The 144179-nt window shown below is 38.2% G+C and overlaps 1 protein-coding gene across 1 annotated transcript; it reads right to left on the bottom strand.

The window, feature by feature from the left end:
• Window positions 1-27150: 27150 nt before the first annotated feature.
• Window positions 27151-98930, bottom strand: MTPN (myotrophin). Its single transcript, XM_007177102.3, has 4 exons — window positions 98583-98930; window positions 52278-52391; window positions 51338-51421; window positions 27151-30383 (listed from the first exon to the last, which is right to left on the bottom strand). Exons 1-4 carry the CDS (start codon window positions 98652-98654, stop codon window positions 30297-30299), a joined length of 357 nt encoding a protein of 118 aa, XP_007177164.1. The 5' UTR covers window positions 98655-98930; the 3' UTR covers window positions 27151-30296.
• Between the last annotated feature and the right edge of the window lie 45249 nt (window positions 98931-144179).

The raw sequence follows: 144179 nt of genomic DNA, 5'->3' as shown, positions 1-144179 counted from the left end.
TTGAAACGGAAAGAATCAAGGATGTCTCCTCCAACCTCCATCAGTGGCTCCAGAGTGATTTTCTGAACACAGCTTAAGCCATATGGCTTCCACAATGCAATAACCCTCAGGGTTTCCTTGCCACTTATCAAAAAAATTCTAAACACTGTAACCAGAGATATTGATACAAAGTCATCCCTGGTTTTTTCCTCCTTTTCTCTCCAGAAGACTTCCTTGGCATCCCTCCCTCCCTAGCTATTAGATGTCTCTTTTTGGTGGCCCAGAGTCTGGGTATTTGGTGTCTCTATTGTAGCACCAACATTGTATTGAAATTTCCTATGTGCCTGTTTATAATCCTAAGGTGCAAAGACTTTGTCTTTGTTGATCTTTTTATTTCTGTTGTCAGCTCTTTGCTGCTTGAAGTTTGGTCCTTGGACCAGTAGCATTGACATCACCTGGGAGCTTGTTTGAATCTGCATTTTAGCAAGGAGATGCCCAGGGGACTCATATGTACCTTACAGTTTGAGAAGCTGGCTGTTTCCTGGAAACAGTAGGCACTCACTGAATGTTGAAATTAATGGAACCAGTGATGCAACGCAGACTCCTCAGAGCACGGCAATGACTTCCTTTCACTGAAATAGATCCAAGTCACACAGTTAACATCAATGAGGTGGATTAAGTCCTACTAGGTGCTATGGATGTATTGAAAATGTCTGTCATCACATGGCAGATAACATCTGTTTAAAGTAGCATGGGACCCGTGGTTACATTTACTTCAAGCAGAGGAACTAGAGTATCAGCCATTTTAGACTGCATTGACTTAAATGTACTTTTCTTATAAAATATTCTGTGATTTTTTGTAAAGTCACCCATATAATCTAACACCTAACTTTTTCCTTTGAATAGTTAATACTCTATTTAATTAAGTGTCGAGAACAAACTTCTAAGTACCAAAGGCAGGTACTCTGGTCCCATATGAACTATGAACAAACAATCCACAAGTGCTAATTAGCTCGTTAACACTTCACTGTTATTCTTTGAGATGCTCTCAATTATTTTCCAGCCTAAATAAATCCAGAAGGTCAGAAGTTCCCAGTTTTGCCTTGTCTTTCTTGTAAACTTGGAAAAGTTGTTGAACCTCCTCTGCCACAAACCACAAAATGGGACTCAGTCCATTCCCTACCCAGCTCCCCAAGCCCTCAGGGTGATGAAGATTTAGGGCCCTTACAGGCAGGGATTCTGATGTGCTTCCCAGGCTGCCAACGTGGGTGGCCTGAGGATAGTTGTGCCAGGTTAGCTTGTAGTAGAAGAAGAGGCAGGGACCTTATCTCCTCAGCATTATAGGGGCTCAGGGAATTCAGTACTGCTTGAACTCAGAGGTGTCTCTTAGATATTAACTTTTAAGACTCCAGCAACCTGAACTAGCCCTGCAGTGGACTGAATGCTTATGCTTCATAAAACGTTCATATGTTGAAATCCCAACCCCCAGTGTGATGTATTTAGAGGTGGGGCCTTTGGGAGGTAATAAGGTAATGAGGGTGGAGCCCTCTTGAATGGGATTAGTGCCCTTATAAAAAGGACCCCAGAGAGCCCTCTTGTCCCATTTCCACCATGTGAGGACACAATGGGAAGTCAGCAGTCTGCAATATGGAAGAGGGTCCTCTCCAGAGCCTGATTGTGCTGGCACCCTGATCTCAGATTTCCAACCTCCAGAACCATAACAAACAAATGTCTGCTGTTTATAAGCCACCCAGTCTATGGTGCTGTGTCACAGCAGCCCGACTGACTAAGACCATTGCCTAGAGGCCAATGCTTCACCTGCTCAGAACAGCTCTCACTCCCCATCTGAAAATCTCAAGTGAAGCAGGAAGTGGCTCTTTTCCATGAAATGCTTGGGAAATTCTTGACCCACCTACTGTTTAGCTTGAGGAAAGTCATGGTGAAAATCAAGTGTTTCATTTTTAAGATGGGAAAATTTACTTCCTTAACAATGGAGTGAAAGCAATGACTGTCTTTTGCTTGTTTTTTTGGAGTCTGTTTGGGACTTTGCAAAGAATGGTGACCTGGAGATGAGGGATCTGGGTCTTGTCCTCTTTGTCTGTAACTGGCAGTGTGACATTCCTGTCACTTCTCTTGGCCACAATATTTTCACTAGGTGACCTCTAACATCCCTTCCAATCCCAACATTTTAGGACTCTTTGTTTCTATCTTTGTTGGTCTTTTCTGGAGAGAATTTAAAAATAAAATAGCTCAAGCTTTGACCCTTTCTGAATGTCTATAAAATCCCAAGAATTCAATAACAAGCGTGATGTGCCGGAATGTTTAAAAACTGGCACTGATCTGTCGTATCTGCCAATTTCTGTGGTGTAAATCATCTCACCATGGCTGATTTCCAGCTATCACGGTGATATCAACCTGCTCACAAAATTCTTGAAAATTTAACAGTCAGCTCTTATGAGCTGCACACCATTGAACAAGCCTCCTTGTCCATTATTCTGAGGGGAGCAGGACTTACACAGTAAGGGGCAGAGATCCTCACTCAATCTTGGCTGTATGCCTGGCTACTGGGAAAAGTCAGTGTGGACATCAGAAAATTATAGAAGACTGACATTGAAATGTGTGGTCAAACACTGAAAATGAGAATGATTCCTATTTATCAGGATGTCTGACAATTCTCCTGGGGCCTTCTGCCAGAAAGTCATTGTGTCTTTATGCTTGTAGAAGGGCACACAATGACACTCAGAAATTGGATTGCCAATAAGAATTGTTCCAAGTTGAGAGATGGCATCTTTTCCCAAGTGCCGGGTGGAAGAAAGATTGGGAGTCAGGTGGGGCTCGATATTATGCTCCATGGAGTCTCACTTATTTAGTCTTATACTCATAAACTGAAATCAACTTTTTATTCTGGGCTGGCATTTATTTTCCTATATATATATGCATTCCTTTCTTGTTCCTATTTCTGAGGGCTGGTGCTCTAATTTTACTGTCTTTGTTAAAAAAAAAAATTAGTTTCCAGGATATGCTCAGGGAAGGCTTCATATTTCCCTCTTATTTAACTGTAACCAGAAGCATAATGGAGGTCTTATTTCCAATTCAGCAGCCAGTGAGTTATACTGAGAACAACCTTGTCCCCTGGCCATGGATGTGATGTTTAACTGAAAGAACTTGAAATAGAAAGGGTGTTCCATACATACTCTGTCTCCTAATGGGGACACCAGTGTCAGGTGGAGCCCTGTCCTCAGCAAACCAGAGCTTAGCAGACCTGTAATGTCAAGAAAGAGCTCAGTTTGCAGATGCTAAACACTGACGTGGATGTTTTTGTGACAACTGGGGAGGACGTCTTGTTTAATGCAGAGCCCTGCAGTTCTTTGTTCCCTTCCCAGGGTAACATGGAGCAACCATTAAGGTTCATGGTCAAGGCATACTGAAAACTAAGCAGGTGAATTACGAGTCCATATCTAGGTTGATTAGGAGGCAAGAAACAGGGACCCTAATCTGAAAACAAGAAAGCTTTGAAATAACCTTGACCATCCATCTTATACATAAATGTTGTTGGTTTCAAGGAAGATATGGCAAGATGAGGTAAACTGGCTCAATGAGTCCCATCTTCTTACTGGACAGACAAACACACCCTTCAAACAAAAGTACTCTTTCTCTCTTTTCCAGACTATGGATGAGGACTCCAGGAATAATCTGTGTAGGAAGGATAGTACACTACTGAAGATTTGCCTGGAAGATAGAGATGAAAATTAGCTTGTGTGTGAAGAAGTGTTTCAGTGAGAAGGGGAGTTTACAAAATGGTGCCTGTGTTAGGATTATAATAATTGCAAATATTTACACACATGGATAAAATTTGGAAGAGGATGCAGAGAAATGAAAGTGAAGGTGGACTGGTAAGATTGAATATTTTACAACCTTTTCTTTCCTGATTTTGTCATGTTATTTGAATATATTTAAATCTTTTGTGAGAAGGATTTTCTATCTTCAGAGAGAAAAAATGAGCTGGAATTTCCCTGGAGAATTTGAAATCAGATGTAAGAAAAAATTTCTTTGTGGGATGTTTAGACCCTGGGAAGTACTTATAGGAGAGCTGAGAAACACCTTCAAGAATGGAATTCCTCCTTCACCTTGTGGAGACCGTGGTGGTCCTTGGCGTGGGGGATAAACCAGATTGCTGCTGGAGGATTCTCCCATCTGGAGAGTCTTAGATTATTCCCATTTCACAGATGGGGGTCCTGATATGTAGCATTAACTGAGATGCAGATGTGACTTGGTGAATTGATGGCAGAGCTATTAACAAGCAAATTTATGAGCTAGGGAAAGACCAACTCTGATAACTGCTTTAGAGTTGCTCAAGCTGCAGCCCCCATTCCTGTAAATGATCTAGATCCTCCCAGCAGCCACAACAGTGAGGAACCAGATTAAGCAATCCCTCCCCACTAGGTCAGTCTAACATGAGAAATTTGCAGAGACTCTTGCAGTTATAAATATTTTAAACAACCTAAAGGGACACCTCTTGGGTGCAGGGAAAGACATTAGGAGCAGCTTTCTAGGGTGGGAAAGTTTTTTTTTTCCACCACAGGGGGAGGGGGCTACCACCTCTGTACCCTCCCACTCAGGCCATTCATCTGCTCCAAGTTCAGTGCTCCCCAGTATAAATAAACTCCTTTTCTTCCCAGATAGGAAAGTTGTTTTGTTGTTGTTGTTTTGGTAACTTGGATAGTACTATGGACATATCTGGTTAGAAACATGTTACTTTCCTGAGATATAAAGTTCCCTTGGAGTTAAAGGGCGCTTGTCTTCCCATAAGGCACATTTGTGTAACAAAAGTTCGTGTCTGAGCTTCAGATATGACAGACTCGATTTGAAGCTCAGCCTCACCACTTGCAATCTCTCAGAGCCTCAGTTTCCTCATTTGCAAAGTAAGGATATCAGTACCTACCACACAGGGTTATGGAGGTGAAGTGTGCGAATAAAGTGCCTGGCATGTAATAGGCGCTCACTAAATATTAGTTTCTTGAATGCTGTAAGCGTCAACAGAGAGGAGATACACATTTGGTGCCCCTGCACTGCTTCCTGTACTCAATCATGACTCATTCTGAATATCCAGAAGGTGTCAAACAACTTACCTCACCAGCTCTAGAAAGTAACACATGTTTTGGGTGACTGGCACCCTTCACCATGACCCTTGGGTTTAACCACAGATATCACCAAAGTCTGTTTCAAATTCACTCTGGGGCCTCCTCCCCAAGAGCCCCTGTGAAATCCTGTGAATGCATCTGTTCCTGGTCCTCAGTCAGTCTCCACCAGGGCCCGGTGTTGGCTCTGAGCGCTTGGCACACCCTTGGGACAAGATGGCTATTTTAGACTTTCCGGGCCAGAGCTCGCCAGCCCTTGCGTGCTGGCGGATGAGGACCGGCAGCCTCAATGCTGCTTAACCCTGCCCAGGAGCCCAGGGTACGGACGCTGGTGAGTGGGAGAGAATGGGAGGCTGCATTTCTGAAGCTGAAGTTCACCTGGATCTTCTCTTTGTTGGGTTGGGAAGGACAAACGAGTCCATCAGAGCAGAATAGGCAAGGACAGCCTAAGAGGTTGACTATCCCAGATTGATGTAAGACCCCAAAATAGTCATCTTTCAGGAATAGTGGTTAAAACACAGGCTTTGATACCAAATGGACTCCAGTTGAATACTTGGCCATTTCCTAGGTATGGGACCTTGAACAAGCTACTTAACCATTTAAACCATGAGACTGGATGATCTGACAAGGGAGAGAGGGTGAATGGAAAAGATGAGAGATTGTCTAAGGGTGAATTGCAGGGTTCACCAACATTTATAGAAAAAAATCCAGATGAAAGAGGCCTTTAGGGGCCACACTCCTTTGGGGCCTCCAAGTTACATGCTTTAGCTGAGCAGTTATTGTTGTTAGTCAGGCCAAGAGTAATTTTTAAAAAGTTTCTTGTTCACTTAACATAACCACAACTCCTAGAGCCTCTCCTTGGTGTCTTGACTACCAGACTCTGCTCGTACCTGTCTCATGGCTGGAGTGGGTCATGGGGGGCAGACAACGCAGGCCACATAGAGTCTTGCAGTCTGAGACCTGGCTTAGCTTTGCCAGAGAGTGTATTGAACACACATAGTTATGAAGCCGCCTGTCTCCGTCAGGGACCAGTGAGTCTTCAAGTCTCTGGAGACCAGCCTCAGTGGTTGTGTGAATGCAGAGGGAAACTACAAGTGTTGCTAGAGGCCCCAAGAGGCCCCTGAAGCCACCGTTTACACGTGGCCCAAACCCGCGGGGAGAGGCCTGCAGAGGCCACTCTGTGAAGTGGCAAACTGAGATGACTAAAGTCAACTTGGGGATGCGGGCGGGGGTTGGCTGCAGCAAACTCTGGTTTTGGTCCCCAAGAGGAAACCTGCCCTTTTGCAGGAAGGGCCTCCTTTGGTTTCAGAGCTTTGAAGAACAGAAATAAACAGTTTGAAACCAAAACAGGGTTTAGTGTTCTTGTCCAGTCTTAGGCCTGGTGGGGTCTAAAAGCGCTTAGTGCTTTTCTTTACATAGACACGGGCCACCTGGTAGTGCCGAAGACTTGCTGGCGAGAGGGATGCGGCCTCTGTGTCCTTTCGGTGTGACATTTTTAAGAGGAAGCTGGTAGAATGGTTGGGCGTGGGGTGGAGGGGTGCACTGAGGTGGCATCATATAACCTTAACTCATGGAGACAATTAGTCCCTGCAGATCTCTTTCAGTCTTCTTGGTTACATCAAAAGAGTTATCAGGGTGCTGGTCTTTAACACCTCTCTATCTTTGCTAGTCTTCCTTCTTCATGCAGAGGAAGTCTCCAGGATCAGAGCCTTGGGAAGCCAACAGGAGCCATTCAGAACTTGAAATCATCGCTTTTGTTTTTTAAAATTATTTTATTTTCATATTTGCCTTTTACTTTATCACAAAAGATAAAAGTAAGAAAAAGTGACTTAATTTAAGGAAGAAATGGATAAAAAACAGTACAAGCCATTTGTGGTTGTGGCAAACCCGTGGCGGTAGAAGGTGGGTGACTGAACCCGGGTGGAGGAGAACAGCGCTGCAGTAAAATCTCACATCTGGGTGCGTGCGGCACAAGCGCCTTTAATAACAGAAAAGATTTCTAGGGCAGAAACCGTTGTCCCGAACTACTCTGAAGACATTACTCCATTGTCCACCGGCTTCCAGAGTTGCTGGGGAAAAGTCAGAAGTCACCCGGACTCCAGACCCTTTGTATGTGATTTTGTGTTCCTCTCTTTGGAAGCTTGTAGGATCTTCTGTCAGTCCGCAGTGCTCTGAAGGTTCCATGATCATGTGCCTTGGTATGAGCCCAGATCACCTGTGTGAGCTCTGGGATATTTTCTTTACTTTTTTAAAATTTGAGATTTATTTGCCATACAACATTGTGTAAGTTTAAGGTGTACGACTTACTGATCTGACACATTTATATTGCAATGTGATTGCCATTGTAATGTTAGCTAACACCTCTGTTGCATCACATAATTATCATTTCTTCTAGTTCTGGGAACAATTCAGATCTAGCGTCTTAGCAAGTTTAATGATTATAGTACAGTTTTATTCTCTCTAATCACTGTACTGTGTACAGATATTCCTTGACTTACGATGGGGTTGCCTCCTGATAAACCCATGATAAATTGAAAATATCATTAGTCGAAAATTACTTTAATATATCTAACCTACTAAACAGCATAGTTTAGCCCAGCCTACCTTAGACGTGCTCAGAACACTTACGTAAGCTGACAGTTGGGCAAAATGATCCAACACAAAGCCTATTTTATAATAAGGTGTTGAAAATCTCAGGTAATTTATCAAATACTGGGCTGAAAGTGAAAAGCAGAATGGTTGTCTGGGTACAGAATGGTTGTAATTGTATTGATTGTTTACCTTTGTGTTCACATGGCTGACTGGGAGCTGTGGCGACTGAATGCATATTGCTTTTGCACCATCATTAAGTCAAAAAATTGTAAGTCAAATCATTGTAAGTTGGGGACTATCTGTATAAGTTCTCCGGGATTTATTTATCTATTAGTTGCAAGTACGTACCCTAAACAACCGCTCTCCCATTTCCAGGTACCCCCCTCACCCTCCAGCCCCTGGTAACCACCATTTTACTCTCTGCTTTTACAATTTTAGGTTTTTTTTAGATTTCACGTATAAAAAATATCATAGAGTAGTTGTCTTTCTCTGACTTATCTCACTTAGCCTAATGTCCTCTAGGTCCATAGATGTTCTTGCAAATGGCAGGATTTTCTTCTTTCTTGTGGCTGAATAATATTCCATTGTATATGTATATATACCATGTCATCTTTATCCATTCATCCACTGATAGACACTTAGGTTGTTTCCATATCTTGGCTGTTGGGAATAATGCTGCAACAACATGGGAGTGCATACCTGTCTCTTGGGTAACCTGTTTTCATTTCCTTTGGATATATACCCAGAGGTGGGATAGCTGGATCATATGGCAATTTTATTTTTAAGTTTTTGAGGAACCTCCATATGGTGCTTCATGGTGGCTGACCCAGTTTATAATCTCACCAACAGTGTGCAAGCGTTCTGGGAAATTTTCTTGATTGTAATAAAAATTTATTTTCTGTTATTATTTATGTTATTGTATTAATATTTTTGTTATTTTATTTTCTGTTTCCTCTCTCATCTATAGAGCTTCTGTTTGCTCAGATGCTACCTCTCCTCTTTAGGGTTTCTATTTTTATTCTCTTTCCCCCCTATTTTCATCTCTTTGTCTTTCTATTTTCTGGGTGATTTCCTCAACTTTTTAAATGTTTATTCATTGAGCATTTTATTTCTGTCCTTATACATTTATTTCCTAAGAACTACTTTTTTGTTCTCTCTGAAAGTTCCGTTTTTAGAGCATACTATTCATATTTTATAGATGCAGTGCCTTCTTTTGATCTTTCTTAGGATATTCACAATTTTTTTGCTTTGTTTTCTTCTCTCTAGATAGTCTTTGTTTCCTCCAAGTTTCTTTTTTTCTGTTTGTGTTTTGTCCTTCATTATAAATGCATTCCTCAAATGTCTGGTGATCCTTGGTTGTCACTTCATGACTATGAAGAATGAAAAAGTGATTGGATTACCCAAAAGAATTGAAAAGAGGGACTCAGATGCTTGTATACCAGTGTTCACTGCAGCATTATTCATAATAGCCAAAAAGTGGAAACAGCCTAAGTGTCCATCAACAGATTAATGGATAAACAAAATGGGGTATGTACATACCATGGAATATTATTCAGCCATAAAAGGAATGAAATTCTGATACATGCTACAACATGGATGAAACTTGAAAACATTATACTAAGGGAAATAAGCCAGAAACAAAAGGACAAATATTGTATGACTCCACTTATATGAAATATTGAGACTAGGCAAATTCATAGAGATGGAAAGTAGAATAGAGGTTACTAGGGGCTGAGGGGGAGTGGGGAGTGGGAATTGTTGCTTAATGAGTACAGTGTTTCTGTTTGGGGTGATGAAAATTGTGGAAATAGATGGTGGTGATTGCGTAACCTTGTGAATGTACTTAATGCCTGTAAACTTAAAGTTTACTGAACTGTAAACTTAAAACTGGTTAAAATGGCATATTTTATGTAATATATAATTTACCATGATAAGAAAAAAAAGGTGATTGGCAGCCCTGAGCCCATTAGTAGGGCTTATTGACTGTCAGGGTCACTGTAACGGGTTCTGGCTGGGCCAGTTCCTGGGGGACCCTGAATTTCAGAATCCTTAGGTTGAGATTTGCCAGTGAAGCCTCTTTCAAGGTCTTGCCTGAAGCATACAAACCTGGCTACTGGCATTCTGAGAGTCCAGGAAGACCGCTAGGGCTGAGAGGAGAGAGTGTCAATATTCAGTATAAGTTTGACTGAATCTGCTGTTTTCGGTATTAAAACCTTCAGCCATGCCTAGTGTGCCCTGGGCCAGAGACCCCCTGCCTTACTGTCTCCAGCAAATGCACATCCATCCGGGCTGTTGGACAGGAGGAGATGGGAGGGGCGGTCACTGGCTGAGCAGAGGGAAGGTACCCTGAGGGCGACATGCTTCCTAAACCCACTTTCAGTCAATCCTCCTATTTGCAGACCTTTCTCCATCCTTGCTTCCTGGTTCCCATAATGTCTAGATCTTTTGGGAGTCCTGAAGTCAAAAATAGGCTGCTTCTCACTTTTTCCCCATTGCAGCTTAGGAATTAGATTTTGTGGATAAATATATAATCAGTTTGTTGTTTTAATGAGACAACTTTCTTTAACCCATGACTTATTTATGAGCACATTAGTTTAAAATAAGTTTCAACTATCTTTTTATGTTTTTTGGGATGATTTCGGATTTAACTGAGTTATGGTCAAAGATGTGATCTCTTTATAAGAGTCCCTGAAATTTTAGGGAATTTCTTTGTGATCTACTATGTGTTCACCTTTTATAAATGTTCTCTTAGGTAATAGACCCTTTGATGTAGGCAAGATGGAATTATTATCCCCTTCTTATAAGCAGGTAATCAGGGCCCAGAGAATTTTAAAGACTTGCGCAAAGTTCCTCAGTCAGGTTGGAGCAGAACTGAGGAATGTGAAGGAAGGGGAGCCTAACGGTTAAGTGCATGGACTCCATTCCATTTACCTGGGTTGCAATCCAGGCTCTGCTAGTTACTAGCCATCTGCCAACCAGGGATTATAATTGTTCTTGCTTCACAGGGTTCTTGGGAGGTTTACATACATGGCACACGGTAAACATTCAATAAAAGCTATTATTATTATTACTATTTTTTACTTTTTATCTAGGGTTCATGGTGCATCTTGTACAGAGGAGTCATTCCATTAAGGATCACATCTTTAGAAATGTTTACAGCTACTCCTCAGCGCAGCAATTTATTTTATATTCTGGCCACTGTGCCTCAGAGATTATGGACAGAAATACCACAATGTCAGTAGAAAAGCTTTCTGGACGTTTTGCACTGAGGGCACGCAAGTCCTTTTTTGAGAGCCTACTATGTGTTGGTGCTCCATTCCTAGCCGAGAGGTATTTTCTATCTTCTGGGACTTCTTTATGCCTTAATCAAGGTAGGTACTCAAAAAAGGCTTTGTAAAATGAACAACAGCAACGACAGAAATGCTTAGAAGCACAGAGTTGAAAGATGGCGGGGAAAGTTGGGGTGGGAGGGGGTTGGCTACCCACTTTATGGCGGATTGTCCTAAATAAGCAGAATTATCTGGGCTTCCCAGACCGTCAGGTGCTAATCCCCACGATAATCAGGCTCGAAGCCCTCAGAGCCACAGAATCAACCAGCTGGGAGGGAGAGCGACCACAGGGCTGTTCACGTGGAAGCAGCGTCCCCTCTTTCTCTTTTGTGGACACAAACAGCTGACAGTCTTAAAATAAAGGCGCCTGGCCCGCCTCTGAGCTGGACACCTGGAAATGGGCCAGCGCTCAGCTCCCTTATTGCGGATTCTGTGTTCCACATCAGTCTCCATGAAATTAGCTTTTAAATCTGTCTTTTGCTTTGAATCTTTCCGTTTCCTGGCTCCATCTCTCCTCCTGTTGGGTGGAAGAACTGTGCAGTTACTCCCTTCTACACCATCGCCCCACCCCGCCCCCCCAAAGGAAACATGGTTGTTGATTTAGTTCTCTATTCCCACCACTATTGCAAGGTATGGGATGTGAAGGGACATTTAGAGAAACTTTTTATTTTGAAATCGTATTAGACTTAGAGAAAAGTTGCAAAAAGAGCACAGAGCATTTCAGATATGCTTTACCCAGCTGCCCTAATGTTGACATCTTATCCAGCCATAGGACAATGACCCAAACTGAGAAATTAACATTGATACAACACAAATAACATAACTATAGACTTTATTCAGATTTAACCCGTTTCTCCGTTACTGTCTTTTTCCTGTTACAGGATTCAATCCCAGATCCCATGTTGCACTGAAAGGTCCTCAAACCCTTCAACCTATGACAGTTCCTCCGTCTTTGTCTTTCATGACCTTGATGTGTTTGAAGAGTACTGTGTTCGAAGATGTGTTGTTTCACAGACAATGTGCGTTTGTCTAATGTTTTTTCATGGATAGTTTGTGGTTATATGTTTTTGGAAAATGCTGTGGATGGAATTGTCTCCTCTCCAAATTCATATGTTGAAGCCATTACCCACTGTGACTGTGTTTGGAGATAGGGCTTTTAGGAGGTAATTAAGGTTAAATGAGGTCAGAAGGGTGGGGCCCTGATCTGATGCCAGGGTGACATGACCTCTATAAATTTTATGACTAGTGCTTTTTCCTCAATCCCTGATTTAAGGTATGTCTGAAGGGTGTTTCCACTGTAAAGTTACTGTATTTCCTTTTGTAATTAATTAATGTCTTCGGGGGATACTTTTAGACTATGCAAATATTGTTTATCTTAAGCTTTTGCCCAATAATTTTAGCATCCATTGGTGATTTTTTGCCTGCAGTAATTATTACTAATGGTGATTTTATATTTCCTTCTACGTTTATTAATTGGAATTTTTTTTGTAGGAGCTATACCTTATTGCCAATTTACTTATTTGTTCAATTATTTTAAAATATGAGAATAGACTCATGAATGTTTACTTTAGTCTATGGATTACAATTAAATATTGTTATTTATTTTATTGTTCAGAATGTGCCGGCTTTGGCCATTGGGAATACTTTCATGTTGGTTTCTATGCTCTTTCATCCTTTCTGAGAACATTCTTACCTTCTGGCACCACAAGATGCTCCAGGATCATCTCGTGTTTTTCTTGCCTAGATCTGGAATCAACTACTTCTTCAAGGAGCCCTGGTTCCTTTTGTTGGAGAATCGTATTTAGAAACCAAGATCTGGGTGCTGGGTATGCTTGCTGCTACTGGGGTGCCAATGATAAAGAGACATTTTTTTTGTTCTAAAAATGTTTGTCTTTGTTCCCATTTGCCATAGTGCCTAGAGTTCTGAGTCTTCTAGAAACCTGTGTGATTGAAAATAAGGTATCCTGCTATATTCCAGCTACCTTAGGGATGAACTGTTGAGTCTGGAAGGTTCTTCAGTCCCCAGTTAAAATGCAAACATCCCTGGATTACAGGATGGTATGATGATGTAACACTAGGTGAAAGCAGATTCCTTGTGAAGGAGGCCCAGGAGTAGCCCATGGCTGAGGGCACCTGTGACACCAGGAGCAGGAGATGGATGTTGAAGAGGAAGTGTGTGTTACCTTGGGCCATTACAGTTTATGCACTTCCGGAAGGCCAAATCTACTCTTCATCCCAGCTTTTCACGTTCCCAAAACAGAGAGTAGGTCTCCTTCACTCTTTTTTGGGAATGTGCAAATTATTTTGAGTATTTGTGGTCAGAAAGTTGCTGAGAACTAGCAAAAATATCTAGGGAACCCTTCGATAACGCTTTGAACTTATCTTTGTTCCTCTATAGGTAAGGTATTTTTTTCCTCTGGCTTCTTTCAGAATTTTTTCTTTATCTTTGATTTTCTGCAATTTGAAAATGATATGTCTAGGTGCAGTCTTTTTTTTTTGCATTTATCCTGCTTGGTGTTCGTCCTCTGTGCTTCCTGAATTAGTGGTTTGATGTCTGATATTAATTTGGGGAAATTCTCAGTCATTATTGTTTCAAATATGTCTTCTGTTCCTTTCTCTTTCTTCTTCTTCTGATATTCCCATTACGTGTGTATTACACCTTCTGTAGTTGTCCCCTAGTCCTTGGATATTCTGTTTTTTGTTTTTTTTTTTACTTTCAGTCTGTTTTTTTCCTTTCTGGTTTGAGGATTCTGTTGATATAGGCGCTAGCTCCAAGATTATTGTCTCAGCTGTGTCCAATCTACTAATGAGCCTATCAAAGGCATTCTTCATTTCTGTTACAGTGGTTTTTTATCTCTTGCATTTCTTTTCTGGTTCTTCCTTAGGATTTCCATCTCTCTGCTTACATTGACCATCTGTTCTTGCATGCTGTCTGCTTGATCCATTAGGGCCCTTAGTGTAATAATTAGAGTTGTGTTAATTGCTAATTAAAACACTGCCTGATAATTCCAACACTCCTGCCATATCTGGTTCTGTTGCTTGCTCTGTCCCTTCAAATTGTGTTTTTTGCCTTTTGGTATGCCTTGTAATTTTTTCTTGATAGCTGGACATGATATACCAGGTAAAAGGAAGTACTGGAAATAGGCCTTCAGTAATGTGGTGGTGAGGTGTGGGGGGAGGAGGGGAAGCATTCTCTAGTCCTATAAGTAGGTCTCCATGTTTTAGGGAGCCTGTGCCTCTGGACTGCAAACTTCACGAGTGTTTCTCAGTTTTATCCTCCCTTCTTAGGTGGGACATGAAGGCTAGAGTGGGCCGGAGTTGGGCATTTCTGTTCTTCCACGTGGAAGCTAGAGCCAGCTGGAGCTGGGTGTTTCCCTTCCCCAGGTCAGTTAGGCTCTGATCATAATACCCCAGCGGGTCAGGCTCTGGTTAACTGGCTTCACCTGAGGGCAGGCCTTGTTGAGAAGAACAGCAGCTGCGGTCAATTTAAAACTGGTTCCTTTGCCCCTCCCTCTGCGGGAAGCTCGCGGGAATTCTCATATATTTGCTGCGGGAAGTGGTGGAGCACCCGGTGGGAAGTCTCCCCGTATGTTGTGGGCCCACCGTGACCTGGTCACCCTGAAGGTTTTAACTGTCAAGAGTTGTCCACACTGAGCCTCCAGCAACTCGCTCATTGCACGCTTCCTACCTGCGCACTGGTTCCTGCTGTTTCTTCTCCTGAGTCTCTGCTCTGGTAAGTTGTGACTCACCTGTCTGTCTCTCTAATAAGGGCAGTGGTTTGCCCTGTGTCCCCCGCTCTTGTACCGATTCAATAAGTATTGTTGATTTTTTTCAATCTGTTCAGCGTTTTACTTGCTGTTAGGAGTGCTGACTTAAAAAATATTCACAACCTAAATGTTGAGAGTTACGTTTTATTCGGCGGGAATTTTTCGGACTTCAAGGCTGGGAGGCAGCATCTCAGTAACCCTGAGAGAACTGCTCCGAGGAGGCGAGGGGGGAGCCAGGGTATAGAGAAGTTTTGCAACAAAGGGCAGGTAGTCTGACCGTCAAAAGATGATTGTTAATGAAAGAAAACCAGATATCGCAAGTTAAGGAATTTAGCGCTTTTCTATGTATGGGAAGATGCAAGAGTCTGGGCTCACTGAAATCATACCTTTGACATGCACCTCAGCTATCTGGGACCAGTATCCCTGTGTTTTCACATCCTGAGTTTCCTCAGGGCTCACTGGCTCACGTTGGAGGGCAGCAATCACTGATGACCATGACATCCTTTGTTTACTGATATGGCAGGTAATATTCCATTTCTCAGGAGGGAGTGGTGACTTCTAAGCTCCTTACATATGGACCTGGAAACTGGAAGTTCCCCTCTTTCTTCTTTGGCTTCTAATTACTTTCCAAGGTTGGATTCCCCACACTGCACCTCTACTCCCCCCGTCCTAAGCCTCTAAACATCCAGTGGATGATTGGAGGATTTGTATCCTGAGGGTACGGCCCAGGAAATAGCTATCTCCCTGTCAGGGAGGCTAATTCACATGCTTTGGAGAATGTGGGTAGAAGAGGTGGTGGAAGAGGGGCAATGGTAGGCTGACAGAGTTGGAACAGCAGTAATGTTCCTCTGGGCGCCTTCCCTTGCTCTGACCCTCAGAGTCACATGGTGGACCCTGCAGGCTCTCTGCGTGTAGCATCTTGGAGGTCTGGACAACTTCTTTTCTGAGCAAAGGTCTCCCACCTGCAAAGCATTGGGCTGTTTGAAAAGCCCACTGCACAGCTCTATCACCTGAAGATTTGTGACAGCACGTTAGTCTGCCTGACTCTGTTGGAAGGGGTTGGCACTTTGAATTATCAAGCACCCCTGTGAATAGGAGAGGACAGGAACTCCCCCACTTGGCATTTGTAGTGGCAAATCATGTCTTGGAAAGCTTTCAAGATTCTCAGCACTGGCAAAATCCTGGGGAAAGGGGATCAGTCAACTATCATTTATTTATGCTTTCAAAGGGCTCTGGAAACACAGGTAACAATGGGGTAGAAGAACAAGCCCTATCATGTATTATTAAACATGAAGCCTGATAACAGTTAGGAAGACTCCCCTCTTGGATGGGTCATGGGGGACTAATAAGGCTCCCTGAGGCTCCGGGCTGGGCCCCTTCTAATGACTTCTTAGGCTACTGGAGAAAGAGAATGGCATTTCCCCCTCTTCAGCCACTTTTGTCTGAAGAACTTTAAGGTATTTCATTAGTAATTTCTTTAAAAGGAGGCAGATACTGCTTTACTTAGGATGGACCCAGAACAGATATACCTGGAGGCTGGATTTTTAAAATGAATTAAGTGAAATATTTATTGAAAGTTTATGAAATGCTGGACATGGTGTGAGGCATTGGGACACAAAGATGAACACAATGGTCCCCGGCATGTTGCTCACAGCCTACCTGGGTATCCCAGGTCAAGGGCAAAGCATGCGTAAAGGCTACTAGATCAATGAATCTATGAGTACTTTTAGAGTATCTGTATGCTCAGGGGAGGTAAAGAAAGTTTCATAGCCCATTTCTCCAGGTGCTTCTGAATTGCTAGGGAAAACAGAATGAAATCTACTTGGTAGAGTAAAAGGATACTTTAGTGGAATCACGGGCAGCAGGACTTTGAAGAAGGGAGAAGTCAGTGTAGATTGGAGTTTAGAAAAGGTGAGGAAGAAATAGTGGGAGATACATTTGTAAAGGGAGGATGATGTGGGAAAGGGCCTCAGGAGCCAGGCCAAAGAATCGCACTTGATGTAATGAAGGAATAGGAAGCCACTGAGGGTTTTAGAAGGGAAGGGGGTTGTATTAGTCTCCTAGGGCTGCTGTCACAAAGCAGAACAAACTGGTTCACTTAACACAACAGAAACTTATTGTCTCATAGTTCTGGCGGCTAGGAATCAAGGTGTCAGCAGGGCCATACTCCCTCTGAGACTCTGGGTAGAATCCTTCCTCGTCCCTTCCTAGCTTCAGGTGGCGGCCATCCATCCTTGAGGCTGCCTCACTCCAATCTCTGCCTCCATCTTCAAGTGGTGTCCTCCCCTCATAGCTAAGCATCTTGTAAGGGCACCAGTCATATTGGATTAAGGGACCATCCTACTCCAGTATGACCTCATCTTAATTAATTACATCTGCAACCCTTTTGCCCAAGAAAGTCCTATTCTGAGGTACTGGGGCTTAGGACTTCAGCATTTACCTTTTTGGGGAACACAATTCAACCCATAAGAGGGATGAATTGGTAGAAGTGGGATAATGATAAAGTTAGTCTAAGTGTAGTGTGTTAATTGAGTGGAGAGGGAGGGCCTTTCTGTTGGGGGTTGTGACAGTATCTGGACCTTGAAGGGGAGGGGGAAGGGGCACTAACGTGAATGGAGAGTTAAGCTTGGCCATGGAGGGTTTTTAGGGAAGAAATGACTACAAGAGAAGCTGAAACTTAGGGTGTGTAATGAAGCAATTTTGATGAGGTTTTGAATCTACATGATTAAAAAAATGATATTGTGACATATATTCAATTAATTGATTTTCATAAACGTATTTAGCAGGAATGAAATGTTTTCTTTTTGTGAGTGGGTGGGCAGTGAGGATCATAGGTTTAGTTGTGGACGTAGAAAGTAGTTGGAGGTCAGGGCCCAGAGCTTGGGTGAGATTTCAAGAAAGATGTGGATTTGGGAGTCATTCTCCTGGTGAGGGCACTCCTGGAGCTCTTGAGTTATTGTCTGTACCCCTGAGCTGGCTTTGGGGTTGCTGTTTCTTGTTTTGATATTAAACATCTGTGTAAGAACTCTTCTAGTTGTGTACAGCTCTCTGCAACAGGGTGGAGAGTCCTGGCATAACAAATGAACGCTAGGTACCTTGGGTTGATGGTGTGCTGGGCTTTTTGTGGAGATGTCTCCTTGAGAATGAGATGAGATGTTAGGAGTCAGGACGCAGAAGGGCTCTATCAAGTTGGCCTGAAACTCTTGTTTCCAGGGTATTCTTGTTCATGCCTCCGTGCTCCTGGAACCCTCCCTGTTGGGATTGGAAACAGGATGTTTTCAGATCTCCTAAAACCTCACACACTGCTTTCTCAGAATACATTGTCTGTCTTTAAACGTCTTGAATCATTTCATAACCATCTTGTGCTGCAAAACTGGCATTCTATCAGGGCTCTCAGTGCCTTCTTCTTGCTTGATCACCCACACGTTTGACTTCATTAGTCAATCCAGTTTAAATCTGGCGGTACTGCTCATCAGCTGTTTACGTTAGTCCTTGGAGGCCTGGGGGGGTCTTTTTTTTTTTCTTTAAATTTTTTAAAAAATTAATTTTTGGCTGCGTTGGGTCTTTGTTGCTGCACATGGGCTTTCTCTAGTTGCGGCAAGTGGGGGCTACACTTCGTTGCAGTGCGTGGGCTTCTCATTGCGGTGGCTTCTCTTGTTGCAGAGCATGGGCTCTAGGCGCATGGGCTCAGTAGTTGTGGCTCACAGGCTCTAGAGTGCAGGCTCAGTAATTGTGGTGCACGGGCTTAGTTGCTCTGCGGCATGTGGGATCTTCCCAGACCAGGGCTCGAACCTGTGTCCCCTGCACTGGCAGGCAGATTCTTAACCACTGCACCACCAGGGAAGCCCCAGCCTGGGTGGTCTTAATGGATCCTTGTTAGACCCATTAAGCATCATCAAGGGAGGAAGCAGGATTGGGCAATGAGGACCTCTTAATTCAATTTTGGTTGGATGGATTTACTTATGGACACAAGGAACTTGGTTTGTCATTTGTGTGAGAACTGTGTCTGAGTTCTTGGTAATCACATTTCAGCTCAGCCAGGTGTGAGCTCCTGGACAAGTTTATCTAGGATGCCAGTTCATCTGTATGTTAAGTCTCAACCTTGCAGGAAAGGACAAAACACAGTGTGAGCAAAGGAAGTGCTTCTCCACGGGGGTCTGCTTGAGTTCATCCTCAGGCAGCCCCTCATCCTATACCTGGAATCTGCTTCTCTTTGACATGTCAGCCAATAGGCTTGTGAAAGCATATTTTTTCCTTCTTAACAAGTAGACAACAACATCAAAGAGAAAGACTGGGGCCAAAAGTATGGATGTGATTTTTGACAAAAAAGATTGTCAAGTTAATTCATGACATGGCAAAGCTCCGAACATAATTCTTTCCTAAAATATGTCAGGAAGCACACGGTAGTATAACTCAAATAACTGTGGCAGGAGAAAAATCATAATAAAGATATTTTCTCTTTGTTCAACACTCCACAATTTAGGAGGCATGTGAAATCACTCTTGTATAGCAAAGTGATTCAGTTATACCTACATTCTTTTTTTATATTCTTTTCCATTATGGTTGATGGTAGGATACTGAATATAGTTCTCTGTGCTATACGGTAGGACCTTGTTGTTTATTCCGTATATAAAAGCTTACAACTGCTAATGCCAACCTCCCACGCCACCCCTCCCCCAACCCCCTCCCCCTTGGCAACTACAAGTCTGTTCTCTGTAAGACCTCCTTTTAGAACACACACCTTTAATCTTAAATGAGGGAGTTTAAATTTTTAAGATAGAATCCACTGGGTCACAAAACCAAAATATACGCAGTTGGTTTGCTTATCCTCAGGAAGAATTCCCTTTTTTCTTCCACGTCGTCAAACCTCAGCCATACCTCCTGGGTGAGTGGTTCGGTTGTCTGTGGCAACTGGGTGGCATATATCCATGTTTTAACTGGGGTTTGTATTGATTCTTATCATCATGAAAAGAATTGCTGATAATGACATGAAACAAGATTTAAGCTCATAGCTACCGAAATGAGATGAACACAGGATTTATGTAATGGTTCATTCAAAATGAAAAGGGGGTAAGAAAAAGATGACAACTCTCTAGCATTTTGTGCTTAGTGTGAGGAGTAGATATTCGAAAGCACATCCTCCTTGAGGCAACAAAGCCTGGGGACCTCGTTCCTGTTTTGTAAAGCAAGCCAAGCGCTGGTCGACCTCTCCCTGGACTTGGAAGCATTAGTAGCTCCCTACAGAGAGCGCTGAGCTTCTGTCTCCCGCGTGGTCCCATTAGGGCAATCGAGTTAGAGAGCTTGGGCAGGGTCCTGCTGCTGATGCTGTTTGATCAGTGAGCACACACAGCGCAGAGAGATGGCCTTGGAGAACTGCTGCCTGCAGGGCAGGCAGGGTCATTAGTGGGGTGCCAGGTGATCCCCCCGCGGAGGGCCTGCTCAACGTCTTGTCTGGTCTCAGCGCTGCTGCCATCCGCCACCTCCCTCCCATGTCTTAGCCTGCATCAATGTTACCCGACACAATAAACCGAAATGTGGAAAACATCTAACCACGTGGAGCTTTACTTACCTGAGGCCCAAACATTTCCCTCGAAGGTATAAACACCTTGAACGTCAGAAACCAGTAAGACGTAGGTGAGCCAGGAGGTCCTCCAGCACCCTATGGTGTGTACTGGTTTTATTTAGGGAGTAGCCGTCGCCTTTTCTCTCCTCCTAGGACGTAAGCCCTATCTGGGTAGGAGTCATGTCCGTAGTGTTGACTGTTATGGCTACAGTGCCCACCACGGGGCCTGACATACATAGATCCGCAATAAATACTTGTGGAATGAACCAATGAGCTCACAATTTAGAGAACTGACTATCCTCACTACCTCCCTTTTTGCCCCTGTAACCCGAGGCATTTTTAGCTTCTGGAGCCACTGTGGCTGGTTTGGGTCTCAAGAAGGCTGCTTTGAAACGATTCCACGGGTCTTGACTGAGAGAGAGAGTGCTGGGAAGTGATAAACAATTAAGGGTGAGGGACGTTTTGCTGCTGTTGCCATTCCGGATGCAGCTCTCACGCCCACACCCTGCTGGCCATGGTTGAGGGCCCCCTTGCCTTCATGTCTGGCAGGAAGGCCAGCACTGGCTCACCTGGCAGTTAGCGTGGGAATCACAGACGAGAGTCTTAGCCCCTGTGGCTCTTCTTTATTCCATGCTGTGCTGCCCCCTTTTTCCACCCCCTCCCCATACTATTTAAGCTGTTACTTTGCCATAAAGCCACTAGCTTGGCACGGGTGTTTGGCTCATACCAGCAAATCCCCATTAGCCTTTGACTCCTCCAAGAGGCAAAAGGAAAACCTACCAGGATGCGAGAGACACTTTCTCTGTCTGGGCAGATAGAAAGGGATAAAAAGGATTCTGTAGAAACACAAGAGTTTGTTATTTATAGCACTTAACCTTTCCTAGACAGAAAGCCAAAGGTTTTTGCTTTTAACCTATTTTTCTTTTCTTCAAGAGTCTGAAAGAAAAGGAAATCCTGGGCCCTTAATTGTATTTGTTTGTATCTCGCAGGTGTGTGTATTTTAAAAATTCACTTTCTTTTTAATTAGACATGTCTTCTTGCCCCCAGGTAATGCTCCTGATCTCTCCTCAGTAGATTTCCTTCATCTAGGGTGTTGTATCAGTTGTCTCTTGCTGCATAAAAACACCCCAAAAGCTAGTGACTTAAAACAACCACTGTATATTTGTCCATGATTCTGCAGCTTGAGCTGGGTTCAGCTGGTGGTTCTTCGGATCTCACCTGGGGTCACTTGTGGCTGCAGTCATCTGGGGGCTAAGCTGGTGTTGGATAGTCCAAGATGGCTTCACGCACCTGTCTGGCGGGTAGCTGGGGCTGTGGACTGGGACACCTCAGTTCCTAATGTGGTCTCTCCTGAGGTATAACTCTGGACTTCTTTCCATGCTGAGACCTAAGGGGGCATGCCCCAACAAGGAAGCACCTGTTCATGCTTCTGCTGTCCCATTTGGCCCTGGTAGGTCACATGGCCAAGCCCAAGAGTCAGTTTGGGAAGGGGTTGCACAAGGGCCTGGATACCCAGGCATGATTCACTGGGGATCATTACTGTAACAATCTACCCTAGGTATGAAGAGAGGTGCATTATTTATAGGCTTGGCTTTTAATTTGCTTCAATTAACAGGTTACATTCTCCCATGACTTGCTAATCACTCTCTAATTAGGTCCTGGCCAATCCTACAGAGTTTTCCTCAACCTATCCCAACTAAACATCTATATCAGGAGTTGGCAAGCTTTTTCTGTGAAGGGCCAGAGAGCAAATATTTTAGGCTTTGTGAGCCATAAAGTCTCTGTTGCAACTACTCACCTCTGCTAATGAAGTGTAGAAGCCATAGATCATATGTAAGAGAATGGGTATAAGCTGTGTTCCAATAAAACTTTATTTATAAAAAACAGGTGGTAGGGCAGGTTAGAGCTGTGGGCCATAGTTTGCTGAGTCTTGATCTATATCATAATAATTCTAGACTGTCAAAAAAGTATATTACATTCAAGTATTGTTATTTCTCAAACTGAAAACTAAATTTCATCTCTGCAGAATTTGATTTCATCATAAGAAGTGATTGATCAAGGCATGTTACATGATATTTTTCATCTAATTGCTTAAAATCATAAACAAACTCATAATTTTTGCTAAGTATCTTTTTAAGAACTTGGAAAACACTGCGTTTACTGAATAAAATGTCATAGGTTGGTTCAGTGAGAGTTGGAGAGGCAATATAAGGTGCAGAGAGCACAAACTTTAGAGTCAGACTGAGTTTAAATCCAGACTACCACTAACTGGCTGTGTGACCATATGCAAGTTACCTGACTTCTCTGAGCTTTAGTTTTCTCATTGGAAAATAGATAACAATAGTCCTACCTCATAGGGTTTTTATGAAGATTAAATGAGTCAGTTCACATGAAATACTTAGCATGATGCCCAGACCACAATAGATGATCAATTAAAATGGTGAAACAAACATCAAAACGTCATAAAACTCTAACTCCCTTAAATAGTAATTTTTGATAAGCCTGGGTATATGATAGGGTTTCCAGGTTCATAGTGTTACAGTTTAATTTCAAGAACTTAATTTTAATTTGTTAGAACTAATAGGCAATTTCAGTAAAGTCAAAGGACACAAAAATCAACCTACAAAAACGAGTTGCATTTCTATACACAAACAACTATCCAAAAAGGAAATTAAGGGGAATTCCATGGCGGTCCGGTGGTTAGGAATAAAATTAACCAAAATGGTGAAAGACTTGTACACTAAAACCTGCAAAACACTGACAAAAGAAATAAAGACAGATGGAATGATGGCCCGTGTTCATGGATAGGAAGAATTAATATTGTTAAAACGTCCGTATTTACCAGAGTGATCTATAGATTCAGTGTAATCCTTATCAAAATCCCAATGACATTTTTACAGGAATAGAAAATCTTAAAAATTCATTTGGAATCATAAAAGACCCTGAATAGCCAAAGCAATTCTGAGCAAGAAGAACAGAGCTGAAATGCTCCCTCATTTTAAAACGTATTACAAAGCTACTGTAATCAAAAACAGTATAGTACTAGCATAAAAACAGACAGACTATGAAACAGAATAAAAGAGACCAGAAATAAACCCTGGCATATACGTATGGTCAACTAATATTTGACAAGGGAGCCAAGAAGACTCAACGGGGAAAAGATAGTCTCTTCAATAAATGGTGTTGGGAAAACTGGATATCCACATGTAAAATAATAAAATTGGATTCTTATCTCACACCATATACAAAAATCAACTCAAAACGGATTAAAGACTTAAACACAAACCCTGAAACAATAAGACTCTTCGAAAACTTTGGGAAAAAGCTTCTGACATTGGACTGTACAATGATTTCTTTGATATGGCATCAAAAGCACAGGCAACAAAAGCAAAACAAGACAAGTGGGACTACATCAAACTAAAAAGCTCCTGCACAGCAAAAGAAACCATCAACAAAATGAAAAGGCAACCTACGCAATAGGAGAAAATATTTGCAGACCATATATCTGACAAGGGGTTAATATTCAAATATATAAGGAACACCTATAACTCAATAGCAAAAAAAAAAATCCCAAAATAATCTGATTAAAAGATGGCCAAAGGACCTGAATAGACGTTTCTCCAAAGAAGACATACAAATGGCCAACAGATGTATGAAAAGGAGCTCAGTGTCACTAATCATCAAGGAAATGCAAATCAAAAGCATGAGATACCACCTCACGCCTGTTAGGATGGCTATCATCAAAACAAAAACTCACAAAGGACAAATGTTGGCAACGATGTGGAGAAAAGGGAACACTTGTACTTTGTTTGTGGGAATGTAAACTGGTGCAGCTACTATGGAAAACAATATGGAGGTTCCTCAATATGTTAAAAAAAGAATTACCATTTGATCCAGCGTATCCCTTTTCTGGGTATATAGCCAACAGAAGTGAAATCTGGATCTCAAAGAGATAGCTGATAGTTGAACGCACTCCCACGTTCCTTGCAGCATTATTCATGATCACCAAGGCATGGAAACAAATGTCCTCTGATATACAAATGGATAAAGAAAATATAGTATGTACATAAAGTGTAATATTATTTAGCCTTGGAAAAAGAAGGGAATTCCGCCATTTGCAACAACATAGATGGACCTTGAGGGCATTATGCTAAGTGAAATAAGCCAGAAAAAGAAGTTATGTGTGGAATCTAGAATAGTGAAACTCATAGAAGCAGAGACAGAATGGGGATTGCCAAGGGCTGGGGGAGGGGAACATGGGGAGGTGTTGGTTAAAGGTTACCAAGTTTCAGTTATGCCAAGTAAGTTCTGGAGATCTATTGCTAAGAGAAAAAAAAAAAAAAAAAAAAAAGGGCACCAGGGCTGCAGAGCCTGTTTGAGCTTTCTGCAAGGGAGTAGGTATGAGCATTGGTTTTGGATATATGGGTGAGAACAGCTTTTACTCTTCATTTAATTTGAAGGAATGTGGGCTCTAAAATCGGACAGAACTAAATTGTACCATTCATGAGCTGTTTACTGCAAGTTTTTTAACCTTAGTCTGTTTTTTTTTTAAACATATGATTATTGTGAAAATTGAATAACATAATGTGGTAAAAAGTTCTCAGCACAATTAACTGTAATACAATAACTATTTAAAAAAATTTTAGTAGTAAAATTAATATAAACTAACTTAGATCTGAGTACTTTCAAGCCTACTGAAATTTGACTAGCAAATCACCAGCAGTGGCACATAGCTAGACTTGGTGGCCTGCCACAGGGGGTGTGCATAAACACATGGGACATTACTAGATATCCGGAGAAGGATATACAGATACATTCTCAGATTTGTTAGTAAAACTTCAGTAAAACACAGTTTCTTTAAAAAAAAAAAAAAAAAAAAAATCTAGTAGTATCTTCAGTATCAGCATCCAGTTGCTAGGAATAGTCTATGCATTATTTTCCTTTGTGTGATAAGATGCTGTGGCCTGTCAATGTTGCCAGACATGTGACCCATCATTCTATCCAAATGGTGTGAATAAGACTACCCTTGCTGCTGCAGCTGCTGAATGCATAGAAGTTGCTGGGGTGACCGGACAGTCCTTTGTGTTGCTACTCTATTTACAGCTGTGCTTTAGTATATGCCACAAATAGCTCAGTGACCTGCATTTGACCCCATGGTCAGCGTTTCCTCAGTCAATCTTTGTGACTTGTGATATTTGTCCCTACTTCATTGATTTGGGTTTGCCATTTCAGTAGTACTTTTGAGGCTGCTTGGCCAATATTTGAGTACAGTGACACTTAGGTGTAGCCCCATGGTCCCAAAAGCCAGTAATCCTTTAGCCAGGATTTACTAAAACAAAGCTTACCTCGCATTTGACTGTATAATGGTTTGACATTCGTTCAGAACAAATACAGTGAATGTCTGCCATGTATCAGGTGCCATTAAAGCTGCTGATAAATTCTATTTTCAATCAGTAATTGTATTTCAATGAAGTAAAAGCCTTGAAGAAAGATATCCTATGGCTGATGTGTGATGATCCGGTTAGTGTCTGGGGAAGATGGTAATTTAGAACAGGAAATGGTTCGCTGGCACAAAGGTGGCTGTTTCTGAGCCAGTGGTGCACCCACTGCAGTGGAGAATCCATGGCACTAATGCCAGCCCAGGGGAGCAGAGGTGAAAGCAGCAACTGGTCTCCCAAAGGGCTCTCCTGCTGTAGGATTAGCTAGGCAGAAGCCGACAGGGGCAGAGCTAAGTGATTAGAGCCCTGCCAGTGACCCACAATGTGCTCAGCGTGAAATAAGGACATTCATGACATTATCTCCCCAATGTCCTTGCGTGCTCCCCTCACTCCACTTTGGAATTCAAAGAAAAGACTCTCGGGCAAGGCTCAAGCCTCAGCAATTCAGCGATGGGGACTGTAATCCCAGAGCTGGGGACTATGGAAGTACTGTCCATGGCAGTTGATGGGACATCCTTCAGGGAAAAATCCCTAATAACGAAGGGTCATTCTTACCACTGTTACATTTTTGAAGCCACCGTTGTATCTTAACCCGACTTCTTTTGCCCAGGACGTAGCTTTGAAGCTCATGTTAAGATTTTCTTGGGTGTCCAGAGTTTTGCTGTCTCATGTTACGGCTTCCATTTACTCTCTAGAAAGCCACCCTTGATGACATCCTATTTAGAAGCTTTTTGACTATTTCTTTTTCTCTTGTCTCGTACAAATTTGTGTGCATCAGAATCACCTGGAGGGCTTATTACAACACGGATTGCTGGGCCTGGCCCGGGCTGGGCATTTCTATCAAGTTCCCTGGTCATGGTTGCTCGTCTAGAGACCACGTTTTGAGAATCACTGGTCTTAACAGGAAGAGGAAAAAAAAAAATCTAACAGTCTGATATACTGTGCTACGTGAAAGTTCTGCGATAGCTTAAATGAGAATATGAAAGGATTAAAGAGGTTTACTGTGACCCTGTTTTCTTTAACACCTATTAAGAACTTGACAATCTAGCATTTCCTAGCTACAGCTTGCTCCTAGTAACTACTCAACATTTATTACAGGCAAACAATTTGTATCAGGAAACTGTGAGAAGAGCAAAACCTCTAGATGAGATAAGTAATATAGTTTATTTCTATTAAATCTTTCCTATGTCCTATTTTCTTTCCACTTATTTTTTTCCAGAAGTGGGATAGAGGAGGAAAATTCAGATTAATTAAAAGTTTGAGTCAAAGCACCGATACAGTTGTAGAGAAGACTGGAGGAGGAAGGCGATAGTAACGGAGTGAGGAAAACGCTGACACCTTGGCTGTAGCACAATTCAAGTTTATTCCATTTGTTCTTGCAACACAAAACTTCAACACAGTATTATTTAGCATTCTGATGTACATGAACTAGGATAATATAAGAAACCCAATTGTGTCAAATGCATTACATTGTGAAAAAAATGAACTCAAATATATCAAAATGCACAAAGCACTAGTCTTCCTCCATTACTGCTTAGAAAGATATGATTGTTTCTCCATTTACAAAATAGAATCAGGACAATTTAAATTTTTTAAAATTTTGCATGCAAAACACTGCAGTTGCTTATGCAGGAGGGCACTCTCACCAGCTTCTTCTATACACAATCGAGTATACAGTATTGCATGGAAGAAAACAGCAGCTCAGTTGAAGATTTAGGAAAAAAAAAATAGGTACGTATAGATTTGAAATCCATTATTTGGGGGAAAGAAATCAATGAATGAAGGGCCTAGTTGCTGGCAGCTTCCACTCACTGCACCCACCTACCTCTCCTTCATGCCCCACTGGGTTTAGAAGGTGAGCTGTGAACTACTGCATCGATTCTGGTGCCGTAGCTCAACTGTAACTCTACAGATACCAGCCTGAAGCCGCAAGGGGGAAGCTGTTTGTTAGTACACTAATGTAGACAGGTAAACCACCTGTTTTCACCTGATACAGTGCATACGATATGACTGACTTAATACAAAACTACAGAACATGCAAGATTTTTTCTGAGATGTTAAATATTACTTCAGTGGAGAACAAAACTTACTTAACCTTTTACTAATGCATGTAGTACCAAAAAGCAGACAAGGTTTTAGCTTCCTTTAGTCAAAATATCAACATTAAGTGTTGTGAATTTCTCTGCCAAGTGGTTCAGAAGTACATTATAAATAACCTAGTTAAAAAAAAGAAACTGTAAACCATCTTGGTCAGTCTATTCTATGTTTATCTGTTATTTTCTCAAGCAACTGCTTCATAATTATGGGGTTTACAAAATGGCTGAGAAAGAAGAGGGAAGGCAAAGTAGCCTCTACTGCATTACAAGGAACATGAGGATAAACTGTACAAAGAATGACGTGGTCTCTAGACCAGGTGACTGTGAAAGCAGACCAGGTTTAGGAATGACAGGACAATGCACTCTCTGCAGCAGCCAACTACAAAAAACACTTTGAGAGTAAAGGTAAAACTGCGTCGAGAGTAAAATCCAAGCCTTTTAAACAGCAGTATGCCAAGAAGTGGAAACAAAGGTATCAAAACATCTTGCCACTACGCTGACAGTTACAGTCTGATAGAGTGCCCTCCATCTCCAATGAGGATAGCTCTGTGTTTCAGTTCAGTGATGTTATGAAGTACTGATTACTGACTCTTAATCCAACTCTAATAGGCTGCATTAAGACAGCAGAATTAGCCAAATGTATCAAAGTATTTAAACCAGCATTTTGTGATTGTTTTCTTGGATGCAGGAAAATTACAGGGTTAGGCTAGTTTTAAGTGAAAAAGCCACAGGCTAAAAAAAGGGTTCATGGGGAAAAATACACACACACAAACCCACACACCAACCAACCAATCAGCAAGTGGTCAATAAGACTTGTTGGCCAGGCTGACTGTTCTTGGTACTAGTTTAATCCTGCTGTAGAATGCTACATTGCCTTAAAAAATCATCATTAATTCTTTGTTATCCACAATCTGAATAGAAGTCCCTCACCCACCCTCCCCCCTTTTAAAAATTTGAGGTACATTCAATTATTGCATGACATGGCTAAGGAAAAACCCTTATATTTTTAGTAAGCTTATATGGATGGCAAGTCAAAGGAATCTTAATATTTTATATGCAGGACAGCAAATTTAAGGGTATATGTTTTAATTAGCTGTACTGCTCATGAAATAAGCATTAGAAAATGTGTCTAAATATTTTCTGCAGGTCCTAAGAACACCATTTTAGGGCACTGTATTTTAAGAACACAGAATACAATTTGAAGTTCTCACATTTTATGCAATGCATAATATAGAAAAGAAAAAAAATATATTATGCAGGTGGGTTGGCATACATTCAGCAGAAGCCTATCAACACCTCAGGGAAACTTGGTAACACACCTATTTTTAAGGGATGGGGTTAAATTTGTCCAAACAGTAAATCTCACCCCAGTGATAGCTTTGGTGCAATAAGTAATCAGCATCCAAGACGGGTCTGAGAGAGGCATTCCAAAGAATGTTCCTTGATTCTCCAAACGTAACTGAGGCCAATCCATTCAAATAGCAAATGAAGAAAATCCATAGGTACTAAGACAACAACTGTTCTCTCTTTATGATACTAACAGGCTTATGGCTATGATTCTATTTTTAAATCCCCTTTTACTACCAGCAGGAGTTTGGAAGTGTTTTCAATGTTCTATAAATGTCTGAATCATCTAGAGGAAAAAAAAATATGCATACTGGAATGATTTCTCCTTTAGACTTCCAAAATTTGAGACTTTTTATAAATAAAACTAGTCAGTTTTATCTAAAGATACATGAAATCCATGTGAAGGGGGAGAGGAAATCCAAAGTTCAGCCGCCCAGCAGTTTAGGAGTGTGCCCCTCCTCGCCTTAACTGAGCTTTCACATAAAGCTGGAAGTCACCGAGGGAAGATTTGGTCACCAACCACAGGCAGTGCTCTTAACTATGCCGGGAGATCCCCACTAGAGTGAATCTTAAGGCAGAAGGCTAGAGCTAATTGCTTATCTCAGCACCCTAAGTTTCGTCACAGCAGCCGCTACTGCTCGCACAGATGGGGCTACCAAATGTATAGTTGGTCTTGGTACAGACAGACCCTCAATGCAATCTAATTAATAAATTAGCTAGGGAGCTGAAAAGGTCAAACGTTAATGGTATATTTTGTCTTTGCTCTCCCATGGGTATAAGCTGTGTTTTTTTTTTTTTTTTTACTGGAAATGGAAAAGAGGCTGACCTGATCAGGAATCCTAGTAAAAGCCTGCTCTTGTTTTTCTCCTCTCCTCCCAAACATTGTTTTTTTCTGGTAGTCTGATTTGTTATGAATTTCTCTCTCCCCTCACCCCTCTAGAAGTATTTTAGCTGAAGAAGCTGGCAGATAGAGAGTGACAGACAGACAGGCAGCAGTGTGAGGCCACGGGAGAGTCATTCTTCCAGAGCTGTTAGCCCATCCGTCCATCACTGAAGAAGGGCTTTGATTGCCTGGTTGTCAGTGGCTTCAAAGGCAGTCAGTCCGTCTGGACCTTTCACAGTCTTATCAGCACCCTGGAAAAGAGGAAAGAGCCTTTATCATTAAACGAGGCCCATAACCAAGAGAAGAGAATGAAAGCCAGGTTGCTTGGCAAAGGCAAAACTCCTTTACTATTGGAGTCCATTCTATTGAAGGAAAAGCCCCAAACAGCTGGCAAGGTTAGAGATTAAGCTGTAAAAACACCAGATTATTTTTCAGGCACTAGAAATGTAAACTAGAAACACAACTTGCCAATAACATAGGCAATGACTGACCTTTATTTATACTATCATCATATATTTACTCAATTAAGCTTTAAAAAAGAAGATCCCTATGTAGTATAAAACAGGGAGGGTTGGGAAGGAAATCACTTTTGCTAAAGAAGAAAGTATTACTGCGACAAAATTATCTTTTTCTCTTCTTTGCAACACTTTTTGGGTAGTGCATAAGTAATACACACATATTTGTAAAATCTAGAACTTACAAACCTTTTATTTTAGACAAATTCCTAAAGAACATGTACAATATTGGTCATTATACTTACAAAAACTTAGCAGTAAATGGCTGGGATGTGGGCTAGGAAAGGAGGGTCCCTGCTATACTCTAGGGAAATTCTCTCCAGCTTGCTCTCAATGCTTCATGCAGAGAGTGCTGTCATGGAACATTTTACTTGCAACATGGCACTTTAGTTTTGAGAATGTGTACGCATATGTTTGTGTCTATTGTTTTTATCTGTCTTCCCTTATTAGAGTAAAAACTCAATGGGAGTAGAAATCTTGTTCATATTATCCACTGTTGTGTCCCCAGTATCTAAAAAAGTACCTAGTGCATGGTGGGTGAATTTGCTCCCAAACCAAGTCTGAACCTCTCTAACTTCCACAGATAGCAACACTCCACCATGGAAAGGTTCTCTGCTAGCTCCAGCCCAACCTGTATTTATTCACCAAATAACCTCTTGTGTCCTGTTCTCCTCCCATTGCCAAGTCTCACTCATTCTTCTGTTCCTGAGGCCTACAGAACTGTCTAAACTTGGCATACATGGTCCTGTAGAGACAAACTCTAGTCAAATTCACCAGTCTCTTTTCCCATTCATCTTTCAATGCTCTAATCCTCTGGAGTGTCACCATTCCTCAATGTCCCAGGTGCCATGACTTTGCACTTGCTGGAATATGGAATGCCTTACCCCCTTTCTGCTGGCAAATCCATTCACTCATTCAACAAATATTTACTGAATGTTTGATGCATAGACACTGTGTGTAAGGGGCTGGAGAATCAAAGAAAAACAAGATAGAGCCTGCCAGTTTGGCTGGTGTGAGAGACAGACAAATCAACCCATAGGACACAGTGGGATGAGAACAACAGCGTTATGCACAGTGATGAGTGGTCTGGAAACCCAAATGGGATGTGGTAGGAGAGTGTAAGGAAGTCCTTCGGGATGAGGCAATGCTTGAGCTGAGCCTTGAGTAAGCACAAGTTGATTAGGTAAACGAGGAAGGAGATGACAGACATTCTAGCAAGTGTTAAATTATCACAAAGTCCTCCTCAATATGACTATATAAGTCTGTTTTCTCTTTTTCTAATTGAATTTAACTGCATTATGGAACACATGGAACTTACAGTTAAGTGAGAGAAATCTGTGAGTGAGAACTTCAGTGTGGTGAGCACTCCAACATAGGTTAAGTGACAATAATTGGGACCACTGTATGCAAAATAAATTTTAAAATTTATTTTTTATTGAATTACAATGTTAATTATTGCTGTACAGCAAAAGTGACTCAGTTATACACATATACAGTATATATTCTTTTTCATATTCTTTTCCATTATGGTTTATCACAGGATACTGAATATAGTTCCCTGTGCTCTACAGTAGGGCCTTGTTGTTTACCCATTCTATACATAATAGTTTACATCTGCTAATCCCACATTCCCACTCCTACCCTCTCCCACTGCCCCCCCCCTCCTGCCCCGGGGCAACCACCAGTCTATCCTCTATGTCCCTGATTCTGTTTCATAGATAGGTTCATTTGTATCATACTTTAGATTCCACATATAAATCATATGGTATTTGTCCTTCTCCATCATACTAAGTAAGTCAGAAAATCTCTAGGTCCATCCATGTTGCTGCAAATGGCATTATTTCGTTCTTTTTTTATGGCCGAGTAGTATTCCATTGTATATAGGTACCACAACTTCTTTATTCATTCATCTGTTGATGGACATTTAGGTTGTTGCCATGTCTTGGCTATTGTGAACAGTGCTACTATGAGCATAGGGGTGGCGTGTATCTTTTTGAATTAGAGTTTTGTCTGGATATATGCCCAGGAGTGGGACTGCTGGATCATATGGTAATTCTATTTTTAGCAAAACAAATTATTTCTTATTCAATATGGATAACTGTTTTTATGACTAGCATTGTAAACTGTTAATTCTGCATCAACAAAAAGTTAAATATCGTAGTGAATATCTGTTGCTTTTTAGCTGCCAGACTTCACTTCCCTTCTTTTGATAACAGTACCCTAATTTCATTCTGGGGAATCATTTGTCCCCATTGTGTGGACTCCTAGAACTGTAACTTAAGGTGCCATGTACTTTCCTTGCCAGGTATCAAAGCAGGACACTCACTTCTGGATTCTGAATCTTGATTAGAGAGAACAAAAGAAAGACAACAACAAGTCAGAGCTCATTTATTTCTGTGTTATCACCCAGAAGAGACAGTTGAGAAGTTCCTGCTATCTAGAGTCTTACAGCTACCATAGCTCTGGCCTCTTCTGAGCCTGGTCCTTCAGCTTTCCTATTGATTCTATGACTAGTCCAACATCTTCAAAAATTCCTTTTCTACTTGTTAGAGTCAATTTCTGCTATTTGCAACCCCCAAAATCTGATAAAAGTATTAAAATTTTTATATAAATCATCTTTTTTTTCTAATTGTAATACAAACTAATCACAGAACTCAGAATACACACCAAAAAAACTCCCTGTAAAACTCATAATTCTATAAGCCAAATACAACTAATGTTAACATTTTAGTGTTTCTATCTATATTCTCTTGTCCTAAATATGTATGTGTATGTATCGCTTTTAAAAATAAATGAGTAACCGTAAGAGAAATAGAGTGACTCTGTATCAGACAAAATAAACTTTAAGAAATATTACTAGAGACAAAGAGGGACATTTCATAATAATAAAAGGCTTAATATTCAAAATTTAAAAATAAAGCCAAGAAAAGAATTCCATTGATAATAGCATCAAAAAGAATAAAACGTTAGGAATAAATTTAATGAACTCAAACCAGTTCTTCTAAAAAAGATAAACCAATTTTGTCAACGTGGAAAAGGATATTAAAAGAGAATGATTTTTTGATACTTGATGCAGTTATTGGAGAACTTAAGTATATCTGGCCTCACCCCTTTCCTGAGGAAACCACTTTCAGTCGTTATTAGTTCTGGTGGTTCTTTCCATGGCTCTAAGTACTATACTCATGCCACTATTTGAGTTGTTAACGTCAGAGGTCACCTTCTGACTCCCTGCTGGGTGGGGGCTGCTCTAGCAGGGAGCACACCCCTTCCCCACATCCTCCCAATGTCTTACACTTCAAATAGCAGCTTCTGTGTCTTTGTAAATTTTTTTGTATTTAAAACCTATGTTTCTTGTTCCATCAATTTTGACGGTATTTTATTCCTCTACTTTATAAGATACTTCCTCTACCTTCCCATTACTCCCTCTACCTCTTAAATTGCCAGTTTTTCTATTTTGTCAAGATTAACTTTTATATTCGGTTCTGTAAAAACTGTTTTGTTTTATTGGTTGATTTTTTCCCCCCTATAGTCACCATACTGTACATTATATCCCCAGGACTTACTTATCTTATAAGTGGAAGTTTCTACCTTTTGACCACCTTTACCCATTCCTTGCCCCCCCCCCCATCTGTTTTCTGTTACCTGTGAATTTTGAGACTCTTCATATAAGTGAGATAATACAGTATTTGTCTTTCTCTGTCTGATTTATCTCACTTAGCATAATGCCCTCAAGGTCATCCATGTTGTTGCAAATGGCAGGATTTTCCTCTTTTTTTTAATAGCTGAATAATAATCCATTGCATTATGTGTGCATATGTGTGTGTGTGTATATACACACCCACCCCATTTTCTTTATCCATGCATCTTTTGATAGACACTTAGGTTATTTTCCTGTCTTGGCTACAGTAAATAATGCTGCAATGAACACAAGGTGTAGATATCTTTTTGAGTTAGGATTTTTGTTTCCTTCAGATAAACCCCCCAAAGTAAAATTGCTGGATCACATGGCAGTCCTATTTTTAAGTTCTTGAGGAACCTCCATACTGTCTTCCACAGAGACTGCACCAATTTACATCCCCTCCAATAGTGCACAAAGGTTCCCTTTATTCCACATCCTTGCCAACACTTATTATTTCTTGTATCTTTGATAGCAGCCATTCTAATAGGTAAGAGGTGACAATTCATTGTGATTTTGATTTGTATTTGCCTGATGATTAGTGATGTTGAGAAACCTTTTTATGTATCTGTTGGCCATCTGTATATCTCCTTTGTATAAATAAATGTCTATTCAGATCCTCTGCCCATTTTAAAATCAGATTTGTTTTTCTATTGAGTTATATGAATTCATTATATATTTTGGGTATTATCCCCTTATCAGATACATGATTTGCAAATATTTTTCTCCCATTCTATAGGTGGGCTTTTCATTTTGTTGATGGTTTCCTTTGCCTTTAGTGTCAAATTCAAAAACTCATCACCAAGACGAATGTCAAAGAGCTTACTATCTATGTTTTTTTCTAGGAGTTCCATGGTTTCAGGTCTTATTTTAAAGTCTTTAATTCATTTTGAGTCGATTTTTGTGTATGGTGTAAGATAGTGGTCCAGTTTCATTCTTTTGCAGGTGCCTGTCCACTTTCCTCAACACCATTTCCCTACTGTATATTCTTGGCTGCTTTGTGGTAAATTAATTGACTGTGTGTGTGTGTGTGTGTGTGTGTATGGGTTTATTTCTGGGTTCTCTATTCTGTTCCATTGATCTAGGTACCTGTTTTCATGTCAGTACTGTTTTGAGTCCTACATACTTGTAATATCGTTTGGAATCAGGAAATGTGACGCTGCCAGTGTTGTTCTGTTTTCTCAGGATCCCTCTGGCTATTCAGGATCTGCTGTGGGTCCCTAAACTTTTCGCATCGTTTCATCTCGTTCTGTGAAAAATGCCACTGGAATTTTGATGGAAACTGCAGTAAAGCTTGCTTTGGGCAGTATGGACATTTTAACAATATTAATTCTGCCAATCCACGAGCACAGAATATCTTTTCATTTATTAGTGTCTTTAATGTATTTCATCAGTGTCGTATGGTTGTCAGCATAAGAGTCTTTTGCCTCCTTGGTTAAATTTCTTTCTAGGTATTTTATTCTTTTTGATGCAATTTTAAGTAGAATTTAAAAAAATTCTCTTCTAATTTGTTATTAGTGTATAGGAACACAACTGATTTTTGTATATTGATTTTGTATCCTGCAAGTTTACTGAATTAGTTGAACAGTTCTAACAGTTTTTTAGTGGAGTCTTGAGGGTTTTCTACATGGAGTATCCTGTCATCTGCAAACAAACAGAGAACATTTTACTTCTTCCCTTCCAGCTTGGATGTCTTTTATTTCTTTTCTTGCCTAACTGCTCTGGCTAGGGACTTCCAGTACTATGTTAAATAAGTGGTGAGAGTGGGCAACCTCATTTTGTTCATTATGTTAGAGGAAAAACTTTCAGTTTTTCACCGCTGATTATGATGTATAGCTTGTGGCCATAATATGGCCTTCATTATGCTGAGGCATGTTCCCTCTACACCCACTTTGTTGAGTGTTTTTATTATGAATGAACATTAAATTATGTCAAATGCTTTTTCTGCATCTACTGAGATGATCATATGATTTTTATCCTTCATTTTGTTATTGTGGTGTTCACACTGATTGATCTGCAGATGCTGAATCATCCTTGTGTCCCCAGAATAAATCCCAGTTGATCATGGAGTATGATCCCTTTAATGTAGTGCTGAATTTGGTTTGCTAACATTTTGTTGAGGACTTTTGCATCTATGTTCATCAGGGATACTGGTCTGCAATTTTCTTGTGGCATCCTTGTCTGGTTTTGGTATAGGGGTAATGCTGGCCTTGTAAAATGAGTTTGGAAGTGGTCCCATCTGTACTGATGTTTTCGGGAAGACTTTGAGAAGGATTGGTATTAATTCTTCATTAAATGTTTGGTAGAACTCACCAGTAAAGCGATCTGGCCCTGGATATTGATAGATTTTTACAGTTAAAATATATAAACAATGCTTAAATTACTTCTGGGTAAACACTGCTCACTGTGGCACCTAGCAGACAACTATGATCAGTTTTATTTCTATTGTTCCAATATCAAAACCCTGTGCAACTCTCCCAAGTGATAGAATCGGGAGATCCACACCCAAGTTTTCCCCAGTCCTGTTCATTCATTTACAAATAACAACTTTTGACCCTATTTGTTACAGTTTGGCTAAACTGCTATAACAAAGAGAGGCTAAAACACAATGTATTAAACTAAGTTAATTTATTTCTCCCTCATAAAACAGTCTACTGCTAAGTGTGCTCACCTCCACATGTGCTTCCAGCCTGCTGGATGTGGGGGTGAAAGTCCCCAGCAAGTGGCTTCACATTTTAGGTGATGATCTAGAAGTGGCACACATCATTTGTGCACATCCCATCAGCCCAAACTTAGACACAAAGTCACATCCACTGCAAGGCAAACTGAGATACAAGGACTAGCTAGGCTGCGATGTATGCACCCAGTTAAAACCTGGGGTTCCCCTTCTAAAAGAAAGAGTAAAAAATGGACACAGAAGGCAATTTATAGCCTAATCTATGCTGTCCTGAACATGCTTTAGAATATTATCTCCAAATTCTGTCTGTCTAGCCTGCCTCTCCTTCCTGCACCCACTACTTCCACTCCACCCTCCTCCCCTTTACTTTCTCTCTGTTTAAATGCTGGATTCTCCATGGTTCTGGGCTTTGGCACTCTTCACCACTGGCTCAATATGCTTTTTGCCTGATCTCATCCATGTTATGATTTAAGTTCCAACCTTTATACTCATTTTTAACATCTACCCTGATCTTTAAACCCATATATATATAAACATATATACATGCCACTGAGACTTATCTACTTTAAGTCCCAGAAATACCACAAACTCTACGATTCCTAAAGTGAATCCATGATCTTTTCCTACAAACTTGTTTCTTTTCCTGGAGTATTCACTATCATGGTAAGAACCACCTTCCAGGAACTGTGGAGACACTATGCAGTTCTTGTTTACTTCACATGTTATCAGTCACCAAATCTTTAGACCATAATGTTCCTAACATTTTCCACCTGTCCTTGCTACCACTACTTTCTTAGTTCAAGATTTTCATATGAAAATTCTAATGCAAGCTAGCCTCATCCACCAGAGGGCAGAGAGTAGAAGCACGAAGAACTACAATTCTGCAGCCTGTAGAACGAAAACCACATTAAAAGAAAGACAGACAGACAAAATGAAAAGGCAGAGGACTATGTACCAGATGAAGGAACAAGATAAAACCCCAGAAAAACAACTAAAAGAAGTGGAGATAGATGATAGGCAACCTTCCAGAAAAAGAATTCAGAATAATGGTAGTGAATAGGATCCAGGACCTCAGAAAAAGAATGGAGGCAAAGATTGAGAAGATGCAAGAAACGTTTAACAAAGACTTAGAAGAATTAAAGAACAAACACCTAGAAGAACTAAAGAACAAACAAACAGAGATGAACAATACAATAACTGAAATGAAAAATACACAGAAGGAATCAATAGCAGAATAACTGAGGCAGAAGAACAGATAAGTGACCTGGAAGACAGAATGGTGGAATTCACTGCCACGGAGTAGAATAAAGAAAAAAGAGTGAAAAGAAATGAAGACAGCCTAAGAGACCTCTGGGACAACATTAAATGCACCAACATTCACATTATAGGGGTCCCAGAAGGAGAAGAAAGAGAGAAAGGACCAGAGAAAATATCTGAAGAGATTATAGTTGTAAACTTCCCTAACATGGGAAAGGAAATAGCCACCCAAGTCTAGAAAGCACAGAGTCCCAGTCAGGATAAACCGAAGGAGAAACACACTGAGACACAGAGTAATCAAACTGACGAAAATTAAAGACAAAAATTATTAAAAGCAACAAGGGGAAAACGACAAATAACATACAAGGGAACACCCATAAGGTTAACAGCTGATTTCTCAACAGAAACTCTACAAGCCAGAAGGGAATGGCATGATATATTTAAAGTGATGAAAGGGAAGAACCTACAACCAAGATTACTCTACCCAGCAAGGATCTCATTCAGATTCGATGGAGAAATCAAAAGCTTTACAGACAAGCAAAAGCTAAGAGAATTCAGCACCACCAAACCCAGCTCTACAACAAATGCTAAAGGAACTTCTCTAAGTGGGAAACACAAGAGAAGAAAAGGACCTACAAAAACAAACCCAAAACAATTAAGAAAATGGTAATAGCAACATACATATCAATAATTATCTTAAATGTGAATGGATTACATGCTCCAACCAAAAGACAGGCTAGCTGAATGGATACAAAATCAAGACCCATATATATGCTGTCTACAAGAGACCCACTTTAGACCTAGGGACACATACAGACTGAAAGTGAGGGGATGGAAAAAGATATTCCATGCAAATGGAAATCAAAAGAAAGCTGGAGTAGCCAATACTCATATCAGATAAAATAGACTTTAAAATAATGTTACAAGAGACAAGGAAGGACACTACATAATGATCAAGGGATCAATCCAAGAAGAAGATGTAACAATTATAAATACATATGTACCGAACATAGGAGCACCTCAATACATAAGGCAAATGCTAACAGCTATAAAAGAGGAAATCGACAGCAACATAATAATAGTGGGGGACTTTTAACACCTCACTTACACCAATGGACAGATCATCCAAACAGAAATTTATTAAGGAAACAGAAGCTTTAAGTGACACAGTAGACCAGATAGATTTAATTGATATTTATAGGACATTCCATTTGAAAACAGCAGATTACACTTTCTTCTCAAGTGCACATGGAACATTCTCTAGGATAGATCACATCTTGGGGCACAAATCAAGCCTCGGAAAATTTAAGAAAACTGCAATTGTATCAAGCATCTTTTCTGACCACAATGCTATGAGACTGGAAAGCAATTACAGGAAAAAAAACTGTAAAAAACACAAATACATGGAGGCTAAACGGTGTACTACTAAATAACCAAGAGATCACTGAAGAAATCAAAGAAGAAATAAAAAAATACATAGAAACAAATGACAACAAAAACACGACAACCCAAAACCTCTGGGATGCAGCAAAAGCAGTTCTAAGAAGGAAGTTTATAGCAATACAATCTCACCTCAAGAAACAAGAAAAATCTCAAACAATCTAACCCTACACCCAAAGCAACTAGAGAAAGAAGAACAAAGAAAACCCAGTCAGTAAAAGGAAAGAAATCATAAAGATCAGAGCAGAAATAAATGAAATAGAAACGAAGACAACAATAGCAAAAATCAATAAAACTAAAAGCTGGTTCTTTGAAAGCTGGTTCTTTCTTGCCCCTGCGACCTTCTCACATTGCTGCTTCTGCTTGGAAAGGTACTCCAGTTCTCTGTTAGATTCTTGGACACTAAGTTGCTAAGATTCAACTCAAGTGTCAACTGCTTTTTGAAGTTACATTTGTGGTACCTAAAGTTGTAATGACATCCTTGTTTATAACACACTATGCCCTTGACTCCCAGGACCACACGTGACCTCTTCTTCCTTTAGATCTCTGCTGTTACATATAAACTCCTGTCACAGCAATCACAACACTTTGTGCTCTTGTTTTACATTTTACTAAATATGGTGACAGCAGTAACCAAGTTTATCAGTCTCTCAAATCACAAGGCCTTGCACAGTGTCAATAACAGGCTATCAAATGATATTACAAAAATTAAATGTTTTTTAAAATTAATTGATATAGACAGGGACTGTACACATACAATAAAGGACTAGGTCAGGACTAGGCTCACCTGCTTATAGTTACAGCATGGTTCAGGCTGTGATCGTTTCCTGGAGGAGGAAAAGGTTGCTACAGCCAAGTTAAGTGGCCCAAGTAGAGAGACAGGCCATTTGTCATTCTAGGGAGTAAAAAAGCTTTAAGGCCTCACCAGTAATTTCTTCATTTTCAAAGGTTACAGTTTCAGACAATCAAGTATTATTTGATAGTAAGTTGCAGAATATGGGGAATGTTTAAAAGAATTCATCATACTATCTCTGCCCTTGAATAGAATAGTTTACAATGTAGCTAGAAAGATAAGATATACTGGCATGAAACAAGACTGTATCTTTATCTACTTCTTACTTCAGATAGCCCAATTCTGCTTTATACCACCAGTTTTGTGTGTGTGTGTTTTTTTAAAATTACCACCAGTTCTTAATCTGGACAAATAGGCCAGAAAACTGGATTAGTAACATTTTCAGAATGAAACTGTTAAACTTGTACTGAGGTTATCTGACATTATCTTGACAAAAGGCTTTTGTGGCAAAGATGATGATTATAATTATACTAATCAATTGTTAGAACACTAAGCAACTTTGTTTCAATGCAAAATTTATCAAATCAATTAAAAAATTAGCATTTAGATACACACATGACATCTTGGTGGACATTTCTGTATATGTTGCTAGATACTGTTTCACAACCTTAGAATATAACCACTATCTCAGAAATAAAAATTTAGCAACCGTGATTTGGTATATTCAACTCACTTTTGGAAAGAAAGTGGGTTAGAATCAAGTACAAAAGGAATGCCTGAATAAATATATCTGATATTAAATGTCCCACAAGGACTCTTAAAATGTAAAGGAACAAAGCAATTCTTTGTGCTCTCCCTTTAACCATTTGATTAACTCTTATTCAGTTGTTTCCGTGAAGCCATTCTGGAATTTCCAGGACAGTTGGCTCCCTCTCTTCCTGTATGCCCCCTGGCACGTTGCTGATCATACTTCAAGGTGTATATTGGGTTGGTCAAAAACTTCGTTCGGTTTTAAGTAAAAATAAAACACACATTTTTCATTTTCACCAAGAACTTTTTTGAATGGATTCATTAACCAAATGAACTTTTTGGCCAACCCAATACTACAGCTTGGCTCATCCAAAGTCTAGCACAACCCCCTTTTTTCTGTGCTTTCCTCTCCTATAGAGGCTGAAAAGGCACTGAATCCCCAGACTCCCTTAAAGCTACAGGTGGCCATCTGGCACAAAATTGGCATCTCTCGTGGATAGCTTTCCTTTTCCAATAGAGCCTCAGGGAGGAGAGTGTCCTTAACTCTTTCCCTTCTCCCTGCCCATAACAGACACAATGCCTGGAGGTTCCGCAGTCATCCTGCAACCGTAAGGAGTGGGGAAGACATGGGAGAAGAGAGTGCGGGGCGCTGAGGACAAGCGGAGCCAGCTGCTCAGCCCAGGACTGTGTACCTGCAGGCATTTCATTAAGAGCCACTTGTTTCTTTCCTAAGTTGAGATATAATTGACATAGACCATTATATTAGTTTTAGGTGTACAACATGATGATTTTGATATATGTATATATTGCAAAATTTACCACAATAAGGTTAGTTAACATCCATCACTGTAGAGTTACAAAGTTGTTTTCCTTATGTGAGAGCTTTTAAGCCTTACTGTCTTCACAGCTTTCAGATATATAATACAGTACTAAGGACAGCTACCATGCTGTTGCGTCCCCAGGACTGACTCACCTGATAATTCTAAGTCTCTACCTTTTGACCCCACACACCCTCCACCTACCCGCCTGCCTCTGGCAACCATCAATCTAATCTGTTCTCTGTATCTGAGTTTGTTTTGTTTTTGTTGTAGATTCCATATATAAGTGAGATCATACGGTATTTTTCTCTGACTTATTTCATTTAGCGTAATGCCTTCAAGGTCCATCCATGTTGTCACCTAAAGATTATCATACTAAGTGAAGTCAAAGACAAATTTATGGTTTCACTTTTATGTAGAATCTAAAAAATAGTACAAATGAACTTATTTACAAAACAGAAACAGACTCACAGACATAGAAAACAAACTTATGGTTACCAAAGGGGAAGGGTGAGGAGGGATAAATTGGGAGTATGGGATTAACAGATGCACCTACCATATATAAAATAGATAAATAACAAGGATGTATGTATAGCACAGGGAACTATATTCAGTATCTTGTAAGGGAAAAGAATTTTAAAAAGTATACAGATATACACACACATATATATGTATAACCAGATCACTTTGCTGTACACCTGAAACTAACACAATATTGTAAATCAACTATACTTCAATTTAAAAAACTTGTGAATCACTATATTGTACACCTGTAACTTATATAATACTGTACATCAACTACACTTCAAAAAAAGAAAAAGCAGGTGGTGTGGTTCAAGGACATACTGAACCTGGCCACCCAATTTTACCACAAATTAGCTGTGTAACTTTAGGCAAGTTCCTTAACCTCTCTGTGCTACTTTCTACAAATAAAATGGTAAACCTAACATGATTTCGGCAGAAACTCCTGGATCAAATATTCTCTTAATCTTTCTTAAAAATAAGAACTAATTATACAATGGAATATTATTCAGCCATGAAAAAGAAGAGCCACTTTCTTGTTTAAATCTCTGTAGTAGGAGTTTTTGTTAGTTGAACCCTACTTCTCTTACAGCACTTGTCATAGTCCTTAATTATCTGTTAACTGTGCTTCATTGGCTATGAAACCATAGGACCAGGTGTTAAATCTTGCTTTTCTAACTTCAGTGCCATGCTCCTCATCTGCACCCCCTCTGCCTCTCTAAACAACGTGCTAACCATGCAACAGGGAATGACATGTATTCTACATTTCTCTTCATTTTATTCCTCATTTGGAGACAGCGACTACAGTTCATTTTCAGTTGCATATATAATGGTCTTAGATTTGTTCTTACGTTACCCCTTGTGAAAATATGATTTTTAACATCTCCACTGCAGTCATATCTAGCAAAAATATAAAGATCATTTCAAGATTTCAGAGAGAAATTCGTCATGGAAATATAGGGATGGGAGAAAGTATAAAAATGAGCCTTCAAATTACTTCTCTCTGAAGACATTCAGATAGTGAGCCAATATATTACCTGTGATGTGGTACATTGTAAGTTTTGGATGAAAAAGTTTGTTTATATTTGAAACAGTCATTTTCATAAAACTTGTTTTTCAGGGAACCCTCATTCTTGCAGCAAGTCTTCCCTTTTCTGAGAAATACATCAAAGTTATCTGCGTCAATCCTAACTGGTCTTAGTATTTACTGAGAATTTATGATAAGCTCAGTATTGCCGCCAATGACTTGCATACAGTATCTCTTCTAACTACTTGGCTACACTGAGAGGCAGTGTAATGTAGTGGTTACAGAAACAAGCTCTGGAGCCAAAGTGATGGGGTTTGAATCCTAACTCTCCTCCTATCGAGCTGTGTGATCCTGGGAAAGCTTCCTAATGCCCTGGGCCTCAGTTTCCCCAATGGTAAAATGGGGGATAAAAATCGTACCTACTTCATAGGATTACTGTGATGATTAAGTGAAATAATATATGTAAAGCACTTAAATGACATTTCCTATGTATAAGTACTATTTTAACCATGAGCTAATTTACCTGCTCATCAACTCTATGTGATAAGTACTGGCCCCATGTTGCAGAAGAGGATGCTTAGACTGAGATGATAAGGAATTTATTCAAAGCCACAAAGCTATTAGGAAGGAGAACTCAGAACCAAACTTGGGGGTGTGTGATGCCACAACACACAGTTTATGTCACCAACAGAAACTATCTAAAATAATGATGCACTCCACTCTAAAAGAGCTAAATAGATTAAAAAAACAATGAGCTTACAATGGGCATACTTGTGGATGAGATTTGTGAGATGTATCAAAACAGTGTAACAACTGGTTTCTTCAGTTATTTAGGGGGGTAAGTCTTCTAGCTGTATCAATTCTGCTAGTCCTTTTCTAACGCAGTTTCTTAAACTAAGGCAAGGCATTGCTCAGTTCTTTGCAGGTCATCTGTCCTAAAATTTTTTTGAAACCAAACCTGCCCGTGTTATATGGAACAGAACTCTGGGGATTCCAAGTAATCATAAAATGTGTGCTTGAGAATGTGTGAAACTGTTTAGATTTTACTGGGAGTGGAATAGTGAGTAATTTGAGTAAAAAAATGTTTCTACCTACCAGCACACCTACTTATTTAGGCTGAAAAGGGTTGACTTCTAAGCCCTTATATCTTACACACTTGATTCTCAATTCAAGCAGCAAAATCTGTACCGTAGATACTTCTTGAGGATTTGACAATGCTGGTATTTGAGAGGGGTATTCAAATTTTATTATTAACTGGCCGCTTGATTTTTTTTTTTTTAAAGAACTCTTTTTTAAAAAGTTAATTAATTAATTAATTAAATTTTGGTTGTGTTGGGTCTTCGTTTCTGTGCGAGGGCTTTCTCTAGTTGTGGCAAGCGGGGGTCACTCTTCATCGCGGTGCGCGGGCCTTTCACTGTCACAGCCTCTCTTGTTGCGGAGCACAGGCTCCAGATGCACAGGCTCAGTAGTTGTGGCTCACGGGCCTAGTTGCTCCGCGGCATGTGGGATCTTCCCAGACCAGGGCTCGAACCCGTGTCCCCTGCATTGGCAGGCAGATTCTCAACCACCGCGCCACCAGGGAAGCCCAGGCTGCTTGATTTTTTAAAATACAGCACAGAAAATACATTGGGCAAAATCATCAATGTTATCAGATAAGGTGGTTTTCTGTATTTTCTTAACAGACTGATTTTTAGTACTTTTTATTCTCTACAGCAATTGTACATAAGACGTTAATCATTTTGACTTTCTTTTTATAAAAGGAAGGTTGTTGAGTAAATCTTTGTTTCTCACTCATTTATCCCACACAGTGAATGTACAGAGTGGTCTGAAACAGCTGTGCGTCACTAACATCAGAGTTGCACAAGCATCAGTGGTTACATATTTCCGTTGTAAGGTTACAGCAGATATCCTAAGGAGGTAAATTCTTTGACACAGTATGAAGCAGAGAAATGATGGAAAACAAAAAAACAAAGTTTCTTTTGGACTTTTCTTTCTCAGATATAGCTTAGTATATCACTAACCACAAATGGGTTTATAATAACAACAAATGGGTTTATAATAACAAGTATATTGTCAGTTTGTTTCTGTAATCTAAGAATAAAACAGTAATTACAAAATGTTTTAAAAACTTTCAGTTCATGAGATTTATGATTCTCTCATGCTGGGGTAATTTTTCTATTTGTTTAAAAGAATTCTTGTTTTAATAGGAGGTTGACTGGTCATTTTTAATAGCAATATATAGTATATAAGGGACAGAGTATAAAATGCACTAGAGTAAATGACTGAAAGCTTACCTGTCTAAATTCTAAATGATAGCAAAGTTAAAGGTTAACTTGTATTATCTTTTAAAGATGTTAAGTATTACCCCTTTCCCCACAATATCCTTTAGTGGATTATTTAGAAACAGTTTTCCTTAGAAAATAAGGATACTTGACTTCTTAAAAGCCTTTATTATCAAAGGAATTACATAGATTTAAAGAATTTTAGTAAGTATAAATATTATAGAAATTTGGTATATATTAAATACTATATACTATACTGTTAAAGGAAATGTCTAACATGATAGTGTATTAATGCTACAGATAAACTATTCTCTTAGAGAATTGTTTCTTTAACTACACAGAAACTAGATGATGTCAAATTATATGTAACTGTGAAAAATAAATGAATTTTGGACTTATGAACATCCACTGGCTGTAATATTATAGTTCAAGAGTACCACTTCAAGATTAACTCTCTTCTAAATAATGTGTTCATGCAACACTGCTATTATTCGGGCATTTGAGATTCTAATCAGGAAGATCAGTTCAGTAATATTTTTATATATCTTTTAAATATCTCTTTTATTCTAAAAATTTCCTGTTAAGATTTTTTTAGGGCAAAGAAGGAGGAACCTTATTCAACTGTGAGATAATTATGATTCAAAATGACAGGTGCTTACACAGTCTGACTGTTTTTGCTTTCATAACATCAGGCTGAAGTCTGTAAGGCTTGGCCTTTTTAATGACTGCTGTGCAGCTGCCACTTCTTCTGTTTGTTTCATACTCTCACTTGGGCTTCTTACTCCCTGGGACCACTCAATTCCCCAGGATGCTTCTCGAGCCTGCATTTTTTACCTGCTTCATCAGTTTCCTTTCACCAGTTTTACTGATGTTTCTCATGTACTCTGGATTTCGTGAGAATACCAGCAGCTTTGTTCATTTCCCTTGCTTCTTGTTATTATTTAACAGTTCTATAGTTTTAGCTTAATTAATTAATTAATCTATTTATTGGCTGCATTGGGTCTTCATTGCTGCGCGTGAGCTTTTCTCTAGTTGTGGCGAGCGGGTGCTACTCTGTTGCAGTGTGCGGGCTTCTCATTGTGGTGGTTTCTCTTGTTGCAGAGCATGGGCTTCAGTAGTTGTGGCATGCGGGCTCTAGAGCACAGGCTCAGTAGTTGTGGCACACGGGCTTAGCTGCTCTGTGGCATGTGGGATCCTCCCGGACCAGGGCTCGAACCCGTATCCCTTGCATTGGCAGGTGGATTCTTAACTACTGCGCCACCAGGGAAGCCTGTTTTAGCTTATTTTAAATGTTCATGTTGTTTTGTATTTCAGTATTTGTTTAGATTTATTCACATACTGACTTATTGCTTACCTCCTTCTTGCATCTCAGTCTTCACCTCTGGGTCTCATTTGTTTCTTCCTGAAAGCACATCCAACTCTTCACTCGTCTGTTGCTCAAGGGTACTGACCACTTCTGGGCTTCAGGCCGCCTTGGATCAACTCCTACCTTTCGCAACAGTCCTCTCTTGCTCGTGTTTGGGAACGTTTTCTTCTTCAACTTCATCCCACCTGCTTTCTGTCTCTCAAGGCTTCATTATAATTTCTTGTCTAACGAACCCTGCCGTCTTATGGTCTAAAACAGATGTTGATTCATTCATTTTAAAAACATCTTTTCTGTCATCAGAGGGCAAAAAGGGGATACCATGGCATGTGCTCAGACCTCAATCTTCAAGTGGAAGTCCCACAAGTGTTGTTTGCTACATTATTTTTCATTCATGAATGTATCAATTAAAAATCAGGCCAAATATCTTTTACCTGCAGAAATATACATAATCATTTCTCATAGCTGTCCCTGACAACAAGTCTGAAAGCCACTCTCAAGTAGTAGAAAGAACATGGGTTTTTGAGTCTTATAACTTGGAGCAAATCTTGATTTCATTATATTCTGTTAGACTTCAGGTAGTTATTTAACCTCCTCAAGACAGATGGTCACCTCATCCATTAAATGGAGATGATTATACTTAACGTATTTGGAGATTATATAAACAAAGATTATATTAGATTTCCCACAGATGTTACTTTCCTCTTTTGCTATATGGACAATAAAGAATTAAATGTTTTAAATTTTTACTTGTGTCATAAACTTCATCTTCCATTGCATTAAAATTAAAAAAAAAAGTCCAGTAAGTGATACAGCATATAGCATAGAGTTTGATTTTATACATTCTACCATTCTTTTGTTTTCTATTAGTTGTGATCATATTGAGTTTTAAAATTTATTATTTTGACTTTTTTCCTATGCTAATGATATACCAGTGGAATAATGCAGTCGACCCTTGAACAGCATGGGGGCGGGTTAAGGGTGCTGACCCTCTGTGCAGTTGAAAATCCACTTGTAACTTACAGTCGGCCTTTCATATCTGCAGTTCCTCCACATTTGTGGATTCAACCAACCATGCATCGTGCAGTATACGCAGCATTTACTACTGAATAAAATCTGTGTGTAAGTGGACTGGTTCAATACAAACCTTTGTTGTTCACGGATCAGTTGTATATTAGAGATGTCAACGAATCTGGAAAACTTCTAAACTACATACTTTTAAAATGAATTAATAGTAATTGATAAAGATTCTACTTTTGATAAAAGACAGAATAAACCAGATTTCATAATACAAACATTGACTGCACTTTAAAGAAGTGCACTGGAATAGCCTTATTTTAGCAATTAAGGATTTTTTAAAGAGCACAATTTCCCCCCTCAAAAATTTGGTTAACAGAACTACAGGGTACACATTAAAGGAGCTTATGCAAAAATAAAATCGAAGGAATTAATTTTGAAAAAAAGAACTAAATTTTATGTTGCTTTCAAAAAGGTTAAAAAAAAAACTTTCATCTAAAATAAATAACAGCTCTACATGGTTACAAATGATCTGCCATCAATATAGCCATCTCTGAATGTCACTTGTTTAGCTACAAAAATTAAGGATCAGACACAAATGAAAGAATATTATGGGCACAAGTAAAATTTAAAAACTACTTAAAAGTCAGGAAACTCAACTTATAAGCAGTAATCCAGCAACACAGCACATGTTTATAAAGACCCTTCTGGGATAACATACCAGGGGCCTAATGTACATTCAAATCAAGCCAGCTTTTCAGGAACTTATTTAATGTAGAAGATCCTTTCTTTAACAATGGAATCTTACAGCCACAAGGTCTCGGTGACCTAGAGCATCATGTTTCGGGAATAAGAAATATGGAACAATGGTTTTGGCTCTCTCTATCATAAAAATAATTACATCTTGTTTTGTTTGTCCTAGGAGGAAAGAGAGGCTTATCAGAAAGAAATACAGTTCTGATCTATAGTCTGAGATCTGGCTAGGAGGGAGGAGCTTGCTGAGGGGCATCTCACTTAGTAAATGACCAGAGCCCTAAGCTAAAAAGGATCCCATGGAGGTTTTTATTTTCAGAGAAGAAAACCCTTGGCTAGATAGAAAAGGTCAGGGAAAGAGGGAGAAAGAAGGGGAAGGAAGGAGCCATCCATTTCTTGTTTGTTTTTATCCTGACTTATGAATTTATTAATTTGTAACTGAGATATAGCTGACATATAATACTATTAGTTTAAGGTATACAACATAATGATTTGATATGTTTATATACTGTGAAATGATTACCACAATAAGTTTAATTAATATCACCTCACATAGTTTCAAATTTTTTTTCCTTCAATGAGAACTTTAAAGATCTACCCTCTTAGCAACTTTCAAATATATCAGTAATACAGTATTAACTGTTTCTTTTGCTCTACACTTAGCACATAGATTGAGGCCAGGGGAATTAAGTCAACACTGAGGAAGACAGCTGAGAAATATACAAAAAGAAATCAGATGCTGGTCACGTGGCCTATGCCCATGGACAAGCTGTGCCTCGGCCGTAGACCTATGTGAGTCAACACAATCTCTTTAATGCTTAAGCCTGTCTGAGCTGGGTTTAGTTACTTGCAATACAGAGTCCTAACCAATAAAATATTGAAATTATAAAAATTTTTCATGAAATGTAAATTAATATCTGTAGCCTGCGACAACCAGTTTTTAACATAATATGCAAAAATATTCCCCCAGGGATGAAATTATCCAGTAGTTTTCAAAGGTACTTTTTAATCTTTTCATGGGTGTTGGGGAGGAATAGACAGTAAGGAGAAAGACAGTGGCTGGAAATCTTTGTGAGTACATCCTACCACAGATTCTGGATCCATTACAGTGGCAAAGAATAATATCCCCCTTTATTTTGGCTTTTCATATCAGTACTATGTATAATATGGAAAAACTCCTGTTGCTACATGCCAGAACTTCCCAACCCCTCCCCCTCCCCAAACTTTCAAAACCCACCACCACCACACATTTAAAGGAATCCGGTAGTTGTGTTTAACATGAAGGTATGGGTAAAACCCCTAGTTTTAGAGGACCTGAATTAACTGCTTTCAGACAGTATCTTTGAAAAGTTGTCAATAAAGTGTTGAGACAAATGTGCTACTTTCTTTCTCAATGTTCTCCAAATCTTACTGAAGTTGAATCTATGAAGCATAAAATCCTCTTTAGTCTTAGAGGTAATAAAAGCTACTATTTATTGAGTACTTATTATGTGTCAGATACTGTGGCAAAACGCTTCATATACATTTACTCATTTAATTTCTAATTCTTTCTTGCTTCTTTTAGCAGGGCTTATTTTTAAAATTCCAAATGAAATGTTATCAACAGCACTTTCCAGAGTATGGCCATGAAATGATAACCTTGGGATTGATACTGGTGCCTTATTTTATGAAGATTTCTTGTCTTCCAAGATTTGCAGGTCCCATCTCATACACCTAGAGTGGCTGCAACTGATTGGTTAATTTCTGAGGCTGGACGTTGAACTTCATCTAAGAGCTTGTAATAGCAAAGGCAAAACATTGGAAAACTCCAAATTTACCATGATCTCAATCACATCAAGAAACCAGATGACTTGGAAAGCCCTTACAGCAATCTGCCTCTAATAATCTTGTTCAGTACGTACTACAGAAAATGAAGTTTATACAAATTTCAAACCAGCGTTACTCAAAGCGTGGTATGTGAATATGGTACCAGTCTGCAAACTGTTACTAGCATGGGACAGCATTTTCTATATTACTAATTATTAACTACAATGCCTAGATTGGCTAACTTTTTTTAAATAGCAAGATATTCTTGATGAAGGAGACTGTGTTGACGTATTTTCTAGCCCAACCTCTTTACCCACCATGAACTGGTAACAAACAGCTTGTGGACCAGCTGTTTTGAGCAACATTGCTCTAGACCTCAATTTTGGTATTACCTCTAGTTTTTCTGTCCCTGATGCCACACAAAATTTAAGTAAATTAACAACCAAATACTTAGCTTAAACAGTTACATAGTAATGGAAAAAGCAATAAAAACCAGCAATTGACCTCACCTTTGACAGAAGCAATTTCACACAGGAAACATGACCTTCATAGACAGCAGACAGAAGAGGTGTAATATGATGTTTATCTGGAGCCTATGAAATAATAGAGAGATAGATCACCTCATCCATTTTTCATTTATTCCTTCTTTCTAGATCTAATTAGGGAATACTCATAAATATTTCAAAATCAATGTTTACCCATTTTTAGCCTCTTAGGAGCTGCTAAGGCCCGAGGCCACAAGAAGTTTCTCATTGGGAGTCAGACTAGTGAAACAGATGGAGCAGGGCTTTGACCCCATCTCAAATCTGGGCTCTGCCACTTACTGCATGACTAATTACGTAACCTCTCTGAGCCTCAACTCCGCATTACTGTAGACGTGCCAATGAGGTGCAGGAAGGGAATCTTGAGAGGGGTGGAACATAGCCAATGAAGAGGTAAAAGATTGCCACAATTGGGCCATGTGACATGGTATTCCCTGAGATGTGAAAAGTTCATCTCACTTGCTGTCATGGTTACTTAAACATTTTTCTAAAACTCTGAAATGCAGTAGCTACAAAAGGCAAGAGTCAAGAAATGACTGCTGTCTGACTTTTGTCCAAAAATCCAGTTTAGATTTCTCATATGACTGCAGAGTCCTATGCTCCATTGGGTGATAGCTATTTGCCACCTACAGATAGTGCTAACTCTCATATTGCTTTAGAACTTGAAAAGGAAACATCTACCCCCCAGTTTTATCAGTTAAAAAAAAAAAATCAATTTGTTCTGCTTATTAAAAAAAAAAAATCACAACTATGTATTTCTAAGTTACAGAAATTTGGTATAATTTCAGACTATATTCTTACTTCATATGAGGTTTCCACCAGTAACTATTTTACAAATCTACAGAAAACAATTACCCAAAAGCATACAACAAGAATTTTTTCTAGAATGACAATGTTCTTTACATACATTAATATCTGCTCCTTTCAGCAGCAGAAATTCCAGGATTTCAAGCTGCCCACAATCTGCTGCATAATGAAGAGGCTTCCTTCCACCTTCTAGTGTCCGGTTGACGTCTTCTCCCTTATAAAAGAAGCCAAATGAAAACAATATTCATAAGGATGGTAGACTGAAGAAGGGAAATGAGGCACCTGCTATTTTTACTTTCTTAAAGCTGCAAGGGTTTCATGAAAGAATTACATTTCTTGCAAAGTGAAATAAGTAACCAAGAACTTTAAATTCTGCACAAATAGCACACAGCATGACAGCAATTCAAATCATGATTAGTCAAGCTGAAAACAATAAAAAAATGCTAAATGTAATGAAATCTATTATTGTGCTCTTTCTAAGGAGTTCAATCAGCACGATGTCAAGATGTGGCCACCAAACACTGATGAGCTCAAATACTTAGATTTTACACAGATCATATGACATGTATTTTAATACTTCAGAGAAAGCATCACTACTTTGATGGAGGCAGACATCATCATCACAAGGTAATGAGTATTAGCATTAAGAATTCATTTCATTCATTCAGCATTTAAGCACTACTGTATGGCCGGCTCTGTGCACAGAGGGGACAATAGTGAGCAAAATCAGGAATGGCTGCTGACGGCATGGAGCTTACCATCCAGTGTGGGAGGCAGATTTTAATCAAATAATCACATGACTAAACATAATGGAGATAACAATACCTACATCTAATGGAGTTGTGGTGAGGGTTAAACTAGATGATCCATGTAGAGCACTTAAGATATTATAGCTAATATTAATAGAAATATGATTAGCTATTATTATGTTATCTATGTACATATGAGATATACTCAAATACTGAATGAAATCCATTACTCAGTCTTTTTAATGTTAAGGGTCACTATAAATATAATGCATCAGTTTTTCAAACAATGAAGTTATTAAATTCAAACAATTTGAAATCTTTAAATATATAGAGGTATTTTTTTTTCCGTTAAGGAAAATGTTTAACTCCAGGGTTTTATATCCTTCAGTAAGTATCAGAGTGAGCTATATCATCTTACTTATTATTCAAGGGCTGGTACTTAAAAAAAGAGCATTCCAAGAGGTGAGATCACCTGCCTGTCACAACAATCAGTGGAGGCATCAGAGCTTTAAGTCAGGAAACGAAATTACACAGAGTGTTCCCGAGTTCCAGGCCAGATGTATATTTCAAATATATTGTCTCTGTGGAGGATCAAGAATTTCATCAAAAATAATTGTCCTCTTTTGAATTACTCAATGATAAAACAACCCTTTTCTGTTAAGAGTACTTGAGTAATTCACAGCAGTAACTTCTAATGGGTTGTTTATTCAAGTCAACACGTGATATTTACAGTAAAATAGGGCCTCTTATAAAGTATATGAATATAGAAGGAAGGTGTATAACATGCTTAAGATCAACGAAGGCTGGGTTAGAGCTCCAATTCTACCAGTCAGTTGTAGGACCTTAGACTAGTTACCTTCTAAATCTTTGTTTTCTTATCTGTAAAATGGGACTAAAAATAAACCTCACTGGGTTTTAGTGTATCATCAAATGAGATAATCCATGTAAAGTATCTAACACAGTACCTCACAGGGTAATATGTTTAATAGAGGTTAAGTATTATTGCTGTGGATTCCCAATGTTGGTTTATACTGGTTCTAAAAGATTATCCAAAATTAGGTTAACGCAGCTTTCTGCATAATGGTTGAAATACAAAGATATGATTTATTATAATATACTTTATATTCAGAAACAAATTGAAACGTAAGGGAGACTTGGTGTACCACCTTAGTCTTTATTCACAACTGCAGAAATGTGAGGCTTTGAGGCAAAGAGGTACTGCTTCAAATGATTTGGATAAAACTAGTTTTCCTTTCATTATTATTTCCTTTCCATTAGTTACATTAACTGGAGAGGATTAACTGGATAGGTCTTTTCAGTGAAACAAAGTAAAGAAATAACTGCAGCAAGTATTCAATAAGATAGCTTTGTCAAAAAGATATTCTCCTGAGTCAAAATATGCAATATCTTCCTTCCTTCCTTAGTACAAGCATGCAAAATGCATATGAAAAGGAACTGTTGTGAGTTTAAACTTTCTCCTTTATCCCTGCAGACGCTGCCTTACAAATCTTATTTTAGCAGACAAAAATGACAATACTGGAAAGGCTTTGTGTGAATGACAGGAAAGAAAGGATTTTCTTCTGCAGGCCTTTGCAAAAGCAGTACTTACTGAGAAATTTATAGTACTAAATGCCTGTATTGGAAAAGTAGAAAGGTCTCAAATTAACAATCTTTGTACTTCTACCTTAAGAAACTAGGGGGAGAAATGACATATGGAAATCTCTGTACCTTGCTCAGTTTTGCTGTGAACCTAAAAAATGTTCTAAAAAATAAAGTCTATTAAAAAATTAAATTCAAAATAAGCAGAAATCAATGAAATGAAAACAGAAAAATAATAGAAATCAAAAGCTGATTCTCTGAGATCAATACAACTGATAAATCTCTAGCCAGAATGATCAGAAAAAAAATGAAGACAGAAAGTGCTAATATCAGACTTAACAGACTATCTTTCCGCAAAGAAACTCCCATGCCCCAGATGGCTACACTGGTAAGTTTTTACCAAACATTTAAGAAAAAAAAGAGTAATACCAATTCTACATACTCTTCCAGAAAACAGAAAGCACCCAAACTCATTCTATGGGGTGACCATTACTCTGATTCTAAAACGAGACAAAGACTTACAAGAAAAGAACACCACAGGCTAATGTCCCCCACGAACACAAATTCTAAACAAAATTTGAGCAAACTGAATCCAACAATATATAAAAAGTATAACAACAGACCATGACCAAGTAGTGTTTACCCCAGGAATACAAGGTTGGTTGAATATTTGAAAAAGTCAGTCAACATAATTCATTATTTTAACATCTAAACAAAGAAAAATCATATAATCATCTCAAAAAGTATCTGACAAAATCCAACATCCTTTACTGATAAAAACTCAGTAAACTAGGAAAAGAAGTACATTTCCCTGGCCTAATAAGGGGCTTCTACAAAAAAAGTACAATTATCATACTTAATTTGTGACAGATTGAATGCTCTTCTCCTAAAATCAGGAACAAGACAAGATGTCTGTTTCTACCTTCTATTCCACACTGTACTGGAAGTTCTAACCAGTGCAACTAGGGAACAAACAAACCCCATCTCTTTTGAAAAGGAAGCAGTATAATTGTCTTTATTTGCAGATGGTGTGACTGTATGTAGAAAGTCCAATGGAATCTACCAAAAAGCTACTAGAACTAATAAGTAATTTTAGCAATGCTGAAGAACAAGAGATCAATATACCAAATCAACTGCATTTTTATATAGCACTAGCAATTAATAATTGCAAATCAAAACTAAAACCAATATTTTTTTTTTCCACACACACACACTGTATTTTATTTTTACAAGAGATAGACTGACACCAAGCATTGTACATGGATGACCACAACAAAAGCAACAATGATTGCAATTACCAAACATGAAACACACTTATACTATGTCATAATATTGACATTCAGTCCAGTAATCCTCCACTGTAACAGCTCCTTTATAAAACCAATATTATTTACAATAGCATACAAATTTATGAAATAAGTCTAACAAAAAATGTACAATATCTATATACTGAAAACTACCAAACACTGTTGAGAGAAATTAGAGGATCTAAATAAATAAATGGAGAGATACACAGCATGTTCACGGGTTGGGAGACTCAATACTGTAAAGAGGTCAATTTTCCACAGATTGATGTATAGATTCAATGCAATACCAGTTAAAACCTTAGCAGGCTTTTTAAAAAGAAATTGACAAACTGACCCTAAATTCATATGGAAATACAAACAATCTATAACAACCAAAACAACTTTGAAAAGAAAGAACAATTTGGAGGGCTAACACTACCTGATTTCAAGAATTATTAAAAACTCCAGTAATCAAGAAAGCATGGTATTGGCATAAAATTATAAAATATGCAAACATATATACTGATAGAAAGCAGATTAGTGGTTGCTTATTTGGGGGTAACAGAAGGGAGGGACTACGAAGGGGCACTTGAGGGTAATGAAATCTACCAGACATTATCTTGACTGTGGTGATGGTTTCATGATTGTATACGTGTCAAAACTTATCAAATTGCACTCTTTAAGTATCTGCAGTTTCTTGCATTTCAATTACACCTCAGTAACATAGATTTTCCTAAATCAAGTCTCTGTGGCTCTAATTCTTGTAAAATGAGATGCTAACAAATCAATACTTGAAGAAGAATAGGGGTAGGAATGACTAACAGTACCTTCATGGGAGACTTAAAGAGCAGAAGCTATTTGAGGTCAGGTTCCTTCATTGTTAGTGCTGAATGAAAAGCTCCTGACCTCTGTAACTCAACAAACTACATGGAACAAGAAGTTTTAAAGTGGGATAAGAGCAGATCGATATGACTCCTACTAGCTGGGTGGGCTTCAGAGATCAAAACAACTGTCTGGATCGCTGAAAAAAACCTCTTACCTGGCACCCCCAACTTCCAGCCCCATTATGCCTACTCCATCCTTTACTCTGCAGCTACAGGGATCTTGCTAAACACAAAATGTGGTCACATTATTTCCCTTTTAAAAGTACTCTGATGACCACCCATTGCTCCTAGAGAATAGGTCTAAACAACTAAACACAGTTTACAAGACTTGGAGTGATCTATGTCCAGTGATTACCTTTCCAGCTTCAATTCTCACAAGCATTCCTCCCCACTGTCCTTTGTTCAGTTAATTCCTACTAATTCTTTAGAATCAAGCTATAATCAAACTTCTTCTGGAAAGTCATCTTTTAACTACTGCAACTTTGAGTCATAATACCTTCACAGGGGTACCCAAAGCACCTTGTATTTCCCTGTCACATTCTACTTAATCTGCGTCTGTCTGTATCCTCTATGAACACAGGTCAGGTATCATGTCACTATTATTTACTTTTGCTGCTCCAGTGCCTAGTATACTTTTTGACACATACTAAATTTTACATAATAGACGCTTTCAGACTGAACAAATGGTGAAATTGCTCAAGCAACAGACTTGGAAGTAAGTCATCTTCTATTTCAAAGCAAATACTGATAATGCATTAGTTATCCAGTAACAGCAGCAGTTACTTGAGATCAGTGGTATGTTTACGGATGTAGGGGTTTGAATGACAATTTCACCAGCTTTCCAGCAGTCTGGATAGGTGGTAACTTCAGTAGTGGTGGTGAAATAGGGAAGGAAGATAGTGCTCTATCTAGTTCCTTTCTCCTCACCCTTGGCATTAGTGAGTTACATCAGAAGAGAGGACGTTGGACACCTATTCTGTAATCTTCATTCTAACTTCATGAAACATTACCAGCTACAGAGAAAAATTTAACCCTAATTTTGTCTCCCAGATTCTGGGGATAGAAGAGAGAGATGCACAATTTCAACAGGTCCCTTAGCATTACCTGGCAATCTTACCATGTTCCTTTTTATCTTGCTTTTCTACCTTCCACAGCGACTATTTTAAATCTCTTTCATTTTTCATAAGCCTCCTGCTTCCTTTTCATTCTCAGCAGATAACCTCATATCCTTCTTCAAACAGAAAACTGTCTTGGGACGTGAACTTCCTCCCGAGCTTCTCTCTACCACACCTTCCTGCAACTGACAAATCCTTTCCTATCGAAAGCCAATCCCTCACCTAAGTTTTGGATATCATCCTTTCTTGTTTTCTTAAACTTATTTCTTATTTATCCCTTTTCTTGCCTGTGTTTTCAACCTCTCCTGCTGTACTGGCTCCTTCTCATCAGAATATGCCATTAGCAACTCTTCGGCTAAAAACGCAAACAGCAACACAAAAACCTATCCTTAGACCTGATATTCACCTTTTAGTTACTATTCTCTTTCCTCCCTTTCATGGCTGAACTTGCCAAAAGCATTGTCTATATTTGCTTTCTCCAGTTTCTCACTTCTTGTTGTAATCTGGCTTCCACCCTCAATACTATACCACAGCCATTTTTGCTGAGGTCAAAGACCTCCACGTTGCGAAATGCAAAGGTTATCTCTTAGTCCTCACCTTAACTGACCTCCCAGCAGTGGCAAAGTTGATCACTCCTTCCTTTTTTAAACACTCTCTCTTCCCTTGACTGCAGGGACACCACATTATTGTAGTTTTCCTCCTATTCTCTGACTATTCCTTCGTTGTTTCCTCTTCTGACTTGTCCACTTCTACTAGATGTTTAAAACAAATTTTTGAGATCCTGGTTTTGAATTCAGATTATCATCATATATTTATAATTCAAACAGTTGCTAAAAATGGGTTAGCCTTATAGTTTTGTAATAGTATCTTTATAGGAATACCTTGATTACAGAATTTGGGGGGATTTCCTTAGTGACAAAGTTTATGTGTTTTTAAAGACATCATCATGCAGTAATATCACGTGTCACAGAGCTGGGAAGCAACAAATTCTCACCATGATATGGGTGTAAATAACCAGGCAGGTGACAAATAACTCTGCACACAGCTTCCATTTGCCATATACAGTTCAAGTAAAGCAGGCTGACAAATCTAACTTGTCATCGCATCCAGGCTTGTCTAGCTTCACCTTTCCCTTTTTAGCAAGAATAATTTAACCAGTTTCATTTTACTCTCCTTCCTGTCATTGCAATATGAAGCCTGTTGGTTGTTAAATATACAACAGATTTTTATTACATTAAAATTGTACTTTTTAACCATATTTTTCTTGTACCAAGAAAGTTGTTTTGACGCTATTTTAATTTTTTTCTAAGTATGATATATTCCAGATATGTTATATATGTATATATAACATATATATGTAATATTGGAGATATGAAATAATACTGTTTCATGATATTTTCTGGTGAGTAGTTTAAATTAATATACTCTATCCAGAACCACTATAGTGACCATGAATGAATGCTTTAGGATGTGTTGATTCCTGATGCTCCTCAATAATGACATTATTGGCATTTGAGAAAGCTGGTCATGTTTTTTTTACTTCTCAAGTACCATTGCTCTAAACAACCATGAGCCTCAGCTATAATGATAAATTCTCTTATCTGACTAGAAATGTATTGGTACAGTGATCTAGTTCTATTTTAATATCAATAAATCAACTAGCATTTACTGAGAAACCATGTTCCTAGCCTTGTGCTAGGCATGCTAAGGGTACAAGAAAGTGGAATTGTGGGTCTCTGCCCACAAGAACTTTACTCTTCACTGATTAACTAATTTGACAAAATATGTATGAATTCCTATCTATGATCTATCTATCTATCTAATACACTCACAAAAATATAAAATAACCTGCCCTACTAACTCTCTACCCAGTACTTTTCAAACCTTTTCATTGAAGTACTCCAAATAGCAAAGGATAGAAAATATATGCTTCTCTGAGTCTGAAAGCAGAATCCTAAACAAATTAAAAATTCATTCAAATATATCTGCACAAATATGCATGTATCATATATACATATGTATGTTTTGTTTGTTTTAATATAAAAGCCACAGCTCAAAACCCATAGCTACTGCTATGGGTTTTGCCCAAGGATGCTTCAGGAATTTGGGCCATGTGTACTCTATGGCTTAGAGTAACTCCTTGGAAGACCATAAGCTGACTATTGAAGAGCACAGTACAATTTAATTCAGTCTCATCTATTTCTGATGCCATGAATATAGTATGCTAATTTGTGTACCTTTCCTCTTGAGATCTACAGACCACCAGGCAATCAGTGAACAGACTTTCAAAAAGCTTACTAATTCTTCGTGTGTGCATAAATTTTCTAGGTAAAGAGTCCATGCCACTTTTCATCAGATTCTCAAAGGGGGCCATGACCCTTGAGAGGTTAGGAACCCCTTCCTCTAACGTTCACTGCCTAGTTTTCTACTTTATGAAGAGAAGTAGTATTAAACGGTGGAAAGAACACCAGACAGAAGCCCTCGGCTCTAAGTTACCTCTGCTACTGCCCACAATGGGGAAGTAAGAAGCTTGGAAGACCTTAGTTTCCTCACTGAAAAATCTGTGGCTGGAGGAGATGACCTCTAAAGTCTTTTATAGTTAGCTTACTTTTATGGTTAAATGCATCTGGGAATAATTGTTCCCCCCGCCCCCTCTTATATTCTAGACCAGAGAAATAGGTGTTTCTGTACTTCTGGCCATGAAAACAAAGTAGTTCAAGAGACTGGATGCTGAAAATGGTTGCTACAGTAGGTACATTTAACTTTCCACAAAAGTTGGATCAAGAAAGAAGATTTAATACAACAACATGAACAATGTAAAAAAATATATACATACATTTCAAAGTTAAAAATTTTTTCTTTCAAATCTATTATTACTTTAAGTTGTTTTACTAACAAAAGTAGGCATGGATCTAAAAAAGATGAAATACGGTATTTGAAAAAGATATACTATTTACAATTAATTTAATTCAACAAATACTTACCGAGCCTACCATAAGTTAGGCACTGTGCTGCTACTTGCTTGGGATAAAATAGAAAGGCCCAGCTCTGACTCAAAGAATTTGCTGCCTTCTTGGGAAGCCAGCATGCAAATAAATGAATGCCATTTAGTTGAGTACTACAAAATACAGAAGGGCCTTAATGAAGAGAATTTTCAATAACTTAGTGTTAGTGTGTGGGCAATTCATCTTTTACTGCCATTTAGTTTTTCATGTATTTATATCTTGTGTTGTTAATTAGATTTTAAAGGTCCTTAGGGGTCAGAAACTATATCTTACACTTTTTCATTTCTACCATAATTCCAAATATGGTATTTTTAAACCTCAATAAAAATTTGTTTTGATTGCTGATTATAATAGCATAGTATAAAATGCTAAATTAAGAAATAACTGTATTCAACAGGGTGTCTACTGATTTGAAGAGTGTGGAGGTATGCATATGCGAGAATGGTGCCTGGAGAAATTAATTGATATATTATGGTGTATGGAATTCTCATAGGCCAACTGGAAATCCAAGAGGTGCTCATTTGGAAAGCATCTACTATACAGTGCTGTTTTGAGTCTTCACTGAAATAACATAATGTACCTGTACAGTTAGCACTCAATAAATGTCAACCAATATTGCTATCATTAGAGGCCTCAACAGTTCTCATTTGAATAGTTTTCCACTCAATTTTCTGACCTTCAACAATTCAACAAATGTAAATCAAGTAAATTAAAGTTCCTAAAGAGAAACACTGATCACAACTCTTCCTCATGCAAAAAAATTTCAACTGCTCCCTTCTGTTGAATAGAAAATCCTCACCATGATACTCAACTCATCTTCAATTCAACACCAACTTACTACTCTGGCTTTTTTACTCTCAAACATTGCGCTCCCAACACACCAGCGCTTTCCCACATCTGGAAAACTTCATGATGTTGCCTTTCTTTGCCATGGTCACCCCACTTCCACTCATGTCTTGGTGTACTGAAATTCCACTTACCCTTCAAGATCTATTTTCTCTCTAAAACTTTTACCTGATACTCTCCCTGCCCCCTGCCCACTATACTCTTGATATATAATTCCCTCCTTTTAATCCTCATAGTTCTTATTTATATGTCTCTTACTACATTTACATTTATTTAATTAGGTATTTGTTATTTATGTATTTCAATGATATAACTCCATTAAAGAAAGGACAATGCCTTACTTATTTATATGTATTGTCTACAATGTCTGTGGGTGACTTGTGCATACAAGTCCAATTTAAAGAATTAGTGTAATCATTTATACCATCTTTGTCATATTATGTAACCTGTTGTTTACCAAAACATATATACAAAACAAATATAAAGAGGTATTTAAAAAACATTGTTAAGAGTGTCTGAAAGCCACATAATCTCATTGTTGGAAAGGATTCTGTCATCTAATTCAACCACCCATATTGCGTTTGAATCCCTGCTTGTGTATGCCCAACACATAACTGAATCTCTCTAATGAAAGGCAATTCAAGACCTTACAAATCCGTCTATTCCTTATTTAAATGCTGGAAAATTCACTGTTTACAGGTTCTGATCCTATCCTCTGGGGACACATGGAACAAGCAGTCCCTATTTTCATGTTAGATTATTAATTGTTTAGCAGTCAGATGACATGGTAACTAAAATGAAATCTTTTCTATACGACTTGCTGTTATCCTGAACTTGAATTACTGACTTTTTGAGTATACATGGAGGGCCATTACATTAACTGCTACTAAATTGCATCTTAAAATGGTCATCTTATTTTTCCAGGCTGCCAAGTTCTTTTTAGAGTCTTATTAAAAGGAGTTTGTTAGTCCTCATCTGCCCCTCCCTCCAGTTGCATCTCACCTATCTTCATTATGGTCACCTAAAGACATTAAAATTAAGTAAGAATAGGGAATGAGCCCCACCAGTGTCAGGAAACTTCCTTCAGTTTGCTACATAAAGAGATAGGTAGTGTATTTGTTTGGGTACTACTGTTCAAGCAGTCTTAAATCTAGTTCATCACACTCTCATCTAACTATCCTTTCCCATATGCCCCCAAGCATATCATTAAAACATCCAAATTTCAATGAAATGCTTGAGAGTTCCTTTATCTAACAGTCTAGGAACTGCAAAAATGGAAATTAGTATGGCAGGACTTAGGTCTAAATGATCTCTTTGTAAGTGTTACAAACAACCCTACTGCTAACATACACACACACTTAAAAAGTAACATGATCAATAAATAAAATTTGAAAAATAAGAGATGTTTCTTCTAGTAAATCCTGCAATCCAAAATATGACCATTATTACTACCTTGCTGTACTTCTGTTTAATTTTTTTCTATGAAAGTAGTTGCTTGAAAAAGCTATAATCACACTATTATTTAATATATGAAATATCTTGCTATCATTCTTGAAAGCCACATAATATTCTGTCAAATAGATGTGCCAGTTTACTTAAATATTCTCCTAATTCTGGACATGTAGGTTAATCCCAAATACCCTATAATATTAAAGTTCTTATTTTACAGAACATAACAATATCATATTTCGTAAATTCCAAAGCACATATTTTCCTGTATTTTTAACATGTCTGAAATCAGGTCACAAAATAGAAAATAAAGTCTTACTACTTTGCCTTGGTGAGTGGGGAAAGGGGTTATGGGTTGATTATATGCTTTGTAAAAACACTAACAGTCATTGCCTATGCCTGGCTTTGCTACAGAAACTAATAAATGACTGGATCAAGATGCTAAAATGTGAAGTACAGAATTAAATTATGCTGGATTTGGAGAACATAAAATGGTGAAATTCATGGAAAGTAGGACCTGTTGATATTTTTCTTAGGAAATTTGGGTGAGTGTGCCATCAATTAATTTTAGTTCAAAAATTAAATAGAATTTTCATACTTTAAATGTTATTTTATATGATTTTTATATAATGAAATATTAAATAAGTTAAACCCTAATGCTAATACTAAATGTTTGGAAGTTCTGACATCATCTGAATTTTATGTTCACAGACTTAAAAGGAAAGCAAACTGAACTCTAGTATAAGTAATATATTCTCAGGGAAACATTCCCTGATACGCCTGTCCTAACTTCCTGTGAAAACAGACAGAAAAAGACTACCCTAAAAAGCTCAGAAAACCAAGTGTATTGGCCAACTACTTGCATATTCATTTTTACCTGCAGGGTCTGCTCTGGTCAGAGGGAAAAAAAGTGACCCACTATTTCTCTACCCACAAAGGATCATCTTAAGCAGAGACAGAGTCAGAGAGACATAGGCACATTCCTGCCTTAAGACAGAATTTTTGACATAGTGTATTAGAAGCAGGCAATAGAGAGTATAGAAGATCTCACATCAGGCCAACAAAGACACCCCAAACTAGAATTCTTCTAGCACATACGCAGGTGATAAGTATGGTCAGAAGCAATCCTCACATCCTATCTGTTCACAACCCTGAATCTGGATAGCTTTCCCTCTTTAATAGGTGAGTAACTGGGACTTCCCTGGCAGTCCAGTGGTTAATACTCTGCGCTTCCACTGCGGCGGGCGGGGGGAAGGGTTCAATCCCTGGTTGAGGAACTAAGATTCCACATGCCGCATGGCGTGGCCAAAAAAAAAAGTAAGTACCAAAAGAAAAACAATATGGGGTTGTATGAAAGCTAATCATATAGCAAAAGAAAAGGAATATCATACTGAAAACTCAAGAAACAATTTTAGAAAGCACTTACAGAGTTACCAAAATGGATTCCAAAAGACATGGTTTCTATGAAAAAGCTATTTTAAGAAGAAAACAGGCAAACATACAAAGTGAACAACTGAGATGCCAGCTGATAGGAAAAGGAAGCTGGCTGAGAGAGTAAAATATAGCAAGGAAATTAAAATTGCAATTGCAAAATTAAAATCTGTACCAAAGTCAGTAGAGTTGGGCAGCACTACTCAAATTAAGAAAATTTAATTAAATAAAGAATTGAGAACAAGCCTAAGAAAATTTCCCAGAATACGGAGCTGATAAACAAAGAAATAAAAATAATTTAAAAAAGAAGATGAATGGTGTAACTAAAGTTCAAACCTATAAATAATACAGAACCAGAACAAAGGGAACTGAACTAGTTATAAAAGTAAATTTTTTTTGAGCTCAAGAAAGACCTGAGCCTACAGATCATAAAAGCTCATTAGATTACAGACAAAATTGAATAGATCCCCTCCATTAATATAGCTTTACAATTTCTCTTTTATAAGAATAAAACAAAAACTAACAAAAAGTAAAAAATACATTAACAGGAAAGAAAATTAAATTAGCCTGATCTCTTACTTTTGACCTCCCTACAACACTGAATTCTAAAGAAGAGGGAGAAACTATCTACAATAATATCTGGAGGAGGCTTGGGTATCAGGTATAATCCCCTGAGGAGAGTTACTGACACTTATACTAATGGGAAATGTGTGAGGTGTTGGACTAGGCAGAAGGTTGAGAATTTCTGATTTGCAGTTTGGAAAGAATAAATTATGCAAATCAATATTCATGTGTAAAGGCAGTCTTGGGTATTAGCAAATCAGCAGGTATGTCACCCGTGCTCCCTTGAGAGAGGGAGGCAAACGTGAGGCGAACCTTAGACTTCTAGTGCAGTTAATTCTCCAACATTATAGTCTCAGGATCCCAGGGTTTTCTTTTTTAAAAAATATGGGTTATATCTATAGGTACTGATCCAATTTGAAATTAGAAAGCCTTTTAAGTGTTTATTAATTCATTTAGAAATGACAAAAGACATTACATGTTAACAAATGAAATTTTAATAAAAAATAACTATACTTCCCCCATCCCAAAATTGAGGAGGATGGCACTGTATTATATTGGGTTGGCCAAAAAGTTCGTTTGGTTAGCGAACATGGTGTTCAATAAAGCTCTCTGAGAAAATGAAAAATACGCCTTTTATTTTTACTTAAAACTGAATGAACTTTTTGGCCGATCCAATTTTTTTGGTAAATTTTTAAAATGTTCGCTTCAATAGAAGACAACTGAATTCTAATATCTGCTTCCACATTTGTCAATTTGTTTGACATACTGTTTTGGCTGAAATATATGAAGAAAATTTGGCCTCCCACAGATATGTAGTTGAACAAGTAAAAAAAATTTTAAGTCTTTTCAGTCAATTATGGATATTCTTCTTTGACACTATATTAAAAACTCAACAAGTGGTAGTTTGTTAAAGGTTATTTACAATGTGGAATCTGAAATTGTATCAACGAACTTCATACTCTGTTACATTAAAATGTAACATACTCTGTATTTATTTATTTAATGTATTTATTCATACTCATAAATACATTAAATGTATTTAATGTAACATACTCTGTTACATTAAAATCCATCCATCTACTTACACTCTGAATAGCTCTTTTATCCATGCAGCATGATTCTGTAATCTCATGCATTGGTAATTTAGAATATATTGGTTTACTGAGTTATGCAGATCTTCCAAATGTTGACAAATTTCTTTATACAATATCAAAACATCACATTCATTGATATCATTTCAGATCTCACTGGAAAAGTCTTTAAATACTGGGAAGCTGTCAAACTCAAAATGGCAGATATAAATGTTCCAAATTTGAATTTTCTCTTAAAGCTTGAATTTTGTCTTTGGCAATAAAAATTATCAGCTGTTTTCCTTGAACTGACAGTCTCACTAAATTCATTTTCAAGACAATATCTGCCAAATACCCAAGTCTGAATAACTGAATTTATAATTTGTCAGTGGGGTTTTTTTTTTTAAATGGTGTTTCATAAAAAAAGCAGCTAGTGCAGCTAGTGTATATCCCCTTGATGAAGATTAATAATAATTCACTTCTACTAAATCTTGATTGTGGAGTACACTTCTTTAGTATTCTGTGTGAAGAAATGGAAAGTGTTCATAAAGTACTTCTACATTCGTTGGTTTAGTAAAAAAGTATATTTCCAGATCTCTACTTATCCTTTACCATATGCTACTCCATTTTTTTAAAAATTTGGTATTTTTCAAATGTATCTACACAGTTTAATTCAATGTTTTCTTTTTCAAATACACATCAATACCTCACTGTCATAATCAAACATTACCTAATTCTCTATTGCCTCTACAATAAGTTATTAATGCCTTAAAAAAAAAAACAAAAAACCAATACCGATACTGAGACAGAGCACAAAAGGCCCCTCCAACATACCATCTTCTCACAAGGGCAGCCTCCAGGGAAAGCCAGATCCAGTTGGGAGGCAGCAGGAAGGTGGTTGTGACTGATTAATTATTATTAATCTTCATCAAGGGGATATTTTTAAACTACACATGTGTGTAGGTAAAGTTCACAATGACTAGCAGTTATACAGTTTGGTGCCACTGCCTTGATTCACACAGCAGTTTTACTCGCCTTTGCTTTTGCACCATCAGTAAAAGTATGATCACAATCAAAAGAAAAAATAAAGTCTTAATAGTATTATGAAAAGAGTTTTGACCTCATTGAAAAGGTCTCTGGGGCCCCTGGAGATCTACAATACTCTGAGAACTGTTGCTCCAGTGAAACAAAAGAGGGGAATTCAAAATTAGAACACAAGAATGGGGAGTTCTGGCATAAAAGAATTAATAATGAAAAGTAAAATTAAGTGAGCCTTTACTTAAGCATATATGATTAAAAAATAAGTCTTGAGAGAGCAGATATACAATTTAACAAGTATAAACAATCACACATTTATATAAAGTAGAAAGTAGGTGAGGAAATAAAAAGCCTACTAGATTGTCAGACACAAGGTCTTATTAAGTGACACACTGACAACTAAATGCTGTACATGGGAGGCTTTTAAATAAATGATGGCATAACCTCCATGAAATACTACGCGGAATCATTCAAAATGAAAATGAAGAGTGGCTTATACTCCTTGAATGCTTACCATGTGGCACGCACTGTTACAAGTACTTTTCAGGTATTAATTCACTTAATTATCACAAAAGCCTTAGGAAGCTAGTACTACTGTTCTTGTACAAGGAAACTAAGGCACAGAGAAGGTAACTCACACAAGTTCTGTATTGTTGAAATGCAAGATGACCATGCTATTGAGTCAGTAAAGCAGGTACGATCCTATTTATTTCAAAACTTAGAAAAATATGCTTATACATAATCATAAAATTTCAGAGAATACGTACAACAAATTTATTAGTAGTTACCTTTAGAGAAGAGGATTATGAGAATATTCAGACTTTCTTATTTTAGTAGTATTACATTTTTTAAAAATGAGCATGCATTACTTTTATAATAGATTAAAGCAAGATAGATATTTTTGTTTTGAAAAACTAAAATCAAAGGCTACTGCTTAGCAAAATCTAGACCTAAACATTTTTTTGTTTCCGATGAAATTTAAGTTCTAGTAACTTTTTGGAAGAAAAAGAAGAAAATAAATTCTGACAGCTAAAAAAGGCAAAATGAAAGCAAGTTTAAACAAAATGAATTCAAAGTCTAAAAAGCAGAAAATTTAAACTGATCAGTTATATCAATAAATGTGAATAGGTTTATCTATCAAAGATAAAGAATGAATCTTGGATTTTGTTAAATGACAACAAAAAGAAAAGCAAACAAAAAATCCAACTAGAAGCTGTTATTGAGCAACACACCTAAGAAACAAAGTAATATGAGAAAATGTGAAAAATATAAAAGAATGGGCAAAAATATATCAGGCACGTATATCTAAAAAACTAAGAAGAGTAATATTAATATATGACAGAGTAGAATTAAAGGCAAAGAAAAGTAAATGGGAAAATGATGCTCATTTTACATTTTTTAAAATGTAGACGTTAGTCACGAATTTTTATCTGAAGAGTATCAAGAAAACGACTGACAAAAATAGTGTTGTACACAACTCAACATTAAAAAAAAAAAAAACAAAGAAAAACCCCAACCCAATTAAAAACGGGGCAGAAGAACCGAATAGACATTTTTCCAAAGAGGAAATGCAGATGGCCAACAGGCACATGGAAAGATGCTAAACACATCACTAATCATCAGGGAAATGCAAATCAAAACCACTACGAGATTGCACCTCACACCTGTCAGAATGGTTATCATCAAAAAGAATGTAAGTAACAAATGTTGGTGAGGATGTGGAAAAAAGGGAACCCTCGTACACTGTTGGTGGGAATGTAAATTGGTGTAGCCACCATGGAAAACAGTATGGAGGCTTCTCAATAAAAACAGAACTACCATATAACCCAGCAATTCCACTCCTGGGTATATATCCAAAAAAGACCAAGTACACTAATTTGAAAAGACACATGTACCCCAATGTTCATAGCAGCACTATTTACAATAGCCAAGACATGTAAACAACCTAAATGTCCACTGACAGATGAATGGATAAAGAAGATGTGGCGTGTATGTATATGTGTATACACACACACACACACACAATAGAATACTACACAGCCATAAAAAAGACTGAAATTTTGCCATCTGCAGCATCATGGGTAGACTTGCAGGGCATTATGCTAAGTAAAATAAGCCAGACAGAAAAAGACAAATACTCTATGATATCACTTATATGTGGAATCTAAAAAATACAACAAACTAGTGAATATAACAAAAGAGAAGCACACTCACAGACATAGAGAACAAACTAATGGTTACCAGTGGGAAGAGGGAAGGGGGGAGGGGCAATACAGGGGTAGGGAATTAAGAGGTACAAACTATTATGTATAAAATAAGCTACAAGGATAACTGTACAACATGGGGAATATAGCCAATATTTTATAATAACTATAAATAGAGTATAACCTTTAAAATTGTGACTCACTATATTGTACATCTGTAACTTACATAACATTGTACAGCAACTATACTTCAAAAAAAAAGTCTATCAATCTCCTATAACCATTGCTGAGGAAAGAGGAAGAAAGAATCAACAAAATGAAGTATACATTAAAAAAACAGCACTGGAGTGAGGGACTATCATAATAATCTCAGTCTTTGGCAGGTAAGAATATAGCCGGGCTTGATTAATAATTAATGAGATTGAATTAATATATATCAAACTCTCGACTCTATGGAAACTACAATTCTATTTCCACTGAATATTAACAAAACTCATTTATAATAGACCGAAGAAAATCTCAATACATTCCCAAGTTTAGAAGCTTATAGAACCCATTCTCTAATCCCAATGCAATAAAACTAAAAATTAGTACCAAAAGCTTTAGCACAAACACAAAACAGAACAAAAAAACCAAGGGAACAAACAACAAAAATAACACACAAAACAACACACAACCACACACACACAACCAAACCAACACTTAATGTCCTAAATTACTGACGGAGTAAAGAGGAACTCAATACTAGAATTACAGACTATTTTGAAAATAAGGTAAAAATGTTAATTATATTAAAGAATATTACTTATAGACAGAACCAAAACTGTGAAAAACCAAGTGAGCTTTTGTGAGATGGTTAGTTAAATTAAAACTATGGATTTTTAAAGTCTGCCACAATTCTTTTCCTTCACATTAGATTTTGAAAACATTTATAATTCTGCTTAAGTCTTGAAACAACAACAAAAATTTTAAGTACACTAATTGTGATAACTTTTCATATTAGCTGAAAGGTAATGACAATCTACAAATTTAAAAGTCCATAAAAAAGTCTGTATAGAAACACCATTCAATCCATCTTGCTTCCTAAGAAAATTAACCTCAGAACATCTGACTTCAAAGATCTATCCTTCTGGGCTTCCCTGGTGGCGCAGTGGTTAAGGGTCCGCCTGTCAATTCAGGGGACACGGGTTCGAGCCCTGGTCCGGGAAGATCCCACATGCCGTGGAGCAACTAAGCCCGTGTGCCACAACTACTGAGCCTGTGCTCTAGAGCCCGCGAGCCACAACTACTGAGTGCACGTGCCACAACTACTGAAGCCCGCACGCCTAAAGCCCGTGCTCCACAACGAGAGAAGCCACCACAATGAGAAGCCCACACACTGCAACCAAGAGTAGTCCCCGCTCGCCGCAACTAGAAAAAGCCCACGCACAGCCACGAAGACACAGTGCAGCCAAAAATAAACAAATTAAATAAATAAATTTAAAAAAAAAAGATCTATCCTTCTAGTTTTGTAAAAATCAGTGTTAATAAGAGTTCATTAGAGTTCCTAATGCTTGAGAAACCCCCCAATATTTATATATATTTATAAATATATATATACGTATACATATATTATATATCCATCAATATTTCCTTTAGAATAATTGTTCCCAAACCTGACACTGTTCAAAAAATATATATCCTTATAAAAATGAACATTCAGAACAGAAGCAAGAAAAGAATTAAGAACAATATACAGCAATTACAGCACTAACTGCAGAAAATCTCCAAGCTAATTAAAAAAAAGAAAGTCTTAATATTTTGAATCAGTCTAGGAGCCAGAGTACTTGCTGAATTCATCTTTCATTTTAAACAAAACTGGCAAACTAATACCTGGCTTTGGTGGTCTTGTGTAGCAATTTGACTGTTTCCTCTTGAATAACTAATTAGGGGGAAAAAATGAGCAACATTCTGTGCCAAAGGTAAAGAAGTCTTACAAGGACTTAAATTATTATTTAATTATGAAGCTTGAAATGCTGAACCACTTTTTTACATGATTAAGTCAAAGTGGCCTGGCATCTTTTTTATTTGATCTCCTCGTCCTTTGTCTTACTTACACCTTAGAAGTAGTTAAAAGTATCAGAGAACACAGAACCCCCCTAATGCACTGGGTGACAAGAGTTAAATCCTGTAAGGATGTTACTCCCCCCGCCCCTCCCTATTCAGACACCCTATCTTGCCAGTTTGCTAACGTCAAGAAGGAGGTGAATTGGTTCACTTGGACTCTGCTAATGCCCTCTTTCCTATTCAGACTTTGGATGCTCTTCTTTTCCTGTCATTTAGACTCTAAATTTTACCAATGACTTTCACCTTGACCTGATACTCCTTAATCTGATCTTGATTTTGCCTTCTGGATAGAGAATAGCGGCAAGCTCTTTCTACATAAACTCCTCTTACCCTGGTATACACAGCTCTAGATCTTTCATCAGACCCTGAAGGTTTAAAGAGTTTTTCATTCACTAGTCATTTAGTCATTCATTCATTCATTCAACAAATATTTATGAGCTCCCACTCTGAGCTATACATTATTCTAAGTGGTAGAAATACAGAAGTGAACAAAAAAGGCAAAGTTCATCAGGTCAAGTAATGGCCTGTAACCTGCTCAGCATGAGCTGGACTATGGTCACTGTGGTTCTAAAAGTTTCTCTTTTGACAGCAGTTTGTGCTAAGTCAAACAAAAATTCAAACTCCATTCCTCCTCTCCCTCCTTAATTAAAAATAATAATAATACTCATGTTCCTGTAATGGAACAAGAGTGCTTTCTGGAATCTAACAGATCCAGAAATAAATTCTGGCTCTGCCATTTACTAGCTTGGTTACCCTGGGCAAGTTACATGAATTTCTTCAAGTCTCATTTACCTCATCTGCAAAAACAGTCTTTTATGGTCTTTTTTAAAACAAAATTTTCTGACAATTAAACAAAAAAATGTAGACCAAGCACTCAGTAAACAACCTCACATTAAACAGTGGCCATTGGGATATTGTGATTATTGTTATTTCATAGCACAGTGCAAAAATTAGGTCTCTAGTCATAGAAAACAAACTTACGGTTACTAAAGGGGAAGGGGGGTTAGGGATAAATTAGGAGTATGGGATTAACATATTCACACTACCATATATAAAATAAACAACAAGGATTTACTGTATAGCACAAAGAACTATATTCAATATCTTATAATAACCTATAATGGAAAAGAATTGAAAAAAAATTTATATATATATATAAAAAAAAGAATCACTTTGCTGTACACCTGAAGCTAAAACAACATTGTAAATCAACTATACTTCAACAAAAAAGAAAAAAAAATTAGGTCTCTGGTTTGCTTTATCCGTGTTCTAGGGATATTACTAGTCGAATTACTTATATGGTCCAGAGAGTAAATTTTCTTCTGGTAGGCTGCTGTTACTACTTCATTGCAAGCGCAGCTACTAGAAGTTTAAGGCAAACAAAGGGTAATCGGTTAGGTACACCAGTAAAGAAATTTCAAGGGGCTTTATGATAGGAAGTGTTCTATCTCTAACACCCACAATCCAAATACAGAGTAAATCAGAAAGAGTATAGTTTACTTAGTATTCCTATTTTTTTAGATGTCTAACTCTTCCTTTCACTAGATTTCCCCTAGTTTTTCTCAATCGTTGCCTTCCCCACTCTCCTACATGGCTTTAATATGGAATAAAAACATATCTTTAATAGTTTCAGATTTCCTATCCTTAATAGCAACGTTTTTAAAATGCATCTCAAAAGTGTAGTTTGGTGGAGATAGTTACTATAGATCCAGTACTTCTTATAGGCCTCTACTACACAGGATGAGGTTCATTTGAATAATAAACATTCAGATGGGATAGTGTTCTTTAAAATATTTCTAAATTAAATGGTTATCTGGCTCCTGCAGAGAACTACTATTTTAGGCTTTTCCTACTTTTTTAGGCTTTTCTTCAGGTGAAAAGAAACGAACAATTCTCTTCCTTTGATCCCTAAGATATGAACACATTGCTGCAACTGAGCTCTAAGGCATAAGTACATACTCTACTGTCACAAGAAACCAGTGTCCTCAAAAGCTACTTAACAAAGAGTAGATTAAATTAGCATACATGTGACCATTTTGTAGTGCAGCATGTAAATTAATACTGGACACCTGACTGATTGTAGAATGCAGCAAAACTATTAAATTTAACAAATTCTATACAGTTGAGTCAATGTCCCCAATAATTCAGTTACAGCTAAGTATTAACTGTCCCCACTTAGAATTCAGAAGACTGTAAGACTGGGGTGTTTAGTATTTTTATGATGACAGATCCTTTTGGGAACTGGATGAATGCTATGGACCTTCCTTTCCTACGACCCTCCCTCTGTCCTCCTCCCCCCGCTGCCACTCAAGGTTAAAAGTCCTTACCTTAGGATATTACTTTGCCAAGAAAAATCATATATTACTGCATTGGTGACATTAGTGGGTAAAACCAGTACCAGAGTTATAAATACCAGTACCAGAGTTGCATATAATATTATATGAAACTTTACGATACAGAAAAAAGATAGATGGCACAACAGAAAGGTAGAAAGTCTGAGAAGAGTGTAAAATAAAATCAGCTTGCTCTTAGTCTACATAGTTTCTACAAAGTTAACAGTAAAGTTCTGTCACACCAAATGCATCAAACTCTCAATGTTATAAATATGAACTCATTTCAAAGTAATGAACAATGATACCCATAACAAATAATCATTTAATGAGCATCTGTTTAATAAATGTAATATATGAAGATACAGCTTCATAAAACACTTTAAAATGTTTTGAACAGTAGTTTCCTATTACTAGTTAAAAATCCATACTAGGCTGATCCTGACCAAAGTGATCACCTTCTAATATCCAACAGATCAGCCACCTCAGATATGTTCCCAAATGAGGGTTATTTTCACTGACAAAATTACTATGAGTGATAGTAATTCTGACACACTTCAATGATTGTGATGGCTGAGAATCTGGCCAAAAAGAAAAAAATTGTTTGCAGTAAAAAACAAACACAACACATATACCTTGTTTAAGGATGAGAGCTACAAAATAAAATGAAGTCCTGTGTTTTTAACACCATTTTACAAATAATTATGTATCTCTGTCTCTGGGACTCTTAACCTAGGACTATTCAAGGTTCTGAAAGTATGTATTCAAATTATAGGTTCATTTTCATTAATTTACTTATTAGCAGCATCACACAGAACTAACAGAAGGCAAAGAAATAAAATGTGCACAAGAAAAACATGTTAAGTACAAATGTGTAAGTCTTTATAAGTATTTTTAATCCATTAAAGTGTTAAGCATCTATCTTTCTTACTAACAAAAAAACCGTTTAAAGTGGAATCCTGCAATAATTAAGGTCCCAAATCTTATGGTATGTTACCATATATACCATCTATACAACTATATGGAACTTTCAAGTTGTTTTTTTTCTTTCAAAATGACTACTTCAGGCATTTAAATTAGTTTTATATAGTTGATTTACTTATTAAAAGCACACTTTTCTTCTTTGAAAGGTTTAGAAGCAATTAGACTTAGACATTTTCTAATTGAAAATAGTGAAGCATTAAAATTTTTACCGGTGGTATAAAATTACAATTTTAACAAAATACATATTTCTATATGAAAACTACCAAAATTAAGAAAATCCATCCAAAACATTATAGCAGTATCTCAATGTGGAAAAAAGATTAGTATGATCAAAAAGTAGCTTCAATTTCAAGAAACTAATTCATGGCTCCATAATTGGAATAAATTCCTAAAAATATTATGTAGCCTGGGAAATCCCTTGTATTCTGTTCCAATGGTTTATATTCTTAAAGAGTGTATCTGTAAATAATCCCATGATAAGGAGAGAGAGGGAGAAAGGGAGGAAAGGAGGGGGCAAGAGAGAAGGGAAGAGAAAGAAAAATTCAGTCCCTAAAATTTCAGGCATGACCTCTGTAGAAATCTGCTGAGTGGGAAGGGGGTTATATATTTTCTTAAGATTGTTTTTTTGTCGCCATCATACATGAATGACAACTTAAATATATTTCTTCATATCTTTTATTCCTGACGTAACTGCTTATTTCACTGTTTTCCAGTACCATCATAGAAAATAACCTAAGGTAAGATGATTTTTTTTTAACCCCTTGCAAATTGTTATTTTGCCCAGAAGCTTATAGACTAAAAAAAAAAAATTTCATAGTTAATCATTTTAGCCAGCATGTATCTTGCTCTTCATTTGGGTTTATTAATTTTGAATAGAAGTGTAGGGACCATCTATTTCCAATCTGGGGTCTTTTTTCTGAAAACCTGTATTTCTATTTATCCGTTCAAACTTGTATGTTCTTCCCTATCTTCTGCTGGTTTGATCTCAGTGTTTTACTTACTGTAATACTTAATCTTCATTTTTTTCCATCTAGTATTTCACATGTAGTTCTGAAACATTTCATTGCAAATGATGCGGAAAGAACACTCTTCTAGAACGAGTCAGATCAAATCCAATCCTTCCACTCATTAGTTGTAGGATTGCAGGCAAGTTACTTAATTTCCATTTCCCTAACTATAAAACGGAGATAAGGCCTACCTGGGTAGATGTGAGGATTAAATTTCATACATATCTGTATGTATATTTATTTATTACGTGGGACCATACCTGGCATGGAGTGAGTACTCAGAGAAAGCACTGTTCTCATTATTTTCCATTTTGAATGTGATGTTCTATAGCGTTCACTCTCCTCTATATTGCAACCAAATATGACTTCTTGGCTCTTATAGCAGTCTATTCTTTTTATACAGTTGTATGTTTTCTTAACACGTTTGTATAGTTGCTTTCTAAGTTCTTTTCATATGTCACGTATTAAATAGAGAAATAATTTATTGAGAACCCATACAACTATCTATCTTATTTGTTGTTTGTCCTGTACACCCTTTTATCTGAACCTACCAAAGAAAACTCATCCTCAGAAGACTTACTGAATACACTGGCCAGCACTGTAGGTCTCAAATGATATTTGATGAATGAACTGTGAATGAACCAGTGAGAACTGTGCTAACTAGCCCTCTCTTTCACTCCTAGAGTTGGAAATCAAGCCAGGTCACGCGACTGGCACTAGGGCCGGAAAGAGAAGAATTCTGGCACGTTTTTGGTGATGGATGACCTTTGATAGCTGAGAAGATTTTGTAAAATTCCCTGTCACAGTTTAAAGATCTAAATTAGTTTCTCTTTGCATGTTTATAAGTAATGATTCCTAATTTTCAGAATAATTTTAGGCCTCTTGCCTAAAGGTTCAAATTTACTGTAGAAACACTATACTTTTTCTTTTAAAGAATTTCATTCAGCCTCTCTTCTCTCTTCCCCCTATCTGTACACGGCTTTCCATGCCTTGCTTTTCCTTACAGTTCAATACCTTTAAACCATAAAGATCATATTTTTGGAAAGGCTGATCCCCAAAATAAGTTTTTTTTAAAATAAATTTATTTATTTATTTATTTTTGGCCGTGTTGGGTCTTCGTTTCTGTAAGAGGGCTTTCTCCAGTTGCGGCGAGGGGGGCCACTCTTCATCGCGGTGCGCGGGCCTCTCACTGTCACAGCCTCTCCCGTTGCGGAGCACAGGCTCCAGACGCACAGGCTCAGTAGTTGTGGCTCATGGGCTTAGTTGCTTCGTGGCATGTGGGGTCTTCCCTGACCAGGGCTCGAACCCGTATCCCCTGCATTGGCAGGCAGATTCTCAACCACTGCGTCACCAGGGAAGCCCCCAAAATAAGTTTTATATTTGATCATATATTTTAATTATTTTAGATTTCAAAAACTCAAGGGGAAAGAAATGAAATTTAGTTTATCGGACAACCTGGTTTTTGTAACTTCAATGTTATGCAGGAGTGAGCAAACTATGACCAGTGGGGCCAAACCTCGTCTGCTGCCTATTTTTGTAAATAAAGTTTTACTGGAACACAGACATGCTCATTTGTTTACATATCATCTGTGGCTGCTTTTAACAACAGCAGAGATGTTGTTAGATGTGATAGAGACTGTATGGCTTACAAAGTCCAAGCTGTAAGAGAGCCTTGATGTCTCTAAGCCTCCTCTTAGGAAAGGGTCTAAATAAAACAACACAAATAGCAAATATTTACTAAACAGTTACAATATCTTAGGCACCGCTTTGTTAAATTTTACATTAACTATCTCTTTTAAAAATCGGGTAAAATTTTTGCATAAAATTTATGGCTAAAACATGTGAATTGGGTACTATTGTAATCCCTATTTTCAGATGAGAAAGCTGAAGTGTTTTTTTTTTTTAATTTATTTATTTTTGGCTGCGTTGGGTCTTCATTGCTGTGCGCGGGCTTTCTCTAGTTGCGGCGAGCGGGGGCTCCTCTTCGTTGTGGTGCGCAGGCTTCTCACTGCGGTGGCTTCTCTTGTTGTGGAGCATGGGCTCTAGGCGCACGGGCTTCAGTAGTTGTGGCACGCAGGCTCAGTAGTTGTGGCTCACAGGCTTAGCTGCTCTGTGGCATGTGGGATCTTCCCGGACCAGGGATCAAACCCATGTCCCCTGCATTGGCAGGTGGATTCTTAACTACTGCATCCCCAGGGAAGTCCTCTTTTTTTTTTAACAATTTAAGTTATATTGGTATTAAATGACAATTTAAGGCAATTATTAATATATATAGTAAATAAAACAGAAATACTGGGGCTTCCCTGGTGGCACAGTGGTTGAGAATCTGCCTGCCAATGCAGGGGACACGGGTTCGAGCCCTGGTCTGGGAAGATCTCACATGCCACGGAGCAACTAGGCCCGTGAGCCACAGCTACTGAGCCTGCGTGTCTGGAGCCTGTGCTCCGCAACAAGAGAGGCTGCGACAGTGAGAGGCCCGTGCACCGCGATGAGGAGTGGCCCCCGCTCGCCACAACTAGAGAAAGCCCTCTTACAGAAACGAAGACCCAACACGGCCAAAAATAACTAAATAAATTAATTAATTAAAAAAAAACAAAAACAAAACTATGTCTCACATTAAAAAAAAAAAACAGAAATACTTACATTGAAGACATTTATAGATTTTATTATTTTCCTCAATGAGTAACAGTATTTTCACATGTCTTTATTCAAAGCACTTTTCATATATGTAATCTTATTTTTTTTTAATTGAAGTATAAATGACCTACAACACTATGTTAGTTCCAGGTGCACATCATAGTGATTTGATATTTCTATACATTTCAAAATGATCACCATAATAGTTACCATCTGTCACCATACAAAGTTATTACAATATTATTAACTATAGTCCCCACACTGTACATTTCATTCCTGTGACTCATTTATTTTGTAACTGGAAGTTTATAACTCTTAATGTCCTATTTCACTCACTCCTCCCATTCTCCTCCCCTCTGGCAACCACCTGTTTGTTCTCTGCATCTATGCATCCATTTGTTTTGTTATGTTTGTTCACTTATTTTGGTTTTTAGATTCCACATATACGTGAAAATCATACAGTATTTGTCTTTCTCTGACTTATTTCACTTATCATAATATCCTTGATGCCCATCCATGTAGCAAATGACAAGATTTCATTCTCTTTTAGGCTGAGTAATATTCTACTGTATATACATATACCACATCTTTATCCATTCATCTACGGATGGACATTTAGGTTGCTTCCATATCTTGGCTACTGTAAATACTGCTGCAATGAAATTAAGAATTTAAAAATTCTTAACTGAAATTCTAAAATGATGGCCACGAGCGGTTACAAGTGGAAGTTTGTGTTATATTTATACAACTGCTATCACTATTACTGTATTTCACAACTATTACAGTAGTGCGGAAAAAGTGAACAGAGTAAGTTTGAAAACTGAGCTATTTTTAAGTGAGGAAATGAAGGAATATCATTTACACTAAGAACATCTGTTTTAAAGAGGTATGTGGTAAAACAACTTTGAGAACAACAAAGCAAGGAAGGGTTAATTCCTAGAGATATGGCTTCAACTCAAATTTAACTAAACTATAGGTGGATAAGAGACAACGTGATAAAGATTGGGAATACAAAGATACCTTCCAAAAAATTCATAGCTCAACAGGGGACAGGCAGGTAAAAATTAATATGGGGTTCTTAATTGCAAGCAACAGAAACCAATTCATACTGATCAACAGAAATGTAATGCATTAAACAGGTATTAAAAGTAGCTCTCAGAATTGCTGGGAAGTTTGAAGAACCACACTCAGTAAATGGGCAGGAACTGAGCGAGAAGGCTTAAAGGCAAGAAATAAAAATCAAAATCTGTGACATGAACCACCTGGGTACAGAAGAGATGTCACGATGGGCACATCACTACTTCTCCTTTTGGAAACTGGATGCTTTATTGCTGCCACTACATCTTTTACTGTGCCCACACAGGTTCCAGATAAAAGCATCCAATTAGCCATGTTTGGGTTATGGGCCAATTTCCTAAAGTTTGGGCACGAGAAAGCAATTTATTTGTCCTTTTTTGCTTTTGTGTAGTGGGAGCCAGGGCTTGCACTTCACCAAGATTCACACTATATAGCAGGGAACTCCTCAAACACAGGAAGGGGCTTCAAAGGCTGGGAAGCCCCACCCCCAAGAAAACAACCCCCCCTCTACAAACACTGTATCTTAAATAAAGATTTGCAGAAATATTTTGAGGGGGAGTCTCTGTGTGCTCAAATACCTATTCAAATACTTAAATAATAACAAGTGATATACTCCTATACTTCACCTTTGTTTTTTTTAACCAGTCATTAAGACAAAACTCTTTTTGAACATTCAAAACTTAAAGACAGAGGAGATTAACCAAGATGGCGGAGTAGAAGGACGTGCTCTCACTCCCTCTTGCGAGAGCACCAGAATCACAACTGGCTGCTGGACAATCATTGACAGGAAGACCCTGGACTTCACCAAGGAGGATACCCCACGTCCAAGGACAGAGGAGAAGCCACAGTGAGACGGTAGGAGGGGCGCAATCAGAGTAAAATCAAATCCCATAACTGCTGGCTGGGTGACTCACAGACTGGCGAACACTTATACCACAGAAGTCCACCCACTGGAGTGAAGGTTCTGAGCCCCACGTCAGGCTTCCCAACCTGGGGGTCCGGCAACGGGAGGAGGAATTCCTAGAGAATCAGACCTTGAAGTCTAGTGGGAATTGATTGCAGGACTGTGACAGGACTGGGGGAAACAGAGACCCCACTCTTGGAGGGCACACACAAAGTAATGTGTGCATCGGGACCCAGGGGAAGGAGCAGTGACCCTGGGGGAGACTGAACCAGACGTACCTGCTGGTGTTGGGGGGTCTCCTGCAGAGGCAAGTGGTGGCTCTGTTTCAATGTGGGGATAAGGACACTGGCAGCAGAGGTCCTGGGAAGTTCTCCTTGGCGTGAGCCCTCCCAGAGTCTGCCATTAACCCCACCAAAGAGCATGGGTAGGCTCCAGTGTTGGGTTGCCTCAGGCAAAACAACCAACAGGGAGGGAACCCAGCCCCACCCATCAACAGTCAAGTGGATTAAGGTTTTACTGAGCTCTGATCGCCACAGCAACAGGGAGGGAACCCAGCCCCACCCATCAACAGTCAAGTGGATTAAGGTTTTACTGAGCTCTGACCGCCACAGCAACAGTCAGCTCTACCCACCACCAGAGCCTCCCATCAAGCCTCTTAGATAGCCTCAACCACCAGAGGGCAGACAACAGAAGCAAGAAAAACTACAATCCTGCAGCCTGTGGACCAAAAACCACAGTTACAGAAAGACAGAGAAGATGAAAAGGCAGAGGGCTATGTACCAGATGAAGGAACAAGAAAAAACCCCAGAAAAACAACTAAATGAAGTGGAGATAGGCAACCTTCCAGAAAAAGAATTCAGAATAATGATAGTGAAGATGATCCAGGACCTCGGAATAAGAATGGAGGCAAAGATTGAGAAGATGCAAGAAATGATTAACAAAGACCTAGAAGAATTAAAGAACAAACAAACAGAGATGACCAATACAATAACTGAAATGAAAACTACACTAGAAGGAATCAATAGCAGAATAACTGAGGCAGAAGAACGGATAAGTGACCTGGAAGACAGAATGGTGGAATTCACTGCTGCGGAACAGACTAAAGAAAAAAGAATGAAAAGAAATGAGGACTATCTCAGAGACCTCTGGGACAACATTAAACGCAACAACATTCGCATTATAGGGGTCCCAGAAGGAGAAGAGAGAGAGAAAGGACCAGAGAAAATATTTGAAGAGATTATAGTCGAAAACTTCCCTAACATGGGCAAGGAAATAGCCACCCAAGTCCAGGAAGCGCAGAGAGTCCCATACAGAATAAACCCAAGGAGAAACACGCCGAGACACATAGTAATCAAAGTGGCAAAAATTAAAGACAAAGAAAAATTATTGAAAGCAGCAAGGGAAAAACGACAAATAACATACAAGGGAACTCCCATAAGGTTAACAGCTGATTTCTCAGCAGAAACTCTGCAAGCCAGAAGGGAGTGGCATGATATACTTAAAGTGATGAAAGGGAAGAACCTACAACCAAGATTACTCTACCCAGCAAGGATCTCATTTAGATTTGATGGAGAAATCAAAAGCTTTACAGACAAGCAAAAGCTAAGAGAATTCAGCACCACCAAACCAGCTCTACAACAAATGCTAAAGGAACTTCTCTAAGTGGGAAACACAAGAGAAGAAAAGGACCTACAAAAACAAACCCAAAACAATTAAGAAAATGGTCATAGGAACATTCATATCGATAATTACCTTAAACGTGAATGGATTAAATGCCCCAACCAAAAGACATAGACTGGCTGAATGGATACAAAAACAAGACCCATATATATGCTGTCTACAAGAGACCCACTTCAGACCTAGGGACACATACTGACTGAAAGTGAGGGGATGGAAAAAGATATTCCATGCAAATGGAAATCAAAAGAAAGCTGGAGTAGCTATACTCATATCAGATAAAATAGACTTTAAAATAAAGAATGTTACAAGAGACAAGGAAGGACACTACATAATGATCCAGGGATCAATCCAAGAAGAAGATATAACAATTATAAATATATATGCACCCAACATAGGAGCACCTCAATACATAAGGCAACTGCTAACAGCTATAAAAGAGGAAATCGACAGTAACACAATAATAGTGGGAGACTTTAACACCTCACTTACACCAATGGACAGATCAGCCAAAATGAAAATAAATAAGGAAACAGAAGCTTTAAATGACACAACAGACCAGATAGATTTAATTGATATATATAGAACATTCCATCCAAAAACGGCAGATTACACGTTCTTCTCAAGTGCACACGGAACATTCTCCAGGATAGATCACATCTTGGGTCACAAATCAAGCCTCAGTAAATTTAAGAAAATTGAAATCATATCAAGCATCTTTTCTGACCACAACGCTATGAGGTTAGAAATGAATTACAGGGAAAAAAACGTAAAAAAGACAAACACATGGAGGCTAAACAATACGTTACTAAATAACCAAGAGATCACTGAAGAAATCAAACAGGAAATAAAAAAATACCTAGAGACAAATGACAATGAAAACACGACGACCCAAAACCTATGGGATGCAGCAAAAGCGGTTCTAAGAGGGAAGTTTATAGCTATACAAGCCTACCTAAAGAAACAAGAAAACTCTCAAGTAAACAATCTAACCTTACACCTAAAGAAACTAGAGAAAGAAGAACAAACAAAACCCAAAGTTAGCAGAAGGAAAGAAATCATAAAGATCAGAGCAGAAATAAATGAAATAGAAACAAAGAAAACAATAGCAAAGATCAATAAAACTAAAAGTTGGTTCTTTGAGAAGATAAACAAAATTGATAAGCCATTAGCCAGACTCATCAAGAAAAAGAGGGAGAGGACTCAAATCAATAAAATCAGAAATGAAAAAGGAGAAGTTACAACAGACACCGCAGAAATACAAAACATCCTAAGAGACTACTACAAGCAACTTTATGCCAATAAAATGGACAACCTGGAAGAAATGGACAAATTCTTAGAAAGGTATAACCTTCCAAGACTGAATCAGGAAGAAACAGAAAATATCAACAGACCAATCACAAGTAATGAAATTGAAACTGTGATTAAAAATCTTCCAACAAACAAAAGTCCAGGACCAGATGGCTTCACAGGTGAATTCTATCAAACATTTAGAGAAGAGCTAACACCCATCCTTCTCAAACTCTTCCAAAAAATTGCAGAGGAAGGAACACTCCCAAACTCATTCTATGAGGCCACCATCACCCTGATACCAAAACCAGACAAAGACACTACAAAAAAAGAAAATTACAGACCAATATCACTGATGAATATAGATGCAAAAATCTTCAACAAAATACTAGCAAACAGAATCCAACAACACATTAAAAGGATCATACACCACGATCAAGTGGGATTTATCCCAGGGATGCAAGGATTCTTCAATATACGCAAATCAATCAATGTGATACACCATATTAACAAATTGAAGAATAAAAACCATATGATCATCTCAATAGATGCAGAAAAAGCTTTTGACAAAATTCAACACCCATTTCTGATAAAAACTCTCCAGAAAGTGGGCATAGAGGGAACCTACCTCAACATAATAAAGGCCATATATGACAAACCCACAGCAAACATCATTCTCAATGGTGAAAAACTGAAAGCATTTCCTCTAAGATCAGGAACGAGACAAGGATGTCCACTCTCACCACTATTATTCAACATAGTTCTGGAAGTCCTAGCCACGGCAATCAGAGAAGAAAAAGAAATAAAAGGAATACAAATTGGAAAAGAAGAAGTAAAACTGTCACTGTTTGCGGATGACATGATACTATACATAGAGAATCCTAAAACTGCCACCAGAAAACTGCTAGAGCTAATTAATGAATATGGTAAAGTTGCAGGTTACAAAATTAATGCACAGAAATCTCTTGCATTCCTATACACTAATGATGAAAAATCTGAAAGAGAAATTATGGAAACACTCCCATTTACCATTGCAACAAAAAGAATAAAATACCTAGGAATAAACCTACCTAGGGAGACAAAAGACCTGTATGCAGAAAACTATAAGACACTGATGAAAGAAATTAAAGATGATACCAACAGATGGAGAGATATACCATGTTCTTGGATTGGAAGAATCAACATTGTGAAAATGAGTATACTACCCAAAGCAATCTACAGATTCAATGCAATCCCTATCAAATTACCAATGGCATTTTTTACGGAGCTAGAACAAATCATCTTAAAATTTGTATGGAGACACAAAAGACCCCGAATAGCCAAAGCAGTCTTGAGGCAAAAAAATGGAGCTGGAGGAATCAGACTCCCTGACTTCAGACTATACTACAAAGCTACAGTAATCAAGACAATATGGTACTGGCACAAAAACAGAAACATAGATCAATGGAACAAGATAGAAAGCCCAGAGATTAACCCACGCACCTATGGTCAACTAATCTATGACAAAGGAGGCAAAGATATACAATGGAGAAAAGACAGTCTCTTCAATAAGTGGTGCTGGGAAAACTGGACAGCCACATGTAAAAGAATGAAATTAGAATACTCCCTAACACCATACACAAAAATAAACTCAAAATAGATTAGAGACCTAAATATAAGACTGGCCACTATAAAACTCTTAGAGGAAAACATAGGAAGAACACTCTTTGACATAAATCACAGCAAGATCTTTTTCGATCCACCTCCTAGAGTAATGGAAATAAAAACAAAAATAAACAAGTGGGACCTAATGAAACTTCAAAGCTTTTGCACAGCAAAGGAAACCATAAACAAGACGAAAAGACAACCCTCAGAATGGGAGAAAATATTTGCAAATGAATCAACGGACAAAGGATTAATCTCCAAAATATATAAACAGCTCATTCAGCTCAATATCAAAGAAACAAACACCCCAATCCAAAAATGGGCAGAAGACCTAAATAGACATTTCTCCAAAGAAGACATACAGACGGCCACGAAGCACATGAAAAGATGCTCAACATCACTAATTATTAGAGAAATGCAAATCAAAACTACAATGAGGTATCACCTCACTCCTGTTAGAATGGGCATCATCAGAAAATCTACAAACAACAAATGCTGGAGGGGGTGTGGAGAAAAGGGAACCCTCTTGCACTGTTGGTGGGAATGTAAATTGATACAGCCACTATGGAGAACAATATGGAGGTTCCTTAAAAAACTAAAAATAGAATTACCATATGACCCAGCAATCCCACTACTGGGCATATACCCAGAGAAAACCGTAATTCAAAAAGACACGTGCACCCGAATGTTCATTGCAGCACTATTTACAATAGCCAGGTCATGGAAGCAACCTAAATGCCCATCAACAGACGAATGGATAAAGAAGTTGTGGTACATATATACGATGGAATATTATTCAGCCATAAAAAGGAACGAAATTGAGTCATTTGTTGAGAAGTGGATGGATCTAGAGACTGTCATACAGAGTGAAGTAAGTCAGAAAGAGAAAAACAAATATCGTATGTTAATGCATGTATGTGGAACGTAGAAAAATGGTACAGATGAGCCAGTTTGCAGGGCAGAAGTTGAGACACAGATGTAGAGAATGGACATATGGACACCAAGGGGGGAAAACTGCGATGAGGTGGGGATGGTGATGTGCTGAATTGGGCGATTGGGATTGACATGTATACACTGATGTGTATAAAATTGATGCCTAATAAGAACCTGCAGTATAAAAAAACAAACAAAACAACTAATACTAAACTTTCATTGGGTTATTTGTATGGAAATATGTTAATATAAATGTTTCAGACATTACATGAAATTTCTAAAAATCTTATATTTGTATTTGTATGGAAATATGTATGGAAATATGTTAATATAAATGTTTCAGACAGTACATGAAATTTCTAAAAATCTTATATTTGTATTTGTATGGAAATATGTATGGAAATATGTTAATATAAATGTTTCAGACAGTACATGAAATTTCTAAAAATCTTATATTTGTATTTGTATGGAAATATGTATGGAGATATGTTAATATAAATGTTTCAGACATTACATGAAATTTCTAAAAATCTTATATTTGTATTTGTATGGAAATATGTATGGAGATATGTTAATATAAATGTTTCAGACATTACATGAAATTTCTAAAAATCTTATATTTGTATTTGTATGGAAATATGTATGGAAATATGTTAATATAAATGTTTCAGACATTACATGAAATTTCTAAAAATCTTATATTTGTATTTGTATGGAAATATGTATGGAAATATGTTAATATAAATGTTTCAGACATTACATGAAATTTCTAAAAATCTTATATTTGTATTTGTATGGAAATATGTATGGAAATATGTTAATATAAATGTTTCAGACATTACAGGAAACGTCTAAAAATCTTATATGTTCTGGTATAATGTTATAAGTAATAATCCTAGTTATTACTTTAAAATGTATATCTCAGAAATAACTAATTTTCTTGTCAACTGCATTATTATGAACTTTCATCAAATCTTTAACCATGGTCATTTTTAAGTCTTTTGTCATTTACAGACAGTTCTGGGTGTACTCTGATGATTTTGCAAATATGTTCCTATAAAAGAGTTTCATCTTCAAGAAATTCATGGAAAAGACTCTGACAAGTACAGGTTTCTGGTAACTGACTGTACTGCTGAACTGAATGAATAAGCATTTTCAGAACTCTAATGAAAAACTGATGAACTCATAAAAGTGCTAACAAAAGATCAAGATGAAAAAAAAGAAATTAATTACATGGGACTGAGTGAACTGATGAGGATGAGTATAATTTTTGTGACTTTCTGTCTGAATTAAAAAAAAAAAAAAATTCCACAAGGACTCAGAGGAAAAGAATATACAAATCAATTTTCACTGGAAAGTAAAGGAGCTGTTACAGTGGAGGATTACTGGACTGAATGTCAATGTTATGACATAGTATAAGTGTGTTTCATGTTTGGTAATTGCAATCATTGTTGCTTTTGTTGTGGTCATCCATGTACAATGCTTGGTGTCAGTCTATCTATCTCTTGTAAAAATAAAATACAGTGTGTGTGTGTGGAAAAAAAAAAAAAAAAAAAAAAAACTACAATGAGGTATCACCTCACTCCTGTTAGAATGGGCATCATCAGAAAATCTACAAACAACAAATGCTGGAGAGGGTGTGGAGAAAAGGGAACCCTCTTGCACTGTTGGTGGGAATGTAAATTGATACAGCCACTATGGAGAACAATATGGAGGTTCCTTAAAAAACTAAAAATAGAATTACCATATGACCCAGCAATCCCACTACTGGGCATATACCCAGAGAAAACCGTAATTCTAAAAGACACGTGCACCCGAATGTTCATTGCAGCACTATTTACAATAGCCAGGTCATGGAAGCAACCTAAATGCCCATCAACAGACGAATGGATAAAGAAGTTGTGGTAGATATATACAATGGAATATTACTCAGCCATAAAAAGGAACGAAATTGAGTCATTTGTTGAGAAGTGGATGGATCTAGAGACTGTCATACAGAGTGAAGTAAGTCAGAAAGAGAAAAACAAATATCGTATATTAATGCATGTATGTGGAACCTAGAAAAATGGTACAGATGAGCCAGTTTGCAGGGCAGAAGTTGAGACACAGATGTAGAGAATGGACATATGGACACCAAGGGGGGAAAACTGCGATGAGGTGGGGATGGTGGTGTGCTGAATTGGGCGATTGGGATTGACATGTATACACTGATGTGTATAAAACTGATGCCTAATAAGAACCTGCAGTATAAAAAAACAAACAAAACAACTAATACTAAACTTTCATTGGGTTATTTGTATGGAAATATATTAATATAAATGTTTCAGACATTACATGAAATTTCTAAAAATCTTATATTTGTATTTGTATGGAAATATGTATGGAAATATGTTAATATAAATGTTTCAGACATTACATGAAATTTCTAAAAATCTTATATTTGTATTTGTATGGAAATATGTATGGAAATATGTTAATATAAATGTTTCAGACATTACATGAAATTTCTAAAAATCTTATATTTGTATTTGTATGGAAATATGTATGGAAATATGTTAATATAAATGTTTCAGACATTACATGAAATTTCTAAAAATCTTATATTTGTATTTGTATGGAAATATGTATGGAACTATGTTAATATAAATGTTTCAGACATTACATGAAATTTCTAAAAATCTTATATTTGTATTTGTATGGAATTATGTATGGAAATATGTTAATATAAATGTTTCAGACATTACAGGAAACGTCTAAAAATCTTATATGTTCTGGTATAATGTTATAAGTAATAATCGTAGTTATTACTTTAAAATGTATATCTCAGAAATAACTAATTTTCTTGTCAACTGCATTATTATGAACTTTCATCAAATCTTTAACCATGGTCATTTTTAAGTCTTTTGTCATTTACAGACAGTTCTGGGTGTACTCTGATGATTTTGCAAATATGTTCCTATAAAAGGGTTTCATCTTCAAGAAATTCATGGAAAAGACTCTGACAAGTACAGGTTTCTGGTAACTGACTGTACTGCTGAACTGAATGAATAAGCATTTTCAGAACTCTAATGAAAAACTGATGAACTCATAAAAGTGCTAACAAAAGATCAAGATGAAAAAAAAGAAATTAATTACATGGGACTGAGTGAACTGATGAGGATGAGTATAATTTTTGTGACTTTCTGTCTGAATTAAAAAAAAAAAAAATCCCACAAGGACTCAGAGGCAAAGAATATACAAATCAATTTTCACTGCAAAGTAAAGGAGCTGTTACAGTGGAGGATTACTGGACTGAATGTCAATATTATGACATAGTATAAGTGTGTTTCATGTTTGGTAATTGCAATCATTGTTGTTTTTGTTGTGGTCATCCATGTACAATGCTTGGTGTCAGTCTATTTATCTCTTGTAAAAATAAAATACAGTGTGTGTGTGTGGAAAAAAAAAAAAAAAAAAAAACTTAAAGACATATTTCACAGAGTAAGATTTGAGTTTCTTAAGCCACTCAGTTTTTCAAACTCAAGTCCAGGGACTTGTCAGTCAAGTCAGGAGCCCATAGCTCTCAAGTTTAAGAAACTCTACACTAAAACATAATATAATAAGAAAGCTCTATATTAGATACCATGTTGGCATAAACGAAGGATTAACTACAGTCACGGAATGCTATGCAGAACAAAAACTTTAAAATAACCAGAAATTTACCAAGCAAATGGGGTGGGGCAAAAAAAGAATACTCCAATAGAGGTAACAGCCAGTATAAAGCACTTCATTAGAAAACACTGTAGTGTAGTGAAAAAGGCACCTGTTCAGGTCAGGAAAAGTGAATTAAACTCTTAATCCTAATTAGCAGTATAATCTGGGTCAAGCCCTTTAACATCTAATTTTTCCTCATCTGCAAAATAAGGGAGGTGGACTAGATGATCTTTAAGTAGTTTTGCTTCTAAACAAATTTCTGGCTATTATTATTAATCACAATGGTTAACATTTATTGGCACTCACCATATGGCAGGGAAAACAGTATACAGTTTACATATATTAAGCAGGTATCATTATCCCCATTTTCCCCCATTGAGGAAACTCAAGTTCTGAGCAGTTAACTAACTCATTCAAAGTGATCCAGTTAGTAAGAGAGCCAGAGGTGGAGGATTTAATTGCAAAGCCAGTACGTTCAATCATAGTTAAACCAATAACAAAATTCCAAATTCCCTAAGGACAAGGAATTTGCTACTATGGCTTTTATTATGCTATGGGTAATATGTTTATTATCTACCTTTTTCTGATATCTAAATTTTTCAGAGGGCCAAGAATTTAGACCCAAGTATCAAAATATTCATTACTTTATATGGTCAAATAGAAATCTTTCCAAAATATACCATACACGTCTCTGTTTAAATAAGAGAAAAATAGATCAAATTTTTACTTTTCTTGAAGCTCAAGGTTACATTTACACATATTAATTATTGTACGGGTCTGTGGAACTTTAAGGTAATGTGACGCTTTTCTCTTCATTTTCTTGGGTCAGCTTATGTTTTTGTTTCTTCTCTCACTGTTTTCATTAGTCACAGGTCCTCTACACCCTTATAATGGTTTCTGGACTAAAAAAATAAACCAAGTTGCAAAAAAATTATTTTCAGCCATATTTCTCATTACAAGGTGGCTTTTGATGTAGTACCATAAAGTAATTCTTAATTATCAATTCAGCTGTGATTTGATGACTTAAGCACAACTTTACTGTTTCAAATACTTCGACACAGAATATTGCCATACTGTACCATATCCTCCTATCTTAAGATACTTCATAAAGAATTAAAATCTAAAGCATGTCTTCACATGCTGCCAGCGAGCCAGAAAAAAAAAAAAGTTTAATGTTTATGAAGTCATATGGGTTAAATGTGAGGTAGGTTCCAAAAATGCTCATTGTTTCCTTGAAATGACAGAAAAAAGGAAAAATCCTTATAGGAACCCTCCTGCAAAAATTCTAAAGAGAATATGAGAGAAAGTGGCTCTATCCCATACTAAAACATATTATGAAACTACCATTAAAACAGTTTAGTATGGATAGAAAAAGAGCAAGAAATCCAAACACATATTGGAATTTTCTTTATGATAAATAGTTCAGATTAGTAGGTAAAGAGGAATTACAATAAATGTAGAAACTGTTAAAAAAATATACAAACTATATTATTTCATGCCTTACTTCAAAATAAGTAACAGAAGGATCAAATGCCTAAAATGCAAAAAAATGAAAAACAGAAGTTCTGGAAGATAGACCAAATTTATTCACAATCTGATAGAGGAGAAGAAACAGGTCTCTTTAAATAGGACACAAAATCCAAGTCACAAAAGGGGGAAAAAGGGATATATTTAATCACATAAAAAGTAAAGACTGTTGTAAAACAACAACCAAAAAAATGAAGCCAAGAGACAAACTGGAAAAAATATTTGCAAAACATATGATAAAAAAACTAACTTCCTGGACTTCCCTGGTGGCGCAGTGGTTAAGAATCCGCCTGCCAATGCAGTGGACACAGACTTGAGCCCTGGTCCGGGAAGATCCCACATGCCGCGGAGCAACTAAGCCTGTGTGCCACAACTACTGAGCCTGCGCTCTAGAGCCCACGAGCCACAACTACTGAGCCTACATGCCGCAACTACTGAAGCCCGCGCGCCTAGAGCCCGTGCTCCGCAGCAAGAGAACCCACTGCAATGAGAAGCATGCACACCGCAATGAAGAGTAGTCCCCACTTCCCGTAACTAGAGAAAGCCCACACGCAGCAACGAAGACCCAACACAGCCATAAATAAATAAACAAACCCAAAAAACTAACTTCCTTAATTTATAAAGGGCTCATACAAATCAATAAAAAACAGACCAATTGCCTACTAGAAAAATGAACAAAAGATATAAACAAGAAATCTGAGGAAATGAATACAAATACTAATAAAGTTCTGATGTTTGATTCCCTCATTAAAGAAATGCAAATCACTTATTCAAATGGCAAAAATGCAATGTCGTTAGGGAATGATCAGTCTCAAGTGCTACTGATGTGTGTCTAAGTTGATAAAATTCATCAGGAGCATCATCCAGATATAGCCTGAGAAGCTGTCAAGGATATGTACAAAGGTAATCATGATAACATACGCTGGAAAAAGATGTTTATCATGGAGCATTAGTTAAATAAATTATGGTATATCCATAAAATGGAGGTATGCACCATTTAAAAAGGCGGGGGGGGGGATGAATAAATTTCAATGTAGAATCTAAAACTATTAAGGAATTAAAAAAAGCAAAGTGCAGAAGTGTGTATAGAATTTTTTTTAAGTGGGGAAATGGATGAGTAAGCGGGTTTTCCAATGTTTCTCTGGAATTAATTATGTGAACCTGTTAAGAATGGCTAACTTTGTTCACAGGGACTGGGGCAGAGAGCCACAGGTCTCGCATTTTCTAATCTGTTTCCGAGTTAATGTCACTTTTTAAAGTTAATAGGAATTATCTACAGAGTAGAATTGTGGGCCAATTTTTGCCTTTTTTTATACATTTCTGTCTTAAAAATACCTAATAAAATCTATATTTTAAATTTAAAAAAACCACCTGGGTAGGGATAATGGGCAATGGGACACTTTGTTGCACTTTATTCTATCAATACAGCTTTATCTCTTAAATAATAAGCATATATCATTTTAAAATTTAAATCAGCTTTAATTTATTACACTTTAAATTGTTTGCCCTAGTTTGATAATGTTTAAAATCTCAAAGCAAAACACTACATATGGACATCTGAGTGAAAACTTGTCTTCCAATGTTAAAAAGATCTTGCATTATTTTAAATTCAAAGTAAAAGACTAATAGCAAAGTATCTATACTAAACTTTCTGTATCTACTGAGGGCACCTTTTTATACAAGCTGACCTACTGGCTTTCTGACTGGGTCACAAGCCCTGCTGCAGAAAGGGCATAACACAGTGACAAATTTTTATAAGAAAGAAACTGATAATTTAAAAAAGAAGCAAACAAACAAAAAGAAACAACAAAATAGGAAACTGCATAAAACTGATACATGTAAGATAGTGTGAATCAGGACCTCTTTTCAATTGCCTATTTTATTAGGAAAGTGAAAAGTGATCCCAATAAGTCATGCAATTTCTAAATATTAGAGTTGATACTTTTCTCTCAGGTTCAAGAGATCATTTTCTCTCACAAGGTGAACAATTGTTGCTTTTCAAATGTACCAGAGTGTCAAAGGCAGGTGTAATTAGATTGGGGGCTGGAGAGGGAAAGGAAACCACCGAGAAAGGGAAGTTAGAGGCCTGATGTATAGTATTTCACAGCAAGTGAAACAGAAGTACATGTAAACAGAGTATATATATCAGACCTGCTGGAAATTCTAAGGTACTACTTATCAATATAACTCACAAGCATTCACCTCTAAGAGAGTTGGATCTTCAAATTTAATCACAAAGCTCACCTCTAAGTAGTCTCAATGGATAATTACCATCCTGCTGTGATTATTTTTAATACTTAAATACTCAATAATACAGTACTCCCTGAGTTATCTAGCATTATTGAGAAATGAAAGTCAATGGTATGCTGACATAAATAGCAAGGAACTTTGAAGTCAGAGAGACCAAGTTCAAATCTCAGCTTCATTACTCAAGAGCTTTATGACCTTGGGCAAGTTATTTAATCTTTGCCTCTGTTTCTTCATCTCTAAAATCTCTAAAATTGGGTTAACAATATTAACTATGTTCATGGGTTGATGTGATAAATAAATGAAATTATACCTGTACATGGCATCAAAATACTCAAATATATAAAGTTTTAAGAACATACCTTTTGAAAAAAGTGCTGTTTGTTTAATTTAAACCATTCTGAATAGAAGTCTCAATACTTCAGGTAACTTTTGTTTCTTCTTAAGGCAAACAGACACAATTTAACTTTTCCTGTACTGTACAGGATCGTAATTATTAATACAAATTATAAGATTACGCATAACTACACATACAAAAAATTTCCACAAGCTTTCAATCAATCCGTTTTTTTACACTTTGAGAAAGACAGCACCTGACAAGACAAAGTTTATAGAGATGTCCCCATGCTAATTATTTCCAAATGTAACAATTTTACAATTAAACAGTTAAAAATTTTAAAAACTGTAGCCCTTTTACTATGTCCTTATTCACAGAGATAACTTGTGCTTGCCTCTTGCAAGCCCAATTCTCATTTTCTTAATGTGCTCATACTAAGCAACTGTGAGCTAAGAAGCCAGATAACCATTTCAAGGCAGACTGATCTGGTGAAAAATATATGGGCTGTAGATTCAGACAGCTCTGGGTTTAAATCCCAGTTGTGCTACTTATTTTGTGACCTTGTTAAATTACTTAACTTCTCTAAGCTTCAATTTCCTCATCTTTAAAATGGGAATACTATTACCTATATTGAAAGGCTGTGGTAAAAGGCAAATGAAAATTTACATAAAAATCTTACAGAGTGCTTTCTAGTACCTGGCAATATAAGTCATTCTGTCAATGGTAATTATTATTATGTAACTAATGCAAGATGTTGAAACTATAGTGAAGTTAAGAATAAAAAGAATTTCTTATTGGAACATATGCTTTTAATGTGTGAAATTCCTTGGCACTATACTAGAGATACAAAGATGAAAAAGGATATATTATCTATCCTCCAGAGGCTCACAGCCTTTAATTAAAAACAGACATATAAACAAAATCACAGCAATTTGATAAGTGAAACAGTAAAAGAAGCAGCACTCCATTTGAAGTAAAAATGCTTCTCTGGAAGAGATGATATTTAAGCTAAGAGGAAAAATAGCTCACCAGGTTGGGAGTTAGGGACTGAGGTGAGCTGACTTGGTCAAGGAGGATGAAAGAGTACATGTGAAGATACACATGTAAGAAACAGCCTAGCAGGGTCTGGAGCAGAGAGCATGTAGAGAGTGTTTAAAAAGGCAAGCATAAGCCAGATTTTCACGATTTAGTATGCCAAACCAAGGAGGAGTTGGCCCTTTTTAAAATAAATAATGGGGAATCACAAAAGTATAAGGGCAGTGAAGAACATTGGCTGAAAAAGGTAAGATGCTCAGATTCGTATTAGAGAGAGATCCCTCCAGCTGAGATGTTCAAGTTGACCAGGAGAGAGGGGGAAACTACAGTCAAGGAAAATACAGTCCAGTCAGTTAAGCAGCAGCAACTAATCTAAAGTAGTGATGATAAGAATGTAGAGTAAGGAATGGATGAGAGAGACTAAGAAAGGGAGTCTTGAGAACACTCAGAAATTTGGGAAAATTCCCCAATTTCTAGTTTGGGCAAATGATTGGGTCATGATGTCATTAGTCAAAATGGGGACAAGAGAAATAGAAACAATTTTTGAGAAGAAAATGTGAGCTCAATTTGGAATTTATCTGAATGGCGCTATCCATTAGGCAGTCTGGAGCTCAAGTGAGGGCCGAATTAACTCCAATGGGAGAAATTAACATAAAGGCAGATATGGAAGGCAAAAATAAGGCACCAAGAGGAATCATACAGATTGAAAATGGGTGAATATCTACTGTTACTGCTCATGAATATCTTACTTTGCGACTCTCTCTTGTTTTCCAATTGGAGAAACTGCTTACGTAAGTGAGATGTTACTTTTACTTTGCATGCTACTTTAAAAGCATGAACGCTTTTCCACATAGGTCTGCTGAATATAGACATTTGAGTTTTCTGAGCATTGTGTCCAACTTCTTCACTATTATGCCAGGCTTAGAAAAGTGCTGGGGGCCTGAAAGGTGCCCAAGAAAAATGGATGAATTAAGTAACTATGGTCTTTTGATCAGTCAAGAAACCAGTTTGTTTCAGATACTGTTTTAACGACACAGATGAATACTTAATATGGAGTAATCTAAGTTTTTCTTTATATGCTGCTTTTTCCATTTAGGAACATACAATTTTCAATGGTTTTGGAACTCAACTTATTTTTCAGAATTCAAGAAGTTACCCCAAACCAACAATTTATGCCTATCCATACTCCATACTCCAGATTTCTGTAGAGAAGTCAGAAGCAGATAGAAAAATACAATTATTGTTTTTTAAAATATTAATTTTAAAAAAGGGAAATACTAAAATGCTTCACCCACAGGTCCATTCTTAAATGTTAGCAATGTGAGAGATATTCACAGGAGTACTCAGAAGAGTATTTTAAAGATTTCACCCCTTAGAAGGAAAACTAGACAAGTCCAAATGTTTCTTTACGTACTTTCTTTGTACACACTCAGATAAATGCACATTACATAAACTTAGAGAATAATAATGTGTGCATAAATTGGTGGATGAAAAAGGTAAATCAGTGAATAAGCAGGGAAGATAGAGTCTGAGCAGAAGAAACCATGTTATGAGGGCTTGAAATGTGAAAAGGCACAATAAGGGAGCTCAGTCAGAAAAAAATGGAGTGCTAGTTTTTGGTTGTTCTGTTTTTTATTATTTTTCATTAACAAAGCAAAAGATATTGGAAGAGACTCAAGTTACCCAATAAAAACTAAGAAAGGAAAAAGCTCAATGGTCTGTTCATAGAATTACTTTAGAGTCAAACCTTTTTGGATAAACTAGTTCTTAACACTTTCTTTTACTTTGCTTTGACTGTCTCTCCTTCCCTCTCATGCACATCTTTTTTGTTAACGAGAGTAAGCAGTATGGTAGTAATAGGGAAAAAATCAAAATCAAACTGAATAGAATGGCCTAATTTAAAAACTAACTGAAAATAAATTAATCCATTGGTATTGGCACATATTTTTACAAAAATGTTTTTGTGTGATTGAAAACTATGTATAATCTGCCTGGATGTGGACCTTGGGAATGTCGTGCTAGAAATCTTGATATCATAAATTTTCACAATTACAGTTTAGATTGTGAGAGACTGCATGGAGCAGTTAAGGAGTCTAAGTTTGGGAGTCAGCAGTTTCGTTCTGCCTTCGTTTGTTCTCTCTATAACTTTGGATTTTTTTTTTCTCTTAAGTACCCTGCATCTCAGTAATCTTATCTGTAAAATGGGACTAATAAAAGGACTTACTTTACAAGACTCACAGGATGATACTAAATAATATAACAGGAAGACACTACATAAACTGTTATTTTTGTAGCTGCAAGCTCAGTACTTAAGAACTTTTCATATCTCAAGAATATCAAATAACCTAGGTTCCACCATTAACAGAAAAACAAAAGCCCACTCACTTCCAGAGTACTTCAGTGTCCCACCACTGGAACCATACCATGGATTGAAGTGTTACAAGTAATTTCCTTCCTTTAATCTTAAGGGAAACATCCAGAAAGTCCCATTTCAGACTATGCGAAAAGTCTAAATTGTAATGGTACTAAACAGAGTAAAAACTATCAGTAGTTTGCCTTGCACAATCCTGTAAGTTTTAAGAAACTCTGCTTCTCGTTACTTGTTTCTAACAGAACTCTGAAGCAAAAACACAGCAACATACCAGTGGTCATATCCTCTGAAGAACTAAAATCTGGATTGGCTTCTTACACTTTTAGAAGGTGAGCAAGATGCCCTCCCTGATCATGTCATAATGCTATACTCTTTAGAAGCAAGATGTGCTCCATGCTTCGGTAATAAAGTCATACTTTTGTTTTGGAAGATTTCTTTTTAGATCATCACCATATTAAAATCACATGTAAGCTCTCTCCTAATTACACAATGCACAATTTCAGGGTCCAAAGGCAGGCCAGCTTGGAATTTTAAGTTTACCACTTGATCACAATGTGGATTCACATCTGGGTTTAGGTTTGAGATTAGCTTTCTTCATCATGGTTTTACCCCCCAGAGTACTGTGACTAAACTACCTTACTATTTATCACACATGTAAGCATTTCTGATGGAATCAAGGAGAAAGACAGAGTAACCAAAGTTCACACGCTTGTTTGAAAACTGCTCAGATAACTTAAAGACGCCCAGATGCTAAATGACAACCTTACCACTGGAAGCAAAGAAGTTATTTGTTTTAGCGGGGGAGAGGGAAAAGGCCACACCCAAAGTTAACAGTTCACAGTGAAGTGATACCAAGTTTCAGAATTTTAACTATTGCTATTTTCGGTACTCTTTTTCACGGTCAATGAATACTTTAAATTCATAACAGGCCCAAAGTTAAAGAAAACGTTCCTCTGATCCTAATCACTTGTTACTTCATTCAGTTGTGGGCAGGTCCAAGATGGAGAATTACCTCGTCCAGAAAAATATTTAAGTGTAACTCTGGCGTAGAAGAAGGCCGAACTCAAGTCATCAGGGCTCATAAGTGACTCTAAAAGAGCGGGTCACCACTCTCCCCTCCCCCAAGAGGTCGGGAAGGCAAGAGCCTGACTGTGTCACCACGGCAGTTACCTGACACAGACGCGACCGCGCTGCGTGGACCCATCTTTCAGTTTGGACGCTCCTTGCCTCCCGGCTCTCTCGGTGCCGCCTCCAACCGGGAGGTCTCCCCCACCCCCGCCCCCGCCAGCCCAGCTCCCAGCAGCTTCCTCAGCCTCTCCTCCACCCCACCTCCGTGCTCTCGCCGACTCCACTCAGCCCCACGTACCTTGGCCACATAGTCTTTCACCTCATCCAGGTCTCCGTTTTTCAGGGCCCACATGAACTCCTTATCGCACATCACTGCAGCGGGGCGGGCCGGCTAGCCGGGCAGAAAACGAGGAGGCGGTGGCAGCAGCAAGCGGATACCGCCGGGCGAGCGGGAGACAGGGCCGCGCGGAGCCGGAGCGAAGAGAAGGCGGGGTGGGCTGGCAGGCGAGCGAGGCAGTTGGCCGCGGCGACTGTTGGGGCGGGAGTAAGAAAGTTTTCTGCGGCCACCGGGCCCGGCAGAGCAGGTTCCGCCTGGCCGAAGAGAAGCTGGAGCGCTTGCACTTCCGGTTCACTCCCAGCTAGGGCCCTCCCCCAACTTCCTCTTCCTCTTCCCCTCGGCGGAACGCCCCGCTCGGGACCCCGCCCCGAAGGCCCGCGGCCGAGCGCCGCGCGTGCGCAGGCGCAGTGGCTGGGACGGCTGGCGAAGATTGCTGGGGGAGGAGTGGGCGGGTCTGGGAGGCCAAACAAGGGGGTCGGAGGTCAGGAAGGGCAGAAACCGTGTGGCGGAAGATTTAGGGTATTCCAGAGGGGATCAGGACGTTTCTGCGCCCCATAAACGGGAAAAACTTTAAAAACCCCCACAACCTTGGAGGGCATGTTGCTCACCTTCGTAGTGTTCAGTAGGAATGTTTGATTTGAATTCCTTGCCTTCTCTTTTCTTTCCCTCCTTCCCTCCTTTTCTTTCTCCTTCCCTCGCTTTCTTGCTCCTTCCCTTACTTCCTGTACTGTCAAGCATCCTTTAGGCTCCTACTGCATGTCAGACTCTGCTAGGCACAGAGGCTATAGTAAAAAAGATGGCGTAAACCAATTCTTGTCCTCAAGGAACGCTTCCATACTCATGACAACAATGTGAATTCAGTGTGCCAACACTACGTGTAATGTTCTGTGGAGGGAAAAACTCTACTCATCTCCCCGACCAGCAAATGATGTCCAGAGACTAGGAATTCAGTTTGATGCCATAGGGCAGAGCAAACTTAACTGACTGGTACAATTTGTGTTTTTTAAATTTTTTTGTTCGTTTGTTTTTAATGCTTTGAAGCTTCAGGACCGTTCTAGTGAAACCGGTTCTACTCTTTTAGAGTTTGGCTGTAATACCCTGGGGCACAGCCACCAAGTGAATTGTGCCTCAACCCTAGTGACCCAGGCCTGCACACATGAACATAGAGCCAATATAAATTCTTATTGGAACTATTATATATATATGTATAGTCCATTATTTATGACCCACTAAATGGATAAATGATAAACCAAACTACTAGGCTTGCCATATAGAATAGGGGTTCAGAACACAGACTGGAACCAGAATACTTAGTTTTGAATACAGGACCCAACCTTTATTAATTTGTGTCACCTCAAGCAAGTTATTTAACCCTGCCCTGTTCAGTTTTCCATATCTGTTAAGGGGATATGACAGTAGTGTTCAATAAACGCATATATATATATATATGCCTGTGATTTAGAACTAGCAAATAGAGATCGGATTCAAATCAAAAGAAAAATCTCCAAATATTTAATAGCTACCTTGATTGTTATTCTGTTAATTTTACTTTCTGACAGAAATACAACTTCACATACCTAATGATGATACATTTCTGGGAACAAATCTCAAGGATGAATTTGCTAGGTAAATACTGGAGTTCCTATCTCTTTTCTAATTCCCACCTGTGTGATCTTTGAGTTACATCCTGCTGACAGCTCTTGGTTTATGTCTCTAGCCCAGACTTCTCTAACGTGATCCATTCTGATATTTAACTTCTTACCCATTTGAATGTCTCAAACTTAACATGTCCAAAATAGGATTTGGTCTCTTCTAGATTCTAAACCTAGTTGTTCCCTGGACCACCCCTTCTCTGTGAATGACATCACCAACTACCCTGTCACTAAAACCAAATTCTAGCCAGGCCTCTGTGAGCCCTCTTGACTAGGCCTCAACCTTCGTCTATAACGACTTGAACAAACATGAACATAGGCCCTATCAGCTCAAGGCCACATCCTACAATAACGCCAGTCCCCCTTAAAGTGCCTGCATGAGAAAATTCAAGGCTGCCAAGGCCCCTGTTTGTTCCAGTCAACACCTGAGGGTGGGACCTCTCTCTCCCAGTCTGTGTAGGAGGGTAGAACCCTAACGTCAGTGATTGCCACTAGCAGACACAGCTGGCCTAATTGCATTTACACTGACTAATCTTTTGTAATTTTTTACTTCCCTGACTCTACAGAGCCCCCACTCCACCACCCCTCCCTCATTCTCCCTTTAAAACACGTATTCATCTCTATACAAATGGAAGTTTTGTTCCGTTCACGTTGGACTCTTTTTCCCTATAGCAATATTTCTTACTGATAAAAATCTGTCCTTACCACTTTAACTAGTGTCCTGCTTTGTTCATCCTTGACAATGGGAGTCATATATAACCCCTGCTGCTCCCAACCTTTCTCTTATTCCATCCATCAGTAAATCCTTCAAAATATGTCTTAAATTGTTCACTTCTCACCATCTTCCCGGCTTGCTAGCCCCCCAAGACCCTTCCCAGCCCTGTCATCTCTGCACTGATACAGTTGCCTCCAACTGGTCTCCCCATTTTCACTCTCACCCTTTTCCAATTAATTCACCACATAGCCAGTTACCTTTTTAAAACGTAAATCAAACATGCATTTCTTATCTTAAGACCTTTCAACGACTTCCTATTGCATTTTAGGATAAAATTCTAAATTATTTGCTATGGCCTTCAGGGCCCTCTGTGATCTGACCCCGATGGTCTCTCCCATCTCATGACACTCCCCTCCCACCCCATTGCTTCTTTGTTTCCCATAGATCTCATCTTCTGTCAGTTACAGAAAAAAACAAGCTTATTCCACCCTAGGGCTGTTATGCTTGTTGCTTCTTGTCTGGAATGTTCTTTTAATTCTTGCTCACTCCTGAGGTCTCAGTGCAAATGTTACCTCTTCAGAGAGGCCTCTCAGACCATCCACTTTAAACAGGTCCCTCAATCATGTCTACCATATAGTCCACTTTTTTTGTTTTTAACTTCTTTAAGTTCACTTATAAATATTTTCACTATTGTTTTTTGTTGTTGTTACCTATTTTGGCAGGTATCCAACAAATATTTCCCTTTGTCTGCCATCCTAGGCATAAGAGAGAATTGCTCTTCCTGGCTTCCTTGTGGTTGGATAATGTCATGTAACTAATTTTGTCCTATTAGTTATGAGCAGAAGTAACATGAGTCACTTCCAGGCTTGCCAAAGCAAGACCCTTCAGAGTGCTTTATTCCCTCTCCCACAGCAGCCAGCAATATTCAAAACAGTGGCTGCAGTCAGCCTGGGTTCCTGAGCAACTTACAATGAGTAGAACTCCTCTTCCATCCCATAGTGGATATCCAGTAAAATAATAATTAAACTTTTGTTGTTTCAAGCCACTGAGATTGTGGTGTTTATTACTGCAGCAACACTGAGTCAATCTTGACTGACACAGAGATTATTGTCAGAAGTGAGCTGTTACTCGAACAAAAACCTTAAATAGATGGCATTGGTTTAGGGGCTAGGTAGTATGCAACAAAGGAAGTGATATTGGAAGCCATATGGATAGTGAGTCATATTCACAGGATTGAAACATTTGGCAAAACAGTCTCCTGTGATAGCATGGTGATGCATGGAAGACAGATAATGTACCCTGTAAACTTGTAGCTCTAGTGGAAGAGGCTGGGAAATGGAAAGCTGGTGGCATGTGTTGGGAGCTATTTTTGTGTGTTGCCTGGGGTGGAGGGGAAGGGGAGGGGGAGGGCAGGCATGTTTTTATTTACTTTCTTTCCAGTTTTACTGTGATATAATTGACATATAACATTGTATGAGTGTAAGATATACCACATGGTGGTTTGATATGTGTATGTATTGCAAAATTATTACCTCAACAAGGATAGTTATCACATCCATCACCTCATAGTTACTTTTTTTTTTTCTTTTGGTGAGAACTTTTAAGATTTACTCTTTTAGCATCTTTCAAGTATACAATGCAGCGTTGTTAAGTATAGTCACCATGCTGTACATTAGATTCCCCAGAACTTATTCATCTTGTAAATGGAATTTTGTACACTTTGACCACCTTCACCCATTTCCCCCACCTCGCAGCCCCTAGTAACCACCAATCTATTCTCTGTTTCTGTGAGTTTGGGTTTTTTTAGATTCCACATGTAAATGAGATCATACAGTGTTTGTCTTTGTCTGACTTATTTCACTTAGCATAATGCCCTCAAGGTTCATCCATGTTATCACAAATGACAGGATTTCCTTCTTTTTTTTATGGTCCACTGTATATGTATGTCACATTTTCTTAATCCATTCATCTGTTGGTGGACACTTAGGTTGATTCTATGTCTTGGCTATTGTAAATAATGCGGCAATGAACATGGGAATGCAGACATCTCTGATATCCTGTTTGAATTTTATCATGAAAGGATGTTAAATTTTTTCAAATGCTTCATCTGTGTCTCTTGAGATGATCATATGATTTTTATCTTTCATTCTATTAATGTGATTTTTCACATTTATTGATTTGTGTATGTTGAGCCACCCTTGCATCCCAGGGATAAATACCACTTGACCATAGTGTATGATCCTTTCAATGTGTTGTTGAATCAGTTTGCTAATATTTTGTTAAGAATTTTTGCATCTATATTCATCAGGGATATTGGCCTGTAGTTTTCTTTTCTTGTAGTGCCGTTATCTGGCTTTGGGATCTGGGTAATGCTGGCCTTGTAAAATGAGTTTGGGTGTGTTCCCTCTTTTTTATTCTTTTTTTTGGGGGGTGTGTATGTGATGGCACATTTGTGGGGTCTGTGATGGGAGGTCTCTAGAGTCAGTGATGGGGGAATCTGTAGGGTGAATGATGGGGATATTTGGAGTGACGGGAGGGTCTGTGGGTGTGTGATGGGGGGCGGGTCTCTGGAGTCAGTATTGGGTGAGTGAGTGTTGGGAGGTTTATGAGGTCTGTGACAGGGTGGTGCTATTGAATGATGGGGATCTGTGGGAAAAACAAATCTTTCCCATTTTTCTTGGCTACAGCATGGCCATTTTACCAGCTGGCATTTATGCATTTCTAGCCTGATGATTTGGTGAACTTTCTTTTTTTTTTTGAATTTTTGAATTTTATTTTATTTTTTTATACAGCAGATTCGAATTAGCTATCCATTTTATACATATTAGTGTATATATGTCAATCCCAATCTCCCAATTCATCACACCACCCACCCCCACCGCCACCACTTTCCCCTGTTGTGTTCCCTCTTTTTCAATTTTTGGTAAGAGTTTGAAAGGATTGGTATTAATTCTTCTTTAAATGTTTGGTGGAATTTGCCATTGAAACCATCTGGTCCTAGACTTTTCTTTTTTGGGAGATTTTTGATTACTGATTCAATTTCCTTACTTCCTTACTTGTTATTGGTCTACTTAGATTTTTTATTTCTTCATGATTTGGTCTTGGTAGGTTATATGTTTCTAGGAACATATCTATTTCTTTTAGGTTGTCTAGAACAACCTAGGCATATAATTGCTCATAGCAGTCTCTTATGATCCTTTATATTTCCATGGCATCTATTGTAATGTCTCCTCATTCATTTCTATTTTATTTGAGTCCTCTCTCTTTTTTTGCTTGTTGAGTCTAGCTAAGGTTTGTCAATATTGTTTATCTTTTCAAATATCCAACTCTTATTTTGTTAATCTTTTCTATTGTTTTCCTATTCTCTAAGTTTATTTATGCTCTAATCTTTATTATTTCTTTCCTTCTGCTAACTTTGGGCTTATTTTGTTCTTTTCTAGTTCCTTGAGGTATAATGCTAGTTTGTTTGAGATCTTCCTTTTTTCATGATGTATGGGTTTATATCTGTAAACATTCCCACTATAACTGCTTTTGATATATCCCATAAGTTGTGGTATGTTGTGTTCCACTTTCGTTTGTCTCAAGATATTTTTAAATTTCCCTTTTGATTTCTTCTTTGACCCATTGGTTGTTCAGAATTGTTTTGTTTAATTTCCACATATTTGTGAATTTTCCAGCTTTCCTCCTGTTACTAGTTTCATGCCACTGTGGTTGGAAAAGATACTTGATATAATTTATATCTTCATGAATTTGTTGAGGTTTGTTTTACTGCCTAACATATGATATATCCTAAAATATGTTCCATGCATACTTGAGAAGAATGCATATTCTGCTGCTATTGAATGGAAAGTTCTGTATATGTTTGTTAGGTACATTTGGATGTTGGTAATTATTGATTACATAAGCTATTATAGGAAAAGATGAATCAGAAAATAGTTGTTGATCTTGCAACTAGAAATGGAGGAGATTACAGAGAGTCCAGAGGTTTGGAGACTTGCACTGTTGGAAGGTACAAATGATTCTCATCTTTAACTGAGATGAGCAACAAAGGCTGATTAGAACTCATCCATGTGTCAAGGATCAAATCAAGGATATGACTGTCATACTCATGACTAAAACCTCTGAGTGGATTAAAGTGGTTCCCAGTAAGTTGTTTTTTTTTTTAATTTTTTCATTTTATTTTATTTATTTTTTAACACAGCAGGCTCTTATTAGTCATCAATTTTATACACATCCGTGTATACATGTCAATCCCAATCACCCAATTCATCACACCACCACCCCTACCCCCCCGTGGCTTTCCCCCCTTGGTGTCCATACGTTTGTTCTCTACATTTGTGTCTCAATTGCTGCCCTGCAAACCGGTTCATCTGTACCATTTTTCTAGGTTCCACATATATGCGTTAATATACAATATTTGTTTTTCTCTTTCTGACTTACTTCACCCTGTATGACAGTGTCTAGATCCATCCATGTCTCAACAAATGACCCAATTTCGTTCCTTTTTATGGCTGAGTAACATTCCATTGTATATATGTACCACATCTTCTTTACCATTCATCTGTCGATGGGCATTTCGATTGCTTCCGTGACCTGGCTATTGTAAATAGTGCTGCAATGAACATTCGGGTGCATGTGTCTTTTTGAATTATGGTTTTCTCTAGGTATATGCCCAGAAGTGGGATTGCTGGATCATATGGTAGTTCTATTTTTAGTTTTTTAAGGAACCTCCATACTGTTCTCCATAGTGGCTGTATCAGTTGACATTCCCACCAACAGTGCAAGATGATTCCCTTTTGTCCACACCCTCTCTAGCATTTGTTGTTTATAGATTTTCTGATGATGCCCATTCTAACTGGTGTGAGGTCATACCTCACTGTAGTTTTGATTTCCATTTCTATAATAATTAGTGATGTTGAGCAGCTTTTAATGTGCTTCTTGTCCATCTGTCTGTCTTCTTTGGAGAAATGTCTATTTAGGTCTTCTGGCCATTTTTGGATTGGGTTGTTTGTTACATTAATATTGAGCTGAATGAGCTGTTTATATATTTTGGAGAGTAATCCTTTGTCCGTTGATTCATTTGCAAATATTTTCTCCCATTCTGAGGGTTGTCTTTTCATCTTGTTTATGGTTTCCTTTGCTGTGCAAAAGCTTTTAAGTTTCATTAGGTCCCATTTGTTTATTTTTGTTTTTATTTCCATTACTCTAGAAGGTGGATCAAAAAAGATCTTGCTGTGATTTATGTCAAAGAGTGTTCTTCCTATGTTTTCCTCTAAGAGTTTTATAGTGTCCGGTCTTACATTTAGGTCTCTAATCCATTTTGAGTTTATTTTTGTGTATGGTGTTAGGGAGTGTTCTAATTTCATTCTTTTACATGTAGCTGTCCAGTTTTCCCAGCACCACTTATTGAAGAGACCGTCTTTTCCCCATTGTATATCCTTACCTCCTTTGTCATAGATTAGTTGACCATAGGTGTGTGGGTTTATCTCTGGGCTTTCTATCTTGTTCCATTGATCTATGTTTCCGTTTTTGTGCCAGTACCATATTGTCTTGATTACTGTAGTTTTGTAATATAGTCTGAAGTCAGGGAGTCTGATTCCTCCAGCTCCGTTTTTTTTTCCCTCAAAACTGCTTTGGCTATTCGGGGTCTTTTGTGTCTCCATACAAATTTTAAGATTTTTTGTTCTAGTTCCATAAAAAATGCCATTGGTAATTTCATAGGGATTGCACTGAATCTGTAGATTGCTTTGGGTAGTATAGTCATTTTCACAATATTGATTCTTCCAATCCAAGAACATGATATATCTCTCCATCTGTTGGTATCATCTTTAATTTCTTTCATCAGTGTCTTATAGCTTTCTGCATACAGGTGTTTTGTCTCCCTAGGTAGCTTTATTCCTAGGTATTTTATTCTTTTTGTTGCAATGGTAAATCGGAGTGTTTCCTTAATTTCTCTTTCAGATTTTTCATCATTAGTGTATAGAAATGCAATAGATTTCTGTGCATTAATTTTGTATCCTGCAACTTTACCAAATTCATTGATTAGCTCTAGTAGTTTTCTGGTGGCATCTTTAGGATTCTCTATGTACAGTATCATGTCATCTGCAAACAGTGACAGTTTTACTTCTTCTTTTCCAATTTGTATTCCTTTTATTTCTTTTTCTTCTCTGAGTGCCATGCCTAGAACTTCCAAAATTGTGTTGAATAATAGTGGTGACAGTGGACATCCTTGTCTTGTTCCTGATCTTAGAGGAAATGCTTTCAGTTTTTCACCATTGAGAATGATGTTGCCTGTGGGTTTGTCGTATATGGCCTTTATTGTGGTGAGGTAGGTTCCCTCTATGCCCACTTTCTGGAGAGTTTTTATCATAAATGGGTGTTGAATTTTGTCAAAAGCTTTTTCTGCATCTATTGAGATGATCATATGGTTTTTCTTCTTCAATTTGTTAATATGGTGTATCACATTGATTGATTTGCGAAAACTGAAGAATCCTTGCATTCCTGGGATAAACCCCACTTGATCATGGTGTATGATCCTTTTAATGTGTTGTTGGATTCTGTTTGCTAGTATTTTGTTGAGGATTTTTGCATCTATATTCATCAGTGATATTGGTCTGTAATTTTCTTTTTTTGTAGTATCTTTGTCTGGTTTTGGTATCAGGGTGATGGTGGCCTCATAGAATGAGTTTGGGAGTGTTTCTTCCTCTGCAATTTTTTGGAAGAGTTTGAGAAGGATGGGTGTTAGCTCTTCTCTAAATGTTTGATAGAATTCACCTGTGAAGCCATCTGGTCCTGGACTTTTGTTTGTTGGAAGATTTTTAATCACAGTTTCAATTTCATTACTTGTGATTGGTCTGTTCATATTTTCTGTTTCTTCCTGCTTCAGTCTTGGAAGGTTATACCTTTCTAAGAATTTGTCCATTTCTTCCAGGTTGTCCATTTTATTGGCATAGAGTTGCTTGTAGCAGTTTCTTAGGATGCTTTGTATTTCTGCAGTGTCTGTTGTAACTTCTTTTTCGTTTCTAATTTTATTGATTTGAGTCCTCTCTCTTTTTTTCTTGATGAGTCTGGCTAATGGTTTATCAATTTTGTTTATCTTCTCAAAGAACCAGCTTTTAGTTTTATTGATCTTTGCTATTGTTTTCTTTGTTTCTATTTCATTTATTTCTGCTCTGATCTTTATGATTTCTTTCCTTCTGCTAACTTTGGGTTTTGATTGTTCTTCTTTCTCTAATTCATTTTGGTGTAAGGTTAGATTGTTTATTTGAGATTTTTCTTGTTTCTTGAGGTAGGCTTGTATAGCTATAAACTTCCCTCTTAGAACTACTTTTGCTGCATCCCATAGGTTTTGGATCATCATGTTTTCATTGTCATTTGTCTCTAGGTATTTTTTGATTTCCTCTTTGATTTCTTCAGTGATCTCTTAGTTATTTAGTAACATATTGTTTAGCCTCCATGTGTTTGTGTTTTTTATGTTTTTTCCCTGTAATTCATTTCTAATCTCATAGCATTGTGGTCAGAAAAGATGCTTGATATGATTTCAATTTTCTTAAATTTACTGAGGCTTGATTTGTGACCAAGATGTGATCTGTCCTGGAGAATGTTCCGTGCGCACTTGAGAAGAAAGTGTAATCGGCTGTTTTTGGATGGAATGTCCTATAAATATCAATTAAATCTATCTGGTCTATTGTGTCATTTAAAGCTTCTGTTTCCTTATTTATTTTCATTTTGGATGATCTGTCCATTGGTGTAAGTGAGGTGTTAAAGTCCTCCACTATTATTGTGTTACTGTCGATTTCCCCTTTTGTTAGCAGTTGCGTTATGTATAGAGGTGCTCCTATGTTGGGTGCATATATATTTATAATTGTTATATTTTCTTCTTGGATTGATCCCTTGATCATTATGTAGTGTCCTCCCTTGTTTCTTGTAACATTCTTTATTTTAAAGTCTATTATATCTGATATGAGTATTGCTACTCCAGCTTTCTTTTGATTTCCATTTGCATGGAATATCTTTTTCCATCCCCTCACTTTCAGTCTGTATGTGTTCCTAGGTCTGAAGTGGGTCTCTTGTAGACAGCATATATATGGGTCTTGTTTTTGTATCCATTCAGCAAGCCTGTGCCTTTTGGTTGGAGCATTTAATCCATTCACGTTTAAGGTAATTATTGACATGTATGTTCCAATGACCATTTTCTTAATTGTTTTGGGTTTGTTTTTGTAGGTCCTTCTCTTCTCTTGTGTTTCCCACTTAGAGAAGTTCCTTTAGCATTTGTTGTAGCGCTGGTTTGGTGGTGCTGAATTCTCTTAGCTTTTGCTTGTCTGTAAAGCTTTTGATTTCTCCATCAAATCTGAATGAGATCCTTGCTGGGTAGAGTAATCTTGGTTGTAGGTTCTTCCCTTTCATCACTTGAAGTATATCATGCCACTCCCTTCTGGCTTGTAGAGTTTCTGCTGAGAAATCAGCTGTTAACCTTATGGGAGTTCCCTTGTATGTTATTTGTCGTTTTACCCTTGCTGCTTTCAATAATTTTTCTTTGTCTTTAATTTTTGCCAATTTGATTACTATGTGTCTTGACATGTTTCTCCTTGGGTTTATCCTGTATGGGACTCGCTGCACTTCCTGGACGTGGGTGGCTATTTTCTTTCCCATGTTAGGGAAGTTTTCGACTATAATCTTTTCAAGTATTTTCTTGGGCCCTTTCTCTCTCTCTTCTCCTTCTGGGACCCCATAATGTGAATGTTGTTGCATTTAATGTTGTCCCAGAGGTCTCTTAGGCTGTCTTCATTTCTTTTCATTCTTTTTTCTTTAGTCTGTTCCGCAGCAGTGAATTCCACCATTCTGTCTTCCAGGTCACTTATCCATTCTTCTGCCTCAGTTATTCTGCTATTGATTCCTTCTAGTGCAATTTTCATTTCAGTTATTGTATTGTTCATATCTGTTTGTTCTTTAATTCTTCTAGGTCTTTGTTAAACATTTCTTGCATCTTCTCAATGTTTGCATCCATTCTGTTTCCAAGGTCCTGGATCATCTTCACTATCCTTATTCTGAATTCTTTTTCTGGAAGGTTGCCTATCTCTACTTCATTTAGTTGTTTATTGGGGGTTTTATCTTGTTCCTTCATCTGGTACATAACCCTCTGCCTTTTCATCTTGTCTATCTTTCTGTGAATGTGGTTTTTGTTCCACAGGCTGCCAGATTGTAGTTCTTGCTTCTACTGTCTGCCCTCTGGTGGATGAGGCTATCTTAGAGGCTTGTGCAAGTTTCCTGATGGGAGGGACTGGTGGTGGGTAGAGCTTGGTGTTGCTCTGGTGGGCAGAGCTCAGTAAAACTTTAATCTGCTTGACTGCTGATGGGTGGGGCTGTGTTCCCTCCCTGTTGGTTGTTTGGCCTGAGGCAAACCAACACTGGAGCCTACTTGGGCTCTTTGGTGGGGCTAATGGCAGACTCTGGGAGGACTCACACCAAGGAGTACTTCCCAGAACTTCTTCTGCCAGTGTCCTTGTCCCCACAGTGAGCCACAGGCACCCCCTGCCTCTGCAGGAGACCCTCCAACACTAGCAGTAGGTCTGGTTCAGTCTCCCCTGGGGTCACTGCTCCTTCCCCTGGGTCCCAACGTGCACACTACTTTGTTTGTGCCCTCCAAGAGTGGAGTCTCTGTTTCCCCCAGTCCTGTCGAAGTCCTGCAATCAAATCCCACCAGGCTTCAAAGTCTGATTCTCTAGGAATTCCTCCTCCCATTGCCGGACCCCCAGGTTGGGAAGCCTGACATGGGGCTCAGAACCTTCACTCCAGTGGGTGGGCTTCTGTGGTATAAGTGTTCTCCACTCTGTTAGTCACCCACCCAGCAGTTATGGGATTTTATTTTACTGTGATTGCGCTCCTCCTACCATCTCATTGTGGCTTCTGCTTTGTCTTTGGATGTGGAGTGTCTTTTTTGGTGAGTTCCAGTGTCTTCCTGTCGATGATTGTCCAGCAGCTAGTTGTGATTCTGGTGTTCTCACAAGAGGGAGTGAGAGCACGTCCTTCTACTCCGTCATCTTGGTTCAGGGCCAGTTCCCAGTAAGTTCAATAAAATGGTCCAGGTCTTCCCATTAACAAAGCCTGATGGGCTCAAGTTACCCACAGAAAGAAATAAAAGAAAAAATTTGTGTCTCAGAAAATATAGTGGCTGTGACTATGGCACATGGGACTGACTTGAATCAAATATAGAAGATGACTAAATTTTTAGGGTAGTGCCAAAATATCTACCAGTAAGTGCTAAAGGCAACTGTGAATGAGACTTAAAATGACCCTTGGGCCTCAGCTTTCTGTGGTAAGGAAGCAGTCTGAGAAAGCTGCTCAAAATCTAAGGAGGACTTATTCTTTCTGTTCACTTAGTATAAGGACATGGGGGGATGATGGAAAAGAACTTCCCTAGAAGGTGGAAGGTCAGCCTAAGGATCACAGAAAAACAATGCAAGGGCGGAGGGGAGCCTACCATGGATGAGGACTGGGGCCTAATCAAGGAACATTCCCCACATTAGTGGAGAGGATCCTTGCAACGTCTGCCTGGTAGGATTCCACAATTGCCATAGACTAGTGATTGCTATCTCTATCCCATTCTTCACCATTTCAAATGGGAGCATTTATGTCAGTTATCCTGTTCCTACTCTGCCATTATCTATTAGGTATGGGGTGTGGCACAGATTTTTTTTTACCTCATACATCTCCAGATCAAGAGACGATACAACTAGGCCTGACTACTGTGACATCCTGGACTTTGAGCTTGATACTGTGATAGGATAAAACTTTTTGTGTTATTTCTCTAGAAGAGAATATGCATATATTTTGCATGTGGGAAGAAAAGTAACCCTAATATCTGATGATCAGGGTGGATTGTGGTGGTCACTAGTCTTGCCTGCTCATGCTCCCCCTTTTGGAGCACTTTCTGGCCCCCTAGTGATTGGGTAGGGCTATGTGACTAGTTCTGGCAAATGAGTCATGAACATAAGTGATATATCACTTATGGGCCAGAACTTTTTTTTTTTTTTTCACCATGCAGTGCAGTGCGGCTTGCGGGATCTTAGTTCCCCAACCAGGGATTGAACCCAGGCAACAGCAGGGAAAGTGCGCTGAGTCCTAACCACTGGACAGCCAGGGAATTCCCCAGAACATTTAAACATTTAATTGGCATTGTGAGTTCCTCCAATATACTTTTTCAATAGGGTGGCAACCCTCAGCCTGAGTTCCTGAATAACTATGAGAAGCAGATTCCCCTGCCAACCTGTGATAGACATGTAGTATCAATGAGAAATAAGTCTTTTGTTTTAAGTCACTACAATTTTGGTGGTTGTATATTACTGCAGAATAATCTAGCCTATCCTGAATAATATCTATTTATTGTCTGCCATTTGCATTATAAAGTAGGTCTAATGAGGACAAGAATCTTGTCTATCTTGCTGTAAGTTATATACCAGATATTTATCACTACACTGGCTCATAGTAGGTGCTCAATAAATATTTCTTGAATTAATACATGGGTGAATTCTCTTAGCATAATTAGGGACCTTAATTTTAATTAACCAAGATTCGTGCCTGAAGAGTCACCTCACTTTTGCATGATGATGAGCCAAGATAATGCCAGCAAACAGGGCCTAAAGAGTTTTCAAAACAAATTTTCAGGTTGCTTCAAAATACACACAGTAAGAATTATCTTAAGTAGGGCCATGACAATTTTACCTAAGGCCATGTTCTTTAATTTCCATTTAAAAAGTACTACGTGAATGCATGCTTATTTTTTAAATTTTAAGAAAACATCACCGTACATAGAGTAAAAAAGTGAAAATACCCCTTCTTGCAGTCTCTGATCTCCCTCTTACATCATTCCACGTACTTTCCCATAGGTCAGCACTGACAGAGTTCAGCAGAACTGGTGAACTATGGTATGCACTTTAAATTTGAGATAGTAAAGCATATAAAAATGGATTTATAAGATTATTGTGATACTGTGATTTATAATTAGAAATATATATTTGGTCTTTGTCTCTGACACAGAGCTCCTGAAACCTTTGGAATTTCCTGAGTGGTGAGAGCTATAAAGGTGAATTATATTATGTTAATGAGATGACTTTGGGACCCCCACCTAAGGATGGGGGCTGGTTGCCAGGAGAACCAACCATGTGATTAGAGGGTTGGAACTTTCAACCCCACTCCTTGACCTCAGAGGAGGAAAGTGGGAGCTGGGGGTTGAATCAATTGCCAATGGCCAATTATTTAATCAATCATGACTCTATAATGAAGCCTCCATAAGAACCAAAAGGATTAGGTTCATAGAGCTTCTGGGCTGGTGAATGTGTGGAGGTACTGGGAGAGTAACCTACCTGGAGTGGGCTTGGAAGCTCCATGGCCTTTCCCTATACCTTGCCATATGCATATCTTCCATCTGGCTGTTCCTGAGTTATATCTTTTTATAATAACCTGGTAATCAGGTAAGTAAAATGTTTCTCTGAGCTCTGTGAGCTGCTCTAGCAAAGTAACTGAACCTAAGGGGAGGGTCAAGGCACCCCTGATTTATAGCCAGTCAGTCAGAAGCACAGATAACAACCTGGGCTTTCGACTGGCTTCTGAATCTGAGGGGGCTGGGCAGTCTTGTAGGACTGAACCCTTAACCTCTGGAATCTGATGCTATCTCCTGGTAGATAGTGTCATAATTAGGTTGAGCTGTAGGACACCCAGCTGGTATCTGAACATTTCTTGTTGGTGTGGAGAACCCCTCTCTCACCCTCCCCCCACCTCCTCCCCATATACAATGGAACTGGATACAGAACCCTTATTTGTGTGTGTGTTAATTATGCCATTCTCTGAGTTATGGGAGTTTGGTTGATTTCTTGCTTTCTTCCCTATACTTTCCTGTATTTTCTAAGTTTTCTATCAGCAAATATTAATTTAAGAATCAGAAAAATAAAATTACTTTTATTAAGTCATGTATCTAGGTAGAGCAGAACTTATGTCCAATTCAATTAAATGAGTTGCAGTCATTGTGATAAAACAAAAGTGTATAAAGTGAGGTGACAAGAAAGAGTAATGAGGTGGACATAGCTTTATCAGATATTCAAACATAATATGAATTTACAACAAATAATTAATTCAATAAATATGCCTGACACTGTTTGGAGAATTGAGAAGAAAGTGGTGACTAAGATAAGATACCTGTTCTCAGGGAGATAAATAGTCTAGTGGAGGATAATAAACAAGTAAATTAGTAAGATAATTTAGGTAGTATTTAGTGCTATGAAGAAACTAGAGAAAGGTGTTATAATAGTGAATGCTGTTGGAGGGGGGCGACGTTAGCTAGATAAGGTGGTGAAGGGTAGTTTCTTTGAGAGCAGAATATTTGAGCTGAGACTTGGATGAGAAGGAGTGAACCACTCAAGCTTCTGCAGGGAGAGCATTCTAGGCAGAAGGAAAAGGCCAAGACAGATATAGGCTTGACAGAATCAGGGATTGGGTGTGCTCAGCTAGTAGGTACGTGTAAGTGAACAGTCAGGGCAAGCCCTAACAGTAATGTGGACTTGCTGAATGTGTTGTAGGGATTCTCTTGGAGGAGAAGAAAGTCTGACCTACAGAATATTACTGACAAACCTTTCCACTGTGGTAAGGACAGTGCAGTGCTAAAATGCCACTAACATCACCTAGAAAGTCTAATGAGTATAAAATTCAGTTTCCTATTTCTCTTGCTTCCCTCAAGTTCTTATTTAGGTTATATGCCTCAGGTGGATTCCACGCCATGAAGAGTTAAGATCCTTATAGTTAAACAGTTTTAAGATGAGGATTCAAGGAGCCCCGTTCTTCCCCATGCCCTGATCAAGTGCTCTAAGATTAACACATGGTATCAGCACTGAGTTCCAGGCAGCAGGTGCTGATGACTGATAGTCCAAGACCAAAGTTGGGCCGGGGGGCAGCATACCGACCATGTTGTGTGTGCTTATGTGTGGGTGAATGGGGATGGCCATGAATCTGGGAGGTCATAACGTTTGGGCTGGGCACACAACTCGAGTTATCAATATGGTGCTAGAGCTGTCTAGGTGCCTCCACTTCAAAGGATCTAGATTCATTTTTAGAATGGGAATCATCTGAACTTAAACAGCCTCAACCATTTTAGGAAGATGGTGGGTTAACTTGACCAAACAGAGACGTTTAGTTTAGAGACAAGGGAAGATCCTGACTTAACTGCAGATGTTTATTTGTGAGAATTTACTGAGATATTAAAAATGTTTCTTTGTTCTGAATTATGTTTCACTTTATATTTAATTATTAAAGGATAATTTATTGTTACTGCCTTGGTTTATAGAAACAAATACATTGTTATAAAGAAAATATCAGTTGGAAAGTATGCTGTTTTTCCTTATATTAATCCATACTTACGTGGATCCTAGTGCCAGGCACCACTACTCGCCTTTGGCAGTACTTGAATTTTCAGGCACATCCCTGGGTTGAGATGAATAGTCTCTGAGGTGTTAATTTTGCAATCCTGAACCTAAGATAGAAAAGGCAAATGTCGGGCTTCCCTGGTGGCGCAGTGGTTGAGAGTCTGCCTGCCAATGCGGGGGACACGCGTTCGAGCCCTGGTCTGGGAAGATCCCACATGCCGCGGAGCAACTGGGCCCGTGAGCCACAACTACTGAGCCTGCGCGTCTGGAGCCTGTGCTCCGCAACAAGAGAGGCCGCGACAGTGAGAGGCCCGCGCACCGCCATGAAGAGTGGCCCCCGCTTGCCACAACTAGAGAGAGCCCTCGCACAGAAACGAAGACCCAACACAGCCATAAATAAAATAAATAAATAAAATTTAAAAAAAAAAAAAAAGAAAAGGCAAATGTCATGCTGCCACAAGTGACAGCAATTGCTGAAATGGACCCTTAGGGAACTAGACGAGACAGGATGGATTAAGAAACTAAGAAACAGAGATTTAGCTTGCAAAGTCTGCCACATTGAGTTGAGTTCATGACACAACTAATGACCTCTTAAAGGAAGAGCTGAAATCTCACTGGACTATTAAACAACAATCTGCCTTCAAGAACGGCATCAGTAAACAGCCAGTGCCGACTTCGGTAACAATGTGGAGACACCGTATAAAGTCTGATCATATGCATCAAGAATAATTTCCAGAAACAGGCTTGTAGCTGCAGGGAAGTGACTTTTCCATTCAAGACACACACATCAAAATATCTGCATTTATAACATTCCTGACTAATAATCCTGAAATGTCTTCTTCGTATATACTTACTAAAGAATACATATAGGGGAGAAGGAATCAAATTTTATAAAATTGTAAGTTGGTTTACTAGGAGATACAGACAAATAGATACTAAGGTATGTAACTGGATATTTGACCCCCATGATTCACTTTGTTGTGAATAGACTCACTCAGTCTCTGGAGTACTGTTTCATGCTGCTGTCTCTGGGCAGTAACTCGGGAGAGCAACATGATGAGGGGAGAATGGGTCTCCATGACCTGTTGCTCAAAAGGCTCTGTCATCAACAGTTGACTCATTAATACCTTCCAACGTTTACAGCCAAAGGACTGGGATTGTCCTTTATGCCACTCATTTCTTTATAGCTCTCCTTATGTGGCTGGTTTTCCCATCCAATAGTGGAGGACAGAGGCAATGGGGAACTCAAGTTCTTTGGGAAAGCTTCAAATGCTTAGATACTGCAGTGACTCAAGGCCCTTCAAGGTAAATGGATTATTTCTGCTAAGTTTAGAGAAACTTACTAAGGGAAAAGGAAGACGGTAATTCAAACTTTCATGAGCTGTGTTTTCATAACATAAACTATCCAAGTCATCAATAAAAAAGTTTTATGAACGTTAAGACTAACACAAATATTACGCATCAATCTGAATGACACATTTATGTTTATTTTCTATTGGTTGGAGTAAATTTCTGTTTCAAAGATTATAGAATTTTGTTTATTGTTTGTTCTTTCTTAGATTTATTTGATGCCATTTTCCCCCCCAAACCACAAATCATAAGATTGTTCCTAAGAGAAAATATAGTATTTTGTGGTGATTCATTTTATTTTCTATACCCAGGTATCTTATAGTAAAAATCCTGAACCATCTATAATTTTTTTTTTCTACTAGGTTTGGGGAGGGTGCAATTGCAGTGTCAGCCATTCTCTGCTCTTCAAAACATGACTATGTAGATTCACTGCCGATATGGGTAGAAACAAGGGTAACAAAAAAGCATGTTACAGATATGCTGATTTTGTTGCTAAAAGCGAATGTTTAACTGGCATGCTGTGTGACATCCTTATCAAGGAGGCCTACACAGATTAACCACAGGGGAGTAGGGTATGGAAAAGAGCTGGTGAGGAAAAGAATAATAATGGCAAAAACATTCTACTGTTTCATAGATTATTAAATGCTTTTACTTTATCTGAGCATCAAACTACCTTGTGAAGTTACTTTTGTTATGTTATCTTGTAGGTGTGGAAATGAAGTAGGGAGAGCTTGTATGACTTTCCAAGGCCACATGAGCTTTAGGTGGAGAAGCAGGATGCCCATAGAGGACTATACTGTTCAGAGAAACAGGGGGGCAGTTGTGCACCTTTGGTGAGAACAGGAGTTAAGTGTGTTAAATCTCAGGTTCAAATACACATAATTGAGTGTTTCAGAAAAGGCTCAAAACCAAGGAGTATTTACTGAGGTAAATTTGTTCAAAGAATTTTCAGGATGGAAGAGCAGGGTGTAGCATCATTTACTACAGTTCAAGCTTGAGGATGAGCTCTGGGGTGACCACTCAGAAAGAATCTTGCTTCTTCAAAGACCTGAGAGATGGAAGAGATCTCTAGCCAGGAAGAGAAAGGACTAGGGAGTGAAGAAGGATAACTGGAAATGCCTATGAAAGTCACTGTGTTCACATTAGGATTTCTCAACCTGGGCATTACTGACATCTTGGGTGGAATGATTTTTTGTCTGTCGTAGAGAGCTGTCTTGTTCATTGTAGGGTGTTAAGCAACATCCCTGGTCCCTACCCACTAGATGTCAGTAGCATTGCCCCTCCCTATACCCAGCTGTGACAAACAGAATATCTCCAGACATTACCAAATGTCCCCCAAGGGGCAAAGTCGCCCTGGTTGAACCATTATTTAAGATGAGTCAAGCTGGGACTTCCCTGGTGGCGCAGTGGTTAAGAATCTGCCTGTCAATGCAGGGGACACAGGTTCGAGCCCTGGTCTGGGAGGATCCCACATGCCACGGAGCAACTAAGCTCATGCGCCACAGCTACTGAGCTTGCGCTCTAGAGCCCGCGAGCCACAACTACTGAGCCCGCGTGCCACAACTACTCAAGCCCGTGCGCCTAGAGCCCGTGCTCCATAACAAGAGAAGCCACTGCAATGAGAAGCCTGTGCACTGCAACAAAGAGTAGCCCCAGCTCACCGCAACTAGAGAAAGCCTGCGAGCAGCAATGAAGACCCAACACAGCCAAAAATAAAAATAAATAAATAAATAGATTTATTTTTAAAAAAAAGATGAGTCAAGCTGAATTAGATAATGAAGATTTAAACTTCAATTTTACCAACCTGCACATGAATCGTATCTCAGCATTTTTTTCACACTATTGTAAAGTTGTTTTTCTTTTTTAATAAATCTATTTATTTATTTTTATTTTTGGCTATGTTGGGTCTTCGTTGCTATGCGTGGGCTTTTCTAGTTGCAGTGAGTGGGAGCTACTTTTCATTGTGGTGCGCGGTCTTCTCATTGTGGTGGCTTGTCTTTGTTGCAGAGCACGGGCTCTAGAGCGCAGGCTCAGTAATTGTGGCTCACGGGCTTAGTTGCTCCGCGGCATGTGGGATCTTCCCAGACCAGGGCTCGAACCCGTGTCCCCTGCATTGGCAGGCAAATTCTCAACCACTGCGCCACCAGGGAAGTCTTGTAAAGCACTTTTTAAAGCAACGTAATCAACTTGCAAAATGTGTGCTTTTTGGGTAACCCTCTATAGATGGGTAGGATCAGGTAAAAATAAAAGGGGAAATTATGGTCTCAAGGTAAAAGACTAGAGAAAAAGTCCAGATTCTTGAGATAATGGCAGTAGAATATTACCTGGAACAGAAATATTCTGTCTCCTTCTTTTACATCAAATGTAAGCTGTTGGGAGGTATACAAAATGACCTTGACCTTGGAGTCAGGGGCTCCTTCTTTAATGTGTGGAGAGCCTCTACTTCATATCAGGCTCACTGGTGCTGAATCACAAGGGCCCAGAGCCATACATTCTGAAGTTTCCAATGAGACAAAGTCTCATGACTGTCTCCCAGAAAAATAAAATTAAAATACCATAAGCAATAAGATTTTGAACTTCTTCCAAGGAGGTCATGGATAGAAACCACTTAATTTTTAAAGGGCAAGAGCCTTGTAATATCACAGCTTCTGAGTGCAGAAAGAACACAAGGATTGCTGGAGAAATATAATATGCAATTAATGATTTCCTGGTGAAGGAAAATCCACTGGTGAAAAAATGGTAACGCAAATACATCAGTCAAACAATTAGTATTTTGATCAACCTTTCATTTGAGCGCCAAGACTACCATTATGACTTTGAAAGGAATATAATGAGGGATGTAAATCCTTGAGAGAACTTCCAGGCAGGAACTTCCTGAATTTTTAATACATGGATTAAAAAATCATGCTCATCATGGAGAAATCATTAATGACCACTTTAATGGACATTCTCCTTTAAAAATTATTTTGGCGGTCCAGCATTGGAATGCTCATCTTGTGTTTTAGAAATTCCCCTTCTAATGAATCTTGGAAGGAGGAAGGCTTAGCCACAACCATAGAAGAAGAAGATGCTATATCCTTGCTATTCTGGCATCTCTCTGAGACCTAGCCTCCATCAGTCAGATGGTTCCAGCTCAGAACCCAAGCCAGCCGCGTGGGGGCTGTGAGACTTGAATTCTGTGGTGGTGACAGCGGAAGGAAGACCAAGTTCCTCAGGGCAGTTAGCTGTATGCAGCATCTGGAACTGGGGCTGCCAGTGGTGCAAGCCATAATGTCTGAGGTTCAGCGGTGACGGTGGTGTAGTGAGAAAAGAGGGAAAAGGGGGTCTCACCAGACAGGTTCTGCCTCATAATTTGGGGTGTTGTTATCGACTGCACAGCCCCACGCCAGTTCTTTAGTTTTCCCAGGGATTCTGGGAGTCGCTCCCTATGTCTTTAATAAATCACACTTCCTGCTTAAGTCAGCTGGAGTTGGTTTTTTTTTGCCTGCAACTAAGAACCCGAGTGATATGATTATTAACTTATAAGAACCTCATTAACAGCAACAAAAGCAGAAAATTTATTTTCGACAAAAAATTCAGTAGTAGTAGCAGTATTAATAACAATAATAACTTCTTGAGTGCTTATTCTCTGCCAGGTACTGTTCTAAATTCACCATATCTATTAACTCTTTGAATCCTGACAACCATTCTATGAGCAAACTGAGTCACAGAGAACTTATGGACACAACTGGGAAAATGCAGTTGGGCTTTGAACCTGAGCAATTTGATGTGAGGGCCCATGCTCTTAACGGTTATCAAGTAGAGACCTGCCTAATTTGGTAAGAAGTTTCCTTTTCCATTGCTCTTTTAATTTTTCATATTTCTTCAGGGAAGGATCCCCTTATCTTTTCTTTGATCACTTCAAGAGACTTTACCCTGCACAGTGAGAAATAAAGGTGCTACACCTGGCAAAACCACTCAGCCAGAAGAGTCTTCATTTATTCACTCATTCATCCAATAACCACCTGTGGCAGGCAGACCCCCCTCAAGTGGCCCCTAATGATCTCTGCCTCCTGGTATTCACGCACTTGAGTAATCCTCTCTCATTGATTGTAGGCTGGCCTAGTGACTTGCTTCTAACCAACAGAATGCAGCAAACGTCATGAGATGTCACTTCCATGATCAATTCACGTAAGATTGCAACTTCTCTCTTGCTAGCACAATCTCTTCATTTCCTCCTTGGCTTGAATATTTGATAAAGTAAGCTGGGATGAAATAAGCTGCCATGCTGGGGAGGCCTACATAGCCAGGGACTGAAGGCAGCTTCCAGGCAACAGCCAGCTAGAAGAAGACTCTCCTTCTAACAGCCCTTAAAGAACTGAACTCTGCCAACAACGATATGAGCTTGGAAGCAGATCCTTCCCCAGTCAAGCTTTCAGGTGAGACCCCAGCCCTGGTCAACACCTTGACTGCAGACCTGTGAGAGACACTGGAGTAGAGCATCCTGGTTAAGCCATGTCCAGAGTCCCTGACTCACAGAAGCTGTGACATAAATGAGAGTTGTTTTAAGCTGCTGAGATTGTGGTAATTTGTTATGCAGAAAGAGATAACCAATACCATACCTTTTTTGGGTCCAGCACTTTTTCTAGGTAGACCGGATCCCTGCCCTCATGGAACTTATGAAAGAAATGAACATAACTTCAGGTAGTTATTAGTGCGCTGAGAAAAAGAAAATATGATGATGTTATAGAGCTGTACATGGGACTGTTCATATTAACATACATTAAAATTAAATAAAATGAAAAATTCAGTTCCTTAGCTCAATAGCCACATGTGGCTTGGCTCTTGGCTACCATATTGATCAGCACTGGTTTTAGGACATTTCCAACATTTCCATCCCAGGAAGTCCTGTTAGGCAGTGCTATTGTAGAAAATGACTGGGAGAATGAGGGACTTCTTTAAAATGAGAAGCTAGAGAAGGCTGCTCTGAGAGAGAAGTATTTAGGCATGACCTGAGGATGTATAGAGAGCAAAAGAACAGCCATCTTGAGTGGCCTGACCATACAGGTGTGTTTGAAGACAGTGTGGTGGGAGCTTAGCAATACAGGAGGAGAGGAGTAGTAGGAGTCGTAGGTAAGGCAGGAGAGGGAAGCTAAGGGACCAGTAAGGCCTCATGTCCAGAGTCAGGAGCTTGGATTGTATTCTAAGTGCAGTTGGAAGCACCGTAAGTCTTAAGTAGGGGAGTAATATGGTGTGATTTGTGTTAATGTTCTCAATAGATCACTTTGGCTGGTGCGTGGAGAATTGATTGTCAGGGATAACAATCAACAAATGACTGATGGGGGAAATAGGCAGGTCATTTAGGAGACTATTGCAGTAGCCCAGGTAGTCCAAGTGATTACAGACTGACCAGGGGAGAGGGATGGCTGTTGAGATAGAGAAATAGATAAGAGATCTACTTTAGAAGTACTGTTGTTTTTTTAAAAAATAAATTTAATAAATAAATAAATAAATTTAAATAAATTTATTTTAATAAATTTAAATAAATAATTTAAATAAATTTAATAAATAAAATTTATTTTTTGGCTGCGTTGGGTCTTTGTTGCTGTGCGCAGGCTTTCTCTAGTTGCAGTGAGTGGGGGCTACTCTTCGTTGTGGTGCACAGGCTTCTCATTTTGGTGGCTTCTCTTGTTGCGGAGCATGGGCTCTAGGTGCATGGGCTTCAGTAGTTGTGGCACGTGGGCTTCAGTAGTTGTGGCATGCAGGCTCAGTAGTTGTGGCTCATGGTCTCTAGAGCGCAAGCTCAGTAGTTGTGGCGCACGGGCTTAGCTGCTCCGTGGCATGTGGGATCTTCCAGGACCAGACCTTGAACCCGGGTCCCCTGCATTGGCAGGCAGATTCCCAACTACTGTGTCACCAGGGCAGTCCCTAGATGTACTGTTGATAGGACTTGATGGATTAGATGGGGGAGGGCATGAGAAAGGGTCAAGGACTTTATCTGCAATTTTTATTTGAATAAAAGGTTGGATGGTGGTAAAGATAAGAAAGATGGGGAAGAACAGGTTTGGAGGGCAAAGATGAAAGTCTCTCTTCTGGTCACATTAAATTTGAGATGCCTATTGAACACCCAAGTAGTGAGGTAGAGCGGACCCTTTGTTAGATATGCTTCTGGAGCTCTGGGAGGTCAGAGCTGGCTATATAAACTGGAGTCACTGCCATATCAATGCTACAGAAAGCCACGGAACTGAAGGAGATTACGAGGGAAAGCATGGATGTAGGACTGAACCCTCAGGGCACACCACCCTTTAAAGAGAAGGAAGAAAACAGAAGAACATTATGTATATCACACTGTCCAGCTCTCCTTTTCCCTTCTTTATTCCATAAGGAACTGGATTAGTAGTAACAAGATTAATTCCTAAAGATTAATTCCTAAAATGGAGATCAACTAGACTTTTGTGTAACAATACCTAGCTGTTATTTAGGGGACAAAACTGGGGCCTAGAAGTGGTAGTAGGAGGGAAAGAAATTAACTTACAAGAAAGAGCCAAACCATTTCTCATGTAGGTCTAGAAGGTCTACTCTCCAATCTCATTTTGTGTCACACCACCCGTGGCTCACCAAGCTCTAGCCGCTGTGGTCTTTCAGACCCTCAAACTTGCTAATCTTTCCCACCTCTGGGATATTTGCTCCTTCCTCCTTCCTCTGGCTGCCTCTGGTTTCTTGACCATTCTACCTATAGTAAGGTCCCTATGTTTTTCTACCTCACCAATAGTACTCATTACAGTTGACATTATTTTACCTTTTAATTGCCTCTCCTGATAAAATATAATCTTCACAAACGAAGAGACCAATTTATGTCTTTTTTTTTACCTTTGTATCCTCAGTGCTTGGGGATAACTACTTGTTGGATAAATATCCTCAGTGCCTGGGGATAAATATTTGTATGAACGAATTTAGTTATTGAATGTTAGACCCTAAAAGTTGTTTAAGAGATAAAGCTGCTCATGTCTACAGTGTAGATTTTTTTTAAATTATTTATTTATTTATTTATTTATTTATTTATTTATGGCTGTGTTGGGTCTTCGTTTCTGTGCGAGGGCTTTCTCTAGTTGCGGCGAGCGGGGGCCACTCTTCATCGCGGTGCGCGGGCCTCTCACTATCACGGCCTCTCTTGTTGCGGAGCACAGGCTCCAGACGCGCAGGCTCAGTAATTGTGGCTCACAGGCCTAGTTGCTCCGCGGCATGTGGGATCTTCCCAGACCAGGGCTCGAACCTGTGTCCCCTGCATTGGCAGGCAGATTCTCAACCACTGCGTCACCAGAGAAGCCCTGGTGTAGATATTTTTATTCTTGTTTTACAGATGAGACTACAAAAGCTGAGAAAAGCTGAGTAACTTGGTAAAACTCACACGGTAACAAATGGCAGAGGCAGCATTTGAAGCCAGATCCAGGTATCCTAAAACGTGTGCAGTAGAAGGTTGCAGGAAGATGGGCAACATGGAGCAGTACGCAAACAGTGAGGCCGCACTGCCATCTGAGTGGCAGAACCCAGGAGGACTGCTGGCTTAAATAGAATCAGGGCCTGGGCTGAGTTTCAAAGGGGCAGCTCTGAGATGGAGGAAGCATGAGATACAGGTTCTACTGCTGAATAGGGCTGTTCCAAAACAAGATGGGGAGGAGTGGGAACCAGGCCTTTTCTTGGAAATAAGGCACAAAGGAATCAGATAAGCAAGCCATTACTAATTCGCTAGTCAGTAACCAAGCAGACTCCTCCTGTCACCTGGAAAAAATAGAGGAACTGCAGGTACTAAGAACTGTGGTAGATAGACTCATGATTTTTAGGGGGACAGTCTTCCCTCATGCATTTATATCATGTTTATTATTATATATTTGTGACATTATTTGATTTGTGTTTGTCTCTCTGTAGGTTCCATGAGGGCTGTTTCTTGTTTGCTTTGCTCAGGGTTGTATTATAATGCCTAGAGTAACAGCACTAGCAGAGACCAGTAAATATTTAATGAGTGAATAATAACAAAAAATGATAGTAATACTAATAGGAACACATTGGGCATATGCTATGCAGGCACTCTTCAAGTATTTCACGCATATTAACTCAATTACATCTCGCAACAACTCTATGAGATAGGTACAATTATTTCCCACATTTTATAGGTGAGGAAACTGAGTCACAGAGAGGTTAAGTCACCCAAGGTCACAGCTAAATAAGTGCAGAGTTGGGAATGGAAGTTGTTCTAGAGATGGTGCTTTTGCCACTTTGTTACATCATCTCTAAAGGAATGAACTTATGCACAAATGATTGTTCTAAGGACCTCCTGCCATCTCTACTTTTGGACAGGGAGCGTGCTAAGGCTATTTTTGAAGTCGGATTTTTCTTTTGAGGATGAAGATATCCTGTCTACCTGGTCTTTCATTAGTTCCATGAAGGGAGCAGTTTGGCCTGCAGATAACTAGATGCACAAAGCAAACAGCTGGATGCAGCTAGAATAGGATAGGGCCTGGTAGGAGGGGCATGCTGCAAATAACAGCAGACGTTGAGTAAGGAAATTCTGAGAATTTAGTTCAGGAATAGTGTAAAGTCAGAGGAAATTGGGGTGGGTCACCCAAACATGTGGGTCAGAAGGACCCTACAGGTATACATTGAACAGCATTTCCTAAATATGATTTTTTTTTTTAAAGCGTGAAGATAAGATACAGGATGAAAGAAATTATAAGTTAGCATCAAGATGAACACATATACATTTATTTCTTGGTTATAAAAAACACAACCTTGGATTAAAATCTACACTTAAAAATGCTATAATAACAGAGTACAACTAACTGTAGGTAGGAATATTATATAATCACTGTGTGGTCTTCTTGTGGTTTATGGAATAATGGTAGAGCTTAAGGTCCAATGCTTTTAAAGTTTATTTTTCTTTTTTCTATGACTATGCTTCTATTTCCTAATCTATTACTGATCCTGAAAGTTTTACCTGACAAACAACCATTTAAAATAACATAATTTAGTCTTCCACATTACTCTGAAACCAAATAAAATGAAAACAATGGTTTCTTAAAAAGCGATTGCAGATATCTGTGCTTATTACCTGCTCCACATATATTATAAAAGTTGAGTGCTTTATGTTAGAGAAGTTAATCTGAAATCATTCTTAGCTAAATTCATTGTTCTCTGTACTTGTTAGAACATGTAAAATAAAATTGTAGGAACATTAAAGTTGGAGCATTTTTTTTGTATGCTTGGCAAACTATGAAAATCAACATTTGAAAATTACTTCACTATGTTGACATTTTGTTATTGTTTAGCTATAATAAAGGTGGAAATACGAAAATATTCCAGATGGTTATAGCTTACGAATAAAGGAGAAAATCATATAAACGCAAAGCATAATAATAATGTTCGTGTAGGATTTTGAGAAATATTTTTCACATATATTATGCTTATTGAATACTTATAACAACTCTAGAAAGTTGATAACATTATTCTTTTCATTTTAGGTTTGAGGGAATAGATTCCAAGGAATAACTTACCCACAGTAGTAGATGGGGAAGGTGGAATTAGAATGCAGTTTTCTGACTTCCAATTCTGTATAATTTTCATTCCACGAAGCTGCCTCTGTGTGGAAGAGCAAACAGATTCGGATCTCAACAATGAGTTTAAGGTGATTTTAGGATTTTCAAAAATAAGTGTTTTGTAAGCGGGTATAGATATTTGGTTTGCTGTCTAGGGAAACTGTCAAAAGTGGAAGTGAGTCCTTCCCAGCCCAGGTACTTTTTACTCTTTCCAGGTAGAAGACACAGAGCCACAGGCAGATGCTCTCTTCCTTAATGAGAAGCATACTTTGTGAAGTGTGGTACTTTGCATAAACTCTGGAGGCAGACCTGGGATCCAATTCTCAGTTCTGTCACATCCTAGCTAAGCGACCTTGGACAAGTGAATTCACTCTTCTAAAACTCAGTTTTCTCATCTGTGGAATGTGGATGAATAAAGTGCCTATATGAAAATATTTTTTATGAAGGAAAAATGAAATAGTTTAAGTAAGGGACCCAACAAATCACATTAGGTATATTATTAGCTACTATCTTAATGTCCCACGTTTGGGGGGTTAAAATGCTCCCAAAGAAAGTAAATTGAGTGCATGCAATATTTTGATAGTTTACCCATTAAGACATGATCTCAGCAAATTGAACAAGTCCAAGTCCAAATGTGGATGAGCATTAGTCGTGTGACTTCTAAATTTTCTGAGGATACTAATTCAAATATTTTGTCCCATTGTTCCCATAAGTCAACTTTTTTTTGACTCAGTGGATATGGTCACTATAAGTCTCTGAAAGGAAACTCTCCCCTGACACACAGACAAGAAGGTGAACATGTGGCTGGCTTCTGGCTGAAAAGGTGCAGAGGACAGAACATATAAGTTGTTGGGGGCTAGTGTGAAATTTGAGCAACTTCCAATATTGACTTTCTGGCCTTAAGCTGGGACTATTTTGAGTAACTGCTGATTCGCTCCAAGTATCATAAGGAGTTTCAGCAAGATTGAGGACAATGGATTTGTTTTTACTATGGTTAATTAGCTAAAACAAGTTTTAGGAACTGGATATTATTTGGAAAATGTTGCAATGGGTATTTTTTACTCACTGATTTGCATATACATATCAATATATTATTTATTGACAGAAGCAATTTGCACTGTTGACTCCTTGGTGGGTTTTTTTTTTTTAGTATGCTTATTATTTGAATCAAAAGACCCCTTATAGTTATATCCCTAGATACTGGAGAATATGTGTTTCAGGACAATGAAATATATCCCCAAGAGAGCACTGAATCTCTAGGCACTCATTGGTCCATTTGGACACAGTTAACCTTGAGCTCAGGCCCTGGGATTTTGGGGTGGAGAGAGCGGCGTTTGGAATTTCTGGGTTGATTTGTATTGCTATCATATTGATGAAATGTCTTGATTTTTCTTTTCCAAATAAACTCATTCTTTAGATTGGAGAACTGGCTAAACTGAAAAAGCCTTCCATAGATTGAAATGACATGAAAGGCAGTTTTTCTTTTAGTTGTTCAGAGTGATTATTCTTTATTCTCTCATCTATAGACAAAATGCTTTCTGGGGAACTTAAAAGCTTTTGCACAGCAAAGGAAACCATAAACAAGACCAAAAGACAACCATCAGAATGGGAGAAAATATTTGCAAATGAAGCAACTGACAAAGGATTAATCTCCAAAATTTACAAGCAGCTCATGCAGCTCAATAACAAAAAAAAAACAACCCAATCCAAAAATGGGCAGAAGACCTAAACAGACATTTCTCCAAAGAAGATATACAGATTGCCAACAAACCATGAAAGGATGCTCAACATCATTAATCATTAGAGAAATGCAAATCAAAACTACAATGAGATATCATCTCACACCGGTCAGAATGGCCATCATCAAAAAATCTAGAAACTATAAATGCTGGAGAGGGTGTGGAGAAAAGGGAACACTCTTGCACTGTTGGTGGGAATGTAAATTGATACAGCCACTATGGAGAACAGTATGGACGTTCCTTAAAAACCTAAAAATAGAACTACCATACAACCCAGCAATCCCACTACTGGGCATATACCTTGAGAAAACCATAATTCAAAAAGAGTCATGTACCAAAATATTCATTGCAGCTCTATTTACAATAGCCAGGACATGGAAGCAACCTAAGTGTCCACCGACAGATGAATGGATAAAGAAGATGTGGCACATATATACAATGGAATATTACTCAGCCATAAAGAGAAACGAAATTGAGTTATTTGTAGTGAGATGGATGGAGTTAGAGTCTGTCATACAGAGTGAAGTAAGTCAGAAAGAGAAAAACAAATACAGTATGCTAACGCATATATATGGAATCTAAGGGGAAAAAAAAAGGTTATGAAGAATCTAGTGGCAAGACGGGAATAAAGACACAGACCTACTAGAGAATGGACTTGAGGATATGGGGAGGGGGAAGGGTAAAATGTGACAAAGTGAGAGAGTGGCATGGATATATATACACTACCAAACGTAAAATAGATAACTAGTGGGAAGCAACCGCATAGCACAGGGAGATCAGCTCTGTGCTTTGTGACCACCTAGAGGGGTGGGATAGGGAGGGTGGGAGGGAGGGAGATGCAAGAGGGAAGAGATATGAGAACATATGTATATGCATAACTGATTCACTTTGTTATAAAGCAGAAACTAACACACCATTGTAAAGCAATTATACTCCAATAAAGATGTAAAAAAAAAAATGCTTTCTGGGAAATGGACATATTTTGTATCTGCGTACATCCTACTCACTGCTTTGTACTCACTGCTTGTCAGATTCATCTGAAATAACTTCACATTAGACACCACATTTTAGGATCTGGGTGGGATTTGAGGAGAAACTATGACATATGGAAAATGGCTGAAAAATTGAGGGTGTTTAACTTGGAAAAGAGAACTGAAGTTATGATCTTTGTTCTTAAATAATTGCAGTGCAACTCTTTATACAGAAGTAGAAAAAAAAACTAGAAACAATGAGAAGTTGTCTTTGGGCCCAATGTGTGATTTTATACGACGGGAATTCTCAGGATGGAGTGGGTCCCTCTGAGGGGTGGAATCTGGACAGTTAGCATTCTGTCACTGCTTAAACGATGTCTTTTCAGAGGGGCTCCTGAACTGGCTTTCGCTTTGGGCAGGATGGATTGGTTTTAAGATGTGTTTTAACTTGCAGAATCTCTGATTTCACAATCTTTAAGAACTAATCCTGCAAAAAGATGCCCTGAGAACTCACTGCGTGACGTGGACAAGTCCTGACTCCTCGCTGGCCTCTAGATCCCTAATCTGCAAAATGAGATGGTTGGACACAGGATCAAGGTACATTCCGTGGCCCTGAAGCTGTGCCCAGCCTGAAATGTTAAGTAGAAAGATTAGAAGCTGCCACCATGTTTTATCCTTCACATATGTTCTCATGTTAATGTTTTACTGGTTCATAAAACAGTACCAATCTTCTCATTCACATGTAAAAAATGTATTAAAGTGGATAATCCAAGTTGTAGGAATGGTTTCCTCCCATAAGAAGCAATGACGTCATTATCATTTGGAAGGAAGACAAAAATGTAATCTCAAAAATCTTGATTTTTCTTGATTTGGTCCTTGTATAAAACCATTTGACGACTGTTGTACTAGATGATGTTTATGATCTCTGCATCTTGAATATTGTTTCTAATTCCCCCATCGCTCTTAGAATAATAGATTCTAAGACTAGAAACTTGAAATTGTTGGCACAGGAAGCTTCTACCTCTAGATCAGTCACTTCCTTTCAGAATCCAGCATTGGCTGGATCTCAGGAGAGGCTATCGAAGGAACAGAGGCAATTTCTCTTCTAGTTGCAGGAGGGAATACATCTCTCAGAGTACAGAGGAGAACGAAATCAAATTGACTGTGTACTCCAAGTCTTTTCAAAGTACTTACTTTCTCAGCAACCAGAATCATCCCTTCCCCAAATGAATGTCCTAGTAATAACAGCTTTTACATAGGAAACAGTGATTATTTCGAGTAGAGGTAGCTAAAAATTAGAAATCAGATTCTAAGTTCCCTGAGAACAAAGGCCTCCCTACCTTATTCCTGGAAAGTAATATAATTTGGCAGTTAGTAGGAACTCAATGATATTTTGGTGAATGAGCAAATGAATGAATGAATGAATGAACAATGGAGTGAATAATTTTAAATAACTTTTCCCATCTATACTTCTAATGATGAGAGAGCCCCCTGCTGGAAGAATGGATATTCTATACACTATCTATAGCTATGTGCAGTGTACTGAAAATACTTCAGTTAATCAGTCCTGTTTCTAGACCAGGTCACAGAGAAAGGGTGGCACCTTATCAGACAGAATATTGTAAAAAGCTCTGTGAAGAATCACTAGATAGAATAGGACTCAGTTTGCACTAACTGGATATGTTGTAGGTCAAACAATGGATTTCAAAACTGAACCTCATATACCAAAAGTTCTGATATGATGTTACAAACCTATAACCTGTAATATGCATAATACAAGGAGCTGTAAGCAGCATTGTCAAATGAAATTTATAATGTGATATATACACACATATATTTATGCAGCACAAAATTATATATAATATATACAAAATATTCATGCTGCATAATGATTATGCAAATAATAATTCATGAAAATCACTTGGTATTACTTTTTATGGAATCAAGACGAGATGTTACAGTTTTTCTTCCTGTTAGTTGTTCAAAAGGAAAACCTCTAGTACTTTTTACACATGCAGTTTAAAACACACACACACGCACACACACTCCATCTGGAACTAACCTCTCGATTCTTTTGGGGCTTAGGCAGCTGTCTTCTTCCTGTGTTTCATTCCATGTCCTCACTTCCACCCTCTGAGTGTTTCTGGTGCTGCTCTGCTCTGGGTGTCTCGGATGTTGGAAGCCTAAAAGAGAGACTGGGCCGAGGAAGTGGGAATGACCTTTCCAGAAAGCAAAGCACTGTCGCCACACTTTGGGAGGGGGCTAGGATGGGGTAGAAGAGATTTAGGCAGCAGCTTCTATCATGAAGCTGGGGGAGCGCTCAGTGAGATGGTGGACTGGATCCTGGTAGCTTGGAGGCTCGGGTCCAAAGGAGGACACAGAAGCCCTTGGAGATAGTGACTAGGACAGGGTGCCTTTCACCCGAGAATGGAGGAAACAGTCAGGGTTGAAAAGGATCTGGAAGTAGGTGGCAGCCAACTGGGAGAGCTGCAGGTCCCTTAACCTATTAGGAACGTGTCTTTAATCAAAAACCCACAGGAAGAGGCCTTCACTAATCACCAAGTACCTACACCATGGGTTTTCAAACTCGGCTGCATATTGGAGTCACCTGAGGAACATTAAAGAATCCTGATGTTCCCCATGTTCAGAGATTCTGATTTAATTGGCATAGGGTGTGAACTGGTTATTGGGAGGTTTTAAAACTTCTTAGGTGATTGTAATGTGTAGCTAAGGGTGAGAATCACTGGTTTGTCCTCTGGTGAAACAAGGAGTTTCTAACCTCAGATGCATGGAGTTAACAGACACATTGTTGTCTCTATTGTTAATTTATCTTTCTCTTGCTCTATTTTATTCTTTCCCCCTTCGTCACTATGGTAGGCAATCTAATCGCACCTACCCCCTCAAAGATATCCATGCCCTAATCCTTGGAACCAGAGAATATGTTACCTTATATGGCAAAAGGGATTTTGCAGATGTGATTAAAGGTTTTGAGATGAAGAGGTTATCCTGGATTATCCAGGTAGCCCCAAGTGCAATCTCGAGGGTCCTTATAAATGAAAGGAGGAGGGAGGAGAGTCAGAATCAGAGAAGGAGATGTGATGACAGAAGCAAAGGTCAGGGGTAATGAAATTGCTGGCTTTGGAGATGGAAGGTGAACATGAGCCAAGGAACGCTGACCGATTCTAGAAGCAGGAAGACAATGAACGATTTCTCCCTAGAACCTCCAGAAAGAACACAGTCTGGCCAACACCTGGATTTCAGCCAAGTGAGACCCATTTTGGCCTTCTGACCTCCAGAACTAGAAGAAAATAAACCTGTGCTGTTTTAAGCTACTAAATTTTTGGTAATTTGTTGCCACAGCAATAGGAAACGAATACAATCACCAATCCCATTTTTCTGTACTTACTTCTTCTACCACCTTAAGCAATCACTTGTAAGGAGTTTACGATATACGCTTGGATACGCATGTGTCCTTAAAGAACGTATACATTTTACCTAAAGGGAACGACCTAGTGTGACTATGGAGGGTTTCCCTAAGCTTCCCAAAGCCCTCAATAGGAAACAAAGCCCTTCTCTTCTTTATTTTTATAAAAGTTTAAATGACAAATGCTTGCAATGAGCCTTGGATCATTTTTACTAATGCATACCAGACAGGTGTGAGTGAATGATGCTGAGTGACTTCTGGTTTGGGGCGGAGGGAGTGGGATGGAGGAAGCGTGAAGGGCTGTGAGGCAGGGAGTAAGAAAAGGAATAAGAAAAGGGGTCCAGGGAACCCCCAAACAAACTTGCACAGCTTCACAGTTAACTATCTTCAGTTGGTTGCTGAAGATAAAGATGCAGTTCCATAATCAGAAGCTGTGTCCAAAAGTCTTCTGCAGAGCACAGCTGCACATGCACAGAATTTAGCAAGAATATTGGTTTGTACAGCATAATTACCCTCCTACTCAACATTTCATTTTTCTTTGGTCTGCCTGTTTCACTAAATATAAGATCATTTCAATAAAAATTTTTTGTGCACTTAATGGGGTGGGAAATTGTTGACTATATGTGGTAGAAGGGAGTTTAGATTTAGTGCAAAGGACAAGAATTGTTTAAATATAATACTAGCTATAAATCAATAAGTGACAACAGGTTGGGTAAAATAGAGGACTCCTTTAAAATGTCATTTCTTTACATTGAAAAAAATTGTATATATAAACACCAGAATCAAAAGAAAATTACTGATTTAGAAATTAAAAGTTAGGGACTTCTCTGGTGGCACAGTAGTTAAGAATCCGCCTGCCAAGGCAGGGGACACAGGTTCAAGTCCTGGTCTGGGAAGATCCCACATGTGGCAGAACAACTAAGCCCGTGCACCACAACTACTGAACCTGCACCCTAGAGCCTGCGAGCCACAACTACTGAGCCCACGCACCACAACTACTGAAGCCCATGTGCCTAGAGCCCATGCTCCACAACAAGAGAAGCCACCGCAATGAGAAGCCCATGTACTGCAACGAAGAGTAGCCCCCGCTCACCACAGCTAGAGCAAGCACGCACACAGCAACGAAGACCCAACACAGCCAAAACTAAAATAAATAAATAAAATTTTAAAAAACGGAATTAAAAGTTAATCAGATCCCTGTCCCTCTCTGTCCTTTCTTTCTTTTAATAAATGTAAATACAATAGCCATCTGAAAAAGTTTTTGTGTAATGAGTTATATAGTCTTGGAACCCTCTCTCTCTCATTGAAATTTTTATTGACATTACTGTAGATTCACAAGCAGTTGTAATAAATAATATAGACATTCCTTGCACACTTCACCCATTTCCCCCCAATGGTAACATTTTGAAAGCCTACAGTATGATACAACCAGGATATTGATACTCATACAATCCATCAGTATTAATCAGATTTCCCCAGTATTGCTTACATTTGTGTGTGTGTGTGTACTTATTTTTAAATGACTAGTCTATTGACTCAATACCCTGGTTCTTCTTTTACTGAGGGATTTGCAATGCCTTTTCATCAGACAATAAATTCCTTTGTATATTTTGAACTCTGTTTTCCCTCCACTGACCTGTTTTTCCCAATATTTTGTGATGCATTTTAATAGCTGGTATATTAGAACTCTGCTCATTACGTTCTTCTTTAAGAAATTTACTGACTGTTTATTCTTCCGGGTTAGCTTTAAAATAATTTTGTCAAGTTCCATTTTGAATGAGATTACTTAGAACTTAGAGGAAAAATTGGGAAGAATTTATATTTCTCCAGTGTTGTCTCCCTACCAAAAATCTAAGTATGTCTCTTTATTTATTTAATGTTATGTTTCTACATATGTTGTTTTTATATGTTACTATTTAGAATCAATTTTTAAAATATAGATTCTTATGTTTATTTTCCGTATTTATTTTGTAATTTTACTAAACCCTCATTTTAAAAAATAGACTTTACTTTTTAGAGCAGTTTTAGGTTCACAGCAAAATTGAGTGGAAGGTACAGATTTTCTATTTACTTCTCTGCTCCCACCATAGCCTCCCCCATTATCAACATCCCCACCAGAATGGTACATTTGTTACAACTGATGAACCTACATTGACACATCACTGTCAGCCGAAGTTCATACTTTACATTAGGATTCACTCTTGGTGTTGTACATTCTATGAGTTTTGACAAATGTAAATAGTTTTACTGCCCTAAAATTCCCCCATGTTCTATTCATTATTCCCTCTCCCTTAACTCCCAGAAACCACGGAATTTTTATTCTCTCCATAGTTTCATCTTTTCTGGAATGTCATATAGTTGGGATCTTATAGTATGTAGCCTTTTCAAATTGGCTTTTCCCAGTTAGCAATATGCATTTAGGTTTCTTCCATGTCGTTTCATGGCTTAATCATCTCTTTTTAGCAGTGAATAATATTTCATTGTCTGGATGTGCTATAATTTATTTATCCATTCACCTACTGAAGGACATCTTGGTTGCTTCCAAGGTTTGGTAATTATGAATAAAGCTGCTATAAACATCTATGTGCAGAGTTTTGCATGGACATAAAATTTCAACTCATTTGGATAAATACCAAGGAGTGCAATGGCTGGATTGTAAGGTAAGAGTATGTTTAGTTTTGTAAGGAACTGCCAAACTGTCTTCCAAAGTGGCTGTAGCATTTTGCATTCCCACCAGCAGTGAATGAGAGTTCCTGTTGCTCCACATCCTCGCCAGCATTTTGTGTTGTCCGTGTTCTGGATTTGGGCTGTTCTAATAGGTGTGTAGTGGTATCTCATTGTTGTTTCAATTTGCATTTCCCTAATGACCTGTGATGTAGAGCATCTTTTCATATGCTTATTTGTCATCAGTATATCTTCTTTAGTGAGGTGTCTGTTCAGGTCTCTGGCCCATTTTTAAATGGGGTTGTTCATTTTCTTATTGGTGAGTTTTGAGTTCTCTGTATATTTCAGATAACAGTCCTTTGTCAGATGTGTCTTTTGCATATATTGTCTCCCAGTCTGTGGCTTGTCTTCTCATTCTCTTGACAGTGTCTTTTGCTGAGCAGAAGTTTTAAATTTTAATGAAGTCTAGCTTATCAATTATTTCTTTCATACATCGTGCTTTTGGAGTCATCACCAAACCCAATGTCATCTAAATTTTCTCCTATATTATTTTCTAGGAGTTTTACAGTTTTGTATTTTGCATTATGGTCTACAATCCATTTTGAGTTAATTTTTGTGAAGGGTGTAAGGTCTGTATTTAAATTCTTTTTTCCCTCACATATGGATGTCCAGTTATTACAGTACCATTTGTTGAGAAAACTGTCTTTTCTCCATTGTATTGCCCTGGCTCCTTTGTCAAAGATCAGTTGACTATTTTGTATTGGTCTATTTCTGGGCTCTTTATTCTGTTCCAATGATCTATTTACCTAATCGTTCACTCTTACCACATTGTCATGTTTACTGTATCTTTATAGTAAGTCTTGAAGCTGGATTTAGTGTCAGTCCTCCAACTAAATACCCATTTTTAAAAAGCTTTTTATCTCATTTTTGGGGGCTCTGTAAGTATACAATCATATCATTTGCAAATATTTGTCCCTTACTTTTCTAAATTTATAGCTCTTATTTAATGTTTTTAGTTATTGTAGCTCTGTAATATGTTTTAACATCTAATAAAGCTGTTTTCTTTCAATTACTCTAGTTTCAAAATTATCTTAGCTGTTCTAACTCATTACCACCCTTTCACACCCCCCATTCCTTTGGGATTTCTACAGAAACTAGAGGTGAGTTATTATTATTATTTTCAGTATTCCACAGCAAGATAATTGTCTTATATTTTTAAAAAATTTTACTCCATGAAAATATTTTTAAAGACCTTTTTATATATTAAGGTAATGAGACTTCTGTGTGTTCCAAATGGTTATTTTCAGTTTCTTTTGACTTTTAAAAATTTTTAGATTTTATATTGGACCATAGTTGATTTACAATGTTGTATAAGTTTCAGATGTACAGCAAAGTGATTTAGTTATACATATACATATATCTATTCTTTTTCAGATTCCTTTCCCATATAGGTTGTTACAGAGTATTGAGTAGAGTTCCTTGTGCTATACAGTAGGACCTTGTTGATTTTATAGCAGTTTTTTCATGTAAATGGGGAATGGAAAGGGGAGGGAGGATATCCTAGTCGAAGGGAGCAACAAAGGCAAAGGCCTTAGGGCCAGAGGACTGGAAACCTGTGATGGAAAGAAGAGTCTGGTGTGAGTTGAGGTTGGATGATTGAGTGGGAGTCCTACCAGGGAGGGGTTTGTTGGCTGTGGTGAAGAGAAGGGCTTAGACTTTATGCTACTTTCAAAGGGAAGCCATTGGAGGACTTTAAGTAGAGGAGTGACAAGACGTGGTTAATGCTTAAAATAATCATTCTGGCTGCTGAGTGGAGAATGGGCTGTGGAGTGGGGGATACAAGTAGAGTGAAAGCAGGGAGGCCTGCCAGGAGGCAGCTACAATGGTCCAGGTTAGAAATGATGGTGGCTTGCACTAGGACGGTGGGAGTAGAGATAGGAAGGAATAAATTTCAAAGATATTTTGGGGGTACAATCAAAAGGACTAGATGAGAGAAAGGGAAGAATCAAGAATAATTCAGCTTTTGACTTAAGCAACTGAGTGGGTTGTTGGTGGTATTTACTGAGACAAAGTGTGAGGTGAGTAACAGGTTTGGGGGCAGAGAGAATAAAGAGTTCTATTTTGGACACGGTAGTTTTGAGATGCCTATTTGACAAGCAAGTGGAGATGTCATTAAGGTAGTTGGATATGAGGAAGGAGCTTGGGAAAGAGGCCCAGGTTGGCTCTTTTAATTTAGGATTTTATAGATGGACCAGATGAGATTACATGAACAAGGGTTTAGATAAAGAGAAACTCTGAGGCATCTCCAATTTGTAGATGTCAGATTAAAGAGGTATAGACAGCAAAGGACTATAGTGAAGGAGAGGCAGGAGTGTATGGTAGTATTAGAAGCCACAGGAAAAAAGTGGAAAGAGAGATAAGCTGCGTTGACTGCATTTAATAAGTTCAGTAAAATGACAATATAGAAGTGTTAAGTTTATTTCATGTAACTAAAAAATTACAGTATGTGTGTGTTGTATCAACCAATGCTGGCCTAACTCCTAATGATGAAAAGTATTTCAAGTAAAAATAAAAAAGGAGACAATGATGAAACGTCACCATTATTATTTAATTTTTTTCTGAAAGAATTAGCCGATAAAATTATACAAACGGAAAAAAATTGCAATTACACAAGGTTAAAAGCCTTTCCAGTATTTTTACTTGGATCTTATTAAATTTATAGGCTAATCTAAATGGAATTGAAATCTTTACAAGTTTAAGCTTTTTATCCCAAGAACAAGGTATGTGATTTATTTAAATCTTCTTTTATGGATCTCAGTAGAGATATAACATTTTCCTCAGGAAGGTTCTGCTCATTTCTAGTTAAATTTATTCCAAGGTATTTTTAAAATTTTTATTTTGTATTGGAGTAGAGTTGTGTTAGTTTCAGGTGTAGAGCAAAGTGATTCAGTTATACATATGCATGTATCTGTTCTTTTTCAAATTCTTTTCCCATTTAGGTTATTACAGAATACTGAGCAGAGTTCCCTGTGCTATACAGTAGGTCCTTGTTTGTTATCTATTTTAAATATAGCAGTGTGTACATGTCAATCCCAAAGTATTTAAAAAAAACTTTCTGTTTCTACTGTTAACATATCTGTATCTATATATTTATCGATATATATACTGATATCGATATACAGATGATCTTTAAAATATATAATATATATTTAAAAGATTATGCACAAAAAGGCTAAACTAGAAATGAGCAGAATCTTCCTGAAGAAAGCACATGCTCTCTGTCTCCACATGTATATATAAGGTATAATCATCCATATACATGTATATAAATATATGGCTTATGGTATATATATGCATATACATATACATACTATATATGTGTATATATATATCTACACACACACACACACACACACACACACACACAGCCTCTCTGGGCAATATTTAAACCTATCTCTGGGTGAGTTTTTTTTCTCTGTCTGGTGCTAGAATCTTTGTCTTTTTCCCTTTCCTAACTGTAACATGTTATATCTTAATTTCTTGAGATGCCCACACTCTTAAAGAAGGGGTGAAGACAGTCTTCTCTCGTAGTCTCTCCAAATGAAGGGCCTGAGCAGGAGGGAAGCTTGCGATGGGTCGCCGAGGGGAGAAGACTGTGGTCATCAGAATACTCCTATCATATTTTCAGTCATGACTAAAACTTGAGCTGAAGTCTTAAGAATCTTATGAACTGAGACATTAAATTACATTTTAATCTTAACTCAAAGTTCCTTTGAAATTCCATTTCTTCAGTAACATCTTGTTTTTTCCTCTCTCTTTAATAAAACCTCATTTCCAGAACAACTAAACTGCTTTAGCCCTTCAAATGATTCCCTTCAAAAGCCTTGTGGGGAATGTTTTTAATACATACTAAAAAGTATTGTTCTATTTTTAAGCTTTTACCTCAGGTGTCTGAACAGTTCCTATGAGCTTTCTACTGCTCTGCTTAGTCTAATTCAATACAAAACAGGAAATCAATTATATAAACCCTTTCCTAAAAAAGTATAAAACAGATGCTTGATTTAAAGTACAGGTAAACATTAACATATTTGATAATATTTGGATAATTTATTAAACAATAGTCAACATATTAAAATAGCATTTGACATATACATTTTGATAGTGTTATATATTAATATAGTTGGCTGCTTCTTTTCTGTACAAAACCAATTACTGCATGTGTTTTGAGTTACAAACAGTGGTGGGATTAAATATTGTCCTCTTCTGGAAATTTGACTTAATAAGTTAATTCTCTGAAAGAATAAACACGTAGATAGGAGGCAGGGTGAACACAGTATACCAAAACAGGATCAAAAGTGAGATTTGATGTCTTCAGAATATTGCTACAAGCCATTTGTTAAACTACAGGATTAAAATTATATTGAGAAACTCAATAGCAAATAAATTTATGAATTATGCTTGTTGGAAGACTCAAAGGTTCAAATGATTTATGGAAAAACAAATGAGAGAAGAACCCAACTTAACTTGAGATGCAGTCACTAGGGCTTAATTTCCAAGTGATCACATGCTTGTCAAGAGTTCCCTAAAGGAAGAGGGAGAAGTAGAAATGGGAATAGGGGTTGTAGATTTGATAAACTTCAATGAGGGAGAGCAAAATGAATGTGTCCAGAGACTTTATCCTTCACCTTTGTGCTACTTGGTTTGGTTCTTGTGTCTGATGTAATTCTCATTAAGTTTCTTAGGCAAATTCAATGTTGGTGTCATAAAGGGGGACTGAGACTGCTTGATTCCATAAGGAAACTCAAGGGAATAGTTTCAGTCCTCCAGTAAGGATGGAGTATTTTAGAATATTCCCTTCCTATATTCCAGGTGAATCTTAAATTTTGATAAGGTCAGATTTTGCGCAAGTAGTTTAAGGCCAAGAAAAATTCTACACCAAGGGATTCTCCCATCAACCTCTAGGAGAACCAAGTGAGAAAGTGTGACTCAGTACAACTCATGACTGCAGAGGGAAAGTCAGCCCAAAGTACATTTTCTCATATTGAGGAGTGAGTAACATCCTCCTCATTCAGGCTTCCTCATACCCAAATGTTCGGGATGCTACTTAGGTAATAGTCACCGTAGTACTACAGAAACTTATTTTTACCAGGATGCACCCTCTTAGGTAGTTCTTTCCATGGGAAAACAAAAATGTGCTAGTCACAGCTCATACAACTCAATAACAACAAAAAAACAACCCAATCAAAAAATGGGCAGAAGACCTAGATACGCATTTCTAGAAAGAAGACATACAGATGGCCAACAGGCACATGAAAAGCTGCTCAGCATCGCTAATTATTAGAGAAATGCAAATCAAAACTGCAATGAGGCACCACCTCACTCAGGTCAGAATGGTCATCATTAAAAAGTCTACAAATAACAAACGCTGGAGAGGGTGTGGAGAAAAGGGAACCCTCCTACACTGTTGGTGGGAATGTAGATTGGTACAGCCACTATGGAAAACAGTATGCAGGTTCCTCAAAAAACTGAACATAGTGTTGCCATACCATCCAGCAATCCCACTCCTGGGCATATATTCAGACAAAACTACAATTCAAAAAGATACATGCACCCCTATGTTCATAGCAGCACTATTCACAATAGCCAAGACATGGAAGCAACCTAAATGTCCACTGATAGATGAATGAATAAAGAAGATGTGGTATATGTATATATATGTATATACACATATACATACAATGGAATACTACTCAACCATAAAAAGGAATGAAATAATGCCATTTGTAGCAACATGGATGGGCCTAGAGATTATCATACTAAGTGAAGTAAGTCAGACAGAGAAAGACAAATACCATGTGATATCAGTTATATGTGGAATCTAAACTATGACACAAGTGAACTTATGAAACAGAAACAGACACACAGACAGAAAGAACAGACTTGTGGTTGCCAAGGGGGAGGGGGTGTGGGGAGGGGTGGGTTGGGAAAGTGGGATTAGTAGATGCAAGCTAGTATATATAGAACGGATAAACAATGAGGTTGTTTGTATATATAGAATGGATATATACAGAATAGATAAACAACAAGGTCCTACTGTATAGCACAGGGAACTATATTCAATAACCTGTGATACACCATAATGGAAAAGAATATGAAAAATAATATATATATGTATAACTGAATCACGTTGCTATACACCAGAAACTAACACAACATTGTAAATCAACTATACTTCAATAAAAAAATACATTTAAAAAAATGTGCTTGTCAAAGTCTTGGAGTTACTGACTTGAGCCTGAGCAGAGCCCAGAACTCACAAACATAACAATGTCTTCCAACCTCAAGTGTGATTTAAATTATTTTGTTAAAATATTGATTAAATACATGCATACCTCAGAGATATTTCAGGTTTGGTTCCAGACTACTGCAATAAAGCGAATATCACAATAAAGAGAGTCACATGAATTTGGGGGTTTCCCAGTGCATATAAAGGTTATGTTTACACTATACTGTAGTCTATTAAGTGTGCAATAGCATTACATCTAAAAAATGTATATACCTTAATAAAAAACACTTTATTACTATGCTATCATCTGAGACTTCAGTGAGTGTAACCTTTTTGCTGGTGGGGTCTCTTGCCTCCATGTTGACGGCTAATGACTGGTGAGGGCGGTGGTCGCTGAAGGTTGGGGTTAGCTGCAGCAATTTCTTAAAATAAGACATGTGTAACTTTGAAATTGACACCTCACCATCAAGATGGGAAAACTAGCAAATTTGGCCAAGAAAATTCCTCTAATTTTATCAGTCAAGTTTCTTGGGCCAACCTGCCTTCTTATATGGGCACAATTTGCAATGACCCCAATCAATTACAATAGTAACATCAAAGATCACTGATCACAGATCACTATAAGAAATACAATAATAATGAAAATGTTGGAATTTTGAGAATTCCAAAATGTGACACAGAGACATGAAGAGAGCAAATGCTGTTGGAAAAATGGTGCTGATAGACTCTGTCGACACAGGGTTGTCACAAACCTTTAATTTGTAAACAAAACATAACAAAAAATGCAGTATCTGCAAAGCACAATAAAATGAGGTATGCCTATATGAATAAATCTAGAACCAGATAGCAACACTTTATGCTTATAGCTCTTATATAACTATAATAAAAATCAAATTTACAAACTAGTTATATACAACCTATAAGACCAATAGAACCCAAATCTACAACACTGATTTAATGATGGTTTGTTAAAAACTAAATTACCTTTCATTACGTGAATGGGTACTTTGTAGCTCTCACCTTTTATTGAAGATAGGTCCTTTCATGATCACTATCTGTCTTGTGGATGGGCTCAAAAATAATCTCACAATGCCAGACAGAATGAACAGAGAATAGGTCTTATTAGGGGTAACTTCCAAGGTAAGAGTATGAGAAGAAAGACATGTGGTTGTCCATGGAGGAAAAGGTGTCGGAGTTAGCAAGCCTTGCTGGACACGCTGTGGATGTACGTTTGAGTGAAGGTTCTTTGCCCCCTACTGCTTTACCTTTTTATGAATACAACAAAGTAGCCATGTTAGAAGTGAGACAAATAGACTACTCAACCCCTTGGGATATCTGAATTTTGGATTCCAGTGTTAAAAATGTTGTCTGGGAAAACCAGCTACTTGGAGGCATTAGGGTCCCACGTGGAGTTGGGTTTGGGTACAGACTTTCCTGCTGGGGGAAGGTAGCCACCTGTCTTGTAATTCAGGTGACCCAGAGTGAGTTCTTAGGACAATTTTCAGAAAATTCTGCTCATTGTGTCTTAGTGCTAGATGCTCTGGTACAGGCTCATTTGAATTTGGTATATTTAAATCATCATAAGTCAAGTGATGATTCAATTCTCCCACCATTTTTTCCATTTGAACTATTGTAAAATTTTATTTCCTATATTATGTCATGACATCACTTAATATTCACGTGGAAAAAAGCCTCCTTTGTGTATTTGCTTAGATGGTATTAACTTCATGGCAAATCCGAAAGCAGGCCGTAAAATTTTGGAGCAGTATTCATTTATAAAGTGATAAGATGACATGCTGTATCATTCTGAACATGGTTTCTTTTAGATTATCATAAAAACAGAACCACAGAACTAAAAAACAAGCTACTGTACAGAGGATTCCGACCCCCGTGAATTTGGGAAACACTGGAAAGATCACGGATGTTGGGGCTTGGCAACCTTGGACTTGAGTCTTAGCTCTAGCACATTAGCATGTGGCCTTGGGGAAGTCATCAGACCTCTTTGGACCTCAAGTTCTGTAATTGTAAAGTGGATGACCTTCACTCATTCAACATATAGTAACTAAGCTGGCACTGTCCTAAGTGCTGAGGAAGTAGCTGTGAGCAAACTAAGTACCTGCCTTTATAGAGCTCACAGTGGAGTCAGGGTGGAGAGTGGAGGGAGAAAAAAATACACATAAAGTAATTTCACGTAGTGATAAGTGGTATGAAGAATACAGGGCAATGGGATAGAAAGGGACTGTGGGTGAAAGGCAGAGTTGGTACTTTAGCCAGGGAAAACTCTCAGATGATATGTGGCATTTGAGCAGACGCCCAAATGATGAGAAGAAATTAGGCGTGTGATGAGCCAGGAGATGTGGGAGTGAGCTCATTGTATCTGAAGGACTCAGAAAACTAGCGTGATTGGAGCACAGAGAAGAAGGAAATGATGGCGTCTACTCTGCAGGTTCTTTAAGGATTACATGAGCTAAAGACATAAAGTGCCCAGCACAGAGTATCAAACCAACAAATGGCAAGTATTATTTGTACTATAGATTATAAATTCATACTTCACAATGTGAAGAGTTAATCTGTTCTAAACAGAAAAGTTTTCTTGATCTTGCTTAAGTTCATTTCCTTTAGAAATAAAGAGAGAAGCTAGCAGGAAGACTATTTTAGTAAGCTGCTTTGTTTACATGCATCCGTTGCAAAGTTTTTCTCAGTGATGTCTACAGTATATTCTCAACAATCTCAGGATATACATTATTCATACAGTCATAGAATCTTTACTTATTTAT

The sequence above is a fragment of the Balaenoptera acutorostrata genome, chromosome 7 (genome assembly GCF_949987535.1).
Source record: "Balaenoptera acutorostrata chromosome 7, mBalAcu1.1, whole genome shotgun sequence".
Taxonomy (NCBI): Eukaryota; Metazoa; Chordata; class Mammalia; order Artiodactyla; family Balaenopteridae; genus Balaenoptera; species Balaenoptera acutorostrata.
The sequence above is the reverse complement of the archived record's forward strand: the minus strand, read 5'-3'. Positions and strand labels throughout refer to the sequence as shown.

Excerpts from the sequence above, each read along its gene's own strand:
- MTPN (XM_007177102.3), bottom strand. The coding sequence starts at position 98,654 with ATGTGCGATAAGGAGTTCATGTGGGCCCTGAAAAACGGAGACCTGGAT. Across the intron at positions 52,392-98,582 it reads TGAAAGACTATGTGGCCAAG|GGAGAAGACGTCAACCGGAC; the intron begins GTACGTGGGGCT and ends TTCTTTTATAAG. Across the intron at positions 30,384-51,337 it reads TGAAATTGCTTCTGTCAAAG|GGTGCTGATAAGACTGTGAA; the intron begins GTGAGGTCAATT and ends CCTCTTTTCCAG.